This window comes from Anas acuta, chromosome 2, assembly GCF_963932015.1.
Source record: "Anas acuta chromosome 2, bAnaAcu1.1, whole genome shotgun sequence".
Lineage (NCBI taxonomy): Eukaryota > Metazoa > Chordata > Aves > Anseriformes > Anatidae > Anas > Anas acuta.
Window position 1 is genome coordinate 104,281,174 of NC_088980.1, and position 117,661 is coordinate 104,398,834.

General features: G+C 46.3%; 1 protein-coding gene and 6 long non-coding RNA genes across 11 annotated transcripts; 2 read left to right on the forward strand and 5 right to left on the reverse strand.

The window, feature by feature from the left end:
* Window positions 1–16,110: 16,110 nt before the first annotated feature.
* Window positions 16,111–35,891, reverse strand: GATA6 (GATA binding protein 6). 2 transcript variants are annotated; one of them, XM_068671451.1, is made up of 7 exons: window positions 35,587–35,891; window positions 33,553–34,433; window positions 30,426–30,592; window positions 27,488–27,613; window positions 25,908–25,995; window positions 25,699–25,820; window positions 16,111–17,786 (listed from the first exon to the last, which is right to left on the reverse strand). In XM_068671451.1, exons 2-7 carry the CDS (start codon window positions 34,412–34,414, stop codon window positions 17,619–17,621), a joined length of 1,533 nt encoding a protein of 510 aa, XP_068527552.1. In that variant the 5' UTR covers window positions 34,415–34,433; window positions 35,587–35,891; the 3' UTR covers window positions 16,111–17,618. The 2 variants fall into 2 exon arrangements, with proteins under 2 accessions (XP_068527552.1, XP_068527553.1); XM_068671452.1 differs by having other exon boundaries at window positions 25,699–25,805; window positions 35,587–35,886.
* Window positions 34,442–39,252, forward strand: LOC137850917 (uncharacterized). 3 transcript variants are annotated; one of them, XR_011092891.1, is made up of 4 exons: window positions 34,442–35,625; window positions 36,080–36,293; window positions 36,405–36,640; window positions 39,170–39,252. It is a non-coding gene; the product is annotated as an uncharacterized lncRNA (long non-coding RNA). The 3 variants fall into 3 exon arrangements; XR_011092890.1 differs by having other exon boundaries at window positions 36,454–36,640; XR_011092889.1 differs by lacking the exon at window positions 36,405–36,640.
* LOC137850919 (uncharacterized) lies at window positions 39,170–48,920 on the reverse strand. The gene is made up of 4 exons (XR_011092893.1): window positions 48,735–48,920; window positions 48,076–48,115; window positions 39,695–41,910; window positions 39,170–39,308 (listed from the first exon to the last, which is right to left on the reverse strand). It is a non-coding gene; the product is annotated as an uncharacterized lncRNA (long non-coding RNA).
* On the forward strand, window positions 39,369–43,865 carry LOC137850918 (uncharacterized). The gene is made up of 2 exons (XR_011092892.1): window positions 39,369–39,445; window positions 40,178–43,865. It is a non-coding gene; the product is annotated as an uncharacterized lncRNA (long non-coding RNA).
* Window positions 48,921–62,799: 13,879 nt separating the features above from the next.
* Window positions 62,800–75,731, reverse strand: LOC137851787 (uncharacterized). Its single transcript, XR_011093472.1, has 4 exons — window positions 75,540–75,731; window positions 68,304–68,346; window positions 67,535–67,665; window positions 62,800–63,046 (listed from the first exon to the last, which is right to left on the reverse strand). It is a non-coding gene; the product is annotated as an uncharacterized lncRNA (long non-coding RNA).
* A 1,656-nt stretch (window positions 75,732–77,387) lies between these two features.
* LOC137851788 (uncharacterized) lies at window positions 77,388–80,795 on the reverse strand. Of its 2 annotated transcripts, XR_011093474.1 has the most exons (3): window positions 79,771–80,795; window positions 79,575–79,673; window positions 77,388–79,100 (listed from the first exon to the last, which is right to left on the reverse strand). It is a non-coding gene; the product is annotated as an uncharacterized lncRNA (long non-coding RNA). The 2 variants fall into 2 exon arrangements; XR_011093473.1 differs by lacking the exon at window positions 77,388–79,100 and having other exon boundaries at window positions 79,409–79,673.
* Window positions 80,796–97,064: 16,269 nt separating this feature from the next.
* Window positions 97,065–113,823, reverse strand: LOC137850920 (uncharacterized). Its single transcript, XR_011092894.1, has 4 exons — window positions 112,285–113,823; window positions 111,319–111,458; window positions 98,761–98,950; window positions 97,065–98,215 (listed from the first exon to the last, which is right to left on the reverse strand). It is a non-coding gene; the product is annotated as an uncharacterized lncRNA (long non-coding RNA).
* Window positions 113,824–117,661: the final 3,838 nt, after the last annotated feature.

Below are 117,661 nucleotides of genomic sequence, written 5' to 3' on the forward strand. Positions count from 1 at the left end.
AAGTCTGTATGATCATGCGTGATGTTTTTATATGAGTGTCATAATTTAGATTGGTTTGCAAGAGAAACAGATAAAACTGATTGACTGGTGATGTGGCAGTAATTATGCGAATGGAGCAACTTGACCATAAAACACTTAAAATGCAAGAAGGTACCTCAGTAACAAGTGAGCACAAGAAATGTGGTTAATACATCTGTCCTATTGCCTTGACATCTCTCCTACCAAAGAGTGATAGGAATGGACGTTGTGTAAAAAAAATTAAATCACATAAAATGAAAGTCTTAGATGACTTGTCCATATAAAAATCATGTCTTTAGTTGCCAACAGTGTATTTCTTACAGTTTTGCTCAGTCTTGGGCAAAGTTCAGTTTTATGAGACCTCGTGCAGCAAACACACCTTTGCTCTGCCGGTTTACTGCAGCATTAATGGTTCATTTGCCTTTGGGGGTAGGGGAAGGTAAGTGCTGCTGTTCTTGCCTTTTTCTTGTGCTGCTCAAGGGACAACCATGAGGTTATATTAGTTCATCAAATAATCCCATGAATTATTCTCAATTTCAAAGTCAGCTGTGATAGCAAGCAGCAGAAGTGTGTCCCCTCACTTCCTACTCCACAGTCCCTCTCGTGCTGAAGCTGTGTGGAAGACTGGTAATGCAGACGGGTGGATGCTTGAGAAGGGGGAAGTGAAAAGGTATGATGCACATTTTCATCTTGATCCCAACGGAAGCCTGAACAAAAGTGCTGTCCACTTATTTATTTCTTGCCACTCACTTTCCTGTGTCCAAAATATTTCAACCCTACCCCAGGCCACATGGGCCTCCATATATCATCACTGCCCTAAACAAACTCAACCCCAGTCTGCAGTTCATGCACCAAATCCCTGCAGCACCTTCCAGCCTTCCTCAGCATCAGCTGTGTGCTAGCAGTGTTCCCCTCGGTGAGGAAGGTTTGGCCAGCAGCCACCTCTCCAACAAGTCCCTGGCTGACCCGTAATGATACGTGCAGTCAAATGGTTACTCCATTTCTATGGGCTGACTATATTTGCATTTGCCCCAGTCCTCCAGGTCAGTCAGCTGGGCAGAGCCCTGGCTGACTGCTGTCCTTAGCTGCGAGTCCAGTGCCTTCTGGCCAGCTCAGTGTGGGGGTGTGAGCCAGTCTCATTGTGCCTGTGCTCTTGGCCTGACACTTCTGGATGTCCCCGAGAGACCTGTCACGCACAAACGTGCCGGTGCTGCAGCACAGGCTTCCTTCAGGGGAAAACCACTTCCCTCCATTGTCTGTCGACTGAGTCTCCCAAGCTGGAAATGACCTGGGGGACACAGGTTTGAAAACATTAGAGGCTTTGGCGGGGATAGGACAGTAGTTTATCAGCAGTAGCTTGGAGATTGCAGACAGGGATCAGCACGTCCACGGTGTCTTCCAAAAGATGACTGAGGGACCATCAAATGAAGCTAATAGGCACTGGGTTCACAACAGGCTGAAGGAGGTGGTTCTTCTTGTGGCAGGTGCTAGGTCTGCAGAGTCACTTGTCAAAAGGCACCGTGCACACAATTTACATGGGATAAGGGGGAGACAGGACAAGCCCTGGATGAGAAATCCATCTCAAGCTGCTACATAAACAAACTGCAGAGGCTTAGGAAAGTCCAAACGGTTCTGAGCTGAAAATGGTCAGAGAGTGGGAGGGACTTAAAGGAAAATATTACACATACTTGCCCTGTTCTCACGCTCCCCAAGGCATCTTTTTGTAGCCCGTTTTAGAGACGGAGTATTGGGCTAGAAAGATCCTTGGTCTGAACCAGTACGTTAGCACTGATTTTTCCCCTACAGACAATTAGACTGCTGCAAACTTCTCACCATGTAGATAGGATATAACAAAGAAAAAAAAAAAAAAAAAGGTATTAAATCTTGAACCTTTTACTCTCTTGAGCAGAAGGTCCCTCCCACCCCTATTATTTCACAACAAGTAGTTATGGAGACTGAAACTAGCTGGAACTGAGACTGAAGAGGTGAAGGTGAGGAATCTCAGCTGCTCTCAGCAGTGTTGTAAGGCAAGAAATGGTTATGCTAGTATAGTCTAATAGTCATCATGAAATCAACAGGTGTTGATTTCTCCCATGTGTAGAAACTGTGATTTTCATACTATATGACAAGATCAGTAGGTTATCAAACAGCAAACACCATGTCATGACATATGAAGGTCTATCTGCTCTGGGAAACCGGGGGCTCCTGCCTTGTACAGCCTTCATCGTGACTGTGCAAACATATTTTCTTCTTATTTGATTATTGTGCAATCAAATAAGAAGAAAATATGTGTGCGTGGTCACAGTGAAGGCTGTACAAGTCTTGTGTCATCGACAGAAGGACAGCAACAGAGGTACCAACTCACAAGGCTCCAGTAAAGACAGTAGCTTAGTATCACTGGGTGAGATGAGCAGGACTGGGTGCAGTCATGCTTTTTAACCTAATTTAATCTGCATTTAGTCCAGTGTCCATCCGGACTAGCACAAAATTGCCTAGAGATGGGAAATGATATGTTTATACACTTATAACAATAGTCTGTATATGAAAGAAATAGTCCTTCAACACAGGACACCTCAGACACCAAGGAAAAGGCAACATTTCAGCCCATGTCCTGCAGCTAGACCAAACACAGAAACACAATTCTCACTGGGGTCATTTAGCACTTAAATGTAACCAGTAGGCAGGTGAAAAAAAGAAAAAAAGAAAAAAAAAAAAACAAAACTCCATTTCTGATTTAAAAGCAATGCTTGAACCTGGCACAGCAGAAACAATAGACTGTTTCCCAAGTGGACATCAGGTATGTTTATTTTGCTGAAATATATGGGTTTGTGACAATCAAAAGCAGATGTTCATTAACAGGCAGAACTGTAGGTAGGTTTCCAAGGCAAGAAGCATGAGGAGGGCAAAGGGGCAAAACATTCAGTCCCCTGCCTTGAGCCTGAATTTGCCAAGTCCCTTACATCAGTTTGCAACAAGAAGGTTTTTCAATTTTTAAACTTTTAAGTAACAGCTATGGAGATGCTATCCTCGTAGAACAAATAATTTGGACATTATTTTGATTTCTATTTCAGGATATTAACCCTTTGTTTGCCTTTGCCTTTACCTGGGATCCAGAACTAGATTCAAAATTTGATGTTGGAAGATGTGCAGAGCTGGGAGACATCTTTCACAAACCCACTGCAACCTTCAGTCTAGAGTTCCTTCAGAGTCTGCACGTGCTCAGATCCCGTGCAGAGGGATTTCTGTGGATGTGTTAGTCCTTATATAGCTCTCATGCGTCTCCTAGCAGTTGGAAACTCCCTTGCTGAAGGTGAGTGATGTTGTACCAGACCAGGGCAACCTTATTTCAAGCAGGAACTGTCAGCAGGATCAGTGCAAGGTCAGCCGCTCTGGTTGTTCCTTTCAGGAAACTACTCCTCCTACAAGCGCGCTTATGCTAAACAAACCCCCTGAAATCCATGGGCTGCAGCATTCTTCCATTCGCTGGCGCCATGAAGGCTGGCAAAAAATGCCATAGCAGCAAATGTTAGCAGCCTGCCAGACCAAATCAAGCCCCATTCTCCCTTGTACAAGGACAACTCCAAGATAACTTTGTAGTTGGCTGAGTTTCTCTTTCCAAACAGTGCAGTGGAGTATCAGCACAAGAAAGTCTCAGGAGTGTTTCTGCCAGGGAAATTGAGTGATGGGACCTGTAACTGCATTCAACACACAAGCAAAATAATTATTTTTATCAGCTGACCTTGAGCACACTTATAAGATTATGTTTTTTTTTAATTTTCATCTACAAGTACATCTGAGCTGCAGCTCCAAACCAAACTGAGGTCTATGCATTGCAGAACAGCCACTTGAGTGTTTTAAAAAATGAAAACCAGGCAAAAGGAACAGGGTGGATTTTGACTTACGGAATTTCCCCAAAAGTTGCTTTGCATTAACTTGCCTTTGTCAAATAGCCTGAGACATCTCTGTCTACCTTTCCATGTGGTTCATGCTCCCAGAACATGTTTGCACCCAGCCCAAGACGGTTTGCTGTCCACTAGGCTATGTGTGCTACAAGGTATTCTTGGTGGAAATACCCATAAACTAGCCTTGCAAACATCTCTAGAGGGAATGGGACCAAACTCCTTAGCTGCTGCATTTTAGGGAAAATGCTCACTGTAGAAGAACCCTAGTCCTACCTCCTGCAAAAATCTTCCAGCTATAAAATTATACAACACAAGGCACATCTGACATAAATTGTAGCAACATTGGGTATCTGAAGTGGCAATGACTAATTGGAGGTCTAAGGCCAAGTCCTGGTTCTTCTCTTTTTTCTCTAATCAGAAGCCAGACATCAGTGGAGACTCCTGAGTCCCTGCTACTGTGGGAAGGAGGTGGCACAAAAGAGCTTGAGGACAGCACACAGAAGGCCTCCAGGGGCTCTGGTGGGCCAAGGAGCATCTCAGTGACGCCCTAGACACAGAGAAGCATTTTGGGAAGGTCAGGGAGCGATGGGCACGTAGGTTATGTGTCTACACCTGGTACAGACCTCAAGGCCATGTGAGTGATATGCAGGCCCATGGTCCAAGTCCATAAGGTACGTCCTGGCCCTGCCATGCTTCCACTGGCCCCACACAGATGGGGCACTGCTGACCATGGGACAGGGATAACAAAGCTAAAACAGGTATTTGACACCACAAACCTTATTTCACTGTGTTATGAAAAGTCACACAGGGCAGTCTTTATTCCCCAGGCTCAGCATTCAGAGCAAACAGGCTGCTGTAATCTTTAGCAAATACATTTTTGCTTGCACAATAAATCTGTTCAGAAATCACACATTTCCATTCAAACCAGTCACTAAAGAGTCACGTGTTGGGGCCTATCTCTGCTTTGTGCTGACACTGCATAAGCAGAGGATCACGTGCCCTCATGAAAAAATATCCCCAGTTTTAAGGCAGGGCTTGGCTCAGGGTCACAAAAAACTCATCCACATTTCATATGGTGTTTTATCTTCTTTCTTCGTGAGCCATTCTTGAAAGATGCCGGTTCCTTGCAAGCAGACAACCACACATCACAAGTACATATCAAGGGGCTATATTTATGCTGGGGAAAAAATAGGCCAAGGAACAGGCAAAGGGAGAGTACTGCAAAGCACAACCTATGTCCACCAAGCTCTCTCATTCTCAAAGCAGGGGGCAACAATTCAAGCTGGGCACAGTCTCCGGACCATGCTGGTCCCCTGGCCCTTGCTGGGGGGCAGCTGGGACAGTGCTATGTCATCCTGGCCAAAACCATGCCAAGAAGTCACCAGTGGAGCTGTCACACACCATTGCCCATGCCCATGTCCACCAGCTGGGACATTGCCTAGGGCCTTGGAGATACACCATAAGTGTCTTCTCTGTGGAGAGCACCTTTCAGATTTCTGACAAACCATTGAGTCCTTCTCATCTCTATTGATTCATATAATGGATAATGAGCCTTGATCTGTTTCTCAGCAGTGACAGGAGGACAGTGCATTTTCCAGCTTGGATCGTAATGGAAACGCATGTGAGTACTCCAGTTGTAAACCAGTGTGGGTTTATGTCATTGGTTTTGATAGCGTCATCCTAACAGAGAGCAAATACTAGGTCTAGTAACACAAGTAAAATGAAGAAGATTCATGATCAAGCTGGAATTTTGGCCACTGCTTTAAATTACAAATGAAAACAGTCACCTACATTGAAAACATGCATATTTGAGATAAACAAGAACATATACCTTTAAAATATACAGTTAAAAATGTTTGCCATATTACAAAATCAAGTGTTTTAAATTATTGAAATCAGTTTTCTTCTTTCATTTGTGTAAGTGAAAGATGATTATCCATTCCATTTTTATGACCTATTTATTACAGTTATCTGGAATGATACCACTACCTGAATTTCAGTAAGGTGATGCTACCATTCGCTTATGATGGCGAACCCAATAAATGCAATGGAAAACAAACAAACAAGAAGTAGTTTTATTCAGTGCTGTGGATTTAAAGATTTATCCAACCCCCTGATTGTCCAGAAACATATGGAAGACAACCCTATAGCCAGGAAGAAACGAAACAAGATGCACCAGATGAAACAGATGGAGAGAGAGGGAAGAAGAAAAAGGGGGGTGGGGGAGAGAAAGGAGAGAAAGCAAGGAAGAAGGAGGAAATGTCTGTGCTGATGTTCCCCTGCTCACTCATGCACCCTTGTGCCAGCATGGCATTTGTAAGCCTGCAGCTCTGCTGGGTGCAAAGCACCATTGATTTTCAGACTTTATTCCTGAAGATCCTCCGAGCTATATAAAAGTATAGATTTTAATGCATAGCTTAGCTACAATTCTTCCAACATACCTGGTCTTCCCCTTGCATATAGAGCAGATCCCCATTAAAGAACAGAAAGGTGTATACTATCTATATTGCCCAGCCAGGGGCTATGTTTCTGTCTCAGGGAAGGTGCAAGTGCAAGAGAGGCATGGTGCTCACCACCCCAGCAGGGCTTCACTGCCAGGTTAGCCAGGTCACACTGGGGTAGGCTCTCCTTGAAAGTACTACTTTTTTTCTGAGAAAAAGCTTCTGCACAGCAGTGAGGCTTTTGCTAAGGCTGTCATATGGAAACTTTTCAGACACATCTACTTCACGGCTGCAGGAAGCCATAAATGCTTGCCTACATCCTCCAGTGTCCTTGGTTCCCAAAATTGCAGTGACACTGGGAGATGGAGAACTCTTGACATCAGGTAAGGGTCAGCTGCAAAATATCTGTCTTTCCACGTGGAAGAGTTAACTGGAAAGACGGTTAAAGAACAATATTCCATTACGTCAGTGGTGTTTATGACATGCCCTTTAATTACCCTTACCAGTAAATCAGTGTGTGCACTTTAGTTCAGCAGAGTAGGGCACACTTCAAAGAAAATAATAGTTCTGTTGATTAGCTAATGAATATCCTATCAGAGAACTCAAGGAGCTTTTTCAATTTATTACTCACTTTAAGTAATAATTCCAATTAAAAACATACTGCATGCCTCAGGTCCACTGTTCAATTTTTGAAACGAAACTCTCACATGACATTTTTTATCTACCCTGTATTTATTAATAGAAGGATGCTGTCCTATCCTCTGGCTACACAGTTGATTCACAGGAGTCCGATAATAAACACAAAACTGAGGAGTTAATATATTCATGGCTTTGGTTGATAAATGATCCCCATTCTTCATGGGACAAGGGAATTCCCCTTCTCACCCTCTCAGCATAAGCCTGCTGGCTAAGACACAACACCAGCATCCATGTATCAGGTAGCACCAAAAAATACAAATGTCTTGGGAAATGCCAGCTCATCTTTTCCCCTTCCTCCCAGGACACCCACGCAAGCCATGGTGCTTGGGGAATGGACGTTTCTCCCTGCTCCTGCCAGGGCTTGGGGATGCTGCCCCCACACCAGCGATGCTCCAGCATTCGCAATGGGGACAGGGAGGAGAGTGTGTGCACCTGGGGACAGTGATGCTGGAGGCTCTGCATTTTTCACATCTCGCATAAGACCATCCTGGAGACCCTTGTTTGGGAAATGATCACGGCCAGAAAGGCACAGAGGTGTCCCCCACGTCCATCTCGTTCCTTTCCTCTAGCTGGGAACGTGAGCTGCGTGCCTCAGGTAGACACTTGCAGTTGGCCTACAAGTGGTATAATTTATTTAGTGTAAATCAGAATTATCTCCACAGTGGTCATTATTATTATGTCCCTATCTCTGGTACAAAGGGCAAAAATGGGACCTGTATTTTCTGCTGCTATAAAAAAAAACAAACAACATCTCCCTGTGAGTAGTTGGAGTTCATTCGCCTTGCACCTCACCCTGGGCTGTGACGAGGGATTGCCAGTCCTGAATCATTCAGGGGTTAACACTCAAACCACAAGGATGTCTTCAAAATGTTTTCTGAAGAGAAGAAAGAAAAAAGGCCAGGTGCATTAATTTTGCTACCTTGTTTGTATTTTGATTGAATTTAAATTTTTCTTCTTTACTGTGAGGGCCACAGTGATTTAGATTACATTTGTAAGGGTCCAGTGAGAGCATGACAAACCTTGGCAGGCCCCAGGGCTAGGAAATGTCTCTGGAAAATGGGCTCACCAGTATGAGTGAGAGTTTTATTTTCTCCATCTCTCAGTCTATGATGCTGATGCAGAAAACTGTTAAATCTCTAAATTGCCATTTCCAGGACTGTTAGGGACTTTGTCTTTTCCCCACTGCTGATGAGGCTGAAGTCAGTGTGTCTAATGAGATCAGGTAATGAAGGGAGCTCAGAGAGTCACCGCTGTCTCTCCCCAAGGTTTCTACCTTGTCTGCTTTCACAGTGAGGTTCTATCTCTGTTCAGAGTGAATTTACCTAAAAGAGCCACTTAATCTGGGCTCTTTTTCCTCTATACATCTCTAAACTCTGTAGATCAGGCTATATCGATCCAGGGTTTGCCCTTCTGGAGGACTCCCTTTTGGGGACAGATGTCTCCGGGGCAGCACGCAGCCACGATGTCTGCGGGTGCCTACAAGTAGTCTGTGATGCAAGCAGGGCAAGCGCAGACCATGACAAAATTACTGTAAAATTACCACAACAACAAGTTTGGCAAATTGTAAATTTCCCTTAGATATGCTAAAATGTTCGCCACCAGAAAATGTACCATGCCAGGATATAACTGAAAATACAAGAGGTTCTGCAAAACATTCGTCTTCCTGCCAAAGGAGCCTGGTTGTGGCAGAAATTAAATAAAATCGGAAAAGCCACCATTCTAACCCACAAAATGAGAACAAGGAATGTAAGGAATGTCCTCCAAAAGTTTTGCAGAGACGATTCAGTCTCCTGATCACACTACAGGTTCAGGTTTGTGCTGCTCTTCTCCTGTGCTGCAGTTGTCCTTACGCTTAAATTTTCACCCTAAAAAGACATTTTCCCACTGCCTTCTGCTGCAATGCCTCTTATTAGCAGAGCTCCATCCAACCATCACGACCTTGCTTCCCTCCCACCTATGCCATGTGGGCAGCACACGTTCATGTTTTTAACCACCTGGAGTGTTGGTTCTCCTTTAAACAGGCCATCTTTGACCAGGACAGAGTCACCAGGCCCAAAGATCAAGCTCTCTCGGCATCATCCCAGGTGGGCACTGCTCTCCTGCACCATCATGGAAGTGGTGGAGGTGAGTGGGACGCCTAATGCCCCAGCAGTGAGGGGTGACCCTGTCCTCCCCTAGGGACAGGGGGTAACTATGGATTCTGATGGCCAAGATTGCCTGGTAGACCTGGCAAGTCCCTAAAACAGACACCATTCAAACCATCTGGAAAAGCTAGATGAAGCCTGTCCTGAATTCCTCTGCATTTTACGAGGCTCCTCCCAGTGGCTGGGGTTTGATCTAGGAGGCTGCCATCGGGAGTCTCATTAATTACAAAGGTGTCAAGCATGTACTCCTTGCCTTTGTAGCTAACACAGCTCTTACATCGAAATGGACGGCTTACTGCTTCCCTGCCATAATTTAGGTACTACTTTAGCCTACCATAATTTAGGGCTGGGGCTCCTCTCTTTAAAAGGTCCTTATAAATCAGAGCTCACCTCTGCCGCTGACCTGCCAGGATTTGTGCTCCTGACTGCAGGGGGAGCGAGCACAGGCCTGGGCTGGGGGAGTTATGGGAGGTCCCAGACTCAATCTGCGTGGATAAAGAGGCAAAGTCAAAATTTCTCAAGAACCATTTGTGACTGAAACCTCAGAGTCAACGTTTCACTCACATAGGTTTCCCCCTGGATGAAGTACATTAAATCATCCTGATCACCTTTTAGGTTGCCGGGGGCCAGGAAAGCAGAGCGTACATAATAAACTTCATGCACACTTTGGTGCGTAGCAGGTGTGAAATACGAGTTTCTCACAGATTCACCCTGATTTTATTTTTTTTTCAATGTGGCTCATTTTAGAGGTGTTAATCCTTTGCTTAGATAAGAAATGGTTTCACAGTGCGACAGAATTGACCCTGCCGCGCAGTCACGAAGCAAGCACTCTGGCTCACTCACCTACCTACTTGCACAGGAAAAACTGCACAAGCATTAAAGGCAGCAGGAGTGGGACCAATTCACACTGCAGAAGGGATATGGCACACAGCTGTTGGTGCCTATCCCCTTCTTCCCTGATGAATTCAGACACGAAGAAATGGTAAGATATCAGTGCCTTGTTTACAGAGCCTGAGTCTTCTGGGATCTGTACTTGAAGTTTCTTACTTTTGCTGAAAACTGATCATGGAGACTTAGTAAGACGAGCTGTTTTTCCTGAATTTCCTGCTTATACAAAGCTTTCATTTAGGCCAAGGAATTTTATCACTACTCTGAGCAAAGCATGGGACCTGGTAATAAAATGGGAGCTCTAATTTTAAAGACACCACTGGCCTCCTTCTCTCTAGTGCACAGATAATCCCAGTGATACTTTGGGAGAAGACACTTTTTTAAATTTTCTGAGAGTTGCTAAACTGCACAATGAGTAGACATTTCTCCATGCTTACTCTGATTGCAGCCGGCATGCAATTTAAAACCTTGAAGGAATCACTTCATAGTTGCAAGAAAGAATAAACGTTTTATCGGTCAAACTTTTAAGCAACTCTTTTTGTTGTTTTCCATTAGACAAAACAAAAATGTTATTTTCCAGTCTCCAGATTCTCACCTTGATTTGCTAAAGAAGGCAAGCCAAAGTTTCTGGAACCTATAGGACATCACCATTAAAGGGAAGGGTGTATTGCTCTCTTCAGGAGCCTGTTCCAGGCTGGACAAAATGGTCCTAATAGTTTAAAATAAAATGAAATGAAATGAACCTTTTGACACAGTTTATTCTGTGAAGAACAGAGAGTATGGTCTGGAAATATGGCCCCACATTCCAGCACTTCTGTCTCCTAAACATGGCTTCAGGTGAATAACAGGCTACTGTGGGACATGGTAGAAGAAGGAGAGAAGAGAAAAAAGATCTAATTTTTAAAAACAAAGGTGCATGCACACACACAGACACGTAGAAGAGGGGGACCTCATCCTGAGGGCCAGCTGGAGCTTCTTGGCCCTTGGGTGCCTCAAGTCACAGCAAGAAGAGCCTGCCCAACATTGAGGTACAGCAGATCTCATCTCCAACAGATATCCTCTCTCCTCCTGTCCCTAAGCCCATTGCAAGCACACGCACTCTCTTCTTGGCTTTGTTGCAGGAGGTGGGAGAGGCACATCTGACAGGCTTGTGCAAAACCCCTCCAGTGTGTGAGCACTCCCCAGGATCTGTCCAGCTGCCTTGGGGCTCCTTTGTACTGCAAAGGGGTCAGAACAATGATGAACCAAATACACAAGGTGCATCTTTTCCCACTGCCTCTTCAGCAGCAACGCTGGGTCCCCAGCAAGCAAGGCACAAAATGCAGCATTTTTTTTCCCTGTTATATTTATCCCCGTGAACAAAACAGGTAGGGTTTGGATCAGAGACAGGGTTTTGTGCACTGTACAAACCTACCATTGCTCCCCCTTTTTAAAATCCCCACATTTGCAAGAAGCTCCACGTGCCTGTGTTCATTTTTCAGGCTGCAGTCTTCATTGTATTGAAAGGTCACAGGCGGAAGACCCACAGACCATCGTCTTCAGCAAATGTTTCCTTCCTGCTTCTCCAAGAACAGCAAGCTGCTTCACAGGCCCTGTCTGCATGTTGTACCATAGAAGATGAGAGATTTTCAAGTTTTGGTTGTTCATCTTTGAAACATGACCCTTTCTTCTATGCAACTCAGGAAGTATTTAACAGGAAACAACAAAGATGCAGGACAGTTTTGGAGAGGAAGTAGGACATTTTAGGTAAGCAAAAAAATAATTACTTATGCTGAAACTGGGTCAAGACACCACAGTGTTTACCACGACTCACAGGAAAAGTGCCATGGTTTTTTTTTATAATGACAAAAATTCAAGATCTCAGCATTGGGTCTCATCCCAAAAAGTAATATAATTTCAGGCCAAATGGAAACTAATACAGCCTATAAATTATGAAGAAGCAGATGTAACCCACTTGGTCCTGAGCTCAGTCATTTTGCTCAGCTAAAATTGCTCTTCCAATTTTGTTGCAAAGACATCAAGAGACTGAGCACCTTTCTTCCCTTGCCATCACTCCCTTTGCTAATTATGTTCATTGCTTCAGCTGAGGCTAATTTCTCATTTGAGTATATCTGGCTTCACTTTCTGTCCACTAGACCTTGTTATGTCTTTCTCTGCAGGATCAAAGCCCTTTAAGTACCAAACATTTTCTCCTCATGAAAGGACTCTCTAAACCAGTCACCTTTTAGTCCTCTTTTGGATACTTTAAACAAGCTGTGGTCTTTAAACTTGTCAAGGCCAGACATTTTCCCCAGTCCTTAAATCATTTCTGTGGTTCTGTTTCCCTACACTCTCGTTTTCAACATCCTTTTCAAATGTGCATGCCAGCTCTGGATGCAGCATCCCAAAGAAAAACTACCTCCTTACTCCTGCTCCATGTTTTCCTGTTTATTTGTTCAGGCAACATATCAGAACTTTTGGTTACTGCACTGCTCTGACAGCTCTTGTTTGGCTGCATCTCCATCAGGATTTAGGGCACCTAAATCCTTCTCCCCTTTCATACATCTTATTCCAGTTTTCTTCAGATATCTTTAAGGGAAGAAGGTAAGAAGTGATTCCAAAACACGTTACAAACATGTAACAAGAATCTCAAAGCTTTTTGCAATTTGTGGAGCTGAGGCCACTTGGAATTGCCCCTCAAGCCTTCAGTTTCCTTCTCCCCTGGCCAACTGCAATAACCCTTGCCCTATATTTTAATACTGAATTCAGTGTGTTTGACACAACCCTGGAATTTCCAATGTATACAGATTTAGGAACTGAAGGATCTGTGAGGAATGAAGTTCAGGACAGCTGGATAAGGAAGATCTGGAGTTGCAAGCACACAGAAGGAGCTGAAGGAGCTGAAGTCCATTTTGGGTTTCCTGCAGCCTGCATTCAGCTATGGCTCTTGGTAACAGGACTGGATGTAACTCCTAAATCCATTTTTTTTTTTTTTTTTTTTTTTAAAAGAAAATAGGTTATATTATTTTTATGCAGGAACAGACAGTAAATTACCCAAGTTCTATATAACAAATGTTGCAGGGCTGACAAATGTCTCTATCTAGGTTTGTAGGAAGAAAACCAAACCAAATCAGCTACTTTGGCTCCTCACTTCACATCAGGTCCTTGTGTTCTGCTGACCCACTAGTAACAAAACCCACATGTGGTGGTGGAAAGTGCCAGGTGCCTCTCCCTTTGGGTAACATCCTCAAGTTACCACCAGGACTGGTTGTCTCTGTTTCACCCCATTCACCAACCCAAGCCCAGCAGTTTCTGTACCCTCTCATACCTCCACAGCACTCATACCACACCAGTGTATGCCCTCAATGCCATGCTGAAAAATACCACTTTGGACCCCTGTAGGGATCACAGCTGATTTTAAGCACATTGAAAGGAAAAAAATATATATAGTTATGGATGAGGGCAACAGCAACAGATCTAGTACCAAACCTGAGACCTAGGGAAGACAGGAGCCTGGGGTAACACACATGTCCAGGATCAATCTGCTCTCGAGGGGTCAGCTAAGCAAAACGTGAGCCTGAGTATTACTTGGCATGGGAGCTCGAAGCAGATGCCTTGAGTCACTGGCTATTTCATTTTGGTTGTTTCCAGAGAAAAGGTGCTATGGTAACAAGTAGCCATATATTGTTGGTGGTGCTTTTTGTTGTTTTTTTTTTTTTTTTTCTTTTTCTTTTTTTTTTTTTCAAATGTCAACTCTGAAGCTTCATCCTGGTACTAGGGAGCTGTTCTGGCGTCGTTTTGGCTTGTTCAGCCTTGCTAGTAATTGAGACCCAGAGTCGAACCCTTTCTTTGTTCTTTCTCAGCCCATCCCAAGGGCTGTCACTGAAGAGAAACAGGGATAAGTAAGGAAAGCATCTGGCCAGGCCGTCTATCGGTATCAGTGCTATTGGTGATGTATGAGCCAGAGCAAAGTCCAGCTCACACACCCAGAGCTGTGCCGGCTCAGCAGGACTAAAAGACAAAATTAAAAAAAAAAAAAAAAAAGAGAGAGAGAGAGAGAGAAAGAGAGAGAAGTCTTTATTTTGCCAAACAGCTCCAGAAATCAGTACACTTGGAGAGCAGTTTTGTTGAGTAGGGAGGTACCCTTATAAGAGTTCTTGTAGACTTTTTCTATGTATAATCATAACACAGAACCTCCTCGGCATCTGTAGAGTAAGGCAACAGGGTACTGCATCCCCCTTCCCTCTTGAAGAGGAATAAAAACCTGGTTTATCCCTGCTTCTGGTCCAGGGAAGCAAAGTATTTCATTCTTGATGCTTTTGCTGATAAGAAATAATGGGAAACACCTTCCCTATGAAAAGCTGTTTTTTTTTTTCCTTTTTTTTTTTTTCTTTTTCTTTCCTGCTTATATCACCTAAACAAGCATTTTCAGCCTCAGATCCAAGAGGACTCTTTTTACATAGGGCATTCTTCTATGCCCCACTCACTCATCTGCAGGAACCACCCTAAGTCAGAACTTGGGTAAAAGTTGATGCTGAGAAGGGAGAAGGGCTTCCCAGGAGCCCTCTTAAGAGATGCCACAGGGTTTCAAAGCAATGTAACCATCTGCAGGTTGCTGGATGTGTATCCTAAAACTCCCTGTTTTAGTTTTAGTATCCTAAAGCTCCCTGGTTTAGGATAATTCCAAGCAATGTAGCTCCGACATATGCAGCCCTCTCCTGCCCAGCAGTGAGTTTCACACTCTGCTATCCAGAAGCGGCACACCAGCTAAGCATGAAAGCTGTTCAACACCAGTTAGCAACAGCTTTTTTTATCCATTTAAGTGTCAACAATGAAAAACCACAGAAGAGGGTATTTCAGCCAACAAATGCTTCAAAAGGAAAGAGATTCACCCTCTTCTCCACACCCTTGGCTTTTTAAACCCAGTGTTTCCCTGCATGGCCCTCTTTGTACTTGGGTAGGGCTTTCCATCTGTAAGTCATGAGGTCCAAGCCCATGTGGCCCTCAGGCTAGCAGGACTGGGGTGCACGACCACATCAAACCCCAGGGAGCAAGAGAGCAAGGTGACCCAGCACCAAGGCTGGCGTGACAGCCCCACTGGGGCTGCTGTGCTGGTCCAGAGCAGCCCAAACCCTAGGAGAGGCTTGGTCTGACCCTTTTTGCTAGAAGCTGTTCTTCACCCAGGGCTGTGTCAATCCCTTGGTTCTCACATCAGCTCCTGCGTTAAGGAGGCAGCCTCAACCCTCTGGTTTTTACAGGCCAGGGTCTCAGCCAGTGCACATCAGCATAGCTTCTCTACAAACAGAGGAGCTATCCCACTTCACCTCAAAGGAAAATCTGGCTCAGGGAGGCAAAGACTCACACCACAGCCACTCCATGGGGTGATGGTAGTGCTGGGCATGGTGGTCGGGCATCCCGGCCTGGCAGTGCTGCCTACATAGCTGGAAAACACACAGAGCATCAAGTCTTGCTCCCATCTGCAAAGCAATGCAGAGGACTGGTCCTCAAATCCAGGCAGGGGTTTTCTGCTCCCCTCAGTAGCTCTTAGTGGTCATCTTTTTTCAGCACCTTCAGTTTTTGCTACCCTTCAGACTTCACCTCCAGAGGGTGACAGAGGCTCACCGCAGAGGGTGACATCCAGGGCTCTGCCACACCATTTGCAGATTTTTACATACACAGGAGACCTCGTGTCTATCCATTAGCGATGGTGTGAAGGCCAAGCAAAACCATGGCAGTCCCCACAAGGTTTGGGACCTGTTCCCTAGGCTTTCGTCAGAAAAAAACATCTCATGTGCACTTGTGTGGGTAGGTGCGGGACCCTAGTTTTACATAGCACTAGACGGCATAGAGAGGAACTGTAGGAATACCACACACAGACTTAGCGAGACAGAGCAGGCACTTCAATGTGAGAACATCACTGCAGCCATCAGACACGCTGCCTCTATCAGGTACATCTCCGTCGCTTTTAATACAGCTTAACAACTCCGGCTGAGACAAAGGAGAAGGCACAGTGTACAGAAAAAAAAAAAAAAAAAGAAAAAAACAACAAATGATACCCTTTTATTTGTAAAGCTCTGATGAGACAACTTTCCAAATGACATCCCATTTGAAAAACAATGGAAACCAACCTAACTATGCGTCAGTCACACTATACAGATTGCATCCTAAATTTTGAAGATGCCTAAATATCTCATGGAGTATTTACATGTGTATCAGTTAGGTAGTAAAGTTTCATTGCAATTTGTTTCTTTCCAGCACATACTTATTCAATGGCAAAAAAAAAAAAGAAAAAAAAAAAAAGAAAACCAAAAAATAAACAAAACAAAACAAACAAACAAAAAAAAACACAACCTGGGGATGCATTTGCTTTTTTTTTTTTTTTTTGTACAAAAGTTATGAGCAAATGGCTAGGGCAATTTTCCTGAGAGAAGGCTTGTTCTTTGAAACTCTTGCTTTAACAACTGGAAATACAGAAAGTGGACGTATTTTTTTTTCTTTTTGTTGCACTAAAAAGCCTAAGGATGCCTAGTTAAGTTTTTCTTTTAAATTATTTACGTACCATTAAGTTAAAATGTTTACATTCATTCATTCGTATAAAAACCGTTGTTAAATCTTATGCAAATGATTTAACACTGATTGCTGCAACGCAAATTGCACTTCTTTAAAAAATTATTGTATATATGGAAGAAAAATATCTGATTGCTACCCTGTTTACAAATTTTGACTGACTCTATACAGTTCAGCCGCAAAATATGAACTTTCATAAACCTCAGTCACAGTGTACTTCAAAAGTTATAATGCAGTCTTGCAAAGTGAGTAAATATCTTAAAACAACAACGAAATCTCCTTAACCAGCTCGACCCCGTGAGGCTTGTACCAAAGGCTGTGATTTCCTCCCCGGGTGTAGCTGGGCTCTGGCACAGAGGAGCAGAGCAAGACGGGCGCTGGCGATGGAGGGTGCAGGACAGGTGAAGACGTCAAATGTCCAGTTCGGGGCACCTGCGCTGACTCAAGCAGTATGTACACGTTTCCAGAGCTCTTCAGAAAGTATCTGGCTATGTCTAATAACTCAAGCCTCCGCTACTCCCTCCCCAGTGCTGACGGTGTCTGTCAGTTCTTGGGGGAGAAGGTGGTGAGAGAGTGAAAACAAATATACAATCAGAAAGGCAGCACGGCTGTGTGAGTTGAGGATGTAATTCTGGAACCTATCGACAGTTTTAAGTTTCTTTTTTTTTTTCTTTTTCTGTTTTCTTTTTTTTTTTTTAATTTAATTTTTATTAGGTGTGTAAGGCTGCATTAGCTATCCCCCGGTGGGCATTTGCTTTCCCTATTGTTTTCTTGCATAGATGAGGAACAGGATGCTTCGGCAGAGCCTCTTTGGGAGGGCTGAAAGCCGCCTCTGCCACCAAGGCACAGAAACAAATTCAGAGGAGCGTCCCTTGCCAGCACTCTCGCTGCTGCCACCGCCGCTCCAGAGAAGAAGAAACCCCACGTGGACATCCGGGGGCTGCCACACAGCTCCGGGATCCAGCTTGGCTGGCACCAGGTCACGCCAGAGCCAGGGCACACCAGGGATCCTGTCTCACGGACGCTGTCACCTCAGCTGTGGAGGTCAGGCTGACTCCTGTGTACAGCCCGTCTTGACCTGAATACTTAAGGTTGCTGCTTTCGGGGCTGGTGCTCTCTCCTGGGCCAGACATCACTGACGAGCTCGCCTGCAGAGGGAGAAAAAACAGAGATTTTGCTGAGTGGGTGAGCTTTGCATGCAGTGCTTTCCTAGGCATTTGTGAAAAGCCAGGGTTTTTGCCCCACTCTCAGGATCACGCAGCATCACAGGGTGGCTGAGGTGGGAAGGGACCTGTGGAGGTCACCTGCTCCAACCCCTGCTCTAGCAAGGCCACCCAGAGCAGGGTGCCCAGGACCATGTCCCCGTGACTTACAAAGATCTCCCAGGAAGAGACACCACAGCCTTCCTGGGCAACCTCCCACTGCCTGCCTCCAAACCCCAGGTGGGGTAGCACCTACGTTTTTGCTCCCCTGGTGGGAGAAGCCCAGTGCTTCTGGCAATGGGTGCTGAGCGCCTCCTGGAAGTCAGACTTCTTTGGCTCCCGCAGACCTTGAAGCATGTAAAATACTCCTCATCTTTCAAAATGCTTGCCATGGCCATTGAATTCCAGCAAGGCTAGCCACTAGGGGAGATGCCCCTTTTATCTCAAGTGGAGGAGAACTATGCCTCAGAATCAGGAGCATGTTTGCTCTGTCCCACAAGCCACCACCTACACTCCCGAGACAAAGCACAGGGAAGCCCTGGTAGGCACGAAGCTGAAACTCTGACCAGCACTGTAATCAGTCCATTTATTTTAACAGAGAAACGGGGAGTTGCAAAGACAAAGAAACAATCATTTTTTCCATGAGGCTGAGCAGATCCACTAAAGAGGAAAAATTTGCAGTGCCAGACAGAGAAGGGGCAACATTTTCACCTGATAAAGGAAATGTTTAAGAGCTGACTTCATGCAAAATTAACTCTTGGATATGTCAACTTTAAAACCTTAATTTACTTGTTAATGGATAGTCTTCGGACAAGATTCCTTAAAAAGAAGAAGAAGAAAAAAAAGACTATCCTAAACCGTGACTGCAGAAGCTTCCTGCCTGCTGTTTAAGTGAAAAGTATACATATTTAATCATTTTACTAGAGTAGAGCTCTTGGCTGTCCTGGAGTCGTGCCAAGCTAGCAGTTCGTACATAGGAAAAGTGGGGCTTCGCTTATCCAAAGGCAATTTCCAAGTGGCACTTTGCAGAGTTTTTGTTGCCATGTTTAACCCAGCTGAAACCTGACCTTCTGAAGGAGATACTCCTTGCCAGTGGTCACTTCTGTCTGAAACAACCTGGAGACCAATATTTTCTTTATCTTTCATTAAAATGGCTGAAGACTGCTACTATTCTTGCACCCAGTCATCAACCAGGACCCCATTTTCTCAGCTGCTACCCAAAAATGCAGACAGTAAAAAAAAAAAAAAAAGCCACACTGCTTCCCCCAAAGACTGCCCAAATGGCTATAATCTGAAAAAAAATATGTTTTCGGTTATCCCTATATCAGATACACAACTGCTGTTCAGTAACATCTGATCTCTGTAGGCTCTTTTTCTATGACTGGACAAATAATTCAGTAAGGCAGAATTCATGCAAAACTTTGGGTCCATTTCTGGGTCTCACATCAACATAGATTTTCAACAATGCTTTTTAAAAATTGTGATACATCCAGTGGACTCCTTTTGGCACAGAAGGTCTGATTTTTACCCCACACTGGAAGAAGGGTTGCAATTACAGTTGAACAGCGTTTGCTCAACTTGAGCCGAACACACTGGGAGCTGCACTGAAAGGTTCCCGGTTGCCCATATTTGCCGCTGCTGTTCCGGTAGGCAAATATCTTATCTCTGCCTTTTTTTTTTTCTTTTTTTTTTTTTTTTTTCCAGGCTCAGAAAGTGTAGTTCGCCCTTTTCCTCATTCAGCCCCACAAAGGTGAGGCTCAGCGCTGAGCCGTTTCCATGCCTGGTTATCAGCCACCCCTCCCTCTGGCACCCCAGAAGGGAGGACGTGGAGGCACGTCCTGTTTGAAGGCCGCCCATCCCTGCCCAACTGAGGCCGGATCCTGGCTCCATCGAGCCAGCGCGGGCAGGACCTGGGCAGGACTGCTGGGCCTGGAAACCCCACCCCGGTAATGTCATGACAAATCCAGTCAGCTCGGGCAGCTCCCAAAGTGAGACATGGAAAACAAACTCATGGGAAGGAGGTGGATGAATCACTGAGCTAGGCGACCTGAGCTTTTACTGCTCTGGCTTTGACAGAGGAAAGGCAGCAGAAGTTACAGTTGGCTATTAGAGGAGCTGTCAGCTGGAATAAATAAGCCAAGCAATGCTGAAGTCAAGGGGCTATTCTAATTCACAACGGCTGGCTCTATCAATAAAAAAGTAATGGATTTATTGTTATTGCTGATATCTGGTAACAAGATAGATAATCAACTGGAGCTCAACTTCCTGAGCTAAAAATGAATGAAATCCATTGGGAAGAGCTTGCCTCCCAAACAAACAGAGGAGGTTCGAACCTGTTATCTGCAAAGGTGGTTTAAGGATCCCACCTTTTTTCTACCCAAAACAGCAGGAGCTGGACATGGGGCTGCCCCCAGGCAAGCTGTCTGGATCAGAGGTGGCCTTGCTGTAGAAGACCTGCCCACCACGCTCACGGGGAGACCTTGGCCAGAGCCACAAAGGGATTTAGACACCTACATCCTCTCCACTCCTGCAGGCCCAGATAAGAAATGGGCCGCTTGGCCCAGCACTGAGGGAACATCTCCATCTGAAGGCCTCCTGCTTTATTCCACCCACTCCTTCCTGCATGGAGACCAGGGAGAGGGGAGGAGTGCCCACCCTGGCCTCCCCCCAGGCCTCTGTGTTGAGAGGCAAAAGCTCCAGTCAAGAAGTTGTGCTGACGTCTGGAGGGGGTGGCTGAGGGCCTTGGTCTGGACCTTTGCTCCGTCAGTTAGACCTTTGCTCCATCTGCTTCGAAGGTTCAAAATGCTCCACGAATTTTGGACCGTACTACATCTGTAGTAAACTGAGCCCCAGCTGATAAACTGCTCCCTTCCTCTTCTATTAGCCTAGCTTAGCTTCGCTACACTTAAACGATAATTGTGGTCAGCTGAGACACACTTGCAAAAACATCTTTCACATATAATGCATTTTGGCAAACAGCAGTGGAGGCCTTAATTTTCCAGTCTCAGGCTCCCCTTGATAACTGCCATCCCCACTACGAGAGCTTTCTCCAAATGCTATAACTCCCTGGTTTCTGAAGAACAGGTCTCGGTACTGCAAATCCACAACTTTTTTCTTGATTTAGTGACCCCCTGACTACAGAAAGCTGTAATTTCTTGCTGGTCCAATTGATCCTTTTGTTTATATTGCAGATGTGTAAGTTTACATATCTTCTAATCTCTCCTTTGTATTATAGCAACATAAATCTGTGGTTAATACTTCATTAATTTCCTAAGGGAGGCAACTTCCAGCATGGCTTGGGAAAGCTGATGACCCCACTGCTGTCAAGGGCTGTGTGAGTAATTGGCTTTATTGCTTTGGCAATAAAACTAAACAAGGCAAAATGTATGTGTCTATATGCATATATAAGGTTTGGGTAGAACCAAAAATACTCCTTTTCCTTGGTTTTCCCTGCTGAAACAAAAAAGCTGGATTGCCTTTTTCAATTTGATTAAAAAAAAAAAAGTTTTCTTTTGAATACATGTACACACCACTAAGAAAATGAATGCCTGAATTTACAAAACTGACTGGGGAGAGGAAAGCAGCATCTTATTTTGTCCAGGAGTGAGCAATAATGCAAAGGACGTAGGGGACCTAGATTCATTTCTATTCCCGGCCACAGGAGATTTAAACTGGTGTATTACATCTCCCAGCATAATGCCCTGACTACCAGACTATTTGATATTGGAGGTTGCCATGTTCCTCATGCCTCTTGTTGATCTTATTCCACCTGGTTTAGATAAATATTTAGTCATACCAGGACTGAGGCACTGTGTCCCCATTTTCCAGGTGAAAGTCCTAACAACCTTGCTGGTGAGGCTTTCTCATGGAAACTTTGTCCTGGCAGCTACGGAATTAATCTATCCCAACTGAAATCTTATCATCAGATAGTCTGAAGGACCCTTGGACATTCAGCTTTCCAATATCCAGGCAGTTAGGAAATTTTTTTTAAGAGGTCGAGTCTACGGGTTCATCCACACTCTGGGAGATACTGTACTCAAGCTGGTTCCCCCATCGCCTGCTTCAATGCCCTACCGATCTTCTGCCTGAAAGGAAACAAATATCTCTGACAATCTCGTGATTCCTCTTGTGAAAATGAAATAAAACAAATGCACAAGAAGCTATTCCCTGAATTCAGACCAGATTGTCAGACATCGAGGGCACAGCTAGAACTGTATTTTTCCTCTAGCTCCTCACCTGCTAAGGCTGTTTCCTTCTTCTCTCCCACTTTCCATACTACAACACTGAAGAGCCAGTCCTGAACCACTTCTAAAGATCAGCCTCCAAAGGAAGTAAACACGTGTTTTACCTGCAAGACAACTGTCCTAAGTTATTCTACAGTTCTTCTGTGGTGTGTGCTTATGGTCCTTCTGAGACAGCTACGAATTGGAGGCAAAGGGTGTAGTAAGAGTCCTCTAAAAGAGGAGCTGTGCCGGTGCTGCTGAGCCTTTACTGACATCAGCTCTGGCTCTAAGAGCCGCCATGCCCTGCCATGAAAAGCAGATTTTACAGCAGTTTTCATCCTGCCTTTTATCCTAATAAGGGAACAAACCCTTCTGGTAATCACACCAGTTGGAGCCCCTGCATGGAAATGTATGGGTGTGCACTAAAGACTGTGCCCTTCATTTAGCAAATTATTCCATGCAGCTTTTCTCTGTACAGTTTCAGCAGCATCAAAGGGAGAGCAGGTATAGATGCAGATGCAGGCTGCCTGAAACCTTCAAATCTTCTTTTTATGGGGATGTAAGGCAACTTCATATATCATGTAGCTGGACCTTTTCCATATTAGTAACACAGGACACCCAGTACTTACTTATACTGCTTAGGAAAACAGAAATGGGCCTAAATCCTAGATCCAGATGTGAATTTGGCAAATAGCCCCTTTACAATGGGACAACGAAACATGCACGATCCAAACACTTCTACATTTTGGGATGTTTGAAATCAACTTTGCACCCATAGCAATTCATTAATCATATCTTTTAAATGTTTAAACTTCAGCTAGAACTTAAAATCAACATTTAAGGTTCTCGCTAATTTGTCTCAAAATTGGCATCGTATAAAATTCCCTTCATGAAATGGATAGTCTCAAAGACATTTTGGTGAGTAATTGCTGCCCTTCTCTTTTTCTGCCCTCCCCTCTTTATTTTACTTTGAAAGAGATAAAGAAAGGTAGGGCAAAAAGTGAGTATTACTGACACAAATGAATTCTGCTGAATTTCATTTCCATTAGATTTCTACATAACTAGGAGCTCTTTTGGCAGCCTCCCACAACGGGCATAATAAATTACTTTTGTACCAGTAGAGGAATTCATTTTCTCTGTTTCATTTAGCAACAACATGGCTGTGAATTTCAGACAACAGTTTCTAAAACGTCATCATATTTTTCTGCCTAATGTCAATTTGGCATTTTTCCCCTCCTTACAGAAGAGCCAGAGAAGCAAAAACACAGTGAGACAACAACAAGTTGCCATGCCAGTTGTGTAACGCGTGGGGAATGGGCCAGGTACGTCCTCCAAACAGGTGCCTGTGTTTCGGCAACGTCACCCTTCTTGTTAAAGTGACCAAACATTAGAGGGCCTGGATTCATCTATCCAGGGGTTTTTACCTCCTGACATAGCCTGGAGAAAATTATACTCCTTGTGCAAAGCCATCACCTGGGCTTAGATTAAAAAAAAAAACTTCGGGATACCAATGTGTCAACTCAAATGGCAAAGAAAAAAAAATCAAGTAAAATAGAAGCCCAGTATAGTATCGGTGTTTCAGCATGTGATCAGATTAAAGGCTGTCAGGCTCTAAAATGCTGAATTTCCTTCCCTCACGACAACTTCAAGGGGCCTTATGAGCCCTCAGCCTTCCCATGACATTGCAGCCCACCAGCAATGGTTTTGCTCCCCTCGCAGCTGGAGACCGCTTCCCAAACAATGTGGAACAAGCCTCACCAGCCACCTCCCTGCTTTCAGCCTTCACTCTTCCCTGTCCATGCTTGGGCATCATCCCTGCTGATGCTTGGGCACAACCAGGAGACACAGCCTGTCTCCACCACGTCCTGTTACAGAAATTTTGCACACGAGAGGCACTTTGCAAGTGCTTTGTACATGCAGGGCAGATGTGATGGAATCACGGTGAAAAAAAAGCTGCCACTGTCCTCTCCTAGACTGATCATCTTTGGAAAAAATCAGGGCTGTCCTGGCACTGAGGGATACCTTTATGTAATTAATTTTGTTTAAATTTGCTTAATTTTGTCCCGGGAACATCCAACGCTTGTCTTGTACTCATACAACTCCCTGTGCCAAAATTATATCACAAACTGTGCCACTAAAATTATAACACAAAAATTGCTAATATCACTTCTAGGGAGGGAGATGGGCTGCACAAAGGAAGGCAAAAGTCAGCCAGCCAGAAAAGCAACAGTGCAGGGAAAACAGGATCTCACCTCTAAGGTCTCTTCTTCCAGAGCAGCACACAGCTGCACCTCTGGGGATCAGGGTGGATTTTGGTTACTATTCTGTCTACCGTATAAATCGCACAACATTTCTCAGATCAGTAGGATACCAAAGGGAAGGGCAGGGAAAGGTTTTCTGATTTTTTACCATTTGCTAATATTAGGATGAGAAACTAAAGCGACATATAGGGCTTCGCTTTGGGGAGCCTGAACAGTTCACTTTTTGGTTACTTTTTTTTTTTTTCCATCTATTTTTTTTTTTTTTTCTGGTGTGACCCGTTTATTTTATTATACTGACAAGGTTTTCTCATGTCAAAGAGGAGCCCTATTAATGATATTCTTGCTTGGCAGCATCAGAACCAAAAGCCAAGTGCCTCTGAAACTGGGTGGCCCTACCACCACACAAACAATCACATTTGTTAAAACCATTTTTTTTCCCTTTCTACAATGAAACTTTGTATGTCAGGAATTAAACTATTGAAAGCATTTTGGATGTGGGAATGCTGAGACATATTGAAAAATAGTCATTATAAACAATGTCTTTTTTTTTATTAATAAAGGAGTAGAGAAGGCCACGTTAGGAAAGCTTTTCAAAGAAATTATGTGGCAGATTGAAAGATTCAGAAGACCAGAGTGAGTGTAGATATGGGTGCGTATAGCCAAATGGTTAGGAATTAATCTATATAAAGCTATGAAACGTTAACAGTAGTATTTGTTATCACATGTCCTAACTGAGTGAAGAAAAGCAGTGTGAGATGGTTTGAGCGTGTGATGTGAAATCAGGATCACAAACTTGATAGCTTGGGGCTGTGGGATGCTGAGCACCCATCCCCAAGGAGCCCCCTGCCAGCAGAGGGCTGATCCCCACGCACCACAATCAGATCGGGTCCTCTGCCTGGTTTCAGAGAGGTCTGGAGCCGGGTGTAAGCACATGTCTCAGTTCAGAAAGAAAGCCATTATGTTTCCCTCCAGGCAGCAGAATAAACCCTTATCAGACCATTTCAGAAAAAAAAAAAAAAAAAAAAAGGGCACGTGCGCAATTGTTTCTTGAAAGGATCAATTGGGCATGATTTTTTTTTTTTTTTCCTCCGGAGGAAAACCTTTGAAAGAGAAGAAACTAAACACTTCAAAACGAAATGTCTTAACTTAATCATAAAAATTATATAGGTCTTAATTAAGGGGTTTGTAAAGTACTTCAGCTCCTCACTCTGTTTACAGCTATATGTGATATCCTCCGAAAATCTTGTTCCAGTATCAGCTAACAAAACTGGAAAGTTTGTTTAGATTATTGTTCTGCTAGATAAGATAAAAGCTGTGATAACACTGCACAGTGATCAGCCTGCTTACAAACACGGATGCTGTGTCAGTACTTACCCCTGAGGCTGACGGTTGTGTGCTTGGGGAAGCGTTTTTGCTACAGTCGTCTGAGTTTGTAGAAGACGTGGATGTTGGAGTCATAGGAACTGCAGTAGTACTGTTACCTGAAAGATCGGGATCTGGCATTAAAAACAAGAATTTTCCAGTTGGGGATAAAAAAACAAACAAACTCTTGCAGCTCAACTACCTTATCTTTTCATATTTACCAGAGCATGCCTTTGACTTATTTATGTTCTTAGGTTTTCGCTTCCTGGTTTGAATTCCTTCTTTTTTCATAGCAAGAGGTCGGGGAACCTGAAAAAATTAAATTTCCACACCAATCATAGAGTTGTACATATGCTCTAATCACCAAAAGCCAAAACTAGAATATACGAGCAAATAATGATGTTGAAAATACACGTGAAATGAAGTCACATATAGCAAGTCATTTTTCCCATCTCACCGTAGAAATTCCTAAAGCATTTGTATTTTATTTGGGCAAAGCAATGAGTAAATAAATAAAAAAGGGGGGAATGTTTTTCTTGATGTAGTTTTTCCAACACCTTAGTCAATCCACAAATTAACAGCACAATTTTAAGGAAAAAAAGGCATCATTTGGCCGTAGGTCATATGAAATTAAATTGGACTGGGTGTACCTGATCCCCAATTCGTTTTTCCAGCCAGTTTCCAGATTATCTTTAGTGGTTCGTTTTGGAAAGCAAGAATGTGAAGGAGGGAAAAAATTCTCCTCTTCCTCTGGACCAGCTATGCAAACTGGATTGTCCCCAGGAAGTGTTTTAGGACAGAAGCTTCGTGCCGTAATCAGCACAGCCTCTGTTCCTATAAGCAGTTCTGCACACGATACAGCTTTTTGTATCCAAATTTCTATTTGTAGAGCAAATGTGTTCAAAAATCAGCCTTGTGTTCTCTGTTATTACAACCATAATCGTTATACAGAAAACATTGGCTTAAAATGTATTTTAACTTTGTGATAACACCGGTTTGGAGAAATAGAATTCAGCCATGTGCTTACTATCATTACGATGTTTAAACCAGTGATATAATTTACTTTTTTCTCAAGGGCTAGACCAAGTTACCAACCAGTCCAAGTGCCCTTGTTCTTCGAACACTTGTACGTGGCTATAACCTAACCTGCCGGGGCACAACAGGTTCCAAGTCTCTCCCCAAACTTACTCCATTACATTCGAGTTATTTTCCTCCTGCATTATTGCCTGTGAAAGGCTGGAATCGCATTTAAAGTTTTGCAGGAATGGCTGGAATTACATTTAAAATTTTGCTGTCGTGGCTATGTCTGTCCACACTATGAAAAACTGTCGTACCACAAGTCTATTTTTTTTTTTTTTTTTCCATTGAATAGCTGATTGAAATCACGGTAGCAAAAGGGGATCAGCCACATAACCAGAGGCAGTTTCTTTGTACAAATCTGTACAAATTTGCAATTACAAACCCTTTTGGTCACTGACAAAACCATAGCTCACTAAAATGAGACAACCATTTTCCAATGACTAGAATTTTTCTGTGGTTTTATCGATTTTATACACCTTTATCATTTTTTTTAACTTTACGGTTTAACTTTATCATTTTTTAACTTTACGGAAACCACAAGATGAGACCATGAAAAGTTTCACCAGAAACCTTGCCCCAACCTTCAGGAAATCCAATGCAACCCGCACACAAAACCCGAAACCACCAGAGCTTTGGGGACAGAGCACTGAGAGCCTTGGGGACCGAGCACCCAAGCCTTGGGGAAAAAGCTCCCAAGCCAAGCCGGAGGGGACTTTCTTACCCCGTGAAGCTTCATGTAGAGGCCACAGGCGTTGCAGACGGGCTCGCCCTCGGCGTTCCTGCGCCACAGGGTGGTGGTGGTGGTGTGGCAGTTGGCGCAGGACAGGCCGAGCCGCCTTGAGGAGGGCTGCGGGCAAGCAGAGGTAAAAACACAAGCATTAACAGGCAGGCAGGAGCGGATGGTTTGTCTCTTTGCAGTTTACTGGGAAAAGGGCTTTAAAACTTGGGCTTGGGCAAGGGAGAGGGCTCGAAGAGGGCTTTCAGTGGGGGAGAGTACGTCAAAGAGTGTCGTCTCCGTGAAGAGACTTCCTTATCATCGCACATTTTATCCTCGTGCGAAAAACAGCATGCCTCGGGAACGTGTTTTACAGAAGGGAGCTTTCCCCCAGCCCTCAGAAAAACTGGTGCGGGACAGCAAGGTTCACACTGCAAACAAGCCATTTATGACACTCTTCCGTGGAGTTTGGAGCCAAGGTGAAGCAACCTTGTATCAGAAATAACCGTATAACCCAGCGCTTTATGGCCTCAGGCTGTATATCATAAGTGAAGGCAGTCCTCATAAACATGTGAAATGAAGGTGAATGGGTTATAAAAGTTCCCGTAACAAGCGATCTCTTTTACGTTCATCACAAGCAAAGAATTCCAACTGCATCATAAATCTATTATTTTTCAAAGTATCGCATTGTCAAAAAAATAATAATAAAAAAAAAAAAAAAACACGACTAGCTCTGCGTCTGGCAGCTGAACAAGTTTACGTGGAAAAGTCAGTTTTAGACAATTGCATTAATCTTATTCTGCCCATAAAGCGCCCATAACTGAAATTACTGACTTGAGGGTACTGTGCCCTTCCTCTTGAATCATTTACTGCTGGGCTGTTAGACACAACTCGGTCACCTTTGATACCACAGAGCTGCCTGCCACTTGGGAAACGGATAGAAATGTTTTAAGAATGAAGAATATTCCAGAGTAATAACCAAGTTTCTTGAATTTCGATGGGAAAGAGTTAGAGATCAAGTGGGATTTTTGTAACTTTGAATCAGTAATTCATTATTAATTGCACAACAAGAAAACCAGCCAAATGTAATATCGGCTGAAGTATATATTTCTTTAAAATCGAGTTCTCACAAAAACGGAATTTTTGATCTCATTATTAAATACGTATGTGCAGTGTCCGAATTGCACTCTAAATTGTGCTCCTCGATTCAATACAAGTTTTACATGGACCAGGTAAACGAAAGTTGGTCTTTTCACATACACTGCATTTTCCTTCTTTGCAGATGAAATGCCATCAGACATTTCACTCTGTTAAATCTGCCCTTTTTTTTTTTTTTTTTTTTTTTTATGCATTAAGGTCTAAATCTTCATATATTTTATTTCAATACCTTTCGCTCATTCCCATAGCTAAACAAAAGTGAGGTTCTGGGCAATTTTTGAAGCTAAAATGACTTTTCTGCCACAGGAATTTTATCAGAAACTTCAGGGAAATCTAAACATGTTTAGCATTTTCAAAACATTTTCCCTTCTCACCTACATATTTTCAACCACATGAACACGCAGTCACGTTTGATTTATAGCTATGGCCAGTACACTTGGTGCGGACTGTTGCACAGAACTATTTCAGAGTTATTCAGACGAGGTGTCAGGCTGAAATCAGGCCGCAGTTTGACTCTGGTTTGGTCTCCTCACCCCTCACCCCCTTCCGAAAAGACGAGGAACACAGAGAGGCCGGGGCCAGGTATCGGCTGGCTCAAATCTGTGCCGGAGCCAAGCTCCGACGCTGCTCAGGGGCTGCAGACCTGTGTGCCTGCTGAGGAGGTAACACCTCCCCTGATGGGATTTAGGGGACAGACAGATAGAAAAAAAAAAAAAAAAAATAGCACACAGCGGCAATCAGCTCCTGGCTTAACATTAAATGAAATTTTTTAGGTTTAAGGGGACCTGGGTTGGGATCACGAGCCCTTACTGTCCGATCTGCTCACTGCACGTTTGCTTTTTGCTTCCCCCCATAAGGGCACTAAATTCAGACGGTTGTGAAATAAGGAACGGGACGTGGTTTAACGCTACGAAAATAGGGACGGAGCAAGCAGCTGGCGTGACTGAAAGGGTCTTGAAGGGCTGATCGGTTTGATACGCTGTCTCCATACACAAGGGTCCAAACATCAGCTCGGATTATACCGGCGTGATTTATTGTGGCTCGCTCGGTAACAGCCATTATGGAGGAGAGTATTCTTTTTCTCCGCTGACCTCCACCCAGATTTGCTAAACATAATGTGCAGTTCCCGCTTGTTAAATTTTCTCCTTGCCTATTCAGTGCCAGCCTGAGTTATAAACAGGGGGTTCTGGTTTGTACTATTTATTTCCCCCCCTAGTTTTAGGAGTGTATTTTTAGAAAAATTGCCGCGCATTTCTTAGGAGTAAAACAAAACAAAGGCTATTATCATTGTTTAAACAATTGGTTTTCTTTGAATTATATACAAAACTTGCTTACATTCCCAAGGATCGAGCTCTCAGCAAACAAAGCAGGTCTGGAGAAATTCCTAGCCCTCTGAACAAACACTTTCCAACCTTGATTTTTTTAATTTCCCCCCCTTTTGGAAACTTCCAACATGAGCAGCACCAAACCCTTCCAAACCAGCAAGACTCCCTCACTGACAGGGTCCACCAACCCCAAACAAAACTAAAACCCATCCGCCCTGTGCCTGGTGTGCTGCTTGCAGGGGGCAGAGGGTGATTTCGCCCACACAGGGCCCAGAGGTGGCCTCGGAGGGTGGCTCTCTCCCATGCCACGATGGCATTGCCCCCCAAATCCAACCACAAGCCCCGCTTTGGTTTTGCATCCTGGAGGTCCCCATGCATAGGGGCTTCAAGGGCGCTCGCCCTGCCTGGCTACACTAAATGGGGGACCCCAGGGCTGCAGCCCTCGCTCCTTCCCCACTCACCACTCTCTTCTGGGGCTTGATGAGGGGCCGGCTGAGGCCGTTCATTTTGGTGTAGAGCCCGCAGGCGTTGCACAGGTAGTTGCCGGTGCCGTCCCTCCTCCACAGCGGGGTCTGGATGGAGCCGCAGTTGACGCACTCGCGGCTCTCGGACAGGTCCTCCAGCAGCTCTGGGGACAGGAGCAGAGGGGACAAGCGGTGGGACACGGCCTGGACAGCGGCACCGGGGGGCGCAGAGCCCCGCAAAGCCCCGTGGAGGAGCGCGGCCGAGCCCCGTCGGAAAAGCAACTCCCAGCAGCGACAGCAGCCCTCGGGTGATTTAAAAAAATAATAATAAATAAAAATCCTCTTTTTTATTTCCCTCCCCCGAGGTGCGCCCGGAGGCTGCCGCCCCCACAGCGGCGACGGGGCCGGGAGCGCAGCGCAGCGCCCGCAGCCCTGCCCGGGGGGCTCCCTCCGACGGCTCCCGGCCCTCGAGTGGTTTGCCAAAACCGGCTGGCACCTGGGGGCCGGGGTGCCAAGGGGGAGAGGGTTTTGGAAAGAGGGGTGGGTTGCTGGATGTTTGCTCCGGGTCGAGGCCGGGCGGGAAGTTTGGCGGCAGGGGGGTCTCGTCGGGAGCGCATTGCGAAGGGCTTAAACTTTGGGTTCAGGGGGCGGCTGGGGACCTGAGCTGCTAAAGGGGAGAGAGAGCTTCACTCGGTTGGTTTGCTTAAATTCGACCCCGTTGTTAGGAAGCGGAGGAAATGGAAAAACGTGGAGTGTTCTGCCATCCTGCTCGGACAGCTACTAAACACTGAAAAAAAAAAAAAATAGGTCTAAATGCACGGCAGAGAATAAAGAGAGCCCACAGGCAAAAGCAAACACCTTTCCCCTCTGCCAGTCCTTGTGTACTCGTTCTGTCTCACCTCTCTACGTTTCGTGGAGAAAATAATAATAATAATTTAAAAAAAGAAATAGGAATTTCCCATGTAACGCGCCGCGCTGAGCAGAAATCATTTGAAGGGAGCGCTGTGATTTCTGCAGCAGCTTTGGCGCTCGGGCTGGGAAAGCCTCTCACGGAGCGTGGATGATCTTTAAGGTCCCCTTCCAGCCTAAAACCGCTCAACGATCCTAACCTCAGCTTCGCCACCGAGTTGTGCTCCCTCCATCCCCTCCGCTACCTGCCTGAATTCAGCGTTTGCTTATTCTTTTCTCCTTCTCTTATTAGCTTTGCGGGCTGTAAAGCGAAAGGGGGCTCGTAAATGTCAAGCGGCTTTCGGGACGGGGCTCTGGTGGCACTTTGCTCCTACAAAGAAACGGCTCCTGGCCCGTGCCCACCACCCAACATTTCTCTCGCCCCTTCATTTGCAAGTTCAACGGGAATCAGAAAGCGGCAGGGTGCAGAGAGCACAGTCCAAATTACGCTGTCAGCTTGTGGCTCTCAGCACATCACCAAGATTTATTAATCTTTGCACTAAAAGCGCCACCGACTACTGTAATCAGGAAAATGCTTAAGGTCTCAAGGACGCTGGAAGTTAAGCAGTTATTTGTCTCTGCTATTTACTTGATAGCATTACCTTCGTGCCTACTGAAAGAAACCCTGCCGTGATAATATTTCCCGGACTTTTTTTTTTTTTTCCTTTTCTTTTTTCTTTTTTTTTTTTTAGTATTTTCCCCTTAACGCGTGAGAAATAGATTTATCTCGAAGGGCAGCAAAATAAAGCGCTCGTTATAGATAAATATTTAGCAACGCTTCCAGCAACGTCAAAGAAGCCGTATCAGGCCGGCTAAATATCTCGCTATCAAAACGCAGCTGCCGGCCGCGGCAGCGACTGCTGGCTTCGCTGTGGGATTTCGTCCCCCAGGACCCAAAAAACCCACAGCCGAGGGGACAGGGCAGTGGCATCCGTGAGCACAGGGGCTTGTTGCTGGAAGTATAATCAGTGCTATTATTATTCTGATAAAAGCGAGGCAGCGGGCATCCCCCGGCTCCTCTCCTCCGAAAAAAATAATAATAAATATATATTTTTAGTTCCTCCCATCACCTAGCTTTCCACTGGAATTTGGGGAAATTGTGTTAAAAACTCGATTTTCCTGTCGGCTCTGCTCTCCCTCTCCCACCTCTGAAGCTGAGCCTTCCCCGCTGCCCTTGTCACTGCGGCGAGCACCAAGCGGGTGGCTCCAGGAGCCCCAACCCCGTCCCGTGGCACCGGGAGGGAAAGGGCAAACGGGATCGGGGAATTTTCGGCGACATTGCACTGCAAGGGAAAAATCACGGCGGGCGTAAAAACGCCTCCCTGGTGGGCAGCTTGGGATTAAAGCAAACGCTGCTCCAGTGCCTGCGTGTGGGTGTACGTACACATCTATACATGCCTGTGTAGGACCCCCTCACGCCTCTGTATTTACATACGTGTTTGCTGCCGAAATATATCCTAGAGAGGCACCTGGATATATTCTAGAGAGCCACCTAAATATGTTCTAGAGCCGAAGAGGCTGCAATAATCGTTAACCTTCCCTTGCCCGCTGCTGCATCGCTGCGGCTCGGCCGCCACTTCGGCGCTTAAAACACCGCCACCGCCAGCTGCCTTCCCTCGGAGTAAAAAAGGTGACAACACCTCTGAAGCGAAAGCAAAATTCCCTCGGGACGGTGCGGCGTTTTGGGCAGCAGGATTTTAACGGCGTTTTTCGTTCCTGTCAGCGGAGCGGGGTTGGTTTGGTTTTATTTATTTTTTTAATTATTATTATTATTATTATTTTAAATCCTTTTTAAACGAAGCAATAGAATGGATGGCAGATTCAATAAATAACCGCACATGGGCTGAGCGAGCCCGGCAGCTTCCCCGAGAGCTCCGGGACCGAAAAACCCGCAGCGAATCAATCCTTCACCGGACTCCCGTATTTAGGGGCAAGCCGAAAAGCACCAAACAGGGGAAACCCTTACGGCCGGCGACTCGCTGGGGGGACACCCCCGAAAAAATAAAAGGGAGAAGAAAGCCAAAGCAACGCAGGAGCCGCCCCCGTGTCCCGCCACGGGCACGCGTGGGTCCCGTCCCGTTCCCCTGCCCGCCCCATCCCCTCGTCCGCCCCGTCCCCCGCCCGCCCCGTCCCGTGCCGTCCCCCCCCCGTCCCCCCGCTCCGTCCCGGCTCCTACCTGCGCTGGGGGCCCGGACGGGGATGGGGGCGGCCCGGCCCTGCAGGCAGTGCAGCATGGAGTTCTCGAAGGGCGCCGTGGGCCAGGCGGGGGTGAGCTGCGGCCCCACGTAGGACGTGTAGGGCGCCGGGTAGGAGCCGTTGAGGGGCCGAGCCAGCGGGCTGTACTGGTCCCGGGCGCCCAGGCTGTTGCCGTAGGCTCCGGGCTCCCTGGAAGCCCCGTTGGCCACCGGCGGGCTGGGCGAGTAGGGGAAGCGGCCCGAGGGGTGCGAGCCGCCGCCGGCTCCGTACGAGGGGCTCTCGGCCGCCGGCTGCGACCAGACGGCGTGGCCGCCCCCCGGGTGGCTGGGCTGCGCCGCCCCGCTGCCCTGCAGGTAGGGCAGCGTGGGCAGCATGGAGCCCACGCGGGTCGTGGGCACGTAGACGGGCGAGCCGGGCGAGGAGTGCATGAAGCCGCCCGGGGATCCGTCGTAGGGCGCGGGGCCCTGCGCGGCCGAGATGGCCAAGGTCTGGTACATCTCCTCGGGCTGCTCGGCGCCGCCGGCGCTGGGCTTGGCGCCGCGGCTGGCCCAGATCAGCTTGGTGGCTCGCTGGAAATCCGCCAGGAGCAGGACGTCCTCCCAGCCGGGCGGGCCGGGGGGCTGCGGGACCCCCGAGGGCTGCGACGGGGCGGGCCGGGGGCCGCCGTCGGGAGGCTCGGAGGAGCTGCGCTCGCCCTGGGAGCCGCCGCCGCTGCAGGAGGAGGAGGAGGAAGGCGAAGGAGGAGACGGGCCCGGCTCGCTGGCCGCGAAGGGGCAGGAGGAAGCGCCGGAGTCCGCAGCGCCCCGCTTCAGCACGCACCAGCCGCCTTCAGCCACGGCCATCCAGGTCCCCTTCTAGCCGCTGGGTGGGGATGGGGAAGGGAGGAGGGCAGGGGGAGGAGGGAGGGAGGGAGGGAAGGAGGGAGGGGAGGGGGGTCCGCAGGGCAGGGCGGGGAGGGAGGGCACAAAAGAGGAGGGAGAAAGGGAGGGAGGGGGGGAGAGAAATAATAACAACAAAGTTAGCGAGCGGGACAGCCGCTCTCCCGCCCGCAACCAGGCTCAGCGGGGACCCTCCGAGCGCCCCATGGCTCACGCCGCCCCACCGCTGCCCCCCTTGTCCCCACCGGGCTCTGGGGAGGGTGTGGGGACGAGGGGGGGGCAGAGGGACGTGTCCCCTGGCTTGGCCGCCGCCGCTGCCCTTGTTGTTGTTAGCGCTGCCTCAATGAATGAGTCATTTGAGTCGGTTCCACCGAGAAAACAATTAGCAGGGCGATCCCTTGAAGGGTGCTTCTCCGGGGGGAGACGGGAGCTTCTCCGCCGGGAGCCCCGCTCTTTTGCTCGTCTCCAGCCCAAGGTCACGGAAAGGAGGAGGAGGAGGAGGAGGAGGAGGAGGAGGAGGGAAGGCACCCGGGAGCCGGGGGATGCGCAGGGGCCGGGCCCCGACGTGTGCGCTGTGATGGGGTCGGGGCTGGGGGTGCTATGCATGGGGCAGGAGCCGGTGGCAGCGGGACGGCCCCGACCCCCAGCAGGTCCTTTTGGGGTCGGCACCGTCCCGCCGCCAGCCGGGCACCGCTGGCATCCCGGGGCCGCCGGGGCACGGGCACGCAGGCAGGCGGGCACCCGCTGCGTTTCGGGGGGAAAGAGCAGAAAGGGAAAGGGGACTCCGAGGGGTGACAGCGAGCAAAGCCTCCGGTGGGGGTCCCCTCCCTCAGCCCACCGAGATAACCGCCCCCCGACCCGCGCAGCGCGCCCGGCCCCACGCCACCCACCCCCCGGCAGCCAGGGACGCCTCTCCCTATCCCCCTGCGAGATAACGGGCAGATAGATAAGGGCCGGCCAGATAAGGGCTGCAGCCACCGGCCTCGGATGTTTGCCCACCGGGGTTCCCCGGGGCTCCCCCGGGCCGGGAGCGGCTCGGCTCCCCTCGGCGGCCGGCCCCGGGGTGGGTTGTGCGGGGCGGGGGGGAAATGGGGCCGGGGAAGCTCGGGGATAAGAGAAAAAGGGCCGGGGCAAACCTGCAGCCGGTGGCCCTCATGGGGCCGGGTCCCGGGGAGGTAAATCCGGTGGCGAGGGGGGCGAGCGGCGGCGGCGAGTCCGGCGGCGGCGGCGGGCGGCTGGATGTATAAAAAGGAGAGAGGAGGAGGCGCCTCTCGCAGCCCTGCCGGAAAAGTGCAGGCAGCAGCCGCTGATTGGGCTCGGCCGGCCCTAAAACAAACACGGAGCTCCGCGGGGGTGCCAGGCCCGGCGGCGAAACCGGCCCGAGGCTCGGCCACGGAGGGGGCGGGCGCCCTGGAGGCCGCCCCGTCGAGGGGGGGGGGGACGGGGACGCGGATACAGGGACACGGGGGGGGCACCGCGGGGATGGGATGGGATGGATGGGATGGGATGGAGGGGGCAGCGGCCCCCTGCCCGGGGGTGAGCGGAGGGGGCTCGTAGAAATGATGATGATGATTTTAAAGCACAATGAGTGCCTCCCCCCCCCCCCCCTCTCCTCCCTCCCCCGTTTAGGGGGAATGTTCACGTTTTCTCAGGGATTTTTTTGTGCCCCGGAGGATGTGCCCTTGGCTCCCGCTGTAAGGGATCAGGTGAACGACCCCAAATCTCCCGGTTCTTATAAGCAGAGCCATCCGAGAGGGAAAAACCGTGGCTCCTCCTTGAGCTGCCCCAGCCATCAGGTGAAGCCAAAGCCGGCCGTAGGATGTGGCCAAGCCAGCAGCAGGCGGTAGGCATTTTTCCGCTGTTTCTTTCTCATTCTTCCCTTTTTCTCCCCCCCCCAAAACCTCTCCCTTTAACCCTTCCCCCTCCCCCCCCCCCCTCCTCCCCCCCTCCCCAGCCCTATCCTCTTATCTCAGCTGTGTACAAAGCGATACGGCACTTAGCAGGAAAGTGACTGGAAATTAAAATAACTCGGTTCGCCAGAGGTTATCAGCTGGGTATCTGTCATCATCAGTCCCTCCAGAAAGACGCATCCGCGGCCAGGGCTGCCAGCAGAGCTCAGCCCGGGCTCGCCGGGGCCGCATCCAGCCCGGGGCCCGGGCCCCGCTTCTCCTGGGGGGTCGCAAGGCAAAGGTGACCTGGGGCAGGCGACGACAGAGGCTGGGGGATGTGGCACGGGGCAGCCAGCTGCTCCGCCGGCGCCTGGGAGGGGGGGGACGTGTCGCGACAGCGAGGCTTTATCGCGCGCCGTGATTGCGGGGATGTCGCGGCAGGGGTCGGGGAGGGACGAGCGGGTGCCTGGGGAGCCGGTTCCCTGTGGGGTTAAAGGCGGGCTAATGAACTTCTGGCTAATGAACAGCGCTCCTCGGGTCGCCCTGCCTGATAAAAAAAGGCAGAGATTGGAGGGATTTTTCTTTTCTTTTTAACCTTTTTGACTTTTAGACGCTCTTTCGTGGGGGTAATTTTCAACAGAAAACGCTTCGTCGTCTCGAAATTCCCCGCCTTTTCTGCCGACACGAATTTGCCACTTTATTTAATTTTAATTTTTTTTTTTTCCGTGTTTTCACTTAAAAAAAATAAATTAAAAAATACGCTCCAGGAGCGGGGGAAGGATGCAAACGCCTCTTCATCCCAGCCAGGCTGCCGCCGCGCCCCGTAACTGCCCTTTATTAATTAATATTAATTGCAATTCCTTCATTTTCCCATTTAGCAAGCCCAGCCGGACTGGGGCCAGCGTGGCAAACCGCCCCCACGCACCCCTTGCCCCTCCACCCTCGCTCCTTCTCCTTTCAGCTCTGCCCCCGGGTCCAGCCCTCGGCTGCTCCCTCTTGGTGACGTCACCGCCTTCCCAAATCCCCGCGTGACGTCATTTTTCAGCCCGGGGCACACGGCGGGGCGGTGGCACCAGGGCGGGATGCGCGATGGGGTGGGGGGGTTTTGGGGCCGAGGGAAACCCCGCAAGGGGATGCTCGGAGCTTGGAGGCACCCCGGGGAGCCGAGGCAGCAAGGAACTGCCCGTCGTGGCCAAAAAGGGAAGGATGATTTAAAAAAAAAAAATACTAAAAGGGTTTGCATCCAATTAAGGCAAAGCCCCTCACGGGCATTTCGGCCTCCCAAAAAAGGGGTGGGGGAGAGCCGTCTGCGGGCGCGCCCTGCCCGCTCCTTCCCCGGCCCCCAGCTCGGTGCAGGGCCGGTCCCCGCAGCGGGCAGCCCCGAGCGGGGGTCACTTTGGGGACTGTCGCGGCGTGGAGCGAGTTCTTCCCCGAGCCGTGTTTATGTAACTTAATGTACTTCAGAAACTGCCGGCGAGTTTAGGCCGGGCTGATAAGCCCAGCGGGTATTGCAGGAGACGTGCCGGCAGCTTCCCCCCGCTCTGCTCCCGCTCCCTTATCCGAGCTCCTTAAAATACCCTTTTATCAAGGCCACCCCGTGATACGGAGCGATTCCAGTCCCCGGCGGCTGTGACATTGAAGCGGGCTGAGCCACCGCCGCGGGCACCGGCCCCGGGTGGGTCACTTTATTTTATTTTATTTATTTTATTTTATTTTATTTTATTTTATTTTATTTTATTTTATTTTATTTTATTTTATTTTATTTTATTTTATTTTATTTTATTTTATTTTATTTTATTTTATTAATTTCATTTCACTTCTTTTCATTTCACTTCTCTTCTTTTCATTTCATTGCATCTCACTCCATTTCTTTTATTTTTTTTATCTGTCCTTTCCCCAAAACCCCCGCTCCGAGGCCGGCCTGCAGCTCCAGCCTTGCCCTCCGGCTGCTCCCCGGCCCCGGGCAGCCTCCCCCGGCCTGCGGAGAGGGGGAGATCCGGGGGTCCTTTCCCCTTGCAGCCTGCCGGTGCTCCCCCCCAGCACCACCGGGACCTGATCCGCCGTGCCTTGGGGTGATTTCCCCGGGGGCTTTCAAACCCCGACACTCACACACCAGCGGATTTTTTATGGGATAGGTGGTTGAGAGCGGGTTCCTTTCTTTTTTTTTTTTTTTTCCCTTAATAATGATCTGCAGCTTCTTTTTTTTATTTGCCCTCCCTCCAGCCCCCGAGCTCCGCCTGGTTAATGATTTCAACCTTAAAAAAAAAAAAAAAAAAAAGGAAAAAAGAAAAAGGCGGTGTTAAAAGCAGCGCAAGGAGCGGAGGAGAGGCTCCGACGGCCGCGCCAGGCAGCCCCGGTACCGGCGGGGCGGGCACGGTTAGGGCGATCCCCCCCCCCAGGTGCTGGGAGGGCTCCGGGAAAAGACCAGTTCCCAAAAACCCACCCTCACCCCTTCGCTGCTTCCCGTAGCGGCCGCGTAGTTGCCTCCCTCCCTATCTCCGAAGGGCTGGGACCGGGCTTCATCCATCCCTTGCCTCCCCATCCTCTAGGAGAGCTCCTCGTCCTCCCCCTGCGCTATCACGGCGGTGTCAGCCTCCACCCAGTCCCATCCTGCCTCCCCTTCGTCCCCACAGCAGAGGTTATAGAGACTTTTTTTTTTTTTTTACTTTAAAAAATAAAAATCAGACAAATTTCAAATAAAAATTAGACATATTCCCAGGGCATTATCCCACGCCGCTAAGAAAATATCGTTTTGTGCTTCCAAACGAGCCCGCCGCGCATCGCTGCGCTCCTTTTTTTATTATTATTTTTATTTTTGGTCTTTGCTAAGAAACGCCACAAAGCAGCAGGATCGGGCAAAAGCTCCCAGCGCGATGTTTGCCGTGGGACCAAATCCATCCATCCATCTGTCTGTCCATCCATGCATCCATCCACCTGGCGACACTGGCTCCGTTTTGCGGGGTTTTGCTCTGAAAAACCGGAGCAAACAGCACCGCTGCTGTTGGCAGTTGTCGGAAGCACCCGGTTCCCGTTGGGAAACAATTTTGATGACCATTTAGCCGTTTTACCGAAGCGTCTGAGACCAAGGCTAATTTAAAAGAAAAAGGTAAAAAAAAAAAGAAAAATATAAAAAGGAAAAAAATATGAAAAAGATGTAAAGGAAAAAGGTAAAAAATAAATAAATAAAAAGGAAGAAAAATGAAACAGATGTAAAAGAAAGGGGTAAAAAAGAAAAAGATAAGGAGGAAAAAATGAAAAAGATGAAAAAGACGTAACAGGAAAAGAACCGGCCACAAACCAGATAACAACAAACCAACGAAAATTGCGATCTGACTTGAGCAAAACTCTTCCTTACTCCAAAACTACAATTCTCAGATTGTTCTTCCGCGGATAAGGTCAAAATTTTGGGGTTTGCTCCTGCTCGGGCTGATGGTTCATTAGAAAACGTTAAAATATCTCCCAGAGCGGGTCCGACCAGTTCTGGAAATTAAAATCCTGCAGGAAAAAAAAAACAACAGCAGCACCAACAAGCCCGACGCCAACAAATTCAAGGCACCACATCAGAGGGCGGCAGGCTGCAGTTAGCGGCTCGGGGTAATTAGGCAGCCCATTAACAAATAGCCTCGCTCCTCGTCGCCCTAAAAGGGAGGCCGGTGCCTCCTGCCCCGGGAGGCAGGCGCCCTGCAGGCAGGGTGGGGATGCTAAATATAAATAAATACGTGAATGTGCCGCGATTTCCACTCCGTGCACGTAACGCCCGAGGTGTTCATCCCCTTTCCCTTAAGCCTCCAGGAGCGAAGAGGCTGTGCAAATAATTCACTCTTTTCGATTCTTTTAGGAAAATGCTGCTTTGTACCGCCGTTATTGCCGGCCGCATTGCATTTGCAACTAATTGTTAATGGACACCCGTATTTTCAAATAATGAAAAGCGCAATTAGACAGCCGGTTGTCCCCAAAGATGGTTGTAACGGGGTGGCCGCAATGCATCGCCCCGCTGCTGTTACTGGTGTCTTCTAAAAGGTCATAGCCGAATTAATTTCAAGGCACCAAACCACTCTATTTTACATCCCGATCAGATGGCTACGAGCAAGAAGTGCTGTGGTCGGTTACACATAAGGATGGTTTTTACTCTCTGTAATCATTTCTTACATTTATTGTCACTGCTGGACATAATACATGTGTAAGGAATTAAAGCTTTAACACAGAATTGGCAAAGTATGTGGGAGTAATCCAAATGTGCTTTTTTCTTTCTTATTTTTTTTTTTCTCTTCAGTATTCATAATATGGACAGAGTTAGCAAGCCTTTTCTTGAGTAACCACTCCTCCGAGTAAATCAATGTGATGGCAAGGCTGTACAGTGACCAGCATTTCCGAGAAAAAAAAAATAAAATAAAAGGACCTAGACGTTTTCAATAAACTCTGAACATAATACCAAGCAACTGTATAACAAGATACCCTCGGGGATTTAAGGCTAACATCCGTTTGCAACCAGGATCACATCTGGATCACGCTCTTAGCGTTTAGTGATGACAATCAAATATAAGTTCAGCCACACACAACTGTAACATCTAGCTGTGGAATAAGGAGAAGAAAATGTTTTAGGATAGATTTACACATACTGCATGCCTTGCTTCAGCTTTGCAGCAGTGCATTTTCATTGTTAGGACATTCTGTAGGTTAGTTTTTCTGACAGTGAAATCAAACACGGATTTGAGTGCATGTGAATCAGTGTTTGCAAAGAAGCCCTGCTTCTGTGATTTTGCTAATTTATCCAGATCCTGAATATGATTTTAGGCTACTCATTTAGATGGAATTTGTCCTCAACTCATGATGACTGGAGAATAAGAACGAGTCCCGAGAATGAGAGCTCTGTGGAAATACCTGGCGAAGCAATGAACCTCACAGATTGCTCTGTTGGGACATTAGCAGGGTAAAGTGCCACGCGGCCCGTCAGGGCACGACTGCAGCTTAACCCAGCTGGCTTTAAGCAGATCCTGTCCCAAAGCCCAGATCCATACATGGACGCCTAACGCAGAGCTTTCGGCTGCCACAGCTGGGAAGGCATTGATCCCAAACAAACAGGCAGCTCTAATTCAGCAACTCCCGTAGATCCTATAACGAGCTTAGCAGCTCTAAGGGCAAGGTAGATGTTCCTTGTTTTATGTTGAGCTCTGACAGGTTAACAGCACCCCTTTAGGGATGGCAGAGAGGGTACCTCCCAGCCCCATGGCTAGCACAGCCCTATAAACTTGCATTGTTCTTGCTGCTGGGCAGCAAGGTGAAAAGAGCATTTGCAGCAATAGCATCTGGTGGTATCACAGCTAAACCCAACAGAGCCCCAGGTGTGCTTGCAGATGAAAGCTCAGCAGTGCTCAGCTGGCTCATTGGCTTCTCCCTAGCAAAGGACTTGAGGTTGCAGCTGCTATTGGGTCTCCACTCACACCATGTCCTCGGGCTGAGCATGTGGGCTGAACTCCAAGTCCTTCATCCTTCCCGTGCCACATCCAGGCAGCTCCCATGGTCTGGAGTTTTCTTCTGTGACGTGAAGTACATGCAGCACGCGGCAGGAGGCTGAAGACAGGCACAAGGAAGTGAGGTGGCAGCAAATGTTCATGCTGACGCTCAATTCTTACATCTTAGGTAAGGCAGAGCACATAGTGTGATTTTGGGGCACAGATTTTTGACGGCTTGCACAGCAGGAAGGGGGAAGCTGAGGGAAGCTGTCAGCATTCCCCCAAACACCCCTACCATGACAGCCAGGAGGTACCAACCGGCCCGTAATGACCACAGCTGTAGGTAACATTACATAAACCAAAGCGTTTCAGCTTCTAAGCAAAGCCACAACTCTTCCCCTCGTATCAGTTAAAATATTTCCTTTTACCCAAAACAAAGTTTTTCTCACTGTCTCTGAATTATTTAACCTGGTAAAGGACCAACTGTGAAACAAATGGGTTCATTTTGAGAGGATGGAGCAAGTGCTTCGAATTTTCCTCTCCCTTTCAGTTTGGCTGAGGGGGGTCACACCTGGGGTGGCAGAAAAGGTCTGTTACATCTGGCCTCTCACAGCCTGGATCAGAAGCCAAGATCTCAGCATCTGACCAGAAACCACAGCAAATCCTCTCATTTTCTGCCCAGTGACCAGGGCGTGGAGAAAGCAACAGCCCCTGAACTGCCTTAAACTACCCCATCTGTGCTTCGGGTTTAAAGCTAAAAACTCATTTCCTGGAAAAAGTAGGGACCAACATGAATACCCTCCAAGATGTTTCGCTCAGGGAAATTGAGGGGGATGTAATTCAGCCTAAACCCAGACTTTTAGCTGTACTCTTCCTCTAGTTCTTACTCCCTGCAAGAATAATTATTACTGACCTCAGAAACCCTGCCTGTTGCCCGTGCTAAGCTTTCATATCGGCTCAGTTTTGCTTCTGATAGCTTCAACAGAGTTGCTGAATGACATTTCCTTTAGCGGGACTTTTCCAAACAAATTAACTTCATTTCTGCTTGCAAGAAATAGAAAAACATATTTTGCTTGTGCCTGCTTGGAACTACGTGTGCCTGTGAGGTCCAAAGGGTGACACATCTTCCACGAGTGTTTCCTCTCATAAGCGTAGAGAGCAGAAACTAATGGCTGTGAGCTGTAACTACTAGAAAGCCGAAAATACTCTCTACAAAATAATATATGATACCCAAAGCTACTCTCTTGAACCCGGGGAACACAGAGCCGACTAGGGTGAAGCTGCAGGGAGAAGCAGAAAGCAAAACAATCAAAGCCGAGCTGGAAAAGGAGGCCCGCTGAAGGTATCAGGGTGACTCCCTTGGCCGAAATGAGGCCCGGCCCTCGGAGAGCTGAGCCGAGCGCTAACTGAGAGCAGCTAGGCTGAACCCTTCACGTTGGCTGGGCATTTTGGATAGAGACAGTGTTATCACGGCGAAAGCAGAGTATGTTCCCTGCTTTGTTATGGTTAAGGGAGAGAAGTGCCACGCGGGTGGGGAGGGAGGTTAAAAGGCACCATCTCACTCCGGGCTCTGTTGCTGACTGGAGCTTGGGGAAAACACCCCAGGGGCTTTCAGGGGCTGGCTTATGGGCTACTTCGAACCCACCCAGCTCTTCCTATAAAAGCAGAATCCAGCAAATCTAGAATTACACCTCACTAAAAAGACTAGCAATACATAACTGTTATACTATTCAGCCTTACAGTGGTTCCCAGCGTCTGTCAAAACTGCACCGCTTAATGGACTGAATTATTTTATCGGCCCTCTATTTGGAAAGCAGAATCCTGCTGTGTAAAGCTCCAGAAGTAAATAAAGCCTAATGATTAAGGACCAAGCTCCAGTGGGAGTTTTGCTGGAGAAAGGCCTGCACAAGTTGACCTAGTTAATTAATATGTACTAAAATGCAGTTTCCTTTACAGCGCTACACCCTAGCGTCAAGCTTAGAATCACCAAATTTGTTAAAAGTTGAGCAAAGTGGCTCATCTGTGGTCACCTCTTGGTAAAAAAATAAAAAGTTAAAAAAAAAAAAGGCAAAATGATACTTTTAGGGAAATGTGTTTATAATTAAAATAAATGTAGTGGTCTAAATGAGCAGTACTGACAGTATTAAAAAGGATAATGACTTAATTATTTTTGTTGATGTCAGTTATTCATTTTTTGGGCCATCAGGCTATAAACCAGGGTAATTTATTGACTGCAATATAAACTGGAAATGTGCCATATTATTCAAGAAAAACAATACACTGCAAAAACAATACAGAGAAGAGGTAATTTGTACAGAGTTCATGAGACAATTATATCATCTAATTACGAAACTGACTCACTATGCCCTTGGCTCTATTTAGTAGAAGAGAATTGAAGGACGTACTAAACATACTGAGAGCCTAGTAATTTAAATTTAAATCCTGACTGTACACCCAAGCATCCAGGAACTGGTGTGATCCAGCACATAGATCAGGAGACCTGAGGGAGTATTCCTTGATTTGTGTGACTCAGGGTACTACTTAATTTTTCAGTGCACTGGAAATTAAACTGCTGGCCCATTTTGCTGAAAAGTGCTTTGAAACTCAGTCAATATCACAGGGGGTCTTTTAGGAAACTTCCACCAACATTTCAACACCAAAAATATTTAAGTAATTAATTACTGATTTCAGAACTTGACAGCAGTTTGAAAACTGTCTGGATTTTACATGCTTCACTGGTGTTTCTGCTGGTGCAATCCAGCAGTAACATTTGTATGCAAGCAGATGTATTTCTTGTTCAAACAGAAGCAAATCGCTAAGGTGTCTGAACTGTAGCATATAACCAAAGCTATGCACATATAACTCACTCTCACACAGCAAAGCTCATCAAAGCTCAGAAATGACCGAGACCAAAACAAAAGCAAGTTGCTGAATTACTCCTCAAATTGCCAAGTCATATCTGCATTGCAACCTTTTGAACTCTTTTCAGATGTTTTTCCTTGAACTTTTTATGCTATTTAAGGAATGTACAAATATTTTCTTTGTTGATCATGTAAAAAAAATTCATTGAATAAAGTTTTTTTTTCCCCATCTTTTCTGATGTTTTTTTATTCTGTTTACTGAGCATTTTGTATTTAAATAGATTTTAGTGGGTGACATCTAGCTATACTATCAAATTTTGCAGGAGGCTAATGATTATAATGAATATTCATTTATAAAACAGGGGAAACCTCAGTGTCTATTTGTTTCTATTAATAATAATGCTGGCTTGCACTCAATACATTCTAAAATTAAGGCCACGAGGGTCTAGGAGCTGGAATAGTAAATGGAGTGCCTGGGAGCCTTGGGTCTGACTTTGACCCAGGTATGGAAGGCATAATTCTGTGTGTTGGAGGGTGTTCTTCTACAGTGCACTGGCTTTGGTGCAATGCTGGATTAAGCAATGCCCTCCCACTGCCTGGAGGGACTCCTCTGCCTGGAGCCCAGCAGTCCATGGCCTTCTCCACTTGTGTTAATGGGACCAGGCTGGAAGAAAGACCCTGAAGTGGTTACAATTAAAAACATCTCCCTCTCTCCTCCTCCTGCAAAAGGTTTATTTTAAACCTCCATCACTTCAGTGCTCTGATTTAAGCACTGTCCTGCAAGGAGTTGTTTTGGCACGACTGAGGAGGTGACAACGGCAGGCCAGAGGTGGGAACAAGCATCTGGGACAGGGGCTGGTTGCAGCAGTTCAGTTGCCAAAGGCTAAGGTGTGATAGTTCATTGTATGAACTTAAACATTGCCTTTCCTGACTGTTTTCATAGCCACCAAGCATCTCTGCTGCAAATCCCTTGTACTGAACTGCTGCAGCAGTGCTGCTTTTCTATCCCAATGCAGTTAATTTACACTAGAGATTTGCAGTCATGTGAGTTTTATCGTGGGAAATACAGCATAGGCAAAGCCTCAGCCAAATCATGAGGCCTATATCCTTAAAGACATTTATTTAGATAGCTAACATTCAGTCAGTGGAAGGCCTAAATGGATGGGTTTAAAAAGAGTCATGAAGCTGGAGACGTTGTCTTGTCCACAGGGTTACAGCCACCTACACTCCCCAGCTGTGATTCCTTGTGGGTCTCTGATCACAGTCTTATTTATTTTGCTTACATGCTAAGGATGAAGTTGCCTAAGTGATTCAGAACTGAGTAAGAACATCTCCCAAGTCATTCTGGCCAGGATCTGGGGTTCTTCCATTTTTCTCTCAAAGTAAAGGCCATGAGTCACTTGCTGAAATCTCCCAGGCCTTCTTTCTTATCTCTCCAGCTTCCTGCCACGCCGTGGACCTCAGGTGATGGTGGCCCTTTGATTTCTTCAGTCCTCTGCCTGTGATGTCTGTCTCTTGGGGACTCAAAAGCTATAACCTCATTCAAATTTTTGCATACGGTTTTGTGAGCGCTTGGGCAAACTTGCATAGCCTTTAACACACAGGAAGTCAGATAATATCTAATCTCCTGCGCATTAGGGTAAAAGTGTGTTCCTAGCCCCTTCCAATGCATTCTAGAGAAGACAGCATAGTATAACCCATTCTGCAGTTCCCTAGATAAAAAGCAATCATCCAACTTGTTCACGTGTGACTGCATCGGAGCGTGACCTCATCCAGAAACCGCTGAAGTCAATGGAAGAAGATGCAATTCACAAGGGTTGAAACTTTCCTTCGGTGTCTCAGTTAGCTGGCCTTCACATCACAATCTGCTTTCTGAGCCCCCACCATGTTAATCACCTGTTATTTTTCCTTCCAGTCTCAGCGTAAACCAGGGACTCTGAAGATTTTGTTACTTGTGACCTGTGTTTTCACCAAATTTAAGCAGTATCATTTTTTTCAATAAGACCTTGTTTGCCTGCACAAGCATGTTCATTCTCTCCTGGTCCACATGCACTTTTCCAGTCCTTCCTGAAATTAGTATGCATTATTGTAATGCAAATAAATTAAAAATAAAATAATATGGTGACTACAATGGAGCTCTTCCATGGCACTCTACAAATCATAGAACCATAGAATATCCCAAATTGAAAGGGACCCGCAAGGATCATTGAGTCCAACTCTTGGCTCCACACAGGTCTACCCAAAAAACAAATGAATAAGAACATCTAAATGATGGGCGTACAATTGCTGCCTGCACAGCAATCATACTCAAGAAGAGGACTGATCTCACACAGTCATAGTGGATGGTTACAAGCAGCTGGATGAGCAATACTGAGTCAGAGATCCCCCTCCTGTTCTCCCTTTCCTGGCTGTAGCTTATGTAAAAGAGTAGAAAGAAGGAAAACCCACGGAATAATGAAGATGAATGCAATAAATATACCCAAGCCTGTCTACTTGTTTTAGTGGTTAATGCCACTACAGAAACCCTGCAGGGCTTTAAGCAATTCTTAGTGATGAAGATTTATGAAGCCCTTTTAAAAACTTCATTAAAGGGTCAGAGAGATTTAAGTGGCCTTGCAAGCTCTGCACTGAGCCAAGAGATTCACTTAGCAGAAACTCAGCCAAAACAGTACGGGGGGAGATTTCTTGCAAGGACTGCCTCACGAGCTCTGGGCTAAGGGGGAAGATGCTGGTACCCTTGGGGTTAGGTGGCACAGTGTGCTGCCCAGGTCCCACACGGGGCTGTAACACTTAAGATAGCCAAAGGATAGCAAAAAGGAATCATTATGAACAGGATTAAGACTGGTGTAATATGGTAAACCAGCCAGTTCTGCATACACTGCATCACTCACTGCTCACACATCTCTTCCAGTTCCCTCAGTTTGTCTAATGTTCATTAAAGCACTTCTGTAGTTTGGATGTATTTCTTCTTCTGACGACAAGGTCTGCCTGCATCCCTCCAAATCATAGCACAGAGCCATCCATAGTGATGCTCTACAAACTGTTGTTTAGGGCTGTGGCTATTTAGATATAAATAGCAGCGCTCATTAATCTGGCAATCACTCCCAGCTATGAAAATGCAAATCAAGTTGGCTTGTTTGTGTTTCTGAGAGAGAGAAGGTGGTGGTGGTAGGTGGGAAGGGGAATGTTCCTAAGGGTGCTGCTGTTTTCACCACGAGCCAGGGAACGTTTCATCTGCACCCTGCAGCACCTCACCCAGCTCCATTCCACCACTGCTGGCACCACACTAGTCTTGTAAGGGTGGTTTATGGGCTTTACGAATTGGGTCAACCCCCTAAAAAACAGCTCCTGAATTTTTTTTTTTTTTTTTTTTTGTAGGTGTGCAGCAGAAGAAGCTCTGGTTGCTGACAAAACTGACATACCATTCTGTCCCAGACAACAGTCAGCAGCACTCAGAGAAGCCTACAAAAATAAATACATAAATAAATAATAGCCATATAAAGTGGCCCCTCCTTTTTCTTTTTCTTTTTTTTTTTCTCCTCCTATCCCCAACATCTTAAATACCTTCAAATCTAAATACCTTCACCAGGATTTGAAGGGGATTCCTGAGTTTTAGCAGTGCATTACGGGAAGGAGAATCTCATAAAGGGGTCAGTTTTCATAGTTTGGGGAGAGTTTGTTCATACTAGCTGTCATTGAGGAATGCACTTTTTACACTTGTGAAGCTTAAAGCATCAGCTTTACACAAATTGAAAGGGATGGAGGGAACTGAGCTCTTTTGAACAGCTGCTCCACCATCAGCTTTCTAACCAGGGGTGTTCTCCAGGAAGGGTTAAATTGATGGTTGATGCAACGGGCAGTGCCCAGCCACCTCTCTGGGCGCTAGCACTATCTGGCACAATTTTAGCATCTGCTAAGAGCACAGCATTGGCTGTAGAGTCTCCAGCCTCCAAAGCAAGCCCTGGCAATACTTCCCAAACCACTGTTCAATACCCGTTTCGTTATTAATATACGGTATACGGAAGTATAGCCACCGTTACCTACATCCTGCAGCATTTCTTAGAGGAGCAAAGGACCTTACCTCGCTATCTTCATCTGAATACAATTATTTTTGGTGCACGTCTGATTGCTGCATTCCTGAAGCCAGCAACAAAGAAAGGAGGTGTCCTCACATATGCAGGAGCCCAGGGAGATTTGCTGGGGAGCTGATTGCTGCTCACAGGAAGGAGAAGCCTCCCTCATGACACTGAGTCATGAGATCTCAGCGCTGACAAGAGCTACTAGAGAAGAGCCAATTGCATCATATTGCAAAGAAGAGCAATTAAGTGCCTTCATTGATACCAGCTTGGCGTGAGCTGCATGCTGCAAATAGCGGCTTCATTCACGCCATCCCAGTGACACGCTGGAGATAGGAAGACCCAAGACAATGATGTTTTGTGATGGCATTGTGGGGACCAGGGGACCAGGAATTGTTCCAGAGCGGGAAGCTCCTTTCTCTCACTGAAGGCATTGTTTTGATCTAAAAACCTGCTGACTGTGCAATGTTGCTACATTTTTAAGATACCTTTTTAATTACTCCCTGGGTTGTAGGGCATAGGGAGATCTTGGCAGTAGACAAGGACTCTTCTGAGGCATATGCTGGGAGGGCAGAAGGAATCTGCTCCAGGCAGACACGGGGTTAGCTTACTTTATTTTGATGCCTCCACACCAGGAGCAATGCTCTCACATGCCCCATAAGGGACACAGGGTAACAAAGAAAAGCAGCGGTTGGCTTGGGAACCCAGTGTCCTCACAGCCCCGAGGTGCAGCACCTCGTGTCCCTGATGCTCCTGCCCGGCTGCTGCTGCTGGGGGATGTAGCAAGGGCTCATCCAGGAGAGCGGAGCTGTTCTGGGGGCTGCTGTCTATAAGGCTGTGCTGCTCCAGTAGGCAAAGCGTAGGCAGGGCGTAAAAGCACTTGGAGGATTAGTAACAGCTCCAGCAAGTTCACAGGGAATTGGACCCTGGTCCTTCATTTGGAGCTATATTCATAGGCTGCTAATGTAGGAAACTTCTGAGGTGACAGGAATCCATGAATCAGTGGCCCATTTGCCATTGTTTTCTTTTTTCTTCCTTTTTTTTTTTTTTTTTTCTTTTTCCATTTTCCACCTACAGAACAATACAGGTTGTCATAACATTATTTAGAGGCTTGTGTCGATCCCCAATTAGCACTCCTAAGGCTTCTGCTTGCTTCGGGTTTCTGACTGAAACAAAAGATAAAACAAAGCAGAACACAGCCCCACTTTTCCTTAAGCCAGCGGGAACTCTGCCAGCATTTAATTTTTTAAATCTGGTTTCCTCAGCTAATTTAGTCACGTAAAATTAGCAACCTCAAAAAGGAAAGTGTAAGTGTGTGTTAAGCCTGTAATACCCCAAAGTGGGTAATGTTTCCCATCAGTCCCCTCGAGCAAAGCCTGTACATCTATGAAGAGCCAGATTTTCTTTTATTTTTTCTTTTATTTTTTCTTTTTATTTTTTTCTTTCTTTGTGGCAAGGCTTTAGCAACAAGCGAGAAGCAAAGTTTGTTGCAAGCCTTCTCTCAGGCTTTGGTTGCTCTCAGGGCTCTTACCTAGGGGCTGTCGCCACATGCCCTTTCTGTGGAGGGGAAGGAGAACATTTCCTCTTTCCTTTCCCCTCCATGTGGTAAAAAGCCACAGGCTTTTTCAGGCTTTTTCAGGGCTGTGCCACGCTGACCTACTGCTACCAGATTTGTCTGGGAGCTGTTCCTACTGGAAAGCCACCACGAAGTGCCACCACCACCAGGCTCCCATGGGGGCTCAGATCCCTCCTGCTGCACCATCTGCAGCGCAATTCAGCATTTGGGGACTGCCCATCCAACTCCAGAAAAAGGAAGAAAAAGGGTTTTAGGTAGTGGGTTTCGGAGGTGTAAAGCTGCTGCACAGAGAAAAGGAATATAGGAATATTTTTTTCTCTGTTTCTGTGTCAGATGGAAGTGATGGGTCACCCGTCAATAAGGGTACAGGCAATGCTAAGGGAAAGCCAGAGACTGCAGACTCCCCATCACACATCCTTTTTAGAGCAGGTTAAGCAAAAACCTTAGGGAAAGACCAGATATGAGGAAAAAAGGGGCTAGGTAGCCCTCTGAAATCGCTCTCAAGAGAGTACCTCTGTGGTTCTGCAGATGAGTGATTACCCACGTCTGCTGGTGGCCAGTGGAGTCTCCGGGGGGAAATGTTACATTCCTCAAATAAATGATTCATTGAAAATCACTGCCTGGCTCCAGAAACAATTCACTATCAATGTTTTGCCTCAAATCTTAGTCATGAAACCAAGAGGAGTTAAAAAAGGAACGACTGTGGCTCAACAATGAAACCCCTTCAGCAATTAAACCCCACCAATAAATAGCGGCGAGTGCTGGATTGATGCTTTATTTCTAGAAATGATGCTAGCTGTGGAAAATATAAACTGTGTCTTCCCTGCAGACACAGCCAAAACTAATCAAAATACTCCTAGCTACACAAAGGAAATACCTCTGGGCTGTGATAAGGAATATGAATGCAGTTCTTTTACGTCTCCACTAGCTCATAACAATATGATGGACTGGTGGCACCGTTTTCAGCACCGAGATTAATAGCCAGGGAGAAGCTGAGAAGGAGAAAGTGCACTTTCAGTTTTCTTTCCGATGGCTAATTAAAAAGCCCATATCTGAGAGGAAACGTTGTGGAAATGAGAGCTATTTGGATGTGCCTTCCCCCATATACTATCACTCTGCTTCGTGAGGAATGCTTTATTAATGCTAATCTCATCCCTGTGCTTTGACAGAGGTTACAGTTTCCTTCCTTTGCAGCCGCTAAGGCTGAATGCTATTATGGGGTTTGTTTTATGGGAGCATTATTATTTTACTAAATTACCTCATCTTCTGGGAACAAACTTAACCTTGAACTACGAAGCTAAATGGCTTTTTAATGATGCAAGTCTGTTTGGAAATTGTGCTTTGATGACTCTAAATTTTCTTCCTTCTGCATGTTTAACATGTGCAACATAGACAAAAAGTGAATCATTTACGCAATCTTTCCTGATTCCCTGTTTTAAAATCAGATTGCTACAATTATTAGGGTTAAGATGAGTGGGAACAAACTTTCTCCGCAGGATTCAGGCACCACTGAGAAACTCCTCACAGTATGAAAAAAAAAACAAAACACATCTTTAGTAGCATGGGAAAGCAACACCAACACTGGCATTGAAATGCTTGATATTTAAATGTTTAAATTCTAAGATGACTTAAAAGTCACTCTTAGGGGCTTTCTGGACGGAGCCTTCTTGTACTGCCGTGGCAGTCAATGAGAAGCTGTGAGGAACAATGAGAAACTACCACTGACCCTAATGAGACTGCCATCAGATCTGCAGTTCAGAGTCAGGACAAATAAAGGTGATTTTATAGGGTACCGTGTAGCATGGTGGACATCTCTGATCCCAGAAAAACTAGGCTTTTGCCTGCAGGGTGGTTGAGCAGAGAGGCTGAAGCACAGTATAGGGGTATTTTGCTGAGATCTGATGTGCACTAGAGGAATTATTGTCTTGGTTCCTGTTTGATTCACTCCCAAATGCCTGTAAGTCACTGCGAACCCACACAAAAGACTTCTTGACTCTAGAAAAATGTGTGTCTGTGTTTTGGGCGTGTGCAGTTTGGGTACTTCTGAGATGGTGTTGCCACAAGGTCACCTTTGGGCTAAGCTGGGGGCAGTGTTTTTTGTTTGTGTCAGACTTGAGTGGGAATAAATACATGAAAACCAAACAGAAACATGCTGTCTGCTCATGGGGTAGCTACACCATGGTGACCTATCTGTTAAGGAATATTGTCAAAGCTGGAGAGCTTCGTTCCACCTCTCCGTGCAGAAGAGCCCTCCATCTTCCTGCAGCAGGAGCTGAGGGCTAGGGGCTGACTCCCTCCTCTTCCCCATCAAATTACCGGACCCATACAGACAGGCACAGTCTGTCCTGGCCTTCCTGGAGGCACCGAGCAGCTCCCTACCTGCTGCTTGTGTGCACACACGTGTCCCTTGCCTGCTGCCTTGGGAAAATGGTGCAGCCTGACATGCTTGGGGGTTAGGGAACGAGCATTGATAGGGTTTGGCCCTTTGAGGGGTCTTCCCAACCACTATGTTCCCAAGGGAAAAGGTCTTTCCTCTGGCCCCAGATGGATGTGTGGCTTGGCACGATGAGGAAAGAGGTCCGCTGAAAGAAGAGGTGATTGTTTGCAATACCAGCATAGCTCAGCCAGGCTGCCAAGGGGTTCCCAGAAGAAAACGCTACCAGGGCCAGGGAACAGCCTGGATAAATTGTTCTGAAGGCTACAGGCAGACCTTGTCCATGTTTAGCTTATGGTTTTACCTCACACTTCTGAGGAATTAAAAGCAGGGTTGTCATGAGCAAGTCACTTTTAGCACAATGTTCATCCTGCCTTTCTTACAGCAAGGAACAGCCCTGGCAGATCATATGGAAACAGCCTCAGAACTGGCACTAATTATTTCATCTGTGGCTAGACACCCAAAATCAGCAGAAAGTTGTTCGTAAGAGAAGCCCACAGTCCTGATATCTTGTTTCCTGGTCCTCAGAACTGACAAAGCTGATGCCTGAGCATTACACTAAGATGGAGCCTTTTCTCTGGGTGCTCTCACCAGATGTCCCACTCTTCTAACACCACGCATCCAAACCACTCCAGAAAAGCCTTTCATCCTTTTCTGGGTGCCGTCTCTATAAGATCTCAACCTCTTGCTGTGGCTTTTTATACAGAGACTCTGCACTTGTCTCAAGGAATGGCAGAGAGCTCACCTGAAGAGACCACAAACAGCCAAGTGCCCCTCACCTGCACACTTGTTTGTCCCTCCAGCACCCCCGTTCCTTCAGCAGTCCTGGGCTCCCATGGCATTACGACTCTCTGTGAGAACTCTTGCCCTACAAAGAAGGATGGCCAACTTTCTCCCAGGCAAACTTACGTGCCTACATGCCAAAATCTTTTCCAGACAGGAGCTGTGGGACAACACAACACCGCAGGCACCAGAAAGCTGAGGGAGGAGTCCTGGCAGAAGTTCATTAACTGGGGATAGCAGTGATTCCCCACTTTTCTCCTACATGGTGGGGACAGCTGGGACGTGGACTGGGTTTCAAGGCAATTTGGTGATGTTTGTCCCCATATACTCTGCCAGCTTGCTTCCCCCACCACCCAGGACTGCCCAGGAGGCCCTGTTCCAGAACAGCTCTCATGTCTCTCCAGTGAGAGGTTAGGTACAGGTTCACCAACACATAGCTATGGCATTTCTTGGAATTTCAGTTGACAGACAAGGTCCTGCTGCGCTACTAAACCTAAATATTTTCCCTTTTTGTTGCGTTAAGCCTTGGCTGGATTTATTTTTTTTTTTTCATCAATATTTTTTTCCGAATGGGAATGCAAGCAGCTGAAGCACAGTGAGAAAACATGAAAATAGATTACTAGGAAAGTAACCAAAAGGGCTTTACCAGCAGGACATGTTGCTTATCAAGAACTATTTTAGGAACGTGAGGAAACGAAACTTTGAAGAGAGATTTCCAAAGGGGAAGATTTACGGAGGAGCCGAGGGTTCAAAGCAGGATGACAGCAGAGCTATCGGGAAACCTTCTTCGCACCTGTTTCTCCACCAGCTGCCTCGCTGCACTCCCCCTCCTTTCTGCTGGCAGCTGAGTGACCGAGGTCTGCATCCCCTTTAGTGCTAATCCACCCCACCGCCTGTCTGGAAAAGTTTGCCCATCCCCTCCTCCTCCCAAGCAGAGAAACGAGACAGTTTCCGATTTTAACACCCAGCTGTGCTCCAGACACTTTGTAGAAATCCGAGTCAAAACACAGGGTCTCGGCATGCCTCAGTTTCCCTTCTGCACAAGGGAAAACCAATACATCCTTCCTCCCTTTTCTACACATGATTTTGGAGTCACTTTAGGATGATAAAACTGGCCACGTCAGCACATGGGCACCAAAGTAATAACAAGCAATGAGTGCTATCTAGATTATTAGTTTCCATGACCTAGATTACGGAAACTGGGAGCCCGTCCCTTTCCAGCCATACCCCAGCTCTACCCCAGACTAAACCACTGGCTGGCACCAGCCCCAGCTCAAGATGTGTTACTCAATTCTCTGCTTTCCAGGGAAGGACAGCAGCCTTGGATGCTCCCATCACACCTTCTCTCCCACTCCCAGGCGTGGTGCTAATGTTTCAGCTGTCAGTAACAACAGTTACGAACAATTATGAGCAATTAAAAGCACACCCTAATACTGCAGCCTGGAGAAGTATTGTCCCTCTCTGATGTCTGCCCAGGTGGTTTCATGCAAGTTCAGAAGCCCCAAGCTCCTCTCCCAGCCTGGTTCTCAGATGACCCCTCACTGTGTGTATACGGAGGGAGAGGTGAGGGAGCTTCCTGCCCTGGGTTTGGACACATTACTTTTATTCAGCTGTGTTAGTGATGGCCCTACTTGAGCTATATCCATAAATGAGGGATGTCAAATAAAAAGCAACCCATCTAACATGTAGCTGAAGAGTCTGCATCCCATTTCTCAGCTTCTACTCCACCCTAACAATGGACAGTCAGCTTTAACGTGTCTCGTACCTCAAGCTCACAGCATCCTCTTGTTAACATCCACAGCTGAAAGTTATTGAGCAGTGTGTGAGCAGTTATGGAGGATGCAGCTACCTTCATTGTACTAAACTCCATTTCACAGCATTTATCTTGTTCTTTTTCACACTCATCCCCCCTTTTCTCATAAGCTTTTGCCTGGATGTTGGCTGGCATTAGGGTGTCACAGGTGGGAATAGCAGCTAATTCCAGAAGACATAGGCTGTGCACATGGAAACTTCAGTCAGATTTGTACGGTTTTGGTGTATGAATGCCACTACTGTTCGCAGCAAATGGATAGGATTGTTGCCCCAGACATAGGTTATCTCAGGAGCACCTGGAGGATTTATGCCAAGTGTTAAATATTTTGGCTTAGAGGGAGAGGTACAGTGATCATAATACATTGGAATTTGTACCTGTTACATATATAGAGAGAGATGCAAATGCATACACTTTTGTTTACACATATTTATTTTACATATGAATGTATGTATGTGGGTGGATGTTTCTTACCACTGTGCAGCCCTCTAAGAAGCATCCCTGTGTGCCCAGTCCTTGGCCACAGCGAACACGTTTTCAGTGTTACCCTTGCAACTACAGCCAGAAATGGGTATCACATGGATTTCCTAAATATTGGGGCCATCACGACCAGACTAATTGCACATAAAAGGCTGGTGGTGGCTGATTTCTGCTTTGGTCTTTTTCTTCTGCCTGGGCGGGGAGCTCAGCTCAGATACAGCCTGTCCACGTGGCATCTCGTAAGCACCAAGGCTGAAGAGGTAGACATTACATAGCAAACGTTATCACAGACAGTCAGAAGCCATCCTCTGTTCATAAAAGCTCAGAGAGGGGGGCAAAGCTTTGAAGCTTTCACCTCACGAGATCCGACCCCTTTGGCGAAGGCTCTTTTTGCTCTTTTCTTACACCTCACTCAGCAAAGCAACTCAGCCTACACTTACTTGTGCTGTCCCATGGCACTGCAGCCACCCCGTGCTTGGCTGGCGGGGCTGGTGGGCGCTCAGGGCAGAGAGGAAACACAGCACCTTTGCACATTGGAGCCGTTTACAATGACTTTTGTTGCTGATGGCGCATGTTTGGTTCTGCTTGTTAAATCTTGTTAAACAGGAAACAGGTTTTGAGGCGAGAGGGTCCCTTGGAGTTCAAGCTCCCGCTTTCAAATGTTCTTACAAGATGCACAATTGGCACTGGCTTACAGGAAATATTTAATTGGAGTCGGAAGGCGCTGGCTCCACCGACCTTGTATTACATTCCTCTGCGTGCTCCTTTCACAATGATTTTCACCTATAGCTTAAATCAGCGATTTATTTATAGAGGCCAATGGCAAGTTGAGCGGAGTCGAGGGGACGAGTGGACCACGGAGATGCGGGGAGAGAAGGGAGGAGCGAGCAGCAAGGAGCAGCCTTACGAAGCAGAAGGGGCTGCCGCAGCCCGGAGAGTGACATATTTATGAGTCCAGTATCGGTTGCCTGCACTGATAAGCCATGGTCATTAAAGGAAGGAAAAGTCACCTTTGTGTATATAAAATATACAAGATTCATAGTCTGAAAAGACTCGACAGGAAAGCATTAGGTAAATAAAGGATATCCCATAAAGCATAATGTGAAAATTAAATTACCTCATAAGGGAGGAAGGCTGTCTGTCCCAGCAGTGAAAGTGAGGAAAAAGTAAATTCCTCCATTCTATCCCAAAGCTGATTTGGCTTTGGAGTTTTGGGTGGATCTAGACACATTGTTACTGATGTCTATAAAAAATGCATTAAAGTCCATTACAGAGGACTGGAAACACTGCAGCTTCCCATAAATTTTCATTGTATCCTCACAAGGTGATGAGAAGCATCCTATACTTTCCTGCTCATGGTGGCCAAATAACAGAATTGCCATCTCAGGACTGAGTTGGACTTTCAACAGTATTTCCAGTTTTCAGGTCCTTACCAGATTTTCGTGTCAAATCATTTTGAGACCTGCACGTGTGAAACACTTTGAAAAGTTTTAATCTCTCTTCCTCTGGCTTTTCTTTTCTGGTGATCAGGATTCATCTATTTTTGTTTTAACTGGTCAGTGTGCCTCCAAAGCTGAGGAAATGCAGAAACATCAGGGAGAGGCAAAAGGAATGAAGAAGAAAATGTTCATCATTCATTGCATTATCCAGCAAAAGAGATAATGGACGAAAAAAAAAAAAAAAAAAAGGAAGGTGAAAGGGGAAAAGAAAAGATAAGCCAGCATTTCAAAGCTTTATGGGTTTTGTTTGTTTGTTTGTTTAATACATATGTGTATTTTTCACAAGTGGTCTGCTAGTGTTTGCCTGCAGAAGGTGGTGCCCATGGAAGATCCCTGCCTTTTTACAGGTGGATAAGCACTGCACAACAAATAGCTTGGCTCAGCCTCAGCAGCAAGTCCTTGTGGATACAGCTTTCAGCCCATCCGTAGCTGTTAACTGAAAGCTTCACTGACGCCCAGGGTCTTTGTACTGTGATTTGTTGGGGAGGAGCTGATTCAACCTGAATCAAGCCAATCTCTCATTTGACTTCTCTGGTGCTTCACACAAGTAGACGTAGTCTGAGTCTGCACCAACACCTCTTCCCACCCACCTCTTCTGCTCCAGACTGGGACACGTTGCTGACCAGTCTTGCTCTGCCTGTGAAGCCCTTTGCTCCCCAGGAGCTGGCAATTTCCTGCTGAACAGATACCTCTCCAGAGCATCTCCAATCCTTCAGCCTTCTGCCTCAAGTAAAAGTACTGAGCATTCATATCACCGCCCTTTTAAGAAGGGAGGAAAGGAAGAAAGAATCATATTCTGGGCAAACTGAATTGAATCAATGAGGGTGAAACTTAGTTATCTTTGCAGAGCAGTAGTCTAATGGCATTGCTTTTGTATGTCATGACAGCAATTAAAGGGTCACCATGAACAGCTCCTCTCTCATTTTTGAAACCTCCACCTTATAGACCCATGTCACTAAACGCAGAAGTTTCTTTTCCACGTCAAAACAAACACAGGGTCTGGCTTTCTGCTCCTGGCAATCAACATTGCTCCAGTGACCTCCATTGACCTGGCTTGTCCCAGACAGTGTCCTCACTCACCCCTCTTCTCATTTCAAGTGCAAGGGAGGAGGTCCCTTATTTTTATCACACTTCTCCAAATTGAAAGGTGCCTCTGAGCTAGGCAACCAACATCGGAGCCAGGTTTATGCCTAGGAAACTATGACTAAAGAAGCAATAAAACTAATTTGTCACCCCTGGATATGCAGTTTAGTACAGTCCTGTCACCTTTATCTACAGCCACGGGAATATTTCTTTATTTGTAGGGAGTTTGCATTCAAAACTCTGCCTGTGACCCCCCATTAGATAAACACGATGTGATCCAGAAGTGAGAAATGGGAGATTTGTTTTGCATGAAGCTTTCTAGACAAAGCAGCTTCATTTAATTTGATTTGGATTTTGTTTTTAATTCCCTCTTTTGCCCTTTGCTGTTGTCACAGCTCCCTCTCTAATAAATAACTGGTCCACATCACTAAACCGCTGCACATAACTCAGAGCAATTTGTTACTGTTGGCAATGTCTACAGCGGGGGCCCAGGAACAGACCAGCATGGAAGCAGCATTACCTCCCACTCTTCAGGAGCATGATTTCTGCCTGATTACAGAAGGGGTCATTGGTAGGACAATGCAGAGAAGGCCATATACAATTGCCTGTGCTCGAGTCATATATGCTGCATGGTCCTTGCATGAGCTACTTCAGATCCACCCAGGAGTATCTGTCAGGAGAAATCAATCCCATGATATCAACACCGCAAATGTGGCAGAAAGTTGCAATTAATATATATCCGTGTACTATCAAAATGTCTGAGCATTTTACACAGCCCTGGGCCCAGAGGATAGCTCAAAGTACAGAAATTCCTCTACAAACAATGATATAATAAATCCACTAGGTCTAAGGTCCTTCCAAAAGTAAGACAATGAACATAGCCTCCAAATATTTGTTGAGGCTGTAACATTAGAAGCCATGTATGGTTTTAAAAAGAGATGGGAATGGATTATGCATGCGTTTTCCCTTGTTTCCCCTTCTGGTTGTCCTTCATGAACACTGGGGAGTGCAAAGAAGGCAGCAGCCTACACCTTCCCATGGCGTAGTCAGTTTGCTGGTGGCAACCATATAATAATAAGCTGGGAATCAAGCTGCAAAGAAAGGGATTTTTAGGGTCCTGACTGGAAAAGAATTGCTCATCTGTACTCTGCCTTCAACAAGGATGAAGGGTTAGCTAAGGATATGTGGGACTATGCATATGGGGCACCTGCTTTTCTTCTTCCCATGAGGCTCGTGAGAACTGAGGGGGAAAGCATGGCAGCTCCTGGCTTTGGGGAAAAAAATTCATTCTGGTACCTGACAGTTGCTCCGTCTCAGTAGGGTCTTTCTCAGCTTCCCTTTGTCTACACACTTGTGAAAATAGAGTCTCTATGATGCCTTTCTTCTCATGGCCACCTTACTTGAGAGCCTAGCTTAACACCTTTGGGATGGAAACACATGGAGTCAAGAAGCAGAGGGAACATGATTTTTCTACACACTCCTGTCTCTCATTGCCAATTAGCTGGTCTCTGTGGCTGTTGGTAACTAAGCCTGGAAACCTTGAGGCTCGATGAAAGAGCATCAAGTGGAGGGCAAAAATAAGCCAACAGAGCAACTGGAGGGCAACTGTGGCTTACCTGGACTGTAGCATCCAACTCAGCAGCACCATGTGCCAGTGCTTTTAAATTTCAAAGTTGTCTTATTTGTTTCTGTGGGGACTTAGGGAGAAGTTTGTTATTTGCCATTGCTTTTGTGGTTTTGTTTTGCTTTTTAACAAAGCACCTTTAGAAAGAGTACACTTTCCAAGAAGGCATTGTTTAAGGTAATAATAGAAGGGGGAAATGGAAGATGTGGGGGAAGGCAGAGGAGAACCAAAGCAGAAATAAAACCTCCTTGGTTGTTGTTTGAACTAAATCACTGGGTTTAGAGTGTGTGATGGGTAAAATACTGGGTGTGATGGGTTGAAAAAGAGATAGCTTCCTGGAATTTTTCAGACACACTTAATCGAATACATTTATTCTGGGGAAAAAAAAATCCTCTTTTTTTTTTTTTTTTTTTTTTTTTTTTTTTTATCTTTTAATGTTATTTTGTCATTTAAGCCCATGGAAGAGCCAAGTAAGGCAGAATGCCAAACTTCCAGAGCTGTCAAGCACAGAGTGGAAAGGTCTAGGAAAGGTCTGTGGCAGATCTGGATACAGCCACAGTCACACTGATGACCAAAATAAAAACCATGATGGCCATTTTCCCAAGAGAGGCTGGTATTAAACTAAAATTACTTGTTTTACTTGCTTTGCTCACATTTGTGTCATCTTTTGGGGCAAAAGAGTGAATGGAGGCAGCCTGCGGTGATAGCTAACTTTGCAAGATGGTGGCATTCACCTCATTTTGGACGTTTCGAAAAACACTGGATACCTGAAAGATTATGTGAAGGAAGGATTTTGTGGGGTATCTTTCTACAGCTGTAATAACATTGAGCCTCTGCATAGTCCCACAGAAATAAAGGAGCTACTCACACATTGAGGGTCAGGCACAACTACTTGTCTTGCTGGATCAGGACCAAATCTCTCCAAAACAGAAAAAAAAATCCACCACCAATTCTCATGTGATTTCCAGTATTTCCGGTTTCAAGGTGGGCTACAAATCTTGCCTGGCCATTTGATGATGCTACACCTTGCAAGCCTATACTCATCAGACCCAGAAATGAAAGTCATTCCTTAAAAAGGAAAATCATTCATGTGGGCTATCTATGCACATTCAAACTTCAAGTTTCAGTGTAAGGGTGGTTCAGGTTTGGGCATACAGATTAACTCTGCGTACTCACTTATTTTTAAGCTATATTCATTTGCCTCCTGTTAACATGCTTTCTGGCATGCTTATCCTTCATCACTCTTTCCCAGCATTTCCAGACCTGCTAAATCCACACCTTTTCCCATATTTACTTCTCTGGAATGAACAAGCCCCTCCTCCTGCCTCCCCCTTATCCCTGTGTAACATCCATCACTGTATCAGCACCTGTCTGAGCAGCACAAGGGAAGGGTCAAGGTACTATTTCCTACCCTTGACAGGTGTTATAACAACACCAAACCACCTCAACTTATAAAAGTTTCCATTCTGCAGGCTGCAGTGCGTACTTTTCTTCCGGCTACTCCATCCTCCCTGGAGGCTTCTCAGCTCTGCTAGTGCCAAGGCAAAAAGCCAGTCATGCTTCCGCAAATGCAAAAGTGAAAGACAGACTTTCCCCTTGTTGCACAGCTTCGAGAAGAGCCACTGTGCATGGGTCTCCTGCCGTGGCCAAGGCTGGCATTCCTCACTCTTTTCTCCTGCCCCCTGTGGAGGAGTACATGCACACAGTCGTATCTTCGGTGCTTTCACAATCCCATGGCACTCTCTTTCCAGTAAAGCGAGAGCAGTTTAAGGAATGAAGGACCTGTTAAAGCCGTGCAGCGTGTGAGCAATGTGAAATATTTGGAGGCTGGATTCTCAGCCTTGTAAAAGTTACGCACCTAGGTAAGCTAGCTGCCTGTTTTATGGGGAAATCCCACACGGGCAACCCTGTAAGGAGACCTGTTTCTTCCTAGTATAGGAGTCCAGGCTTAAATAGGTTAAATCCATCCCTGCCATTAAATCTCTCTCACCAGCAATTATCTTGGGCAATTAGCTGAAATTAACCATCTAACTTTCAGTTAAGTGGGGTGAATCCCTCGGGTCCCAGCTTCTTAGCTGTAGCTTAACATTTCCTGCCTTTTACAAGACACATTTCCTATTTGCTTGGAGTTCAGCGAGGCGATGCAGTAGGCGGCTCAGTTCGTCCAAAGGGGGAGGTTTGCTCCTTGGAGAAACTTTGTTTTTTGGCACCCCCACTCCACCCCGTGTGCACCCTTCCGTCTAGCAGTGGCATATTCCATCTTCAGGCAAATCAGGCAATTACTGCTGAGCACACCATTGTCCAGGACACAAGCATCATGCCTGCTCTTCCCCAAGTCCCTCCAGGAAATGCCAGGAAATTTGTATAGGCAGATAACTGCATGGGGAGAGGGCGTAAGAGAAGGAAGGCTGCAGGGGAGAAGAGAAACTTAAAGAAAAGAAAAGAAAAGAAAAGAAAAGAAAAGAAAAGAAAAGAAAAGAAAAGAAAAGAAAAGAAAAGAAAAGAAAAGAAAAGAAAAGAAAAGAAAAGAAAAGAAAAGAAAAGAAAAGAAAAGAAAAGAAAAGAAAAGAAAAGAAAAGAAAAGAAAAGAAAAGAAAAGAAGAAAAGAAAAGAAAAGAAAAGAAAAGAAAAGAAAAGAAAAGAAAAGAAAAGAAAAGAAAAGAAAAGAAAAGAAAAGAAAAGAAAAGAAAAGAAAAGAAAAGAAAAGAAAAGAAAAGAAAAGAAAAGAAAAGAAAAGAAAAGAAAAGAAAAGAAAAGAAATTTATTTATTTACTTCACCAAGGAACACTGTGTTTAAGGAGTAACCACATCTTGCCCCCAGTTGCTGATAACCATTGACGAGAACTGGCAGCCTTCCAGCCTCAGACGCCCCCGAAAGTTTCCAGACTCACTGGACGTGTGCAGAAGTAGATCGATAACATTTCTGGCATCCTGAGGCTGTCAAGCCAGCACAGAGGACCACAGCACAGCACTGATCATTATTTCCACTCTTCACTTGGACTCCTGCAAGCTGAGAGGTTGAATTTCCCTGTGATTCTGAATAAGAGACATTACGGCAACCTTTGTCCGCCGGAGGAATCCCCCAAGCAGAGAAATCCTTGCAAAGACTGCCTTTTCTTTGTCGAATCCATTCCTTAATTATGATTAATTGTTTATCTTAGTTTGGCTATAAATCATAAAGCATGCTCAGGGATTTATCCAGCAGAGATGAGCACAGCCCCTGAGCTGACACACCGCTGGCGCTGAGTCTCCTGATCTACCAGCAAAAGTGCTCTCAGTAAAACATAGAAAAAAAAGAAACTGCAAAAACAAAAGCGAGAAATAAAATAATACCCTACACAGAGGATAAAGAAAAGGCTAAAGTCAGCATTTTATCTGATAGTCCATCTTCAGGAAACGTCTGTGAAAACAGCTTTGGAAAGTAAGAGCTGATCTGGCTGCAGATATTCCTTAAAATGAAAAAGGTGAAAAACCCTGGTGCCATTTTTTTAAAAAGAAAACAAAATAGTTCTAATGAAAAGAAAAGCATTTTGACACCCTGTGAAAAGCAGAGCGCCTGATTAAGGGTAAAGTATTAGAAGATACAAAGCTGCTCGCAGAAGGGTTCGTGTACTTGTAAGAGCAAAAGGAAATAGTTCTGAATTAAAAATGAGTGAAAGAAAAGGGATAGACAAACACAGAAGAGGCTGGCACAGTGATGAAGTGTTTATCTAGCTAGGCTCTCCCTGAATCTCTGAGTGCCATCATCACGGTTTTCCTCATTCTTGTAATTTTTAGTTCCTCTTTTTTTTTTTTTTTTTTTTTTTTTAACTGACAGGCAATCATACCCAAAAAATCTCCACACTGCTCAGCTTTGCTGCATACCTTCCCCTCTCCGCTCACACAGCATGCTTTCTGCAGGAGAAAGAACAAGACAGCAAGCTGACAGGTGTCACACTCCCATTAAAGACAAGAAATACAGCAGCAAAGGTATTTCTAACACCCTGCCTAATGACCCCAGTTAAGAAAGGCATCGTAGCTATTGCTCCTAAAAGCAAGCTCCCCTTCTCTCCTCATGTTCAGGTTCACATTCATGTTCAAAACGCACATACCTCCTGCTACATCAGTGGAATTAATCTCACCGGTGCCAGCATCTTTTCCTGGGGACAGGATTGGAGTGCAATGCAGAGAAGCCCCACTTCCTGCAGTGCAAGTGATACCCTAAACCTGCCACCAGCAAATGAAGGCACCGCAGAGGGGAGCCCTGGCAGAAGTGCCATCCTGAAGCCTGGTAGCAGCACAGGTACTGCTAACCTCACTGTCACACCTGAGGTACTGCAGGGGCACATTTACTTGTGGGAGATGTTTTCCAGACTGACACCAAAGTGGGCACACATCTGCTGCAGGCTGTGGTTCATTCTCCATTTCTTTAAAGAGAGCAGAAGCATCCCAAGGACTGCACAAGGAGAGGTGCCCTGGAGCTGGGGGCATTGTTAATGCAGGGGGTGGCTGTGGGATGCAGAGCTCCTAATGGTATCTGGTTATTAAATAATAGAAAGCCACTCCGCTCAGGTATCGGAGGCGGCATGCCTGGAAATTATGTGATAGAAATCAAGTGGCAGCCTGCCATCCTGCCCTGCGATTCCTGCCTCTTCCTCACATCCTGTGCCAGAATCAGTCGACGGATCCAGATCCTGATCTGATCTAGCTGTTACTGGCATGAAAATGGGAAGGGAACCATCACAAACAGTAACAGCAATATGAATATCCCTTCAGAAATTGCCTAAGCAAACAGACACAATAACATAATCCAACCAAAAATAAAAAAGTGATGCCTCTGAACAGCAGCAAGTGGAAGATAAGAACTATCCTTTTATCGAGTCCAGAGGCCTCCTGGACAGAAGAAAAAACAAGTGGAAGATCAAATGGATTGTGGGTCAAGTAAAGCACTAGGCAAAGAGGTTTGAAGCCAAACCACAGGACACATTTGTCAAGCTCTTAAAAAAATAGAAATGCAGGATCAAAGCAGAAGCACTTTGCAAATATTAACATTTGTCACCTACTTTTACTTTTGATGTACTTCATTTTGAAGACATTTCTCCCTTTTCTCTCTCTCTCTCACTCTTTTTCTTTTTTTTTTTAAACAGGATAATCTAATCTTTTGGTACACACACTTGCCTCCTTCAAAAGAAACACGGTGAAAATATTACCGAAACATGGATGACTTTAATAAGAACAGATTAAAAGAACTAACATATGGAAAACAAATAAAAATATATTAAGCAGCAGTCCAGGGAAATGCTGTTGATACGGTCGTCCAGTGTTCTAATATAAAGGTTTTGGTAGTTTTCCCAGCAAAATATATGTGAAACAATAACTCTTTGTATTGCCTACTATTCAAGTGGAGGAAGAGCATTTATGCAGCACCTGAGTCAGCAACAACATCATTAAAGCAAACCATATCAGCACCAAATAGATCACATTTCTTATTGATGTGTCTGTGTTGTTTTGGAGATGTTACTCTGTTGATTAACAGAATCAAATATGGATGAAAGAAGGAAGGCAGGAAGGCAGGAAGGCAAGGAGGAAAGAAAGAAGGAAAGAAGGAAAGAAGGAAAGAAGGAAAGAAGGAAAGAAAGAAAAAGGAAGGAAGGAAGAAAAGGAGGGAGGGAGGGAGGGAGGGAGGGAGGGAGGGAGGGAGGGAGGGAGGGAGGAAGGAAGGAAGGAAGGAAGGAAGGAAGGAAGGAAGGAAGGAAGGAAGGAAGGAAGGAAGGAAGGAAGGAAGGAAGGAAGGAAGGAAGGAAGGAGGACTTGCAAACTTTTTGGGTGCACTTTTGTCTATGTGTTTGTCTCTGCTACATGAACTCTGCAGCTCACGTTCTTCGGAAAACAGCAGTGAGAGAAGTCCTCACTCAATGGTGGGATGCTGCTCCTGCAAGACAGGGCAGTGGTTTGGCTTCATCCCTTCAGTCAGAAGCTTTTCATGTCTCCACCAGCACCTGGAGCAGCAGGACAGCAGAAGGAAGCAGTGCTGGAGGATCTCCAGCGTGCATTGAGAGCAACCTCATCGAGAGCAACCTTCTGGATCTGCAGCACTGCGGCACCACTCCACACAGCGCAAGGTAACAACAACAATGCCTCAGGCCCAATTTAGGAAATTCGGGAATTGTCAAGTGTGGTAAATCATCTTTAAAGCAAACACTCTTGAAACGAGAGAGATAAAGCTCCTTGCCCCGCGACGAAGCCACAGGCAGGGTTTCAAAGCAGCCCGGTGGCGTTGGGTGCAATCCTGCCGCCCGCTGCCGCCGGCTCTGCTGAGACTGCTGGCACCAGGGTGACACGCCAGCAGTCGTCAACAGGGGAAGTCTGTCTGGTGCCTGCTCTTTGTTCCAGCCCCACTTTCACATTTGAGAACCCTTATGATATACTTTCTATTCACAGCAACGTTTTAGCCTGTCGCAAGTGTGGTCCCAGCGATTGTAGTTTGGCAAATACAGCAAGAACCCACACAAGCCTGAGCCCTTCAAAGTATCTTTTTTTTTTTTTTTCTTTTTGCTCAGTTTCCACTTGTTAATATTTGACTGGGTCTGTAGTTTGAACAAGTACTTCCCAAATATATTTCAGCTTTAAAAAAAAAAAAAAAGCCACTGAACATTTACGGTGCTCAGAGCATTTATGGCTGAAACTAGTTCTGCAGGTTCGGCCATCTGTCCCGCCTGTCCTTGCACAAGGCCGCTCTTGTAAAATGCAGGCACTTGTCTTCGTGGGGAGCCCATACTGCCCCTGGCACCACATTCAATTCCTGGATGTCTCATCAGGATGATTTCTTGGAAACACTAAGAACAAGGAAGATGCTAGGAAGACGTGGCTCAAAAAGCTTACAGTGTCAGAGGCAGCGGGGCGAGAGGTATTGAAGTGCAGATAGCAATGTCTCAAGGGTTCCACCTGAAGCTCCACAAGGATATAGCCAAAACCAAGGACTGCCACCATCTCCACGGAAAGAGGACAATGGGGCACGTGCTCCTGATGACATTAAAGAGAACAGTGGTACCAGCTGAAACATCAGAGCTGGACCAAGGGGGTCATGACTCATATTACCAGGTGGGGTGGTTATCATTGCTAACTACTATCCCATTTTGCTGTGTGTATCACCAATTCCAGGTACTTGCTCAATTCGCATAAAAGTTTGATTTCTCACTGAGGTTCATGTGTAAAAATTAGGTAAAATTGCTTCACACTAAGGAACATTTCAGTCTTTTCCTAAAAGCTATCATCAAATACCATATCTGTATGAATGAGTTCTGGATATCCACAATGACCCAATGCCTTTTAGAAAAAAAAATATATATATATATATATTAAAAATAAATAAATAAATAAATCTGTGGTTTAAGAACAGACTTAATGGTGGTTACAGCCTAATTTTGTAAGCTGACATTTGAGAGACGAAACCACAGCCTCACATGAGCTATGCTTTTCCCTGTTATACTAAAGGCACGGGGGTCTATCCTTGCTCTTTCCTGTTGGAGAGATGTACCTGAAACTCCACAGAAGTTGGAATAAACTCCATCAACTCCAGCAGCTGCTCTTCCAAGCACTTTGTGGTCTGTGCAATCTTTGCACAGGGGACCTGATGTAGATTTACACAAAGGCTTCTTCATTCTGCTTCTGGCAACGCAATAAATTTACAGAGGATATCAGTGAAGGAAGTTATAACAATTGTTCTTATGTGAACCTGTTCATCTATTTTAAATCTCCTTAATCCTATGCCATGACAAGTGTGAAATCTGATAATTTTACAAGGCCAGGTTTTTTTCTTTCTTTCTTTCTTTTTCAGCCATGCACATATGTCAGACCTGAATTTTATATTTCTGTACACAAGGCAGAAATCATTTATGTTGATTTTGCTTTTATACCAAGATGGGGAAACAAGCATGCAGCAATAATAACAAGGAAGCCTATTTTCCTTTGAAGAAAGACCCTTTGTTTTTAAAAAAGCCTTATGATGTGTAAATAGCTGTGTTATTAGACGTGATAGGTGTTTTTTAACATGCAACTATAGCATAATTGTGGTAACCTTCAGGAAGCCCTGAGAGGCTTTCACTTGAATGAAGAAGGGGAATCCAGGATTGATCTCAAAGCCTGTCTAATTACACAGGCTTACAGGAATTGTAATATAGGATTGAAACTGCACTGCATCACAACAATTCTACTTCCATACATGTATTTCGTTGCTTCTGACTAGAACAAGGTCATTTTAGGTGAAGCTCTGGTCTTCTGTGGCAATTAAAGAAATCTGATCTTACCTGTATTTCTGGTCCCAGAGAAAAATAAATACTGTTGATAAGGCTGAAAATTAAGAAAGTTTTCTTAATAGGTTGACTTCTGTTAAATACATCATTAAGGTTAATAGCATTTATTTATGGTTCAGGATAAGTGTTTGAATCAAGTAATTGTTTTATTTTTTTTAACCAGATCTGTCTCACTATTCCATAGCAAACCTCAGAACCAAAGAAACCCCCAAAACCCAAGAACAGAAGCTAAAAGCCCTTGTTGTCCCCTCTGATTCTGTCTCAGTGCTGGTGAAACCACATCTCACACTGGCTGCATCCCTGCCCCTTGCAGGCATCTTGGGTGTTGGCCTGTCTTCACTGAGCTCAGTTTTGCTTGGCCACCGAAGTAATTACTTAATTTCCACTGGTTTCTTCCTGACCTTCCCATGGTGTTACCCTTTCTGTTTTCTGGACTGCAGATGTTAATGTCACATCTTCATCACCTCTCCTCTGTTACCCTTTTTCCAGGTGTTGCTTTACCTTCACAGATACTTATCCCAGTGTATCTTCTCACAGGGTCCTGCTAGGAAATCACAGTTGGAAATGTCTTACCATCTTGCTCCTGGAAGACACCACTTCTGGTGTAGCATATGGAAAGATCACTGCTTTCCTTGCAGTAATAACACCTTTCTAGCTTAAGCAGGTAAGCAGAGGTGACCTACAAGCTGTTGTCTGCAGGAACTGCAGTTGCTGCGCAACAGCTCCTCTTTGTAACACTTCTTCATCCTGGAAACACAGCCACAAGGCTGCTTCAAAGTGTAAATCAGGCTCATATCTTGGATGCAACTGGTACAGTTAGAGCATGGCCTGTTTAAATCAGCTCAGAAAGTGAAAACCAAATAATGAATGAGCACAGAATATTAGCTTGGCAAAGCTCCACCGCAATGATTTGTTTTCGAAAGTGCAGCTGATTTACAGATTTGAGGCCTTCATTGGTGCTCTCTAGGTTTAAAGCAAGATATTTCAACAAAAATTATAGCTGATGAGCAGTTCTGCTGATCCAGGAAATGTTCTGCGGGTGACAGGAGCCGCTTGTGGTATGTGGAAGAGCAGCGTACTCCAGCCGGTGCCGCTACATCTCTGCACAGAGCAGCCAAGAGGTGTCACTGAATTTATTGGCTTTCCACCCCCCAACCCTGCCCAGGGCCCCGCAGCTGCCCCACTACCCCTATGAGTCAGGAGCGGGTTTCACTGGATTTCTGCTGATTCCCCTCTTGGCAGCCCTGCTGAGGCCACCCCTGGAGTGTTGGGTCCAGTGCTGGGCCCCCCGGTACAAGAGGGACATGGACAGAGTTCAGCAAAGGGCCACCAAGATGATGAAGGGGCTGGAGCATCCCTCCTCCAAGGAGAGGCTGGGAGAGCTGGGACTGTTCAGCCTGAGGAAGAGGAGGCTCAAGGGGATCTGATCAGTGTGTATAAAGACCTGAAGGGAGGGAGCAAAGAGGTCAGAGCCAGGCTCTTTCCAATGGTGGCCAGTGCCAGGACAGGAGGCAATGGGCACAAACTGGAACACAGGAGGCTCCCTCTGAGCACCAGGCAGCACTCCTGTGCTGGGTGGGTGACACTGGCACAGGCTGCCCAGAGAGGCTGTGGAGTCTCCTCCTTGAAGATCTTCAAATGTTGCCTGCACAGGGTCCTGGGCACCCCGCTCTGGGGGGCCCTGCTTGATCTGGGGTTGGCCCAGAAGACCTCCACAGGTCCCTTCCCACCTCAGCCAATCTGTGGTTCTGTGAAAAAGCCATCTTTGGCCTGAGCACTCCAGCAGAGGCTCGGATGCCTCTGGGTAGCTCCCAGCTCCCCACTGCAAAACTACACCTCGGCCACGGAGACAGGGTGTTGTCTGAATAGCTCAGGCGCTGGAGCTGCACCTAAATAATTGGGAAGTGTTTCTCTTTTCAATGACTGAGGCACTCGTAGCTGATGTCAAGTAGAATATCTGATTTTCCATCCTCAGGCAGCCCCTCACATGCATTTAGGAGCTCTCTCAGACAAAAGAGATTTTTTTTCACTGTAGCATGCAATGAGACAACAGAAATTTAATCCCAAGGCACAACAAAGTGCCCATCAGAGATGGCATAAGCGGTACAACCCCATTAATTTCAGTGTCCTGAGCATAAGGATTTATATACACTGTGTCAAATTTTGCAGTTGTTGTTGTTTAAAGCATAATGTAAACTCAAGAGGGTGAACTGTGTCCTCACTTTAACTCCTGTCCCATAATTAAGTCACCTGGTTTATGGATGTGATTAAGGGGGACAATCTGTCTTTTAGATGACATGGCATATTGGCCAGGAAAGCAATGGGGATGTTTACTAACATATTCTTCAAACTTGAGAAGTTATGAAGCAGTGGAACAGCAGATGATATTAATTTACATGCATCTCTGGAAGGAGAAGCTAAAAGATTCTGCCACAATATTCTCACCACCAGAAATATCAACAGTCAAGGAACAATTCTCAGGATGGCGGGAGAGGCTTTAAGAAGAAAAGCTTTGGCAGACTGGAAAGTGGAAGGGGACCCACTTGAATTACAGGGAAAGGACTTGGCTGTGAGATGGTATAGTCAGAAATGCAAATGTTTTAGCCCCCAGACTTAATGGCATCAGTGTTTCTAAGTGGTATCATGATACATTGTGCATCAGCTGCTGGGCCTCTGTACCATGTGGATTTTGGTGATGTAAAACCAGCAGCATGTGGGGCATCCTCTCTAATTCAGTGGTATGGAGAGGAAAGATGGGTGTTGTAGACAGCCCCATCCTGTATCCAACGCCAGGACATCCTGCTGGATCGACAGGAGCCAGGAACCCTTGGGTGTAGCTGGGAAATGTGGCCCTCACCAGTCCACAGAAGCAAACAGGGCTGAGGCCTCCCCGCCACCAGGCCCCAGCCTACAATGCCTCTCTGGATCACTTTTAAAGTTTTTTTCTTAGTATTTTTGTTTAACATTTTATGTTTGGGCTTTTTTGATTCACTTTCTAGCCCTAGCCTGCTTCGTGCTGCAAATTGTTCCTCTTTATGCCACCTCCATGACTTGTTTTTTTCTCACAAACAAAAAAAAAAATAGAAAATTATTTTTAAAAAAAGAAAAAAGAAAAAACTGGAGGGGTGGATAAATACAAACCAAAAGGACAAGAACATAGGAGAAAATAGTGCTTTTTAATGTAAAATTTGATTAACACAGGAAAATGTTGAGAGAGTATCAGACATTTCTCCAATAAATTTCTTCTTCCAAAGATGAGTTCTAAAATTTATTCTCTTTATTTTCATCTACATATTTTCAGCTTAGCTATTTCTTCTTTGCAAGTAGCCATGCAGATGCTTAGCAGCTCCTGAGGGCATGTGAAACCCAACTCACCCCTTAAACTTCTCAGAGAGACAGAACTCAGCAATGCAAAGTATGAGATGATTACTTATTATATTCACATGCTATCATGTAATTAAAACTTTATCTGAAGAAGAGAGAGGGGAAACCACAGAGTTGATTTCATGTGGCTATCAGTGAAAATTTTTAATTGCCGTTATGTCCGCTTACATTTTTTCATAAATAGTTCTAGGGTACATTAAGGGAAATCTCATCACTGTGATGAGCCATTCACAGCATGGTGTGGGGTTAGGTGCTTTTTTTTTCTTTCTCTTTTTTTTTTTTTCCAAGTGTTTCACATTTTTCCAATAGATGTGGGCAAAGTTTTGTGTAATTTTCCAGTGACCTTGATTATGCAATTCTGTGTGGCTGCTGCCCCAGGCGACATCAAAGATGCCACTCTTGTTATCAGGTCGTGGGCAGCCCCAGGGTGCTAGGGACACCCCGAGGGCACCTGGCCATGCCAGGGGCAGATGGCCCTCCATCCTGCCTTGATTGATGAGCTTGTCCTGGGGAAACTTATTGCTCCTACTCTACTCTTATTTTTTTTGTTTAAGCAGGTAATAGAGCTGGCAGGCGTAAAACTCACAGAGGCATCATCAGACAGGTGATCATACCCCAAAAACTCAAGGTACTTACACCCCCCTCCAAACAGAGAGAGGGTGGTCCCAACCCAGCTTATCACATGCTTGCCTACAAACAGGGGCTCTAACCCCGCTGAAGTCAAAGGGTTAAACTGGGCCTCCTTTGAAGTCCGCAGTGCAAACCTTCATCCCAACCGGGCCCGTTCCTCCCCCCAGCACTAAGTACTTTGATGAATCAGCGCTGAAGCACCCAAACGAGGTGCAAAGCAACATCTCCTCCCTAGCATGGCAGGCCCAACCCTCATGAGGGATGATGGAGCTGTGGACAGGGCACGGCCCTTCCACGCTTGCTCCTAGGGCCCATCACGGATAGCAGGGGGAAATCCCACACGTGTTAAGCCCCCGCTCCTCTCCACAGCCTGGCCACCATCACACAGCTAAGGGTGACGACCCTGCAGAGGCCTTCATAAGGAAGCAGCACGAGTCACTGGTCTTGCCCAATAAACTCGTCAACCTCACTGTCAGCGATGGGTTACAGGAACAGGAGAAACCAACAGCAGATCAGAAGTGTGAAAATGCTGCTAATGTTGCAAAAAAAAAAAAAAAAGCAAACACCTCCCATCACAGATGGATCCTTTTTAAATGTTGCCATAATTTAAACCTCACCCCCCTAAAAGATGAAAGTCACCTACACCCAGTGTTTCAGATGGCTCAGTGTTAGATATTTTTGGGGTAGGGCCTGGAAAACCATCCTATAAGAGGTTTCTCCCTACTCCTCTTTGAGAACTCCTCTCAACTTCTTGTTCCTTTTTTGCACAATTTCTTTTCCCTGCAGGCCTGGGAGGAAGGTTTGAGCAACCAGGTGATCTGTCTCCTAAGTGCTTGGTGTGATGAAGCAGAGAGGAATGGAAATCACCCACTCATCCTGGATTTTCACAATTGCTTTGCTTTGCATCATGTTTCCTGCTATACCAGTAAAGAAGCATCCTTTTATTTATTTTTTTTTTAATTTTTTAAGCAGAAAATTGAGTGAAAAATAAGAAGGAAGAAAAAAAAAAAAAAAAAGAAAAGATAAGCTGTGGTCAATCAAGCCCCAGCTCTCTTGTCTCCAGTTTGTGATATGTTTTATGATCTCAGACACAACAGATTGTGAGCCTGCAATGTTTGGAAATGGTAGATGATTAAACCTTCTGGCCAGGTGTAAATGCAACCTTTGTCTTCTGCTCACTGTGTGAGAATCACCTTCCTTCTCAAAGTCCCCGGCTGGCCCTGCTCTCATCAGTGTTACAAACATCCCCCGCCTGGAGTCACAGCCACCATGCACTTCCACTTTATTTCTAATCTATAAATGCACCAGTGCAATCCATACCACTTGAATTTTCCCAAGTTACAGAAACAAAAAAAAATAAATAAAAATCGCCAAGCAAGCTACTAAAATTTTGAAAGAATGTGGCCCGTGAGTTTTTCTGCTTCTTCTGTTGGGGGGATTTTGTACCAGGTAAATAATAAAAAATGTGTAATGATTGACTAGGCTTTTAAACCTGAACTGAAGGTAAGTTTGTCTTGCTGTTCCAGTTAAATATTCTCACTAGCCCCCTTCTCTTTCTCCAGTTTATCATGCCACAAAGTCCCTTTCAGCCTGATTCATTCTTTATTCTTTAGAAATTTGGGCAACAGTCAAATCTGACCTTTAGAGCCATAAACAAATTAAATTGTTTCACAACCAAATAATACGAAACAATATTGAATAGCTCGGCTTCCGCCGAGTTTCCTCTTAAAGAGAAAGAAGCCCCAGAACAGCACGACACCGAAAAATGGAAGATAGAGAGATGGAGCACGAGTGATGGGGAAATACTGGAGCACAAGTGGTGTTCCTAGAAGTGATGGGGAACCACAGGGGCCTGGCTCCGGACTGGCAGACACCAGCACTTGGGAAGATGTTGTCAGAAGTCTTAATTTACCTAATTATTTACTCTGCTGGGAGCAGGGTGCTCCCCCAGGGGCATGTCCCACTGCAAGCTTGTTGCTGCAGAGACCTCAGGCACTGGCAGCTGTGGTGGTTCAAGGAGAAACCCAATGGTGGCCGATGTGTCCTCGGTGCCACCAGGCTGGAACTATGCCTCCTCTTCCCTCTGTTTGCCTGAACTTTGGCTGCACGCAGGGCGGCCACCCTGTGCAGGCAGCACCCACTGCCACACGGTCCCCCTGACACGGGCGAGGGGCAGGGCTGTGTCACCCGCTTTCGACACCGCGGGGACATCCTTGGCAGCCTTGCCATGCCTGTCCCCTGTGCCTGGGATGGGGCCTGGGAGTCAGCTGCTGGCCCTGGGGACAGCGGGGTGCTGTAGGGCTCGGCACATCTGCGGCGCATTGCTGGAATGCGAAGCATCTGGGGCAGATGCGGAGGCTCGATAAGGCTCCTCGCTGTCCTTAAAAACGCTGTGGAGCGCCAGCTGGGGATTCCCCTGGCAAAGGTGGATTCCCTGCCTGGCACCAGGCTGATCCCAGGCGCTGGGGCCACCACAAGCAGCCCAGCCCTGGCCCCCAGGGAGATGCCCTGTGGTCCCCTCTGCAGTGGGTGGCAGGGTTGTTCACCCTGTCCCCTTCACAAGGGGAGAGCTTGGCTGGGCACAGACAGGGAGGAACAAGCACAGGCTGGGCATCGGAGACATGTACTGCCTCTGTGCTATCTGCATTTTGGCAGCAATACTCTGAGAATTATATACTCACTTATATAATATGCATAATATATAATATATAATACTTTTTAATATAACAGCCATGATTAATTCTTTTCAGACACATGGTTTGTACACAGGCGACAATATGCTTACAAGAGACACAGGGACAGCTCGCTTTGCTGCTGCTTGTCACCTAGACTAACATCTCAGCTACACACATGCTGATAATCACTGCTGTTACAGCCACTGACAGGAAAAGCCTTTAATTATAAGCAGCTTTGTACAAAGCTGAGGCACGAAGAGCATTTGGCTGCTTTAATTAACCTTAAGAATTATGAAGCCATGCCTGCAACTGAAATATAGTTTTGCCTTTTGTAAACCATTTGACACAAGAATTATGAGGCCAAGAATTAGATGTAGGAACACATCCAAATATTTATACTACGCTCATTACTCTGGTATCTGAGCGCGTGTTTACCCTGTAACCTCCACTTCTACATCCGTTAATTTCACTTCGCTGCACAGCCCGTGTTACCCACCCATCGCACGGTGCCACTGCCTCCCTGCTGCAGGGACTGCCCTACCTCACCCAGTGCTCGTCCAAGTCACTGAATGCCACTGGCTTCAGAGGCACGGAGAGGAGCAGATGTCCTTGCAGTTGCCACAATGACGCCACTAGTGGTTAAAGAGGGTTTGGGCAGGAGCATAGACTCCCACAACCAGGACGCATTTAATTACTGGGATGATTCGGATAAAAGCTCTTTCTCTGGATATTATACTTGCTGCAGCTTCTCCTCTAGCAGGCAGTTCTCCTTGCTTCAAAACCAGGAGGCTGCGTGCAGCAGATCTCTGCCCTACGCCGGGATGTTGCAGAGCCCCGACGGACTATATCCCTCACTTTGCCTTGCAAAGTCCTCCAGCAAAGAGCTCCAGCCCCAGCATTTTATTATGGCAAGAAAACAGGGCAGCAGAGCTCCGGTAGCTGCTGTCATCAAAATGCTAACAGAAACTCAGGCTAAGTGTACTAAATGTTTCACCATTAGCAAAGCCAACGTGATGTATTTTTTTCTGAAGACTGGGGGAGGGAGGAAGCTGTCAGCAATGACACCGAGATAGATGCAAAGCTGTGAAAATGACTTTAAATAAGGTTTTAGAAGTCTTTTGACAAAATAAAATATACACCTATTTTAATCGAATGTTTTGCTCAATCTTTAATGAATCTTTTCATTTGAAGTATGTTAGCTGATGGATTGAAAAAGAAACAGAATTTGGAAATATAAAAATAAAAGCCAACAAGCTTAATTTTGAAAAGTTCAAAGCGAAATATGGTGTGCCTTGGAATTTTCTTCCTAAATTATGTTCTAGTAAATCACTTGTCTATCCGGACTGTCCCACATAACTCTACATTTGTTATAGCAAAAACCAGTGTTAGCAATTACACAAACACACAAGAATTTACCTTTTTCTCATGCCTATGAATGATCAGAATTGCAAGCACCCCAGGCAGAGATTTTCAGCAAATGGCATTTTGTAGCTTTCGGATTAGGAAGCAAAACAATTTGAGAAGGTACTTCCAATTCCTTGTATCAGACCACACAACCCATGCCTAGAAGATGCCTGTTGAGGTCAGCACTTCACGGAGGCGCTCCCAATGGGCACCTCCCCTTCTGCCTTTCCTGCCTCTCTCTTCTGCCACCCCAAGTCTTGAACTGGCTCGACACCAACATTTAACATCGCCACCTTGCCTCTGCGTTAATACCGAAAGGTTTTGTCGTTTCTGTGGATGCATTTCTTTTTTTCCCCACACCCGTTTCACCTTCCTTGAAGAAGGAGTGTGGCTTTCAAGGGACATTTCATGACTGCCAGCCAGATGGAGAGGAGGAGCACCATCCCACCCTCACCTGCCTGTCTCTTGGCAAGCAGGCAGGAGATGTTGGCCACCACCAAGAGAAGCTGGGAGAGCCCGCTGAGGTGGGAAGGGAGATGTTGCCCCAGCACATGGGGGCTGTGGCCACCAAGAGAGCCCAGCACGAGGAGCTGGGGCCAGTCCCACATTTGCACGCCCATCCCTATGGGGACAGCTCCTGTCCCCCCATCTAAGAGCAACTCAGGTTACAGGGACTCAGCCTCATCTGCGCTGTTGCTGTTTCATCCACCTGTTATCTTCTGCTGTTCTTCAGAAATTACTGCCAAATTATGCTCTTTTTTTTTTTTTTTTTCTTCCTCCATTATTAATATCTTTTCTAGGGTGGATAGCTTCCCAGATCACCCTCCACCCACTTACACACATGCATGCACATACACTTTATAGAAAGTGTTTACTTATGCGGGGGCAATAGTTTAAAAGGTAAATGAAATAGAGGACGCAGCCTGGATTGGCTTAGCAACACAAACAGTGCCAGCAGGTAAAGGGCCCGGGCCTGTTCTTTCCCACCTCAGAATTGTTTTAAAATGACACCCCTTCATAATTAATTGTACAGCACCTGATTAGTCACTATTGACAGACCCAGAGCCAATTGACTCTTTTTTTTTTTTTTTTTTAATCTGGCTGGGGAGAAAATATGAAGTGCCTGTAGCCACACACACACACGCTGCAGCTCCTGGTGATTACATCAGGCAGCTGAGCAATTAGAGCCCCGAGTATCAGCGCTCGGGCTGGAGGCAGCGGTGGCAGGATCACAGCCCCGCGTCAGCCTTTAATATGAAAATGAAGAAGGGAAGCAGCAAATCCAATAAACCGGAGAAGTCAAACAAAGCCAACTGGGAGTTCGTTTGTTGATAAGCGGAGGGAAGAAACGCGGCTGATAAAGCTGGGTGCTTCTGCAACTCCCGTCTCTCCCGTGGGTGAGGAGGATTAAATTACTCAGGAGGCAGCCTGAATACACCCAAGCAGGAAAACAACCCCAAAGGCAAAAAAAAAAAAAAAAAAGTGTGTGCATTTCGTTTGCAGCAGGGCCGGGGCAGAACGGGTGCGTTTCTACCCCCTTTCCATTTCCAGGCATCTGCGGGTGCTTTGCAAAGCAAATGAGTTTGCTCCCTGACAGGGCAAGGACACACGGGAGTGGACCAGCCGCTTTTGCTCACCTTGGTCTGAAATTGTGTTATCGTGCTGAAAGTTTGGAAAGAACAAAGTCAGCCTCCACTACCAAGAAGGCAGTTTCCCACTCACTTCGCAAGGTCCTTCATCTCAAGCTCCCCCAGACGCAGGGACTTCATGCGCCTCAGCACAGTACCAGTTTAACTCACCCGTTGTACAACCCGGTAAAGCTAAGTCCTGCCACTGTGCAAACACTTTACTCTCAAAGAAGAGGATCTGTACAAGACCTTAGCCAACTTCAGAGTACTTCTGTGTAAGGTATTAAGCCAATATTGGTGCCTACATAGGAGCTTGCACCGATTTGAGTTAATCAGTTTAAACCCGTACCTTTAGATAACTACTTGTGTGCAGGCAGACAATGACTTAGGATTTGACCCAAAGCTCAATGAATACAATGTGAATGGATGTGTAGTCTGAATAAATACACACATAAATAAATAAGGAGCCACTTAATTAAGGTTCTGCGGCCATTCTCCTCCCAGAGGAGGCACTGTGCTCAGAAAACCCCAGAGCCAAGTCTGAAGTGGATTACACGGCTTTGGCAGAGAATCTGCTGCTCTGGAAGATGAGGAGCTCATTAGGAACATGTTACGGTAGAAAATTTTCCCTCTGTGGAAAGGCCCCCACACATCTAGACTACTTTAAGCAAGGTGATTTTTCCCTGAAGGAGTGCCTGCAGAGCAAAGATCCTCCTCTTGACTGACATGAACCATCTTGGCTATAGGAAGAGTCCAAGCCACGCTGGGTCCAAGGTGACAAGCCCTTCTAAACGTGCCTAGCTCTGGACTGGGCTGGTACACATGGTCCAGACATGTCCTGAGGCACTTTCTCAGTTAATATATTAAACAACAGTATAAAACGCAGCATATGGTTTATAGAAATTGCACCAGTTGAAAAAGCACCAACTCACAGATATTTATAGTTACACATTAGGGTCCAGATCTCTGTGGGAGCACATAAATACTGCACCAGTTGATATCCACACAGTCCATGGCCAAATCCTGGGATCAGGAACATATCTGTCCTCCTGCACTTGTTCACAGCTGCCCTATAGAGAATCAACATTTATGACTCAAAAGAATGCTGCAAGGACTTGGAAAAAAAAAAAAAAAAAAAGAGAGCCACACCTTTGCTTTTAACTGGAATCAAAACTGTTTTGTTTCTGGAAAACCATTATTAGCCTCAAACATTTTTTGTTTACAGGAACTGTGTCACGGGCTCTATGGCAAAACACAATTTTCTCAAGAAATACTCTGTAATTGCCACTTAACTCAAATCCCTAAATATCTGCAGAATAAGGGCCTAATCAGAGGCAATGAATCCCAAGAAAAATAAAAGATTAGACAACAGCAAGACTACAGGATGAAGCAGTGTATTGGGATTACAGTGGCATGGCAACTTGGCTTCAGAGGAGGATGCACAATTCTCACTTCAGTTCTGACATTTTCTTCGGCTTTGTTTTTAGGCCACGTGTTATATTTTAGTCTTGCTTTGCCTCTTATTTTTCAGGCAGGGGTCTTACACTTTTCTTCATTCCCGTTCTCTAATTCCATTCCAGAGCTTCTGCAAAGAGCAGCTTTTCTGCATTTTCCATTCCAGAAACCTATTACAGGATCTGCTCCTACAGATGATATTGTAACCATCAGTCATTTCTTGTATTTTATCCTGCACCTGCTGAAACAAAGCATGGAGCTGCTGCTCCAGTAACGAATACATACTTTTGGATCACAGCTGTAGCCCAGCTAAGTCTTAAATCTTCAGCAGCAAACCACCCTCACCACCATCCTCCTGAACCCAGTAGCTACCTGGAGTGCCTGGTCTGAGTGACAGGTGACTTTTGATAACAGAACAGAGATTGTTGCAGTGGAAGAAGAAGGGTAGGGTAGTCTTTGATGGGGTTCAGTCCCCGGGTTTTGTTAAAAAAGCAGGGGTCTGGACTACTGAAGTACTTCACCTCAAGTATTCTCTATTGCATGTCTCCAGAAACTTAACTTTACATGCAGGCCTTGTCCTCCTGGTTTGCATTTCCCTGGCCTATTACTCAGCCACAGCCAATCTTCTTTCCTTCCCCATCTGCATGCAGAGAGACTTTTCCCTCTGACTCCAGCAACCTTCCCTTTTGCAAGACCCATCTGCATGCAGCTGTACTAACAGGCCTCCCCAGGGCCCTGCCCAGTCCCCAGCTGCCTGGTGTCAGGAGGTTAAACCCAGCACGTGCAGGCCGGTGGGACCTGCACGACCTTCTTCTGGCCATGCTTGTCACCTCTCCCTCTATCCCACTCCATTTCCTGCTCATGTCCTCATGATGTTCCCACAGGAGCTGAACCCGCTCCCTCAGGACCTCCAGTGTTCCCCATTTCCAGTCAGGCTGCCTTTCTTCTCACCTCTTCCATCTTCTGGTTGCAGGACTGGGCCACGTAGGCAAGGAAAGCCACGTTCTTGCAGCCCGAGGCACCAGCTTGGGACCAGCTTAGATACTGGTGCTGTGCAGGGAAGCATCACAAATGGATGGTTGCATGGGATTAATCCTGCTCAGGCCACACGTTCCTCTAGGCTCTGGATGACAGCCAGCTCCACATCATTACAGCTTCTGAACAGGAGGAAGAGCCTCCTCTGGGGCAAGATACAGCCTGCAAAACCTCATTAAGTGTTCACAGGTGAGATAATCAGTAGTGGGTTATATGACTAATGTTATCTTTAGCAGGACATCCTCCTTGCTGCACTGCTTTCCGGCAAGTACCTGGAGAAGGGATGAGGTTGGAAGTGCTCCCACTGTGGGGGGAGCGGGGAGGTGGGGGGACACTGGGCAGAAGGTGAGTATGAGATCTGCAGGCACAGTGGTGTTTGGTGCTTCCTGAAGGAAGACTCCAGGTATAAGCATCTCAGGTGATGCCAAGAGGCTGAAGATCTGAAAACCACTGTCAGAGGAGGGGAGAAAACAAACAAACAAACAAACAAAAAACAAACAAGAGACAAGGTCTTCCAGGAGCAGTGCCTGTTGCTCCAGATCATGTGTGGGTGTTGGGAAAGCTGAGACCAATGTCTCAGGTGCTGGGGTGGGAGTCTGGAAACTCAGGTCCTGTCCCTCACCTCTTTATCTGACCTGCCATGAGGATCTCACATGAGCTCATCTGGCTGTACCCTATGGTATCTAAGTAATAAGCATCCTAGAGGCCAGCAGAACCCCACATCTCAACGTGCTGCAGCAGCATGACTGATCCTAACAGGAGGAGGGGCGAGAGGCTGTGAAGTCATGCTTCCCTGGGTCCTGGGCAGCTGTAATCCATTACAGACGACATTGTAATAAATGCTGATAATCCTTTGTTGGTGGGGAAGAAATGTTTGGGGGTGGACAGGCAGTATGCTCAGGCTGAGAGCTTCAAGCCAAAGGCTGAGGAAGTGCTGGCGAACCTGGAAGGCCAGAGCACGGGGGACACCTTCCAAATCTTCATGGGAGTCCCACCTTGGTCATCAGCAAAGACCTACCAGTGAGATTGTTCTCCTGGGGTCTTTTATCCCTGACACTCTTATGCTTGCTCCAGATGTATTTTTCTGGCTTCTGAGCTCAGTGGAGCATGAGGAGGAGAGAAATGGAGGCGTTTAGGAGAAGCTGAACGGCACAACCAAAGCATTTTATTTCCCTCCGCCAGTCGCAGCACTGCATGGGCAGCCATTGGCTTCCAGCATACCCATAGCCTTGATCCCAAATATCTCAAGTCTGCTCTGTTACCTGTCTGCATTGTAAAATAGAAACAGAATTTTGTGCTTTGTCCATTTTGGTGTCTGCTGCAATACACCCTGAGAGCCAGATCTGGTCAGCCTTGGAGCGAGCAACAGCCCTGCACATCAGTGCGGAAATGTGAAAGAGATGTGCCTGTACCCAGATCTGGAGATATGCACCAACCATAGGCTTATCTAGGGGATATTCCAGGTGCAACAGCTCTGACAGACCTGGATCACTGTTATTTCTCATTAATGGTGTTTAGAAAATATTATTTCTATTCTGCACATTATTTTACCGTTAGAAGTGTTTGCACCATTTCGACACCAAAGTAAAAACCTGAATTGTTATTTTAAATCTCAGAATGGATATTATAGAGGGCTTTGCTGGGACAATTCCAGGAAACTTCACTTTGCCAAAGGCAATGCAAGAGTTAAGCAGAACCTACAGCTACTTGGAGCAAAAGGCTGAAATAGCAGATTTCAACTTCAGCCTCCACATGAAATGCAGACATAATGATTTGTTTCAACATATCCAGTGCCACCAGGACTGGAAATTTTCCATGCAATGTTTAGAATTTTCAAAGGGAAAAATTGTTCCACCCAGGCTTTACTATATCCTGCAGTTACGCCAGGCGTCACCGTGTTTGTTAGCTGTTGCTGGTTTGCGTATTTCTTATTCTTCTCATTTTCCGCTGCATGTGGGCATCAGTCCACAGGTACTAACACCCCAGGAGCACAGCCCAGAGACAGATCACTTAAAAGATTTAGTAATCTGTGAGTAAACAATCTCTGTCTAAGAGAAGCCACAAGCTTTGTTGCAGTCCTGCAGCTCTGACTGGTGAGAACATCATTATTCCAGATGACTGCTCAGCCCTGCCATCTTTTGCTCATTTTACAGTCCATATTTGAGCAGGGTTTTCTTCGAACTAGGGAGTGATACCTGAATGATACCTGCACGTTGGCAGTATTTGCTGTTTACTGTTTGCGGTGTCGCCTTCTTTTGTCTTCAAGCAACTGAGCAAAGACACAGGAACTGCGCCACGAGACTGTGGCAACGCGCCACAAGCTGTCTGTGATAAATGTTCCATCAGATAAGCAGCACGTTGATCTAAGAACCTGTCAAAAAAAGAGAAACTTTGCTAGATAATATACTTCCAAGGAAAATCCAAGCTGCTCAAAACTTTGGCAATCTGTTTCCAGCAGAAGTCAAGACTCAGCGTTTAAAGAAAGAAGGCTGAGAAAAATAAAACTGTAATGCACCTGCAGAACAGTGCTTTCTTGTGATGGGAAACAGCTCTTCCTCTGCCCTCACTGCTTCTGGTATGTTGCTCATGGTGTTATGGGGTCCCACCAAGTAGGGGCAGGGAGCTGCTTGTAGTGGAGACAGCCCTGGTGGGTTACTGGTTCTTGGTCAGGGTGTCCACACCTCCAAAAGCACCAAAAACTTGGAGGCTGTGCAGGAAATTACAGATCAAAGGCATCATCTCAGCTTTTTAAATGGAGGCTGAGTTGGCTTGATGGTGGTACACATTCATTCACAAGCAGACGATGTCACGTAGCTAAAGCCTCCTGGTTTTGGCAGAGAAAGCCACAATAAGAATAGCTGGAAGTTGAAGACAGATTAAAAATTTCTTTGTGAGAACTCAGAACGGTATTTTTACCAGTGAGGATGAAGAGCATGCCAGCCAAGGGCCGCAGCCTTGCTGGCAGGTGTGTTTCAGCCAAAAGCAAGCTGCCTTTGATACCGATACAGGGATGAAGTCCAGGGGGGAGCTGTGAGGTTGGTGTTAGGCAGGAGTCCCACAGTGCTGCCCTACCAGCCCCTCCCAACTGTTCACAAGTAACATGGGAAGGACTAAAACTACTAATGTTTGTGTTTCACTGCTGCTGCCAGGAGACCCCTCTTACACATTTTTTTTTCCAATTTTCATCTTTAGCAATCCTTTGTATTCCTGCAGGAAAAGCCTTGGAATTGCATAAGCATCTTTATCCACTTACCTCAGTGTGCATATAATTTTTCACAGCCTGGACCACCCCCATCCACTTACTGTGCCCTCAGCTCTCCCAGATCATCAGATTTCCAGATGCTAAACACGAATCACTAAGGGGGAGGGGGGAGAGGGGGATGCACACAACCACCAGAAACAGATCCTATGCATCCTATTTTATGTCATGACAAATGATTTGCCATTAATGAATTTCACCAGGACTAGTGGGTGGTGGTCACAGGTATTTTTCAGAAATCCCACTGGCAGCTGTTTGAGGTATGGCAGCCACGAGATGCTAGCAGAGGTGTGTGCATTGGCCAGTCCTGAGAAGGGATTGTCCAAAAGGCAGAGACGCAACCAGATGCAAGAGACAGAGGGGTGTGGGACCAGCTGAGGCTGGCATCGCTTGAATAAATCCAAACTGTACATAGGAATTGTTGATTCAGGGCACTTGATCCTCCTATCTTCTTTTCTTTTCTAATGCATCCTCACCCCTACCATGCCTTGTCATCTGTTCTTCCCCAGTTCTCCCCATCCCTAGTTCCCCATCCCATCCCTGGCTTATTCCTCCAACAAAGCACACCTCTGGCCCTGCCTTTCCCCAGGGTGAGATGGGGCCACATCCCTGTGTGTCCAGTAGCACCATGGATGGCACCAGGCCACCCCAGCAGGGTGTCCTGTGGCCTGTCAGCTCGTTCCTTCAGCCCCTCTGCCCAGCCGAGCCAAGAAACATCTTTCTGGCGAGACAGCCCATATTATGACTAAGGCAGAAGGCCACAGGTTTAGTCAGTTTGTGTACAGTTTGCAGTTATTCAGCTGTTTTAATGAGAAGAAAGACCTTCAGGCCCGTGATGTCAGAGATAAGAAAGTGTGGAAAGCAGCAGATGTGTGACCTTGCCGCTCTGCTATTGCTTTCTCCTTTGTTCTGGGTGCTGCAGCTCTTCAAGGTTTTAATACCAGGGAGGGGTGAGGGGAAGGTGAGGTGCAGGTTTCGTGGTAACTCAAAATCCTGGCTTGTGGAGCAACCTGCTGGCCTTTAGTACAAGCCACTAACGGTAACCGAAAATCCAGCAGCTGCTCGGCAGTCGGGATCTCGCAGGCTGCAGCACTCTCCGGTAGCTGGATCTTTGTTCACTTTGGTAAAATAGAATAATGTTTCCCATTATTAGGTGTTTTCCTGGACATAAAAGTTTTCCAAAAAAAAAATAATAATTCAGTCTAGAGCCTTTTACTTATAAAATAACATCTCCAAGCAGGTGGACTCAGATGAAGGAAACATTTCAGTTTGATGTGAATTTGTGCCCTTTGGCCTAGCCAGGAGAGCTGCACTGCAAGAGCCAGCAACAGGCACAGGTACCTAAATAAAGCCTTAAAGGTCCCAGAGGCACAAAAGTACGAAAGCTGGGAGCCCCACTTCTCTGCCCAGATGCCACTGAGACCTTCAGATGCCTGGGATGTACCTGGTTTCTTAATACATGACCAAGCTGAGTGGCAAAACATCTGAACCCTATGGGGTTTTGTGCCAAGGTGTCCTTCCAGCCATCTTGCCTGCAGGTAGGGTTGGTGCTGTCTCACATATCTTTAAGCAAAACAGGAAAACACAATTTCAGTGCAAAACTGGTTGGATAACCCAGTCCACGGAGCAGTTGGTGGAGGTTCATTGTCATGGTGAGAGTCACTAAGGACACGGGGCCACTGCCCAGCTCTCCCTGTGTCTCCTTTGCCACATCAAGAGGCAACTTAGTCTGCGGCCGCAAACCTGGCAGAAACAGGTATTTGGGATACAGGATAAGAATAAATAAATAATAAAAATAAAAAGAAGAAGTAGAAAAGAAAGGAAAAAAGAGACATTGTTTCATCGAATTACAGAAGTGATGTGAAGAAACTCAGTGGGGAGCTGTGTAAGAATTTACAATTAGGCAGGAATAATCAGCTGAACAAATACCAGGTGGAAATGGCCGTTTAGACTTCAGTTCTGTATAAATGGCTGAATCAGGCTATTAGCAAAAACAAAAACAAAAAAGCAAACACAAAAAATGTTGGAAGGAAAAAAGCTCATCTTTGCTCATACAACAGAAGAATTTTTCCTTTTGTTCAGAGCAGTCCTGGTATGGCTGCTGACGTGGTGTCCAGTCTGGGGCAATGCATTTCAGGAGAGAGCTGGACTCCTTGGAGAGACCACAGGAATAAGCAGAGGTCTGGGGAATGTGACCTGCTAAGGCAGGCAGAAAAAAGAGTTTAGGTCAAAAAGATTGGTGAGGACATGGTAATGATCTTCAGCTACATAAGACAGCTCTCAGATGAAGAGGGAAATAAGTCAGCTCCCCTGTTCATAATGGCCAGGGAAGAAAACATTTATGTTGGTAAGAGGGAGTCCTTAACAGGAGTGTAAGGACATCTTTCAGATATGGTGCATGCACAGTTGGTCACTTCTTGGGCAAGGAGATGTTTTTTGGAGGCCTCTTCCAACCCTCTTGTCTTTTTCTGTGCCTACAGACACAGAAACCCCCTGCCACATGCATGCACGCATGCCATCAGCCACCTAGCACCAAATAACCATCCTCACCACCACAGCTCCCCTTGAAATTATTCCATTTTTCACAGAGCAGTGATGGAGCCATTTGTCCAGAGGCAGGGATTACGCTTGTCTGGCCCGTCCTGGTGGGTCTGGTCGGAGCAGTGTGGATTGGAAAAGGTCGGCACAGCTGCTGGCCCCAGCACAGCCAGCCACCTACTCTCCCCGGAGCATCGATAGAGAAGATAGGCCTATTTGAAGACTATTTAGAGCATCTGTGTTACCCCTGAAAATATTTCCTGAGGGAGTTTCTCTCCCTTCATTGACTATGGAGTTAGCCAGGGTGATCAGGAAGCTAGATAAGCTGACTGGGTTCATAAGCTTCACCTCGTGGTTCATAAGGTTCATCCCCAAAATGCCCTGCTTAGCAAAAGCAGCATTCCTGCATCCATTTCCCAAAACATCTAATTCCATTGCAGCCATTTCTTCAGTGAGATGTAGAACCTGGAACAGTAAGAGGGAAATTAGATAGCAAAAAAAAAACATCAGCCTGAAAGTGATATTTGTTTTTCAAATGAAAACCCCACGACAGCGCCTCATGGATTGGGCCTGGAAGGCAGCACTTCAGGCCGTCCCCACGTGCAAACACTTTGCTTGACACATCAGGGGACAGCAGCCCGAGGCTGGCCGTGCCTGGAACTGCTGCAAATGCCACCAGCGCCCAGCGCTGTCCCTGTCTGTGCTGGTCTCCTCCCCATCTTCTTCGTGTCGAGGCAGCTTTTGGGGCGTGCTGCTGCGTTCACCTTGCCCCAGTAAAAATAAAGAATTATTCCAGCCATATGACAGCTTTCTGCCATTTTGCTCGGGTGGTTTCCCCAGAAAAGCCTCCTGCTATACCTCTAGACACGTGCAAGGGGCCAGGGATGGGCCCCCCAGAGCAGGTAGGCAGCCGGCAGCGCGCTCCCCGTGCGCAGGCCCCCCAAGCACCTCATTGTAATCCTTATCGGGCCGACGCACATTTTTTGCTGGAGGTGGCAAAACGCCCAGGGGCTGCCAGGCTGCCAAGCTTGCGGCTAAAAATACCGTAAGGCACATTGCAGCCGGGGTCCATTAAAGAAAAGAAAGAGAGAGCGTGTTCTGGCCACAATGCGAATTACGTGAAGCGAGGCCAGGGGAGGGAGAGGGGGAGACACGGAGGGGTGGGATGGGACGCGGGCTGGAGCGCTGCCCACCCGTCGAAAGGGTGCCAGGGGGTGGAGGTGTCGCACGTCCCCAGGGTGATGGGCACAGCCGCTGGCACACCGCCCCGCTCCCCTTCCCTCCTTGTGCTGCAAAGCGTGCTCCTTTCCACCACGCCTGCCACCACCACTGCCATGGAAGAGGGAAGATAAGAAGAAAAAGAGGACAAAAAGGAAGAAAAAAAAAAAAAAAAAAAAAAAAAGGAGGATGAAATTCTCGTAGCATGAAAATCCTCCGGCTTCATCCACTGTCTAGTGGGATGCCATTAGCTTGGAGGTCTCCCCACTTAGGTGGAGGCAGCCAGGGGCATATTTTGGGACCCCTGCATGACGGCAGGTGGTTTATCGATTTTCCTGGCCTTCATCAAAGCTACCCTCAATCAAACACCACAAATTAAATTTCATCGATATTACGAAGGAAAGGAATAATTTCTGGGATCTACAAAGGGGGTTCAGTTTGCGAGAGTCATGACAGGCTAACACATTTTGCTTTGCTTTTTATTTTTAACGTGCTGCCTCCCTGTTTAAATTGCAGGAGAACCAAGGAACCTTCACCAACACAAACTGTTCTTCTCGCTGACCTTGCAGATAACCATGAACCAAAACATGCGGCTCTCTAATTGCTGTTCCTGACGGTGCTTTACAAGATTGCGCTAAATTTAACAAGGAGGAGGAGGAGCAGCAAGCTGAAAACTTTTCCAAACATTTCTTTTCTGTCGTGGAGGGGAGGATTCAGGTGCAAGAAGAGTCACTGCAGACCTCCTGTGAAGGCAATGGAAGAGCAATAGGTGGAAATAACCAGAGGACCTGACTGCATTGCACAGAACTAATCTAACCCGAGGCTGAAATCTGTATGCACACAGGCATTAAAATGCTCGTGTGCATGTTAAAAGCCACCCAGTTTTACATGCAGTCCCCGTGCTTTGGGTTTGTATGACAAGGGAGGACAGGAGACATGAGGAGCAGTAGTGCCCTGCACTACCCTGTTCCTGCCCCATCAGCCCCACACCATGACAAGGGCAGGAGGCGTGGGTGCCAGCATGTACCACAAATGCTCTGTAGGTGCTGGAGGACTTTTATTTTATTTTTTTTTTAAATTTATAATATTTTGGTGTTTTTGTTGTTGTTGTTGTTTTGTTTTTTTTTTTTCCTTTTCCTGCCCCTCCTGGCCTGTTATGTTCCATGCCTGCGATTTTTCAGAGGAAGCAGATGTTGCTCCGACCACAGTAATTGTCACAGTGCTTAATTTCATTAGGCTCTTAGGCAAGACTCTCAGCACCTTTCACAAGCTGCGTATGCCACCCAGAGAGTCTCAAATCACACCAAGGCAAAGCCCTCCCTCAGGTGGATCACAGCATCTCCAAAAAGGACCCTCAAGCCAGGAGGCACCAGCTCAGCTTGGAGCTGCTTGCTTAGTCAGCTGCTGCTGCAGGAAAATAACTTGTCAGAAATCAGATTAAAATCAGTGCAGGGACATCAAAATACTGCTTTAAACACTCACTGATCAAGAAAAAAAATGGCTACAAAAAGCTGTTTAGAGTTGGTGCCTGGTCTGGTGGGCAACCCAGGGCCCTGGAGAGCCTTCCATGAGCAGAAACCTGGGATTAATTATTCCTCGCCCTGCCACTGTTGTCTCCGTGCCTCTTCTCCCTGCCTGCATATGTCGTGTCTAACAGGACCGCAGCTCCTCGGGCCAGAGGCTGCTTCTCACTCAAGCTTTGCATATTACCAGGGTGGCAAAGCCATTTTGTGGTTGTTTCCACAATCCAAGCAGCAGCAGCAGCACCAAACCAAACCTTTGGGCACGCTCGATGTTGACAAGTAGCGCTGCTGCCCATGTTGACGGAGCGGTGACTTTGTACTGCGCTGGAGCCCGGGCTGTTGTGTCTTTTCCAATTGTATTGTGTTGTTTGGCTTTGGAAAAGAGCAGAAGCACATGACTACAAGGACGGGAGATTCTCCCATGTCCCCACCGCATATTTCAGGCAACCAAAATTAACCTCTTCACGGGAGGCAGAGAGACAGCGTGCAGCGAGGTGCGGCGAGCGCAGCGAATGCGGCAAGGGGGAGCGGAGCAGAAACAAACCCATTCACAGACAAGGGAAATACAAAAAGCTGCTGCAGATAACCCAGGGCAAAATACGGAGCAGCTGCAGAGATCCACCTGGGTGGGAGAGAAGAGAGCGTGGAGGACCTGCCAAGGGACAGGGCTGCAGTTGAGCTGTATATGAGAGAGAAGCATTTGATAGCTTGCGCTGCCAAGCTCTCGTGATCCATTTATTTTCCCTGGAGGAGTGTTCAGCTTGGAAATAGTGTAGGAAGCACTGATGAAGGCAAACGCCCACATCCCTGCACTGAAAGGAGATGGGCCCTCAGCAGTACCTGCACCACACGGTCTCCAAAGGGCCGTGTTGTGGCACCATCCCGCTACAAACCCAAACTTGTGCCCCAGCGTGCCGGGCGTTTTACCTCTCCCACATGAGCTGTTGCCATTCAGGTGCTGCAGTGAGGGAGGAGAGGTTATTAACAGGTGGCCCAGGAAGCTGCTGTAATGCACTGAGAATTCAGCAAAACATCTAAAATCACTGTCAGCACTTTGGGGAATAGCCAGCACAAGGATCCAGCTCTGAACAGTCCCTTCGGTCTTTGCTATCTCTAGCTGCACATGGATGTAAAACAGCAACATCAGCAGAGTTTGACCAAAATAATGGCCCAGAACCCAAAATGCCACTCCTTACATCCACTCATAATCCCTTCCTTCCTTTCCAGCCCTGGCTCCAAAATCCCTAACCATGTAGAGCCCAGGTAGCTCCAACCCCAGCGCCAGCAGCGGTGGGAATTCCCACCCGGCGCTAACTGGTTAAGAATAATCTTTACATTTTTCCCGAGCTGCCGTGTTCCAGGGAGCTTGAATTAACAATTCACCGAGCGTGTTAGTTTTGAATGACTGCATTGAAATCAGCACAAACTCAAACAGAAGCCCTATAAAAAGCCAGGGCTTTATCGTGCGCTCGGTGGAGGCAGAAAGAAGGCCGGTGGGAAGGAAACAATACCCGTCTGAGCGGAGCGAGCGGTTATCTGCTTGCCATCAGCACAGGCCAGTCGTGTTGTTTTTCCGTCCGCTCACCATGTGAGCAGGCTACGGTGTACAGTACCAGGCGGTGCAAAAGCCCACGGCCGGGTCCTTCTGTTTGTAGGGCTTGCTGACATAAGGTGGAGTTCAGGTTATTGTGGTGTGGGACGTTTCCTGCCCCGGCCGCTGATAAAGGCAAATCCCAGCAGCCTTACAGGCTCTCTTTGTCCGGGACCAGAGCTATGCACAGCCTGCATACGCCCAGCCCTCTCCCTGTGCCCGAGGATGCTTCACCGCATGCCGAGCATCCCCTGGGTGAGCAGGGGATGCTGATGAGGCTGGCACACCGCGTCCCCTGAGCTCTTCACCTCCAGGAGCAGAGGAGGATGTGTCCGTGCCGAGGAGCGGTGCCGGTGAGCACACGGAGTAAAAGGATTAAAAGCGAGCCCGGTGCCGGCTGAGGTGCAAATGAAGGTCTGGCAGTGAAAACGGCATTAAGCTCGCTTTGCATCACCCAGCTTGGTGTCTCCGGAGCGATGTCTCTGTCGTGCCAGGTGTGCCCTGCCCCAAACTGCCTCCTGCCCTGCAGGGAGCCCAGCAGCAGGCCCGGAGATGCTTACAGCTCTGGAGGTGAACATCCCTGGCAGTGCATAGCCGTGCAGATAACTCTCCTGCCTCTCAACACAGGGCAGCCACAAGCTACGTGCCCGGTGGGAAAAGCTGCCATAAACACCTGCAATGCTCTCACCTCAGAGCATGGTAAGGGCACATGCAAAAATCACACAGGCACATGAAAGCTTTACCTGTTAGCATGGAAAAGGCAGAGCATGCTCTGAAAGGAACAGTTTTTTTGATCCCGTGTGTGCCAGCAACATCCCAGTGACCCAGCAGCCCCGTACTAACACACGTGCTCCCTGGGTGCCACCAGCTGCAGCAGCAGGACCATTGCCCCAGTCGGGCAGGCTCCACTGCCCTGACCCTGGCTCCAGGTGCATTTTCCCAGCCCAGAGCAAGCTGAAGGGCAGGCTGGCAACCTCCTGCCTTGGCAGGGGGCTGTTAACCAGCAGCCGTACTTTACCCCGGGGGCTGAGCCCCGTGGCTATGTTGATGGACCAAATGGCAGCCACCCCACATCCCTCGGGGACACCAAGAGGTGTCGCCGGTGCCGCCCCTCATCCTGTTCCTCCTCCCCAACACCAGGTGAGCAGACGTGCTCTGCACAGAGGGTCAGGCTGTCAGACGGCACCTGCGGAGAGGAGGACAGGGACACCACCAGCTCCACATCCCATCTCCTTAACACAAACCACAGCTTGACTGTCTTGGTGTCTAGACCTCACCATGCATGAGATAAATCAGTTTTTGCCTCCACGAGGAGCTTTTTGGCTCCCACTACTGCCAGTGCAGAGCTCTGAGCTGTGGGATGTCACATTCCTCTTGCAGCAAGCCAAAACAGTGTGCCCTCCAGGTAGGCAGCACACAAGGCTTGCCCTTTTGTCCAGGATTTGTTTTACTCCATTCACACCAGCTTGGGAAAACAGCCGTAATGCCATCAGCTACAAGCTCCTGTCTGCTGTAATCTCATATCCTGCTCCCCGGGAAACTCAGATGGAGAGCACCAGCTCTGCCACCCCCCAGAGGCCATGAGGCAGGAAGATCCCCCCTATTCGGAGCAAACTCCTGTGATAAAATGAAGAACTCTTTCTGCTCGTGTCTGTCTGCAGCCACAATGTCTCACACTAACAAATGACCCAGTGGAATCAGCCCAGATCCCATTTAATGCAGCTGTCAATTTATCAGGTGTTTTATCTCTATTAAATGTTCGTCTTGCCTTCATTTGATCAGACATTTTCCACTTTGGGTCATGGTTTCCCCAGCCCCTTGAATGCCCCGGGATTTCACTCCTCTCCACCTTCCTCTTTGTAGGCCAAGTTGTTCATCTCACGCTAGGCACCTAGGCACAGCGAGCACAGTGGCAGAGGTGAGAAAAGGTCTCAGGATAAGGCTGTGACAAGCACAACTACGGCGAAGCCACTCTTGTTCAAAGCCTCTAACACTAGCAGTGATGTGTGTCAGACCGTGGAAACTCCTCTTACCTGTGCAACCATTCCCACACACGCACAGCAGAGCTGGCAGTGGCCAAACTGTGGCACAGGCAGTGGCTTCTCATCCCCATTCCCCCAGCACCTCCATCAGCCAGGGGGATTCAGTGTGCATTTGCATGGAGCAGAGACCCTTTGATCCCCACCTCCAGGGTGCTTACTCGGGTGTTAGCACACCAGTGCAGACCTTTGGGAGCCTCCTGATCACATCTGAGCTGGAGGAAACCACCTGGCCGGAGGAAACCACCGGTTTGATGGCGCTGTGCCTGCAGGAGGGACGAGCACAGGTTCAGCACTGCAGAAGGATGAAGACCACGATGGGGGAGGGAGAAGCCCTGGGTTAAATCACACGGGAAAGGAGGGACAGCCTGCACAATAAGCACGGCCAGGGTCACATCTCAATCACGGCAGAACAATCCATCCATCTCGCCCCCGTGCTAGTCACTGCCGGCAAATTTTGCCCTCCGTGAATATTCCTCCCCCGTTTCCCCGAATAAAGGCAATTCTCTCCAAGCTGTTTAAACTAACAGCAGCACAATTCACAGCCAGCGGCTTCGGCCCGCTTTGTGTTCATTTGCTCAATCAACATTCGCCCCCTGGTAAGTAACTTTCAGAGAAAACTGTCACTCGCAGACAATGGGCTGGCAGTTAGCAGCAGCAGTTCTGTGTCTAAATGTTTGCAGACACTTGGGCAAAATGTCTCAGCCCAAATTCAAGAGGACAGCTGCCTCCCCGCCTGCCCTCGGTGCACAGGGCTGGCGGAGCAGCTGGGGGACGAGGTCGGCCACCTTCGGCCCCGTTGGACGAAGGCACCTCGGGAGGTGATACGAAGGACGTGGCTCCGCTTTGAAACGCTGCCACCAACGCCAGCACTGCCTGGGTGCCACAGCCCTCGGCGGCCAGCAGCTCTCTGGCATCGCCCCCAAACCTCAGGGCTGCATGAGAATAATTCGCCTCCCTCCCCGTGGCTCACTTAAAACATTTGTTTTGACAATGAAAGCGATCATTAATTCCACTCATTGATTTATTTTTCCTAAAAGCCCATTGTTACCGCTTAAATGTGCATGATAACTTGCCATTTGAGATACCAGCGAGTGGTTTATAGGCTTGTCTACCAGAAAAAGCCATGTCGGTTTATAAATGGGCTACTTAATGTGCCTCCCTTGTGGCAGTGTCCTTATTTTGCTTTGAAAGCAATGCTTGATATTGTTTAAACTCAAGACAAATCATTGCTTGCTTTCATTGACACGATTTTCTCGTGCAGCTAGGACCTAACACCTTCCAGCTTTGATCACGCCGCACAAGTACCACGTATCAGCAGATCGTCCAGAAGCTGCTGTTGGACAACAAATTCCCTCCCATCCCCCTAATGTGGATGAAGCCCCAAAATATTGTCATGGGTCCTGTGACCACGATGGAGAAGTGAACACAAATTATGTAGCAATAAATGCTCTTGGTGTAATTGTTTCAGACGTTTATGTGTGTCTCTAGAAATACTCCAACCATTTCCCTCCAGGCTGTGGCTCTACCCAGCCTGCAACAAACAGTCATTCTTGTCCCCGCCACAGCCTTTTTGTGTCCCCCAGTTTCTGCCCTCTTCTCATCTGGGCACTTTTATTAAAGCTTCAAGGACTACCTGTCCTGTGCAGATGGATGTCCCTTTTTCACCTCACCCTGCCAGCCTTCCTGTGAGTGTGTCCATGGGGCTACATGGGGTTGGGGAGGACCATCCCAGAAGAGCCATGAGAGCAAGCTGGACATCCAGGCATTCACAGGACTATGCTTATTGAGGCAAAGCACAAAACAACCATGAAATTGGTTTGCCGCAATGAATAACAGGTCTTAGAGAGCAGAGCAAGCAGATGGAAAAGCTCCTTCTTCACATTAGGTTCAGCCAGCATCTCCATCAGGCTCAGCCAGAGATATGTGGATGAGAGCTGCTACAGAAAGGCAAGAGTACTTTTAGCTAAGGTGAAGATTAGCCCCAGAGCATCTATTTGCTGTTAATTTTTTGTTGTATGATAATAACTGCAGAAATCACTGGCTTGTTTGTAGCCAGCATGCCCTGACCAGGGTGACCAGAAGAACTTGGTGCACCCTGGGTGAGGGCAGGTACCGCTGGGTTTCTCAGTGATACAGCTGTGCAACCTTTGTGGGCATAGGTATGCCAACCCTTACGTTTTTATTGAGGTCCTCCCATCAAATGTCTCTACTTGCATGCCTCAGAAAATAGAAGAGGCCATCTGAGCCTTCCTGGCTGCACAGGAAAGCTCGAAAGAGAGATCTTCTAAAGACTCAGAGGACAGAAAGAAAATAGTGAAGAGTGTCTTGGATTTTCTCTGTTTTGTCAGGTATTCAGCAACCTCCAGCTCTTCCAGCCAGATCTGATTTCCCCACGTGTGATGCTCTGGCAGTGCAACCTGGCAGCCTGGCTGGGTCTAACCAGCTCCTCCCAGGTGCTGAGGCTCCGGATTTTACACAGCTTGAGAAATCCTGCCTGGCGTTCAGCACCAGCATCTCCCACTCAGCATGCATTAAAATGAAAGCCAGGGGGGTCCATCCACATAAATCGCCCCTCGCCCCTCGATCTGCCCCCAGATCTGCCCACGTTGGCACAAAGGCCACCTCCCTCTCCCCGCAGTGCCACCAAGACCCCGCTTTGCCGGGGGTCTTTCCCCAGGGAGGGGGGGGTGTCCCCGGGGGTGTCCTTGATGCTGGGGGTCGTTCCAGCACCGCCTGCCTTTCGGGAAGGCAAATACACAACCGAAACATGCAGGCTGCGGGGCGGCTTGACCTTCGAGCGACCCTTCGCCTGACCCAGCGCTGGTCACTCTCACCGGCAGATTTGTTTATCTTGGGACCTCGAGGCTCCCAGCCCCAGAGCGCCGCTTTTTCTGAAAAAGGCACATCAAGGCCCGGGGCTTGTTTTTAGCCCCTTTCCTTCAGGCCTGGGCCAGAATTGGGCACGGAGAGCCCACGGAGATCTGAGCTTAGCGGCCCTTGCTGAGGCTGATGCTCTCCCGTGCAGCGCTTGGTCCTAGTGAAAATCTCGGGATAGGCCCAAAATGCAGAAGTACCTGCGTCGCTTAAGGCAGAAACCAGATTCCTGGTTAGAGCACTGTGGGATAAATGTCTGTCCTAGAGAGAAGAAATCATGGCTTTGATCTGCTTACATTAGGGAAGAGCCCCCAGCTCAGCCAACAAGCCCTGGTACATTAAAGCTGGGCCCAGTCCCCAGCCTGTGGAGCTGTCAGGCTTTGGAAACTACCCCATGAGGGGCTTTGCCTTTCTTTGCCAAGCTCTGAGGAAACTTTGCCCAGGGATTTCCCCTCGTTTGGCCAGCAGATGCACAAACCCAGGGCGATTTCTTGTCTTACCCCAGGCAGGAGCCCAGGGCAGGGGGCCAGGGGGGGCAGCAGGCCGCATCGCTTTGGGGAATGTCTGCTATCCCAGAAGGGGCTGGAAACAACCCATCTGAAATATGCAGAGCCATTATCAGGCCTGGGCTTAAATAAACTTTACTGTCCATTCAGTGATCAACCTCCCTGGGAGCCGCTGGCTCCATTCGTCACTGTCACCTTTTCAAAGTGACTGCGATGACAGTTCATGATCATTAACTAGTAATGGTGTGCTTTGCATTAACAGGAGGGCACATCAAACAGGCAGACTCGCGAGTCGAGAGTTAACTAAATTATATAATAAACATTCTCCGGCTAACCAGGTACAGATGGCGACAAAAGGTATAACAAAGTGGCAGGCAGCAGAGAGCGGGGACGGGGGGCACGGTGGGAGGGAGTGCTTGGTACGGGGCCTGTGGTGCTGCCCAGCTGCCCCGTGAGATGCTATTAATTAGGAATAACGAAATGTGGCCCTCCAGCCAGAGGCTGAAGCTGCAACAGCAAAGATGCAGCAGGGTTTCAACAGATCTGCTGTGGCCAGGGGCTTTTTTGGGTGCATTTTTGTCTTTTTTTTCTCAAAGATGTCTTCTCTGGCACGCACAGTGGGCAGAGTGGATCACTGAGGGCAGGGTTTGCATGGGAAAGATTTATCTTTGGAAAGAGGAGGACGTGAGGAGGGAGATTTCAAAGGTTTCCTCGACACATCTTTCATCTGGGAGGACAGGGACGGCTCGTCACCACTTCCTACTGGCACAAAGCACCAACTACAGGACCCTACTCTTATGTGGGCCTGGGGACATCAGCCTGGTTCAGAGGAGAGCTTGGGAGGCCAGAGCTGCTAGCACTACTCCCAGTACAATCCCTGCTGGCTGAGAAATATCAAAAAAATATATTTAATTTTTCTTTAAAAAATGATTTTTCCAATCTATTCTCTAGAAGAAATTAAAAAGCCATAAATCATATTAGTACAATTTATTTTATTATACTTGTTACAAGATCTTTCACACAGACAAACTGATGCCTGAAGTTGGGGTTTTAAGTCCATAATTCAGCACTTCAGGAAATGGAAAAATACTTTTAACAGAGACTTCAGTGGGAGCTGGTGGACGCTCGGGGCTTTTTCAGAAATCCAGCCCAAACCCACTGCAGTGAATGCATCTCCTGCCACATACTGACACAGGCCCTCTACTTAGATGCTTATCTATACATTGAAGGGCTTTAGGTTTAGGCAGCCATTTTTTAAGCTCTTGATGTTTTAAATTAGCGCACAGTCACGATCAGGGAGACTGACTTAGAAACTGAGCAAAAATCATTACTCTCCGACAGTTTGTCTTCCTTCACTTCCCCACACCTCAGTCCCTTCAGCAACTGCTCAGGTCACTTACTTTTCCATCAGTTACCCTGCTTCCATGGCAGAGGTATGAAAAAAAAAAAAAAAAGTCATGGGAAAAGTAACCCACTCAGCTCTTATCCTAATCTAGATGGCCAGCCGGGGGGAGGGCAGGGAAGGACACCCAACTGGGTCTTGCAGTTCCTCTCCCAGCCATGCTTCAGAGAGCTTGGACCCACGTTTTCCAAAAGCAGCAGTTTTTCAGTGCTGAGATCATCAGGTGGGGAGAGCACTGACGCATTTAGCTGCCTGTCTCTGTGCACTGTGAAACAGGTTTTGTTTCATGCCAAGTCACTGTAGCTCCAGGGAAAGTTGCTAGAATTCAGATTTTCAAAAAAGTCCTTTAGATTTGGGTCATCTTTTATTGGGGTGCTTAATTTTGAAAGTCCATGGCTTGGCTCTCTGAGGCACCCAGAGCCTAGACTTGTGCTAGACGGGGACAAAATTCATTTGGTCGGTGGGGACACTGGGGGGAACACTGGTGCTTGCAGAGCTGAGAAACCTGCAGATAGAAGGTCTTATCAAGGCAATTTTGCAGACAGACAGCAACTCCAAAGGCACCTCGGGGAAACGGGGATGTGGATGCTGTTGACCACTTTGGCCACCTCTGTAGGTACAAGTCCTCGGTGCATGCTCTGTTGCCAGCCTTTCTGCGACTGTCCTGTGTCATGAGTTTGGATGAAAGGCGCTGCCTGGTTTGGTTCATTCACAGCATCAGGCTTCTGAGCACCCACATGTTCTGTTTAATGGGAGCAGAAGAGCAAAATAAACACTTGGCAGGCACAAAGGTAAAACATAATGTGGCAACAACTGAAATAAGGAGGCACAGGCATAACTACACCCTTTTTCAATGCTTAGGAGGGAGATTTAATTTCCATACAGACACCCTTGTCTGCTTTAAACTGCAGCAAAAGATGTGACAGAGTCCAAAGGCTAGCAAGGAGGCGAGGACACCCGCTGCCTCCCGTCCCCTCTCCAGAGCCCTGCCAGGATCACAGCTGGGCTCCGCCGCCTGCCCGGCACAGCGGTGTTGGGACACCGAGCGTGTACCATCCTGCGAGGGACGGAGGCCTTTCAGGAGTCAGATAGGATGAAGAAGCCACATTATTTTCTCAGGAGATTTATATTGCTCGTGGGATATTGCTTAACAGATCTTTCTGTCCCTCTTCCTTGGTCCTAAAACAATGCTTATGACAGAACAGAAAGGCCGAAAACTGCAACTGGTTTATGATTTGTTCTTTCATACATGCAGATGTTTCACAAACATTTAAAATAACAACCAACCCTGGGAACATAGCGGCTGAGGGAGGCAGCTCGGCCGAGGACTTCTGGGTCTTAAGCCTGGCCGTCGGCTGTGTCATCGCACACAAGTGCCCGCAGGACTGCTCTCTGCCGCTGCTTCCTCCCCTTGTTCTGTGGCACTTCTTCAGATGGCGAGCACGTTGTGGGGCAGGAACTGCTTCTTTTTAAGTGTCTGCAAGGCACCCGGCATAATGAGAACCCTATGTGTGACGGTCTTGCAGTCGAGGGGCTTTGTATTTCACTATCAGCGTAGCTCTTCTGGCAGCCCTAGAGCCGATATTGAATGAGAGCTGGTGGACTCAGACATACTTAGAGCAAAAACAAACAAACAAACAAACAAAAAAGAGCTTGGCTAGGGTGTAATATTAACCATATGCCCCACAGGGGATTGACAGAGATCCTGCACTTATTCCTGAAGGTTAGCGCTGGGCTAAAGGTTACCATATGCTCTAGGAATGCTCTGCAAACACCAATGAGTGGCCATGAAAGTTGGAAACTTGAAGTTACTATACAGTCAGAGGTGGTTAATTGCAGCTTCTACAACCTGTTTGCCCAGGTATATAGAGCATTCAACTGCTTGGTTACAAGGGATGTTAGCTTTTCTCCTCACACATGACTGACTAATTTTCTACATACCATGTAAAGGAAAATGCAAATAAAAGCGGTTTTCAAACAGAACAGGTTTTCTTTTCCAGCGTGGCCTCTGCAAAACTTTATAAGCTCAACAGTGGCTGGTCAGAAAGAGAAGATCAAGAGCCATAGCCAAGTGGCCTGGAAAGGAAAGGGAATGGAGTTTAAAAAAAAAAAAAAAAAAAAGAGGAAAACCAAACTTTAATATTGCCAGAAACTGCATTGGCCTGCCTTTACCACCTGGCTGGAGCTGTGTTCAAGCTGAGAGGTAGGTGTCCTTCCCCCAGCCATGGCTCATGCTGTGGAGGAAGATGTTTCTCAGCGGGAATGTCTCCTCGTTCACAGAAACTGAAGGAAGGAACAGGCTGAGGTGAGGAATGTCAAGCTAAAATGCAATAGGAAAGGGCCCTTAAGGCACACAGGGGACTTCCCTTGTGACTGCAAATTGCAAACTCAAGAACACAAATCACAGAATATTCAGAAGTGCAAAAACACTGGAAATAAGACTGAAGTGGAGCTGGAAGTGGTGATCAGGGCTTCTGACAGTACAATTCAGCCATTCTTCAGAGGTCTTAGATCAAATGTTTAAAAGCCATGAGTTCTTAATTGCATCAGAGTCCATACTGAAACACCTTTGTCCCCAACCATCTAAGCAGCTGAATGATCTACTGCGAAACACCCATCTTGGCATCTCAGCAAAGAGCTACTCCAAGCAGCTGACTTCTTTGGAAACAATTGTCCCCATCCTTCTTCAAAAAACAAAACAACACCAGCAACAAAAAAGCAACAGGAAAACCAAAAATGCCAAATTCTGGTAGAAGATGAGATACACTGCTAGTATAATGACTTGAGGAAGGAAACCAGTCATAAGTTGTGTTATTAATCCAGACAGGTAAGAGAGGACAGCACAGAGGACTCTGATGCTAGGCTTTGCCCTACCAGTACGTGAAGGGTAGGCTGTAAAGGAGCAAAAGGCAAAGCAGAAGAACCCCCCAGTAGTAGGGCTGGAAGGGAAGCCTTGCTGGCCACACTCAGGTGCAGACAAGACCTCTGCAGCTGGATTACTGCCCCAAGCCTTACCTTGTACCAGGGGCTGGTACAAGGAAAAATGCTTCAGGAAAAATGCTGCTAAAAGACGAAATGGCAAGCACAGTGCTGCCTAGGACACGGGTCTGGTTAATATTGTTGAAGGAGCAAAATTTCCCTTCCCCCAGAGGGAATGTCTGGGCCAGAGATTTGTGTGCAAAATAGCTCAAGTTTTTCCCTGTGGTCAAAGACCAGTGTTTTATTTATTCGCGGTCAGTCACATTGGGCTTGTGTCACATTTTGCCGTGGTACTCCATTATTTAATAAAGCCCCGTGGACACCAGCCAATGCTGCTGCTTGACACGGACCACTTTCTGACATTGCACCTGGCCAACTGGATCGTTTTATTATTGAGAGAGGAGGGGAATTAAAGGTGCAACGAGAAATTGGTTTTTAGCCCAAAGGAAAGAGAGTTGTCAAACCTCACAACACTTTTTTTTTATTTATTATTTAACTTGTTAGATGAATACAGCTGCTTATGCCACAGAGCACTTGTGTGTATGTATCAAGCTGCTCTTAAATCCTTCTTCTAAAGCAGCACGTCTCAGCAATTTCCCACTGCGACCAAAGCAATAATGTGCCCATCCACAAGGGCTCGACTTCACCCTTCCTAAATGTCCTGAGCAAGACCCCTCAGACCACGGCACATTTCCCTGTCCCAGCAAGGCAGCTTGGCTCCTTCCATCTCCCGCTGTGGTCACTGAATGCCAAGTTTTATCACCTCTCCTCATAGTGAGGATGGGTACCACTGCTCACCATCACCCTGAAGCTTCTTTTTTACCCATTTTGCAGACCTGAACCTTGAATAAAAGGCCTTTAGGGTGGATGCATAACACAGCAGGGCTGTCATACCAGCCCTCATATCGCAGGGTTGAAGACAGAGCAAAAACGGGGACCCGTCTGCCCTAATGGGAACATTTCAAGATGGCAGCTACAAGGCCTGGGAAAATAAACCAGGGGAGCTAGTCAAGAGAAAATTATAAACTGTTGAAGTCCTGGAGTACTTCCCGGTATTCAAACAGGTAATAGATTTGTTTAAATAACTGGAAGTAGTTTCAAAACGTCAACTTTGCTGCATTGTCTAGCTTCTCCTTTCTGGTCCAGTTCCAGTCCAGGAATGATGACTGGGAGGTTTCTTCATCCATGAGCTCAGGGAAAAGCACCTACTGCAAAAATAAAGCAAAACCCCATGGCACTTCAGCGGGGAATTTTTCAGCTGGCACACGTCTAAAGCTTTCATGATTTCCTGTTGTGCAGATAGCTTTGGGGAAATGGTTACATGACCTACTGCTGAAATGGCATCAATGAACTATCCACAGAACTAAATAATTAAGCTAGATTAAATGTGACACTTGTTACTCTGCTTGGTGCCAGAATCCTTAAAGCTGTTACGGTCTTGATAACCCAGACACAAATTTCAGCCCGTATATTACAGCCAGTTCTGATTAAGCAGGTGTCACAGAAGAGAAGTGGCCCTACTGCCACCCAAAGCCCACCAGCAGAAATAAAAACATCAGAAATAAAAAAATATATATATAATGGAATTTCATCTATGTAAGAGCATGTGAGCATATTTGCTTCTTAGAAGAATGATGTCATTTTGAATCTATGTGGAAAAAACATTAAACTACTCACAGCTGAAGATCTTTAATATCTTTTTTTTTTTAACCTTCTTGATATCCAGGTTTAATTTGGGATAAAGACTGCTACTTGGGTGCTTCAGAAAACTTTCTTTTTCTCTGCAGACCTAGCTGGGATAATAATAACACACTTATGAAGTACAGTGGTCTGCCTGTAAACATTTTATAAACATGAGTGGACTATAAATTCAGCACCTCTGACATTTTGTAGATATTGTCCTCAATTCAGAGGTATAGGAAAACAAGGCAGTCAGTACTTACTATTATTATATTAATGAGAACTCGTTATTAATGAGAACTTGTTTCGGTTAGATGACACTGATCTTTTAATTCTCATTAGTGATCACTGACTTTAAGATAATTCCTCTTATTTATGGTACTGATCAGAAATTAGCTGCAAAGCCTACACCATTTCGTATTTAGCATTGTAGGGGACTAAAACTTGTACAATCCTGTCGGCCACAATTTTTACCAAATTTGACAAACCAAACTGCGAGATGTTAAGTTTTACAGTCTGAGAAAAATACACAGCTGCATAAAAGGAAGCAATAAGGGGGAGAGGAAGAGCAGGGGACAGGAAGACCAAGAGAGACCAGTGCGGTTCCACTCATGGAAAAGCTGAAGGTCGGATAATCCACTGTGGAGAAAGCTGATGAAAATCCAATTCAATTCACTCTGCTGCTCAGAGAGTGACTTGTTCCTCCATCTGCTCCATGACAAAAGCACTCCTAATGGCAGTAACATGTGGACAAAGCAAATATTTCTCAATTGCAAGTGATTCATTGGCTCAATAAGCGTCTGGCCTAAACATCTGATATACATTTAAAATCCCATCTATTTCCTAAAAAATACTCCTTATTTTTCAAGTGACCGAAAACAAGCTACAACAATAAAAAATGGTGTCAGGATGGTCCTTGTGGCTTCCATTCATGAAGCAAAAGCTGTTTACCATTGGCGTGGGCCAGATCGGGAGCAATTCTTTGCTAAAGCTGCCCCTTTCTCAAGCAGAAGAAACTGAACCCATGCACGTAACTCCTGGCCATTAGCGACCAGCGATGAGACCCGGGGTGTGGAGAACAATTCGGGCCCAGAGAGGTGCTGATAACACTCCTTTGCAGAGGGCTATTCCCAAGGGCAATTAGTGACTCACGTTGCCCGCCGTGCACTCGCACACCAGGAGGACGTGGCTCCAGCCCCAAGTCACACCCTTCACGGCCGGTTTCTATCTGATGACTTTTGCCATTCATGGGAACTGGCATAATTTACAGATCAATTTGTCACTTTAGACCTGGATCAAACACCAGCCCTCCGGGTCACAGTGGCTCCAGCCACGTATGAATCAACATTTAATATGGCATTAAGGTTCTCTTTCAATTGCTTTTAACTTTTGCGCACAGAGTATGCTTAGGACTGCGGCGTAGGGCTTCTCCTGTGCAGCCAAGTGGCTGCATTTTGCAGGCCAGCTCCAGCTGCCTGTCTGGAGTTACTTTCTTCTTCTCCTGAGGATCCAAATCAAGACTCTTCAGCCTCCCACACTTATTTCTCCCCTCTTCTCTATCTACAAGCAAAGCAGTCTGGTCACAGGGGTTGCTGCACGCAGCATCCTTCTGTGGCACACAGCATGGTAGGGATGTGAAGGAGCATGACACGAGTGCAAATAGTTATCATTCACTCTTCCAGCATTTTAATTTCTTTTCTTTTTCTTGCCCATTTTTGCTGGATCAAGCTTTTCTAACATAACAGGGCTGACTCGGGGTGTCTGGGCTAGATCTGAAGTTCAGCGAGGTGCGTTATTTTCCAGGAAACATTCTTCCTTCCTCTCCTTCCGTGATTGTTCCCACAGGTTTTATAGTTTCTTGTTTCTCGGTTTCTTTTTTTTTTTTTTCTTCTTCCCCCTTCTGGGTTTGACCTTTGTTCAGCTGCTCTTTGAGCAAGAGTCTTGTGAGTCTTACAAGAAGGTTTCCACACAGTGGTGCTCCCAACCAGAAAGTCAACTTAGCTGGGTAGACTGCGAGTTTCTAAGATTCAAGCATGGGCTCAGGCAGTGCTTGGTTCTCGTCCTGCTCCACGTGGGGATTAACACCTCCCAGCAGGCAGCACAAGGGCTGCTGCCCTTGTGAACTGAAGAGCTCATTCTCGCTCTTGCCTACTGCAAGTGAGGATGCCTACAAAAAAGGCAAGGTGTTTTGCAGATCTTGAGACAACATTTCTGGGAACTGCAGGCTCCTCAAACACAAGCCAGTGTTACAATGAATGTTGCCCTGCCCACTGCCAGTTTGGTTGCCTGCTGTCTTTGCCAATATGACAAAGACATATTTAGTAAATGCATACTAAATGTTTTAAACCTTCATCAGGTTCTCTTGGAAAGCTCATCCAGAACCTCAAGGCTCCAATGGCAGAAATTTCCTCTTATATGTACAGCCTATTCATGGCTCATGTATACTCTTTATATTCACTGATAATATTTTTTTTCCTATACTCGCTGACCTTCAGTTCCTGCCACTTTCCCTTTCTATCTTTCCCCTTCTGTAGTTTCTGAGCGTGGGTGAAGCTGGCTCAGCCTCTCTCATACTATGGGTTTTCCAGCCCCCTGGTTGTTCTTCTAGCCCTACTCTCCATCTCTTTTCAGTGCAGATTAATTTTTTCTTGAATTCTTTCTAAGAGCACAGCTGACCAGAGCCATACACAGCATTTCATATGAGGCACCTGGCTCGGTGCTATGAACAACACGAAGCTCCCCTTTTCCCTGAAATGGTTGCATTGTTACTGCATTTCTCCCTAAATGCTTCAAGATCTCATCTTCTGTAGCATTACATTGCATACTGCTACTGTGATTACTTCATTCTCCATGTAGAGATCCAAATCCTGCTCTTTATGGATTATGTTTCCCAGCTTCAGGTCATCAGCATGATCCTACATTGATGCTCAGTGAAAATATTAATGCACTTTGGTCAGCAGATTTATTTTTATGAAACTCTGCCAAGAAAACTCCCTTGAATCTATTATTTCTTTTTCCCATGTAAGTCACGGCTGTTGCGCTATTAGCCAGTTCCTTACCTATATTACAGTTCTAATATAAATACTCTCATTTGACTTGAATAATATTTTTAGCAGAATTCAAATATTTTCAGACTAGAATCTGAAATATTAGAAATGCTTAATAAAGATGTGAATGATGGAAAATATTTGTATTTTCTTATCGATAAATATAGTTACATTACAAAATAAAGCAATCCTGCTAGTCCATCATGACCAGTTTTTGAAAGTTTATTTTTTTCTCCTGAATGTTTGCCTGCATGTATTTAATTATTTCAACTAAATTCTGTCTTTATTATTATTGTTATTATTATTGTTGTTGTTGTTGTTATTATTATTATTATTATTATTATTATTATTATTATTATTATTATTATTATTATTATTATTATTTAGTATTGGATGCTGGATTGAAAAGGGGGTTAAGCATTAAAATCCCATAACACTGTCTTCTAAAATATAGGTACTTATTTGCTGTTCATCAACCATGCATTATCCTTCCCAAATTTGATAGTTAGAAACAAAAATTCTAATAAAAATCATGACACGTATTTCATGCGCATTACTTGTATTTCACATGCAAGTTTTTCTTAGTACTGTGAGATGGAAAAGGAGATGAAACAGCTTCTTTCTATAACTCTTTTATGGGTGTTACATGCCTTTATTAAGCAAAGGGAAGAAGAATTCTTAATTTGAGCTAGCTGAAGCAAAAATCCTTGTTAAAAACAAAACAAAACAAAAATCATAGTTCTTTATGACCTAGTAGGTTTTAAATTCTAATAATCCACTTCACACAGTCTGTAATTCACTCTGCTAACAGATTTATATATATATATAAATATATATATATATTATAGATATATATACATATATATATATATTTATAGATAGATAGATAGATAGATAGATAGATAGATAGATAGATAGATATGTTAGCAGAGTGATATATATATGTCCTTTACTTGACTATATTTTATTTTGAGCTGATGCTGCATCAACAATTCCCTCATGGTAGTGAAGAGAAGACCGCAGACCAGTAATGTCTAACAAGACCCTCCAACATTTTGTTGGGCTGTCTGGCATCTGTGAATCTTTTGACTGAGAGCAAGTGCAGTGTTGCTGCTGGCTGTGTGGATTTCAGTCTGTCTGGCACATATGGCCCATGACTGCTCCTGCATCTCTTTCCAATGAATCCCTTAAAAACAGGCAGCATGAATCGCTTTGCCTGATGCAAGTTGCAATTTCTCCTTTGAGATACGCAGGTTGATGTTATTCTCCCACGACATTTGGAGGTTACAAATATAATCTCCCCAAGGAAAATAAATAAATAAATAAGTAGGAAAAGGTCCTGGTTTTCCTCTACTAACCTCATACAAAGTTTGCTACATGGAAGAAGGGACCCACAGATCTGCTGCCTATTGAGATGCATCAGTTCAATCCTCGCCTTGCAGCAAGTTGCCCTCAATTTGTGACTCCTACAGCTATGGATCACTTCCTTAATTTCCAAACAGGCCCGTGGGTTTCTATGGGAGACATTTTACTTATGAAAATGACTGAGGAAGAATCTTATTTCCATCTCTTTGAATCAGATCTAGTGCTGGAATTACAAGACCAAGTAACAACAAAAAGAAGTAGTTAGGACAGAGGTACCACAAGCACATCTATTAAACTGATAGGATAAAATAATGAGAGTTAGGCAAGGCAAAGGCTGGTACAACCTATCCATTGGCACCAATTCACCTTTGGTAGGCCACCAAACAGACTTGGGGTTCCCAGCCTGGGGAGCTTGGTGGATAAGGACGCTCAGCCCCTTCTCCACCACTGCTGGTTTTCTACCATGGCCTCGCACAGGCCCAGCCAGGCCCAGGATGTCAGAGACATGCATACTTGTGCCTCGGTTGGGCTCCCTGCCACCGATATTCACCAGCAAGGACTCATCACACTTGCAAAATGATAAAAAAACAGGAAAAGTGGAAAAGTCAGCTAGCTCAGCACCTTTCCGTGGGGTGCACAGCGCCTCTGAGGATCAGGCACTGGGTGTGCAGGCCAGTCATCCTGCGGATGAAGACATGAATAGATCTTTCTCCCTCCTTGTGCTGGAGACACTGGTGGCATTGTTAAAGCACAACCAAGTCTAACGTGGCTGAAAATTTGGCAGAGGCGCGCTGGCCTCCTTCCCTCCAGCGCGATCAAATGGCAGCACTGCTCACTGAGTGCTGGGAGCATAAAAGGATTAGCCGCCTGCCCCACCGAGCAGGTGAGCCCAAACCCTTTCCAATTCACTACATGTCAGTTTGCAAGTAAAACATAAGGTATAAATGCAGCTATTGTTAAGGCAAAGCAGCCATCCTGGCTGGGGAGTTAGATTAGCAATTTGCCCTTTGTAAAAGGATTAGTGGAGCCCTATTGTTTCAGTGTTTATTTATCAATTTGCATTTTTAAAAGGGAGCATGGAGCCGACAAGGGCCTACATTCTCCATGTACCCACGGCCACACAGCTTTCTTCCAACTCCCCACTGCCAGAACCTACCAGAGTGCCTTTAGCAGGCCAGAAATGGAGGAGAAACCAAGAGGCCTTTAGGATCACTGCTGCTTACACTGTAAGGTCTTATTGGCCTTCCTGGCGTTCACCAGTCTTCCAGCTGAAAGCAACTGCTTGTTTGCTGCTAGCTGCATAGATCAAGTATGAGAACTGGTTTTCCACTTTTCCTCAAAGAGACAAGATGACTTTTCCAGCAGATCCACCATAGCTTCAAAGCACGCTTGCTGTAGCACCTGGGCCTGGGCAGGTCACTCCCTTACCTGAATCACGGGCACCAGAGCAATGGAGCTGTGCTTATCACTAACTCCACACCTGCGGGCTTCAAAGTCCCTCAAATTATTCACACAACTCACACCAGCCTCACAAAAGCTTGGCTTTTTCACTGGCGAGGGAAGCGGTGAAGAAATGACATGGCTGGTTAAGCTCCAAGGCTAGCAGCCCCACAGCAATTCTTGTCATCCCAACCTCCCTCCAGCATCTCCCCTCAGGCCTCGGGTTGGGTCGCGCTGGGTGCTTGCAGGGTCTTTGGGAGCCTTGCAAATGAGTATTTATTGTTGCAACTACTAGTTCACTATCCACGCACCGCAGGGACTCCTCGCTTGAGTTCAAGTTGAGGGAAGAGCATGGGAACCAGAGAACTCCTCTTGCCGGAGCTAACTCCACCAGGAGCGCAGCCCGGCCATTTGGCAGACAACAGCTGCTCAGGCGGATTAGGTACAAATTCCTTCATTAGAGGGAACGGGGATGTTGTGGAAGGTAAGTGGGAGAGCAGATCCTTTAATTACGGTGACACCAGTGCATTGCACTCTGGTGCAGCCCTACTCCCTGTTTTTTCATAGGACTTCAATCTAGGAAGCTATTCTTTTAAACCATAAAAACAGTTTAGAAGACGAACGAGCATCCAGCTGTGTTAAATTATTTTCCTACTCCCACAGGACCCAGCAGCAAAATTTAGCATGTATTTTACAGGCATATGATTTATTTACGTGGAGTAACATACAGGTATTGGCTTTGACCCGTAAAACCCCTCTATGGCCTGGAGCCTACACATCCAAAAGTCTTCTCCCAGCCTAGGCTCTACTGCCGCAGCTGCACCGGAGCAGGACCTCAGTTCACAAGAGGGGGAGAGGCAACTGCAGGGTGTTCTCCGGCTCTTTGTAACTCCCTCCACCCACACATTTATTTTCCTTTTTCCCAAACAATTCTGGTTTGTTGATTGTCAGGCATCTCGCACAGGCAATTCATTTTTCCTGGTCACTGGGGAAATGAGGAGGCTCTGGTGGGACATGCTGTAGATACCTTAAAATACATTCCATGCTGCTGGCTTATTGCAGATACCCTGATTCATGGTCGGAAGGGGAGACCACGAGTGGTCTCGATTAGGGACATGAATTTAAGAATCGTCAAGGAGCATATAAGGCAAGCGATAGGCATTCTGCTCTGAGGATCGTGCGCACACACTGAATAAAACACACACACACAAAAAGAGCGAAGGGTGATGTTTCAAATGCAAGGGACAGACTGTCCCACAGAGCTTACAATTTACATTTAGATTAGCACAAGTAGCAGTAACATTGCAGGGAAGGCGGATAAGGATTACAACAACAACACTTTGACCGGCCTGCAGTGTAACTCCACTAATTAGGAAAAAGAAAAAAAAAATGAAGTGTTTGTAGTTGCTATACAGTGCCATGGAAATTTCCATAAATTTGAGGGAGCACACAAATCCCTGTGGGTTAAAGCCTCTGACTGTATTTAGCTCGTATGCTTTCTAGTGTAATGGTATTCAATCAACAGTCCTTGAGGTTTGCTTTAAAGGATGTGGAAGGTATCTTAAGAAGAAACAAGCCTGTTATTTAAGATTACATTCACTATATACCCCTGAGCATTTTGAGTGACCAGGAGAGAACAAATCTTGCAATATTGTGCTAAAAGAGCAGATGGAGAAAGGTTTGTTCCTCTTCTTTCTCAGATGAGAAAATCAATTGCCACAGCCTCATAGGCAATGGCTGGAACTACTAACCTCTCTATAGGGTCTGGGTTAATGAGGCTGGCCATTATTGTGCCTTCAGTGCCCATAAACCCCAGCCTACATATGCAAACTTGCAAGTGAGCCTTCTCAACAGATCTGTATAGGCCTCACTCTTCTTTTAGGCAGAAACAGCATGGCTGTTATCAATGAATACCTAATCACACCTCAACATAGCAACAGTCTACACACATTCATAAATCACCAGATGCCATGGCTACAACACAACACACTGCAGCAAAGCAATGGCACCACCAGCGCCGCCACGGTGCTTTTATCTGCACCGCACACACCTCCCTGCACGAGGCAGCAGCCTGCTCAGGGGAGGTAGCTGGGTTGGCACACACAACTGTTCAGAGCTTTTCCCATAACAGGGCCCCTCTTCTTTCCCGTTTGCCAAGGTTCCCCTCTCAACATGGAAGGGGAGAAGTGACTACAAGCCTTCAAGACCTCTTGATACTCCTCCAAGGAATGGTGACAGCAGCCTAAGATCCCACTGTGAAGACAACTGCCAATGCCAAGAGCTGTAATGAAGTGTAGTTTCTGCCCAGCTACACATTGAAGGTTTGATACTGTATGTGGAACAACTACCAGGCGTGGCCAAAATGAGAGCTGTAAGAACACAGGTGAATATATTGTTTGACCCAATGAAGAACAGAAGGGAATCGTTAATTATTCTGCACTGAGAATGCCTTCCCATCCAGCTAGGTAGAAACAGATCAGTGATCTCTTGGTATTGTTAATATTTAAGACCGTTTACTTTTTTTATATACCGAATTATCAGCAGATTTTCAGCCCCATCAGTACTCTGCTCACATAAACATTCTGGATTTAAACAAGAAATAGAAATCAATATACATTCAAAGACAGGTGAGCTTTCGGATGGCAGTCATGTTCTGGTGATTTAGCAGAATTTGTGTAAGCAAATGCATCTGGGATGGGACCTCTGCACAGAAACTGGAAATCTTTCCAAAAGCATATTTTATTGCCCTGCTTCAGATCCCCTTTCCACACCCTGACAAAATGGCTTACTGTGTGAATAAGCCTTTCTGAACCCATCAGCAAGCTGGAATCAAGGTACTTTCTATTTTAACTCCAAAAAATACCAAAAGGCAAATTAGTTGTGCTTTTAGACTGCCCATGGTAGAATCCTTTAAGAAAAATAAGAAGTTGACAACCTTTTTTTGCATTTGTTTATATTTAAGGTAGGAAAAGAGAGAGACTGTTAAACGAAACAAAACAGAGAAAAATATATAAAATCTTAAAAATGAATAAAGCTTTCTTAGAGATATCCAGATCAGAAGATGATAGAGTAATCTGAAAATGCTTCCCACATACAAGCAGGCAGGTAGATGGCATTGCTGCACACAGTGTCTAGTGAAACCTGTAATTTTGTTATGTTTTTGCACAATTCATTAGTAAAGTGGTCTCTTAATTCCCTTCTGAAGCCCACAGAGGCTTTGCAGTGATAATAAAGAGCAGAGTGTAAAAAGCACAGTATTGTGTTCAAAGCATCAAGTAGTAAGACCTAAGGATCTCCAATCTCCACTCAGCTATGTTTCATAGATTCTACTCACAAACAATAGCAATGCTGCTTCAGAAAGTACTGTACTGTTGGATGACCAGCGAGTATTCCACGATCAAGGCTAAATGGACACCAGTGCAGCAGCTAAAATAGCTTCATCCCAGGGAAATATTCCAGAGACTACCGTGACTCCTGTTTAAAGACAAACAGATAGAGTGAATTGATAAGGCAGGGGTCAACAATTGGTTTCAATATAAAACATTTCACAGAAAGCAGACCAGATCACGCTACAGTAACTTTTATTACAGAGATCAGCCTGGCTGTTCATAATTATTATACACAGAAGTGCCTCTTGCTTAGACCAGACAGCACAGAGCTAAAATGGAAGCGTATAACAAATTTGTGTTAATAAGCAAACAATCATTAGAAGTGTTAACAAGTGATGGTGGAGAGGCTCTGTTTTTAATTTTAATACTGATCTCTAGTAAGTGTTATTATCCTCATAGAATAACATTTTATTATGAAAGCACATGCACAGCATTAAAGCCTTAGATAGCCCAGTGCCTGCCAGCAGCAATTGTAAACAAAAGTGAAAGAATCATTTGCGAAATGCTGACAGCTATCAGTATTCACAAAGTTTGTAGGATACAGAGAGGGTTGCATACAATATGCTGCAGCATAAACAACAAGAAATTGCCGTGGCCTGGGGCTCTAAGGAATCAACTGGATATTCAGTTTCTTCCCATTTTTCAAAAAAAAAAAAAAAAAAAAAAAAAAAGCTTAAACACGCGGGCTTAATTTCAACTGATTTCTGACTGAGCTAGGGTCCTGAGTCTGTTAGATATTTTCAACTTTTTTTTTTTTTTTTAGCCAATAGATCCCTTAGACATTCCCTTCTTATATAACACAGCAAACAGCTGCAACTAATCATTTTTCATTATGGTTTTGTGTATCTGCTTTGTTTTACAACAAATTTTACTCAAACAACAAAAAATGCAACAGAACAACTTCTGCTTACTGTAAAAATGAGATTTGCTGAAGATCGGCAGAACTCTGGAAGTGTTACCAGATACAATTAGGCCAGTGTGCTTATTCTAAACTATAGCTGGGAAAAGGATACGGATCTAGGGAAAAAAAAAATAAGGAAAGAAGGGAAAAGAAACGAAGCCTAAAACACAGGAAAATAAAATATATTTTGTCCATTTTCTATTACTATTCATCATATCCGGATAACGTGAAAATTATCAACACATTTTATATAAGTATCTATTTGTTTCTAGCAATCATTCCTCAGGCTTTGACTTGCAACTGAAGCAATTCACCAAGCAGGTTTACATTTCTGTGTCGCAAGTACACTGTTCCCATGCATCAGGAAAAGAGAGGAGTGGATCTGCGTGCAGTGAGCGGTGAGGAACGTCCGAGCATCCCTGGGGACAAGCAGCCCCCCCCTGAGCTGCAGCCACAGCACAGCACAGCAGATAAAGCACACACATATCGCTTTACTGCCACGGGCAAGCTAAACCTAGGAAAAGTGTACTGAATTATTAAATAAGCAATTCTGATAACACGAGATATTAAATGCAGATAGGGTTGGGTCAACCAAATTACTTTTTTTTTCTTAATTCTTCCCTGCAGAAATATTGGTGCTAAAGCAAGCCCGGCACCTCCCCTTCGTACACGTACACCTCTCCTCAGAAGGTAGCTAAAATCGGTGAAGAAAAGGAAAAAAAACAAAAAACACAAAACATAATACAGCAAAGTCCTACCGAGGAATAGCGTTTTAATGAACACACAAAGCAACTAGGTGACATCTTTATCAGCCCTCATAAACCTTGATTGAATACACAGCGATAAGCCCTGTTTAAACTGTCATCCTCGCGATAACACGCACGGAGACAGCGCGGGCCTTGGCAACGGGCTGCGGGGAAGAGGCCTCTCCGAAAGTGCAGGCACCACGAGGTAGTAATGTACATCACGTAAACAGCCCAGAGCCGGCAAGGCTGGTGTATTTTGGGCTGGCTGAGCGTGCACACGGGCATCTTCTGGTGGCAGCAGCCTGCGAGGGCCCAACTCCACAGCCAGCCTGCCCGTGGGGACGGCGAGATGGCGGGGGAAGATGGGCGCCCTCAGCCAGAGCGACCTTCGGCACTGAGGTCTGCAAACACCAAGAGTTTCATACAGGAGGTTTTGAAGGGTTTGAGGAAAGCCTGCTCTGGTTTTCTTTTCTTTTTTCTCTCTCTTTTTTTTTTTTAAACCAGCGTTATTCACGCTGTGTACAACATTCAGCAGTAGGAAACAACTCAGGGACAGAACGGGTATGGAAGTCAGCAGTAATGTGGCTTTTTATATCAGAGGATCTGGTCCTGAACAGCTGGGATATTTATTTGAAAAAAACATATAAATAAATAAATATAATTAAGCATTTCAATATAATTAAGCATCTCCAGGAAATGCTTGTACTCTCCAGGAAAGCGAGGATTTGATTCATCGATGTTTCTGTATTTATCTCTAGCTTAACAATGAAACTGAAATTTACACTTGAACTTTTATTCCCTTTCCCCACCTCGTCCTTCCCTCTCCGTAACGCGTGCAGTGACACCCTCTGGCAGCTCACCCAACACCGCAGCACCACGAGGCCGAAACCCAAGGACGTCCAGAGCTGGCACTTCGTCACCCTTCCTTTATCCAACGCGGATTTCTTCCACCAGGTGCTTTAAAACATAACGACTGTTACTTGTTAACTATAATAAAATATATATTTGTATGTGATTACTAGTTAATTAATAAGTTAATAATTCCCACTGCTTGGGAGGTGGAAGACAATAGTCCATTTTGTGCCTGTTTGGTCTTTGGCAGGCCTGTGAGCTAGCACTAGAGCTGGGTTTTAGTTTTCCACCAGAAAAAGGTCTGACACCACTACACAGCTGGTATACCACCATGCAAGGAGCTGGCAGGGGAGGCATGTTAGCTGCTCAGGAGCTCATTTATTTATTTCTAGGCTTTTTCGCATACACTAGCTGATCTCTTCTAGTACCATCAAGTATTATTTTTTCCTCATTTTACACACAGGAATGAGAGGAAACACAAATTAAGTGGTTTGGGTGAAGACTCCCAGAAAACTCTCAAAAATCATATCTAACAAATCCCAGTCTCATGGCTGCAATTAGAAGACACATCCCTTCAACTTCATTAATGCAGTTTCTCTGTAATACATGTAGGCTCCCAGCGTTTAAACAAAGTGATCCAAGTTGATGCCGGAACCCACACAAATACTGCCAATTACACAAAGTATTCACCAAAAGGAAAGACCAGGTTTTAATTTAACTAGAGCCCGATGGCTTGGAAACTTCAGAAATTCCTGGAATGAAAAATTACGAGGAAAAAAAAAAAAAAAAAAAGAGAGAGAACCGCTTTTTGCCCATTCTGGCATGAGCCAAGGGCAAATGGCTCCTGGCTGTGAACATGCAAGGTGTGTTTGCTGACTCGCATAGATTAAGAGCATTTTAGTCTTCTTTACGTTATTTCCCACATCCACATTCTCTAGAGAGGAGGGACAGTAACACAGCTATTATGCTAATGGAAAATTCATTTATACAGGACTTCCCGCAGACCTGAAAAAATGAGAAATGTTATCCAATGCATTCCCAGCCAAACTTCCTCCTGAAGTGAAAAATCTTTCCCTCTGATAAGCAAGTTGTGTCAGACCACATTTCTGTCCCTGACAAAAGGATCACTCTCCCTTGGCTTGCTCTAGTCTTGGCAGCGGTGCTCAGCAGAACCACGCTGCTATTCCCAGATATTCACCACACTTAACAGAGCCACTGGCTTATCTTTGACCCGAACAATAAAATAAAAATGAACTACACACAAACACGAGCTAGCAGTTACTGTGGGTAACACCACCAACCTCAGCTCTGAGGCGGCCAGCTCTCCTTCGGGTTAGAAATGCCATCAGTCACCTAACAGTTCATTAACCCTCCCCTCCCCTTTCTTTTTTATTTTTTTTTTTAACCTGTCCAGACACAGATATCTGCAGTGTTCTCCACTGCTGCATGTACACACTTTACAGCAATATCAGCGAGGTTTGCTAGCTTCCCCTTCTTCCCTCAGATGTTCTTCCTGTACCAGGAGGAAATAAATAATAATAATAATAAATAAGAAAGAATGTGGTGGGATACTTTCACTCGAGCATTGAAAGTCTGTGCCTTTCAGGTGCCTTTGTTTCTAATCCATTGGCAGCTCATCCAAGGATATAGACAGCTTCTTAGCAACCTTCTAAAGCATTTAGGGGTGAAACTACCAGGCACAAGGTGGTGGTGTGCCTCCAGCTTCCTAGGCAAGGTGAGAGAAACAGCTGTGGTACTACCGACCTTTTCTCAGCTTGCCACCCGTTGGCAAAAAACAATGTATTAATTCATGAAGAATATTATATTATCATGGCCATACTGCACTTCTACCCTCACTGCTAGTTACCACTGACAGGTTATCATGCCATGAAGATGTCTGAAGCAATCCCTACCATTCAAGCAAAGGTGTAATGCTGCAGCTTTACCATAGCACTGCCCAAGCCAGCATTCGGCCATGACAGGGAAGAGCATAACCTAGGATGTGTTAAGTCCTTACCTGCCTTCTCTAGAACAAAAAAAAAGGCAGCTGCAGGCCACCACTATGAATAACCTTAAAAGCATTCAAGCTGTTTAGCTTAATGATTGAATACCTGTATCTGGTAAAAAGGTCAGGGCTAATTTTGTGGGAAATGATGGGATAAATCCAAGAATTCCAGGCACAACTATGACACCTACATTGATTTTCTCTCAAACTTACATATCATCTGTAAAAGTAAGGCAGTCCTATTTGATAACTGAAGATGAACAGAAAGAAAAAGGCCATGCCAAATCAAAAACATTAGAGAATAAAGTCCTTTCCTTGTCCTGGAAAGTTACGCAGGATACCACTAGCTGTCCTGTAGACCCACGAGTGCATCCTCACACCCTGTGGAAGGACGTTGCAGGGATAGGTAGGCTGGTAGTGGGGAACAGATAAGGAAGAGTGGCCTGCCAAATCTGGGTGTCACATTTTGACTCAGCACAGCAGATGAAGTCTAAATTTAAATGTCTGGTGTCCCAGTCTTGCTCCTGAAGATACGTTTTTCTTATCTAACTCATTTACATGCTACTTACTGATGAAGCAATGTCAGCTCAGGACATCTAAATGCCTCGAGGGCTTGGCCCACTCAACTCTACTTGGTTGTAACACTTTGCCCCTGCCTGCTGCAGGGCAAGCACCTCATGCAGGTAATTACTCAGTAGTTGACCTGCAGTAGCTTTTTACACCACTGCCTATTTGCAGGCACCCACTGTTCACAGTAAATCTAATCCAACATCATTTTCCTCATTACATCCTGGTGTGTGTGTCATGGGAAATAATTGTATGGGGCAGCACAGTAAATCTACAAGGACTGGCTTGCAACTTGCACACCTTCCTTCTCCATGTGTTCTAGTTCCAGTGTTAGTCCAGGACATATCACAATGGGTAGAACTGGTGTGGAAGGGCCTGTGAGGAATAGCAGGGCATGCAAGACAAAGGAGATGACAGGGTTATAGCAGGACTCAATGTGTCCATGATACAAGCTCTCAGGAGTCGAAACTGAACACATTAAAATTCCTCAAGAGTTTCACAATCAAATTTGCCATTTGAGTTTCTCATCTCACAGATTCCTTAGACTTAGGCCTATGGCTGGAGTATAGTTTTAGATTCCCCACTGCCTTTGTCCTATCACAATTTCCTGTGCCATCAAAAATGCATAAAGGGCTTTCAGACTTTACATCCTCCGTATGTAGTGGGAGAACACAGTTTCAGAGAACAAGAGTTACATGAAGGTTCCTTCAGCCTTATACAGAATAAGAATCACCTGACGAAAAACCAAGAACAGGGTTGTGAGGCATTGGAATGGGCTGCCCAGGGAAGTGGTGGAGTCACCATCCCTGGAGGTCTTTAAAAGACATTTAGATGTTGAACTTAGCGATCTGGTTTAGTGGAGGACTTGTTAGTGCTAGGTCAGAGGTTGGACTCGATGATCTTGAGGTCTCTTCTAACCTAGGCAATTCTGTGATTCTGTGAATACAAATTAAGTGATCTAAGTGCCCTGTGCTATAGATCAGAGAAATGCAATTAAACCTTGGGCTCGATGTTTTGAATTGTAAGGCTATACTAGAAACAGCTTAACTAAGCCCTTTGTGTTCAGAAAATCAGCCTTGCCTACATAGATCTGAAGTAGTCTTTATTTACAGGTCTCACCACGAAGGAGGAAGAAGAGAGGAAGAATGACAGCATTGTGTTTCAAAGCCAACAAACCATATAACATGTCCTTTGGGAACTACATGCGGTATAGCTGC

What these genes read in the sequence shown, in the direction of transcription:
- GATA6 (XM_068671451.1), bottom strand. Translation starts at nt 34,414, where the DNA reads ATGGCCGTGGCTGAAGGCGGCTGGTGCGTGCTGAAGCGGGGCGCTGCG. An exon ending in CGTCCGGGCCCCCAGCGCAG is followed by an intron (nt 30,593 to 33,552) that starts GTAGGAGCCGGG and finishes TCCTGTCCCCAG; the next exon opens with AGCTGCTGGAGGACCTGTCC. An exon ending in CACAACCGTCAGCCTCAGGG is followed by an intron (nt 17,787 to 25,698) that starts GTAAGTACTGAC and finishes CTCCCTCTGCAG; the next exon opens with GCGAGCTCGTCAGTGATGTC.